At 39.1% G+C, this 119,588-nt stretch overlaps 4 protein-coding genes across 6 annotated transcripts in view; 2 read left to right on the top strand and 2 right to left on the bottom strand.

Moving 5' to 3' along the window:
* Positions 1–26,928, bottom strand: part of pparg (peroxisome proliferator-activated receptor gamma) — a 30,260-nt gene extending 3,332 nt beyond the window's left edge. The window contains exons 1-5 of the mRNA XM_046383318.1: positions 26,777–26,928; positions 9,751–10,047; positions 9,296–9,462; positions 5,976–6,114; positions 2,386–2,585 (exon numbers count right to left, since the gene is read on the bottom strand). Coding sequence (XP_046239274.1) covers positions 2,386–2,585; positions 5,976–6,114; positions 9,296–9,462; positions 9,751–10,047; positions 26,777–26,828 — 855 coding nt within the window. The 5' untranslated portion in view covers positions 26,829–26,928. The remainder of the gene's footprint in view (positions 1–2,385; positions 2,586–5,975; positions 6,115–9,295; positions 9,463–9,750; positions 10,048–26,776) is intronic.
* Positions 26,929–32,987: 6,059 nt separating this feature from the next.
* Positions 32,988–104,565, bottom strand: syn2b (synapsin IIb). 2 transcript variants are annotated; one of them, XM_046383316.1, is made up of 14 exons: positions 104,502–104,565; positions 103,546–104,041; positions 67,328–67,385; positions 65,643–65,734; positions 60,948–61,104; positions 60,572–60,661; positions 47,839–47,901; positions 46,221–46,363; positions 44,863–44,937; positions 43,493–43,595; positions 39,602–39,778; positions 39,406–39,472; positions 35,890–36,697; positions 32,988–35,088 (listed from the first exon to the last, which is right to left on the bottom strand). In XM_046383316.1, the coding sequence occupies exons 2-14, from the start codon at positions 103,983–103,985 to the stop codon at positions 34,935–34,937; spliced, it is 2,427 nt and encodes an 808-aa protein (XP_046239272.1). In that variant the 5' UTR covers positions 103,986–104,041; positions 104,502–104,565; the 3' UTR covers positions 32,988–34,934. The 2 variants fall into 2 exon arrangements, with proteins under 2 accessions (XP_046239272.1, XP_046239271.1); XM_046383315.1 differs by lacking the exon at positions 104,502–104,565 and having other exon boundaries at positions 103,546–104,492.
* On the top strand, positions 48,891–59,446 carry LOC124056166 (metalloproteinase inhibitor 4-like). The gene is made up of 6 exons (XM_046383317.1): positions 48,891–48,972; positions 49,167–49,460; positions 56,775–56,872; positions 57,151–57,265; positions 57,591–57,715; positions 58,059–59,446. Exons 2-6 carry the CDS (start codon positions 49,322–49,324, stop codon positions 58,254–58,256), a joined length of 675 nt encoding a protein of 224 aa, XP_046239273.1. The 5' UTR covers positions 48,891–48,972; positions 49,167–49,321; the 3' UTR covers positions 58,257–59,446.
* An 8,433-nt stretch (positions 104,566–112,998) lies between the features above and the next one.
* Positions 112,999–119,321, top strand: tamm41 (TAM41 mitochondrial translocator assembly and maintenance homolog). Of its 2 annotated transcripts, XM_046383313.1 has the most exons (8): positions 112,999–113,399; positions 114,440–114,622; positions 114,917–115,009; positions 115,270–115,420; positions 116,106–116,251; positions 116,835–117,000; positions 117,694–117,756; positions 118,463–119,321. In XM_046383313.1, exons 1-8 carry the CDS (start codon positions 113,262–113,264, stop codon positions 118,552–118,554), a joined length of 1,032 nt encoding a protein of 343 aa, XP_046239269.1. In that variant the 5' UTR covers positions 112,999–113,261; the 3' UTR covers positions 118,555–119,321. The 2 variants fall into 2 exon arrangements, with proteins under 2 accessions (XP_046239269.1, XP_046239270.1); XM_046383314.1 differs by lacking the exon at positions 112,999–113,399 and having other exon boundaries at positions 114,434–114,512.
* The last annotated feature ends 267 nt before the right edge of the window (positions 119,322–119,588 follow it).

Raw genomic sequence — 119,588 nt, 5'->3', positions numbered from 1 at the left:
GTGAGCAATCACATATACTGTTTATGCACTTTGCTCATTCATGAGATCTGCGAAAGCAAACCACACATCTCTTATAATAGTAAATAAATCTTAGCTGCAGACTGAGGCAGACAGAAAAAACATCTCCTGGCAAATGAAGCTTAACTGAGTTAAAGTCGCGCTTACTGTTAAAACACTGGAAAAGACATGCACTGTCCTGAATGATGACTAGTACCATTCACATATTCAAATCTTCCTTTTTCATAGCGGTAAAGTGACTACATCCTGTACACATCCTGAAGGGAAGTAAAGCAAGTGGATATCAGAAATTGTTATTAAATATATATTGTCTTTTGGGCATGAATTAAATAGAGTATGGATAGTGGAACTGCCTTCCTTTGGTGTAGGTACTGGAATCTGTTAGTCTACAATAGAAAAATTGTATAGAAGTCCAAGGCTGCCAATTCTGAAATAAAATTGTTTAACTTTTAAAGAAGAAATAGCACTTCCTTCCCCATATAAATGAATGGTTGAATTTATTAGCAGAAAAACAGTTGCATTTTGTCATCTGGCATTATTAAGTAATTGCTACTTGTAGGCAAAGTGGCCGCTGTTCAACATAAGTAACACAGGCTAGCTTTGATTAAATTTATCGACACCTTTCCACTGTTTGAGTAACTGGCTAAAGTTGCCTTCTCTGCATTTCAGTAGTAAGTTTGTTTACCTAAAGTGTTGATTGACAGTGGTCTGGGTGCAAATTATACATGGACATGCAAAAAAATGCTCCTCCACAGAAACACAAAATTATCCACTTTTAAAACTCATTTGGTGAAAAATTGTGTTGTTGGATAAATACTTTTTGCATTTAATTTGATTATATGTATCAACTCATATCAAGGTCACACATTTAAAAAAATGTAATATGTGACCAAAGATAAAAATCTTTGACTTTGATTGATTGATTGTTTCAGGATGTTCTCTGTGGTTTAGTAAATAATAAACGCCCAACAAAAGATTCAGTGTCATTTTGCTATCACTGTGTGATGAACAGTCATAACAAAAAGACAAAAGAGATGGAGGCGAGCGGCCTTGAACTCTTCTGACTTTACAGAGAGAAGCAACAGAAATGAAAATAAAACTGCTTGTACGGTTGGTCCTCAGTTATAGAGCCAACAACAACAATTGCAAAAATTAACAACCATTAAAAGTACCAAAAGTAAGTATAATAATAAGAAAGAAGAATTATTATTATTACTATTATTAAATTAAATGTAAATATCTTTTTTGTTCTTCACCTATGTGCTTGGTTATACAAAATCTATCAATCTAACATCAGTTCAAAGATTTGAACTGATGTTGTCTTGCAGTCATTGTCTTTGCATAATGCCAAATTACTTATAGGTTCAGGTCTTCACATTAAAATTTTGGCTAGCGCTCCCTCCAAGGCACTTCTATATACCAGTTTTCTTCTCTCTGCCACTTCTAATTTGGTTGATATGGATTTCCTGATTATGTCTCCTTTGAATACTGAGATTCAAAATCAAAACCTCAAAACCTTAAATACAAAAACACAGAAACTAGATCTCCCACTTTCATTCTTTTGGCCAACACATTTTCTAACAGTTCCCTTGTATAAATTACCAGATGTCTTAATAAATTAGTTTGCCATTTTGAGTAGGAATGTTGAAGCTATGACTGTATTTCACACTGCTTGGAAGCCATGTTATCTTAGCTTGACCACTGTAATCTAAGATATTTTTGAAGAGCCGAGCCATGTAGAAACCAGTTAGGCCACTCCCCTGTCAGAGCAGCAATAAAAGACCTCACTTGAACTAAAATGAACGTGGTAGCATGAGGACGAGCTAGCAAAAAATGTAAACACATATCGTGAGTTGAAGAATTTGAACTACTTTAAATTTAAGGCCTCTAAACTTAAATTCTGTAGGTGGTAATACAGAGACTTTTCATTGCTAAAAAGGCTTTTGTTATGTCCTATATCACTTTGGTAGAAAATGAGTTTGCTTTGTAAATATGTACGCAAGCATAATGTGTTCAGTGGTTAAGTTGCTGGTGATATATCCCAATGTGGGCTTGATAAAAAGCCTGTAAAATATAGGTCATATTTGCACGATACATTTCAATTATAGCGGAGAAAAACCCAACAGGGATGGAGCAACTGGTCCAGTAGTTTAGATTATTCTAAAATGTATTTTACATGCTATTAGGTTTACTGGCTACTCTACATTGTCCCTAGGTGTGAGTGTTTATGAGTGTGTGTGTGTGTGTGTGTGTGTGTGGTTGTCTTGTCTTTGTGTGTCAGCCCTGCCATTGACCGGTGGCTGGTGCAGCTACTATTATACATGGAAACGTATAAAAGATAAGTAGAAATAAGGCAGTGCCGCCTACTGCATTATCTCCGGTCTTCCCCGAGAGGATGGCCCTGGCCTTGGCCTTGGTGAGAGGGAAGTATTTCAGATAGGCCTCGTACAGATGCCGGGACAGAGCCCTCAGATCTGCTGCCTCAGGGTGCATGTGCTCCATGTCAGATGAGAACTCAGCCAGCAGTTTCTCCTTCTCCGCCTGGGGCATCCGGCCAAAACGAATGGCTGGGAAAGGAAACAGACAAATACAAACACACATTAGCGCACAAATAGACACACACAGATACAGGCCAGCAGTCAAATACAGTATGTCAGAGCACAGAAAGAAACATATTTTAAGCCTAATCATAAGGGTAATCATATAGAGAAACACAGACAAACAGGCATACACGTACATACAGGCCCATGCCAGTAACAGTTTCAAGGCAGACAACCAAACAGCTTTTCCGGTTATGGTGGTTCATAGTGAGCAACAATTCAAATCATTTTTATTTCTGAACACAAATGCAAATTAGGGCATTTGATGTAAAGACAGCAATGAGGTTTAGTCCCATGACAACTAGCTGCAACTATTAGATGATTAAACTTGGCAACAGCACATAACAAGTGTTCTACTTCTGGTTTAATGAGGCATGTCTCATGAAGCAATTACAAAATGTAGTTCACTCAAATAATGTGCTTACGTATTTTTATTACTGATGATCATTGCAAAACCTGAAAAACTATCTCATACATTTTAGTACCAGGTCTCTTGTCCCCTCCATGTTTATGTCCACCTTTTCCTGCAGATCATATTTCACTGTGTGCATTATTCACATGGCAATGTGCTTCAATAAGGTATAATTTTCATCTACATTTTGTGAAATGCGGTGAAAATGCTCTTTGTAATCTTGCTGAACTTTGATGCTGAGTTACAAAACGGTTAAACCCTCTTTTTACTGTTAGCGGAAGCCATTAATTATTCCTTTATTCATACCTGTGTCCTGTCTTTACTGCAGCATGTGTGATTGTGTAATACTGACTGTGTGACTGATGCACACCTTAAGCAAATCAATATGAACTAAAATGGCCCTTCCACCAGCTGGCAACGAGCCTGCAGCAGTGACACAGCAGGCTGGAGAAATCAGTTGAGGTCTATGTACTCTGATCTGTCAATCATTAATTAAATAAAAACCCACACAAAGCTGTGCCTCGTGAAATAGCTTTAAAATGATATGAGGGGAGGACATGGTAGGGAGGCAGACAGAGAGGTGAAGCTACAAGAACGAAGAAAATGACAAATTTATGTATTTATTTATTTACAGCATGCTCACTTGAGATAAAAGAGTTCAACGTCATGAGTAACAACAATCACAATTCAAAGTCTTAGTAAAAGGCAGAGAATGGACTTCTTAAAGGTGCAATATGCAGTTTGGGTTGATTGCTTGATCATTCCCAGGCCGTCAAATCCCATTGCTATGCATTAATGAACATGGTCCACCAACCCAAAAATGGGCAAAATCACCACCTTAAAGATGAGCACATACTGTACGGATCGCTGCCTCGTTTTAACACAGGTCTGTGTACATATGCAAGTCGACTGGAAGTCCATTAATTCCTTTAGTAACCTAAGTGATCTCGGATGTGTTTGTAAAACTCCTGCTCTTTTTTTTTTCTAGGTATGGAATTTGCCTCAAGTACGCTGAAAAATTTTAACTTTTGTGGTGGATGTTGGACAAACTGTATGCAGTGTGTGCCACAGGATTTTTGACTATTCTCACGCTCAAATTCTGTAACTGTATAATTAGAAGCAATCCAGTTGAATGGCATAGTTAGCTAACATTGATAGCCTGCTTTAGAGTGTATGCATGGTGGTTCATATGTCTGTTATCAAAATATTCACAAACTGGCTCCACACCTGGCAGGCCAGCCTCCTCACTTATTTGTTGGCATGTGTTATACACCAAAAGACTGCATGGTGAAAACAGAAGACTATCTTCTCTCCCAGATCTGATATGAAATCTCTATCCAGCCGTTAAAAAAATGCATTTCCCTCCGTTCAGCACTACTCTGTATATTATCGCCATGGCCTAGAACATTCCTAACAACTGAACAAAAAGGGAGTGTCCATGGCACGTACACAACTTTGTGCCTCATTCAACAATGCAATACATCTTCAAGATGTGACAACACCCGGAGACACAACTTAAACCTGTCAGTGCTGACACAATGATGACATTTCATAAATATCAGAAATCTCAGTTAATGCCTACTATGGAGAAAACAACTGAGTGTCTGTTATAGAGGTAGGAGATACAGATTACATGTTCATACCACGTGTAGTGGGGGTTGGAGACCTGGTGTACCCACGCAGGTATTTCCAGTTGCTGGTCTGATTACACCCCAGGTCATACATATGCAAAATTAACACAATACCTGTTGCCAAATTTGCATCTTGGTTTTGACCAGTCAAATTGCTGCCTCAACCAATAGTAAGATGTGTGTGGCCGACCCTTCAACACATCACACTAGCATATTTGTAAATAGATTTTCAGCAAATAGAAACTGTGATACACTGTTTTGTGCATGATGTACCGATGTCAGGCCCATCCGTGACTTCCTTCTTCAGTGCAGTGCAGAGTGGGAAGCGGTTTTGTTGGGAACAAGACAAATGAGAGTTTCATGCTGAAGCTGTTCAAAGCTATGCTGAGACTCACCATGATTCCTGCTGATACTGTCCTTCTATAAATGTCTATAAATGTAAACTATATCTTACTATTTAAAGGTTAACAAAAACTTCTAACAAAATGCAGCTTGTGAATCCAAACAGCAACATAAGTAGAAGCAGCAGAAAACTACATTTGGACTGACTGACTGGCCCACAGGCGGCTGAGCGTGGGAGGTGTTGAAAACTTTGCAGTATTCAGTGTAGTTCTACCCTGACTTGACATTTTTGATTTGTGTCTGTCACCACCAGAGGTAAGTATTTTGGCCCGTATTAAAGACTTTTTAGAAATATTTGTTTCTCCTATGTTACCAACGCTAGCTTTACATATGCAGGTGAGCAAAGAAAAAACAGTGATTAATGTGGCTTACTTTCACCTTGATAGTAGCACAAGTACTGAAGAGTTTTAGCAAAGATCTGAACACAGTTACTACCTTATGCTTTCAATTCTGACAGTAAGAGCTCTGGAAGGCAAGGAGGGCCTTTAAGCTATCTTTCAGCCACAGAGTACTGGGAAATGAAGCATGACCCAGGGGTACACACCACAGAGGAAGCAAATGGCAACATATAAGGCAGTGGTATAGAACGCTGCATAGAACACCAACACACCTCAAAGACCAAATTGGCAGCAGTGTGGTGAAGATGTTTGTGCTGTTCTCAACAGAAACAGAACACTTGGTCAATAAGAACACGTTTCCTGGTCTTTCAATCTGCGTCTGCTTACTTATAGTAGGAATGAAAATGAGAACACCTAAATGTACAGAGGCTTCAACACCTGCCTTTTAAGCTTCTCATGGCCTATCTGTAAATACATGCATAGCTCTACTAAAAATGAATCAAGCATGTCATGCATGTGTACAAGTGTATGCTGATTGTTCTAAAAAGTGCACGGGACAGTATCCCCATCTTACCGTTGTGAGACATGCCAACATTGAGGCACTTCTGGAAGCGACAGTATTGGCATTTGTTACGGGACTTCTTGTGAATGCGACAGTGAAGATCACAGTGATCGTACACCAACTTTAACCTGATTGTGCGCCTGAAGAAACCCTACAAAGAAAGACAGAAAGAAAAGGAGAGACAGTTACTTTAGATATTGTCATTATTTTAATCTAAGTATTTAGTGTGATGATTGAAAGACTATTTCTGTTGCCAAGGACCATAAAAGACAAAGTAAGGAGAGTAAAGTACATATCTTTTTTCTTTCTTCTTTGGTCGTCTTTTCCTAGTACTGTATGACCATTACAAATAGTTAAGGCCAGACAAGAGCAGGTGGGACAGAAAAGAGAAAAGATGAAGTGACCATTGTTTCTGATCTAAAGATCCACTCTTCCTTGAAAAGCATAAAAATCCTTTTATTTTTTACATTTTTACTTTGGTATTCTTCACATGACTTTGTCGTTATCGGAGTATCTCCACGCAGCATCTATTGACTGATGACTGATTCAGATATCTGGCTCCTTCTTATTTGTGAGGAAATCAGTGATACTGCGTGAATTGTTGATAGACTGGGTGAAATTGTGCTTTGATAAAGTCAACCTTAGGACCAAGGGGCCATAAGACTTGTGCTTATCTCAGCCATTAACTTTGCAGCGTGGTCAAACTCCCATAGCTCACTCCTACGCACAGTCACAGCTTTTTTGACAGATGTGGTGGTTGACTATGCTGACTAAGAAAGCTAATGGGAAGATGAATTAAATGGAGAAATACAGACACACACAACAAAACACCAGAGGGCTGTATGCTTTAAAAGGAGAACTGTAATTAAGTTTCATTTTTGTTGTATTTTTGCGAAGCAACCAATCCAAATCTGCACTTCACATGAGTGCTGGTGTTTGGCATCAGGAATGCTCCTGTGATCTGCAGATGTTCCCTTTTTTTTTAAATTGTTGGTTATTTAAAGAAGGAGGAAGCTAAAAGGGGTCAAGACTCCGCCTCAATAAAGAATGTTTTCTGTTTTAAAACAATTAAGTGTTTGCCTGCTTGGCTGACCCCCTCTTCTGGTAAGTCTCCCCTGAGACATAAGCAGAACAATGACTACTGTACCTTACCTTCATTCAGCCTCTGAAGGTACAGTATGACTTAAACTAAGTGGACAGAAAAACAGAAACCGTTGTACCCTGTAGTAAATCTGAAACAACAGCCCTGACAGCGTCAGAGAGCAAGGCTGTAGATCGTGTTTTTCATACTGCTTTTGTTCTGGGGGCACTAGGTTGTCAGAATATTAAAAATACCTTTCAACATAATGTACTAAATTAAAATACCACCAGAATCACCTAATGATAAACAATGAAAGAAGCAATCTTAGCGGAACATTTTAAAACAGAAGGCATGTGATACTATGTATTTTTCTTATTGTCTTAGTCTGTGTCTCAATTCCGACTTCCCTGTCCTGTCTGTGGCTCCGAGTGCTATAAAGGTTTATTTCTGCTAAACAAGGAAATCTTCTTGTCACAATTATACACTTTCATTTTTAAAGCAAGCTAAAAAGGCTGCACACTGTAGTTCTAGGAAAATCAAACGAGCGTAAAATGTGTATTAAGTAGTTTGTTCGGGGCTTCGTTTAGTCACAGACTCGGTCTGTTAAGTCTTTATGGCAGCACGTTGGTGTACGTGGAGAAGAACCACAATAAACCAATATGTACATGTTGGTTATACAGAATCATGTCACCCAGTGTGTGACCCTGAGGGTCACACTGATGTATCTTTGACGGAGGAAGAAGTTACATCAGACTTTGGCTACAAATGTTGTGCTAATGTACTTCTTGTACAAGGCCTAATGTATTGCATTGAGTTACATCATGCAGGTGTTCCTATTTTTGGTCAAACTGCATGCCATGGTTTCCTTTTTCTTTGATGGTATAAAGGTGAAGGTTTTAAAATACAACAGAAAATGCTGACTATTTCAGTCTTACAAATCTACAGGTGGTTGTACCCTTAAACAACATTTAGTAAAAATCCTCTAACTTTAAGTTATATAGTAGACATCTTTTAATTCTAACTTAAAATCTAAATTACTAAATTTACCATTTTCCTTTAAACGTCTCGGGTTAGGCTAAGGATGAGCTTTTCTTCCGCTACAGAGACTTGCTGAGGGCGAAAACACACTGCGTCTATACTGATTAACAATAAATTCAGACCTGTGGAAAAAATACATACATGATACTGCTGCTGTTTCTGAAAACTCATCTCACACGTCTTTGGAGGACAACATTACAATTTATAGCCCCTATTCTTATCATGTCTCAATATTTCAAAGAAAATGGAAATATGTGTGAAACTTCACCCACACTATATTAGTTATTTATACTCCATAGTGAGACACAAACAAACAGAGTTTAAGGGGCTGGCTGTAGAAGCACAAGCCTACGATGAGCCCTTGCAGAGTGGAAAATGTATGGGGCTTGTGGTTAAAGTGACAGACATCAAAAAGATGAAAGAAATGCACACTTCTCTCCATGCAATGTAGAATTATTTATTCCACCAACATGTTTCGCTGTAGAGTGAAACACGGTGACAGAAAGGAAGACTGGCAGAGAAGAAACAAAAAAGTAGAAATGATTCGCACCAGAAATCGCTACACCCATTACCATTTCCTGACATGACTCTGAGGTGGTACGACTGTCATTTGTTTTTCTACTTGATCTGGGGCATTTCTTTTTGAAAGGAGTAATTATTTCATTATTCATTACTCTGTACTGCAATTTAAGCCATAATATGCTTCTCTTGGGTGAACAGAAGTCAGAATTTCTCAAAAAATGATTTTGTCCAAGTAAATCCTTTTGAAAACTGACGATGACAGCAGAGCCCTTATTAGCTGTAAAATGCCTTTTATCTAGTGGTTGGCTGGGTGAATACCCAGGAAGTCTGTGGCTATCAGCTACATCTGGTATCTGGTATACATGTAATGAATAAGTAAATCTTTAAAAACAGGACAACTGTTTAGTTTGATTCAATGATTATTGAAAATGTGTCTTCATCTTTGTTGATAAGGGATTTTTCATTTGATATATCAAGTCATAATGCCAGAGTCCAGGCTTATGATTGCAAGGATTTGCTGTTTTTCTTTATTCTTAAGGAAAGCAAACTGAACATCTTTGGGTTTTGAACTGTTGGTCACCTTGATTAACTGAGAAATTTAGAATGGAGAGATTTGTTAGTTGCTCATCTGATGTAATCCAGCATTTTAATCACTCCAGTTTGCTTAAATACTCATGTCTTTCAGTCGTACCTTACAGCCCTCACAGGCATGGACGCCATAGTGAAACCCTGAGGCTTTGTCTCCACACACACGACACTCGATGTTTAGTGCTGCTGTCGGCATATCGTCCTGCAGCTTGGAGAACATGGGACTGTCAGAGAACTGTGGAGGTGACTCCGGTTCCAGCTTGATCAAGTCTGATAGAAAAAACACCAAGTAGGCAGACAGACAGGAAGCTAAATCTTTATTACATCGCCTCCCATACTCATTATCGGGTTTCACACTCTGATAGCTAAATTTGCTTTCTTTAAATGGGCAGTCTTTGATCTCTAACTGGCTGCAGTGAAATATTCTCATGTTTTCAGTACAAGTACAGTCTGTGCCCACTACAGGAGAATGTTGCTGCTAATCTTGGTGTGCACATAATCAGCATAAAGAAAACTGTTTCAGTTCTGGTTAACCCATTACACAGAAACTGGACTTACTGTTTGTGTCCAGCTCCGTCTTGTAGCTGTGCATGTTTGTGTAGTCCATGTTGGTGAAGTGTTCCTCGCTCTGCGGTGGACTGGGGTCACAGGCCACACTGGCAGGGGAGATGCAGGATCCAAGCGAGGGACTCATGGAGGACTGGAAGGAGGAGGAAGAGATGGAGGCGTAGTCTAACGTTGACAAATGTTTCATGTCGAGGGAATGGGAGCTGTCATCCAGCTCTGACAGGTCCACACTGTTCAGGCTGAAGCCGACAGGCCAGGCAAGGAGCTGCTGGGTGTCCACCATGTCTACTGTGGAGAGAGATGAAGCAGTGAAGAGACAGCTGGTGCAATATCCTTTGTTGATTCTTTGTGGCCTTGTTAAAAGAAAACAGCACTAAAGGAAATAGAGAGAGGAGGGCAGGAAGAAGAAAAACTGAAGAGACTGAGAGAGAAAGAGAGGATGAGCTAAAAAGAAATACAGAAACAGAGGAAGGGAGAAAGAAAAATATAAAAAAGGGAGAAAGAAAATATATAAAAAAGACGATGTGCTGTGTTGTACAAAATGCTAATAATTAAATACGTCCACTTCGAAAAGCCCAAACCATAAACAATGCACTCTCACACACACACACACACACACACACACTACGATGAGTACCTCCAGGCATACAACTCATTTTTTGCAGTCTGATAGCTAGTAAACAGGGAGGCAGATTGTGTCACAGGGAGTACAAGATGAACCCTGGCACCGAGGAAAGTCTCTTCTGCTCAAAACACCATCTTCTTCCGTTGCTGTTTGGGTGGCTGGCTGTGTGATTGCCCAACCAAAGCACCCAGAAAGCAGGGACTGTCTGAGCCTCAGTCTGTCTGAGGACAAGGATGAAAGACTCAAGAACGGACTGCACGTTCTGAGAGCTGAAATGCATTATTGATCGAACTGAGTTGGCACTGAAAAGTTTGAACTCCTAGGGAATTTGTTCTTATTTCTTGGAAAGTCTGTGTTTTGCACAGAATTACTAAAGGGTATGGCTGGTGATACTCTATAAAGAATCCAAACGGTGTGTTTGTTCTGCCAATACTGTCAGACTTCTCTACCTCGTCAGTGGCTGTCAGCTGCAAGCACAGTCATTTCTACTGAGGATGTAATTTTTTAAAAAACAAGTCACAAATGTTTAGATTGATCTTTTTAGAAAAAGAATGCTTTTCCAAAAAAGTCAGGCACCGTGTTTTCAGCAGACATTAATCACACAACTGTAAATAATTCATTTGTTGGGAACTATTTTTAGTCATGGATTTGTAGGACTAACATTTTTTTTTTTTTTTTTTTTACAGCGGCAGGACTGCATATGGGACTGACGGAAATCAGTGCCCGTGTACATTGTAATAAAGCAACATGTCAACCAGCGCAGTGGCGTGGCTCAGTGATATGTTTTTAATAGTCCTTGAACAACAATAGAACCCTATGGCACAAAGGAATAAACTGCATGAGACTCGGGCTAACAATACCTGTTATCAGTTCATTGCCAGTTTTGGTCTTATCCTCAAATTTGCTGACATCAAGGAAAATATAAGTGAATAAATTTACCTAACTAATGTATAAAAAAATGAACTTAATCAACATGCATCAACTGAGATCAGACATTGGAGGAGCAAAAATCTGATGAGATGGTCAAAGTCCACTCACCATTACTGCAGTCCACACAAAAACAAACTGCCAACAAAGTTGTACAATCAGGAGTAAGTTTGTATAAAGCTGATGAAGAAATATTCTATTTATGTGACTTTTCCAAGCTACAGACTCCACAGCTATTGCTTCTTGACAAACTACAGTCAAATAGAAAAGACCTCCCTATGGCTACGTTAATTTGCAAAGAATCACCAGAGTTATTCTTAAAGATATTACAATGTTTCATGTGTTTAAATTAAAATCATTGCATGCAAAATTTAAAGGCAGAATACTTTTTCTGTAGCAGGAAGGAAAGTGCTGATGTGTCTTTCTAAATATAAATACTGGAAACTTGGTTTTAGTTTTCCCACTATTCTTTCTGTTTTTTAAGAATACAGAAACCATTCTTCAATTCTGACCTCGATCTAAAATGAAGAAAAAGGACAAGACGAGCTAGCAATGGTTTATAAATAATCAATAGAGTAAAAGGTCTGTGCATTAAAACACCTGGCCTGCCAAACAACCTTTTGCAACCAACACAATTCTCAAAATAAATGTCCTCTAATCAACCTCAGGTGCCTGCTTTGGAAAGAAATGTAACAAAGAATGCGATGAATTATGCAACAGGACAACACTAAAATAGCAATACTCTGATGGCACAGTAGCACCAGGTATAGAAATGGCTTGAAATGGTTCCAAATTGCTTGGCAAAACATCCCCGTGGAGCAAACATCCGGCTTTCACAACTACTTATTGTTTCCTTTTTACTTGCTTGGACTGTGACAATGAAAATCAGCAGGGGATCCACTTAAAATTCACATTGACGCTGATATTGTTTCAGAACAAGAGAAAGAGGAATGTGTGTGTGTTTGTGTGTCCATAGGCTGTAGCTTCCAGTGTCTTGGAAGCTGCTGCAGGGGAAAATGCTGACTATTAATAACCATAGAAACCTGGTTATTTTTCCATTAGCTGGCTGGTTGCCAGCCAATCCAAACCTAAAATAGATGAAGCATTGGAGCAACTTGTGTCCAAGTTGGCATCAAGTCATTCCATGGAGATAGAAATCCAGTGGGAGAGAGATCTCAAGAGATGAGCAGTGAGAGAGATGAAGTGAAAGGGGTGACAGATATCAAGTCCCCAGATCACTTCAAGAAATCAAACTGCACCCTAGAGGCCTCAAGAAAAAAAAACTCTTATCTTAGGAAATTCATAATCTGTACTCAGCAGGCTATTCAACACAGCTCAGAAAGAGAAAAACCATGGTGGCTGCAGCCTGGCATTCAAAGTTGCAGTAGGACGTGTTATTTCATTATAATTTTGGTTGAAATAACTTATTTTGACCATTGCACTCACAGCATTTAATTACACGATACCTGTGTATCTGAGAGTGTCATCCCTTTTGTAATTTTTGTTTTATGAAAAGTGGACCCCATCTGAATGAAACAGCCAATCAGGATTAGCATGTAGCCAACCACAGCGATTTTATACAAACATGCCTCATCGTGGTTCTATACGTCGTACGTCATACATGTTTCCATTTGTTTCTGCCGCTTGTCTATGCAAGTGCTGTAGCAACTTGTGATAGGTGTTCAACTTTCACAGTTGTTTTGTACTTCTGAGTCAGATGTACGGTAATTAGCCAAGAAGAACAGGAAATGTATTTGCTAGTTAGTTACATCAGTGGACAAGCTTGACGCAAAATGCACATGTATTTTCAGTGCGTCATTTGATGGGAGGGGATTGGCAACATGACACGGGGCAGCTCAGAGAGAGACAGAGACAGATGAACATGCTCAAGTTGCCTAATAGTGCTTTAAACATGACACACGTGAAAACGGGTTTGTACTGTAGCTTCTCTGTTGAGAGTGTTCATGCACACACTGTTGTACAAATCTACTGAATTCAACATGCATGCATCTGTGAGTGAGCAAACAGCCTGTCAGACAATATAAAAGGTGACTTGTAAGATTTATGTAGTGTGTATTGTGTTTGTAAAGGTGTGTGTCTGTGTGTGTGTGACAGCACGTGCATGACCGTCCTGCCAGTGTCTACTGCCAGCTCTACATGTCAGAACTTGTCCTCCAGATGAGAGTACAGTGTGTAGGAGTACTTTCCATCAGCTATTGCCTCAGTCATGACATAATAACAAAAGACCAACGGCTAACTGGCAGGCAGGTCTGGCAAGCTACTGCACTGACAGGCTGGACAGACACTGTGTGCATGGGCCAGCACATACACATTCAAACTTGTCACGTAAAATCTGATAAGGATCTTTTAATGGAAAAAGACATTAAGTAAGAGAGAGTTAAGCAAAACTACAAACGAAGCTGGACCATAAAAATTATAACACAGCAATGTTAGCTTTAGGAGAATAATGTTGTTCTCTCAGTCCGAAAGCAGCAGTTCAGGAGAAAGAGTCGAAGCTGAGAGGTCACCAAGAAGAGAGATGTGAAATCTTTCCTTCAGGGACAAAGTTGCAAAACTAATGAAATGTTCAATTTCATATTTCTTCATACCAGCAACTATACGGTCCAAAATAGATACTGAAGCACAGGCTGGGGATCACAGTAGTGGGTAAAGTCCATTTTGTACCTTTGAATGTGGCCTTTTACGAATTTCCTGAATAAGTATTGTTTTAAATTCACTTTATTTGTAACGATCCAAAGAAATAAAACACTTAAGGAGCTCAACAAAAAAACTCAAAAAAAAAAAAAAAAGAAAAACTAAGAATGTAAAAAATCTCACTATGAATAAGCCATGCAGTGAGAAAATATCCAGTATAATCATCATGTTTTCTGAGGGTGTAGAAGCCTCCTCCACTCCTACACAGTAAGTCATTTAACAGTCAAACAAAGAAAATGTACAAGGTGAGGAGTAGTTTGGGAAAGGAGAGAAGTCAACTCAGAAGCCTGTTCGGTGTACTTCTGTGACAGACAAAAGGCAGAACCTGCCCTGCTGCATTCACAGGCATTAACACTCTTATCTTTTCTGTTTGAATAAAAACTATGTTCCCACTCCAAGGGCCAAAGCTACACCACTAAAGTCAAAGTAGACAATCATTTGATCAACAGCACTGTTGGAAACAACAGTTGGTTGATTTTTGGTATTTGAGCACATTTTGTAAATTTATTGCGTTTCTACATGGGAATTTTAAAATTTAGATAAAATTTATAAAGGAAAACAAGACATTTTGATGGCGAATACAGTAGTAGTTTATCATACATCACAAGTAAGTGAAATAAACCACAAGCAGGTGCAAATGTGTACCCTTGAGTTTTCTTGCTGTTGTGGCAGATTGTTTCCCCTCTAGATGAAGGCAAGTTTTTTTTTTGGTCTGTTTTTTTTTGTGTGTTTTTTTTTTTTGCACACTAAGCCATTTATATTCTGAAAGTTGTCCCGTGTATATGAATGTGTGTGTATGTGACAAGGAAACTGAGAGAGTGAGAGTATGAGTGCACAGAGCTATGACTTCCTGACCTCTTCATATAGAGAAGCATGTGGTTCAGTGTCAGTGACTAAAACAAAGATATGCCCGCCTGCATGTCTGCCTCAGTCCCCACAATTTCTTTGAAAAGATTCAGTGTGTTCAGGTTTTGCGTGGTTAGTCCTACAGGAGGAAACTGGGATGAAGCAGAAAGATCACATAATAATAATGTTGTCTTTTTTTCGTAAGTAGCTTTAATGAATTTATTTTTGAAGACACTCACGACACCGTTCTCACACACTCACACATGGACGTCACTTCACACTTAAAACTACAGTGTGTATAGCACTGTACATTCTCTGCTTCACTGTGATTGCAGCATTCATGGCAATAATAAAAAAAAAATGAATTGAGCATCAAACAAGCTGCATGTGGTGTAAAAGGTGAAAAAGCTGCCATCCTGTCTCACTCTTCAGGAAATTAGCACTCACTTTTTTTTTTTACCTTGGAGGTGTGAAGTCACTATGGGCAGATTTACCTGAAAGGGCCTTCCCCTTCTGCATCCTGATGTTCAAACAGGGGAACAATCTAAAACCATGTGCACACAAAGTGTCAGCCAGAGGTCTGGACTACCCTCTCGGCAGAAACGAGAGTCATCTCACGTCTGAAAACCCACTTGCTTGGTTGGTACTGAATTTGCTCATTACACTTCAAAGCTTGGCACAGTGGGAGGTTTAAAACCACAATCTGTGTCTGCTTGGCAAAGCTCTGACTAAAGCAACACTTAGACAACCTCTCTCTGATTTTTGCCTGATTTTTGTGCTTCAGCTCCAAAAGCTACGAAAATGGAGCACTGATACATATCAGGTAAACCTGAGGTCAAACATGAGCTTTTTAACTTTTTAAAAATGGCCATATGCGGGAGAACATGTGCTCTTCTGCATTTTAAAAAAACGTCACACACATTCACACACAGCTTTGGTTTTTTTTTACGTTTGAGGACACTCTTTAATCTTAGAATATCACCACTACCTGATGTGTAATTACAATTCAAACCTTGTGTCTTTATTTCTGAAGAGCACATGGTTCATATTGTTCAGACCGTCTGAACAATATGGAGAATGTGAAGCTTCATGTTTTCTTCAGCCTGTTCGGGGGGGAAAAAAACACAAATCCAGGCAAGCTAATGTGGTATTAAACTGTCTACGAGAGGGCACACTGTGTATCAGATAAAAGTGGTTGACTTGCAGTATCTCACTGATAAGCGTTGATGTCAGCTCGTTACAGACTAAAAGTATACATTGACTCGCAATACACCCTTTTTAACAGTACAAATTGCAGCTTTCTGACAGCCTACAGCTTCATGTCAGATGTGACAGTACACTGGTCTTTACATTCATTGTAGCTATCTGCAGCTCACATGTAGACAAACACACACACACACACTGATTCATATCCATACAGCATACAGGACAGTGCACTCACCCTGCTTCTCCCGTTTAATGTGCTGACTTCCAGCTCACTGACCAAGAACCAACTGACAGTGGTAGTGACAGTAGAGACTGGTGTGTGAGCGCGTGTGTGTGGTTGTGCCTTCCCTCAGGAAGTGATGACCGATAGAAAGGGAACTACATACACACAATTTCTCCCTGTGACAGAGTCTGGGCTCAGCAGAAGTTCAGACAGCTAACTATCATGTGGTCTGAGTGTGTGTGTGTGTGTGTGTGTGTGTTTGTGTGTATCTTTCACTCCTTCCTTCTTCATGTCTCTGCAATATTAAACAGTAGATACTTGTATATGTGTGACCTTGTGCTTGAAAATATTTCCCTGTATTTGTCTGTTGTGTGTGTGCGTGTGCGCACGCGTGTGTGCGTGTGCGCTTGTGTGTGTGTGCGCGTGTGTGTAGGGTGGTAGACATCAGATGCAGATGATTTCCTGTTGCTTCACTCTGACAGGCGACCTCATCATGCCTCTCTGGTTGCACTTCTCTCCCGCAGCTCAGCCACCCAGTGTCAGTGTGACACTGATGACGCACTATTTTCTGCCGGCTCATGCAATACCAACACAATACGATGCTGGTGCTCTGATTTAATTAAAGGGGACATCATTATGGATATTTTGTTACCAGACTACAAGATCTGTTATGGCTCACAAACTGGTGACACTGTGTTCATTGTTGTTCTTATTTTATCTGAGGGTGAACAGATTTCGGCAGTTTAGCAGACAACTGAATCTTTTTCTTTTTTCCTTCGGATATGGCAGATAGCGTAGTACAGTCTGTAATAAAGATGGGCAGGTCATTTAAAATTATTATATCGTACACAGTTTGTGTAATATGTTTTGTCCACATTCTATTGCTTTTAATTGACATCTTGTATGTTTTGTTGTCATTTTCAAGGGCTGACTGACCATCTGGACTGGGGACAACAGTTTATAAAATTACAAATCTCACTAACACCAACATATTTCAGTAATGTTGATCAAGGCACATTGGCCTTTTAAAATATGTAAAGAAATGGAGACACAGCATCCAGTAGAATTATTTGTCTCCTATAAATGGGCTACCAAATCAAATATGTATTAATGCTCACCCGTGTCATCAGAGTAGTAAGAGGGAAGTGGACAACGGGAAATTTCTGTCTACATCTGCATTTGTACATAAATTACGTGACTAAAGAGCGATGTACAAAGTGTTGCAAAGCAAAACATATGTAAAAAAAATAAAAGTGAGACAATTGTCAAGGAAATAAAGGCAGAAGAGACAGACTGACATAACAATTCAGAGAGTTTCAGCTTGTCTGCTGACATCAATCATTCACTCACCACTGTGTTATTTTACCCAAAGAGGCAAAGGTTGGACAGGAAGGGTCAAGTGATCTCACATTAGCTTGACAGTAGCTTTCACTACTGCACTCTCATACCACAAGTGCGCAATGGGACAATAACAATCCTAGCAGCAATGAAAAGTCAATTAGAAAGAATGCTGAACAGCATGTTTTCCAAGAGAGAACCATCAGTTCTTTGAAAGATTAAAACCAACGAAAACATTTGATGATGTTAAGATGAAGCAACTGGTCAGATGAGATGACTGCTGACATATCTTATCTCAGTGTTCATGAAAGTGAATGTGACCACAAGCTGGTCATCCAAAATAATTTCTTGCTTTGTGGCCATTTTGAGGCCATGCAAATGTTGAAACCCAAAGGCCCACACAAAATAGCTTCTCACCGCATGCAACAGTTTGAAAAATATACAGTAGAGTAGGCTGAAAAATAAACCTCAGGTACAAGTTGAAAGCGTATCTGAAAAACCTCAGGAGACAAACTATGAAAAATGACTCATCAAATCATATAATTCAGTTGCCTTGCCATCTGTCAATAGAATTCAGTGTTTCTGTACATCAAGGTATGTCATTTTTATGTATTTTAAAACTAATCATGTAGCAGAGAGAATCCATCATCCACTTAACCATAATATGAGCTGGACTCCAAAAAAAGCAACACAACACCAAGTGACAAGAGACAAGAACTGGTTTTAATAAGTCACAGTGGGCAAAGAACAAGAACACTCAATGTCTCTTGTGTCTAAATTGAGTTCCAACAAACAAGCTGAACCCTTTCTTCAGTGTCTTCACACTGAAAGATTCAAAAGTGGGGCACTGTGGCTGTTGGCTGGTAGTCACTAACCTGTTGCTGCCAAAGAGCCAGAGGAAATGTGAAGCCAGAGCACTGACAACTTGGTAAAGCTGGGGATATGTGCTTTTCTTAGCCTTTTTTCTCCCTTCAGGCTTACATGGAAAAATACCACTCTTGTATGTGCATGAGGTATGTGGCTAGAGCCATGCGCTGCAGTTAGCTTAGCATAACAGCTAACAGCAAAAACACACCCACCAGCACTTTTTATTCAGTTATTATTATTCAGTTCAATTCAATTCAATTCAGTTTATTTACATAGTGGCAATTCACAACAAAAGTTATCTCATGACGCTTTCCAATAGGCTAAACTGTTAAATTTTGTAATACAGAGAACCCAACATTCCCCTTTGAGCAAGCACTTGGCGACAGCGGTGAGGAAAAACTGCCTTTTGGAGGGCAGAAACCTCGGAGCAGACCCTTGGTGGGCGGTCATCTGCTTTGACTGGTTGGGTTTGTATTTGTCTCTTTATTAAACCATGATGAAGTGATTTATAATATAACAATAACCCTCTCACTCACAGATCATCATGCTACTTTGCAGATTGCTTGCCATTTTTGGACAGTTTTCTTTTCATTATTTCTACTGGTTGAATATGTGACATCAATGTGTCAGGGCCAGCCACAACCTTGAGTATTAAACAATAGTCTGAATAAAAATGAATGAATTAGGAAAACAAAAAAGGCCACACGCTGTATGATTTTATGTCCCAAATGTCAACGTATAAACAGATTGGGTTGGACTTGTTCAATCATTGCACCAAAGTCATCAGCATCTGTGTCCCTGCTCTGAGTTAGTAAAAACAAAACAAAACAAATGTTTTAGCTGTAACATACTCACACAAATGAATCAGTGTATAAACAAAAGAGGCTAATCTAACTCTTTAATCTGTCAACCCAGCCTTTCATCTTTGTCACATAATATAATCATCCATTGTGATGGAAAGGCTGTTCTTGCCAGATTTACACACACACACACACACACACAATGATGTTCAGGATATGTTCTACATTGCTGTCAGATTCATAATGTGACTGGGATGTGAGGTGGGCTTTGTATTATTATCGGACAACACGGTGACAGAAGTCCAGCGAACAGCACTCTGGGGGATTGTACATAAATATATTGAACCCTGTCATGCAAGGGTATGCATTTAAAGAAACACACACAAACACACTTAATGCTACATGTATATACATGTACTCAAGCACACTGAAACTCAAACACTCACAATATAAACTCATGGGCATGAGTTGTATGAGCATGTTAGTTAGTATACATACACACATATGTACACATATACATGCAAACAGAGAGACTGACAAAAGAAGAGAGAGAGAGAGACCCCTAAGGTGCAGTATGTATACAAATGTGTGTGTGTGTGTACTATAGGCTGCTCTCTGGGAATCATCAGTTTGAACAATCTTCTGAGGACATGAACTTTTCCCTAATTCCTTTAAATAGTTATGAGTTAATGGTTGATGAGTCTCTTGAGCCTCAAGAGGTTCCTCACTAGATAAGGGGAAGGAACGTTGTATGCTGTCAAGGCCTTGCGCGAAACCCCCACACACACACACATATCAAGGAATCAAGGAATCAAGGAACTTTATTGTCATACCAGCTCACATTCACATGTTGGTACGAAATTAGGACTCAGGTTCCGGGAGCAGTAAGTAGAATAAAAGAATATAAAAATATGTAAATATAAAGTATGAGGTAAACAAACAGTTGAATAAAACAGAAATATAAGCTAAATAAAAAAATAGAATGTAAAAAGATATAAGATAAGATATAATAAGCTAAACAATTAAATAAAGAAGCCGGTTTTAGCATATAGCAGCATAAATATGCATGTGCAAGTGTGTGCAAGTATGAGGTAGTCCAGAAAGTAGTCCAGAAAGTAGTCCGTAATATTGATATATATTAATATATATGTGTTGATATATATCAATATATATGTATGCCATGCTGTCACGCTGAAAGACATGTCTGAGAACATGTATGTACAGCCTTAACAAAGCCCAGTTCTGGACGGTCCTTCCAATTATGACAGGAGAACCAAATTAAAAACAATCTGTCTTCGTCTCTCTCTGACAGGTGCTGAAGTGTAACTGAGAAGGAGGGTGACAGAGAGAAGTGGACGTAGAGATGAACAACTTTCACTTATGATGAAGTCACATGTATGTTTTATATATATATGTAATCACTTTTCACGAGTGTGTGAGAAACACTGAGTTGTGTGAGAAAGATTTATAGCTAAACTTGTGTTTTGACAGTGAGACGGAGTGAAGGGAAGGCAATATGGTAGGAAGAGGGAGAGGTACAATGTGGGAAGGGTCATGCCCTGTTCCTCGAAGTGGAGAGGAAAAGACAGGAGTGTACTGCCTTCAGCCGCTGTTTAGCTGGACAATAACAAATCAACACATGACGTGACTGTCATTCACAGAGCGTACTGTAAACCCGTGTGCAGGAAATTAGAACTGCTTGTGAGAAAGAAAGGTTCATTGAAGGTCTGACATGAGCAAAGTGTCAGAGTTGGCTCAACAATTAACCATTTGCTAACATCCTCCCTGTGATTGTGTATGTCAGCTAAGCAGCCACACAGGGTAACAGCTGGAACCAACATTGTCCTGACAAGAACAATGCTGTTTCTTTATTTCCTTTACTTCAACATAGATGATCAGCAGGTGCAGATGTAAACTTTGGGACATGCAGCAAAAAGAAAGAGGAAAAGCTATTGACAGTCTTTGTTCATCTTTCATTTCCTTGATCCTTTGGTATTTAACTACTATAAGCTAATTTTAAACTGAGGGGGCAGATGACTTACATTCCACATCATCTTTACCTAGACCCAAACTAGTGATGTCTCAAGCTGTGCTTGTCCACATAAAGTCTGAGTCAGTCCCCAGTTCCCCCCCCGAGACCAACGGGAGCTGACCAGAGGAGCTGCTGTTTTCTCCCACATCTTTCTAAATGGGAAATTGGAGCAAAGGTTGCTAGATATCCCTACTGTCTGTTGAATAATATCTATGTTAAAGTGCATTGGCAAGGAACACTCTTCATATTAATGTTTGTGTCGGTTGATATGTGTCTCTATGACTCTGTGTGCAGGGGTCATTTACCAAATGGGCAACTGCCTTAGACCACTTTACCGCATGTCAGTTATTTTATGGTAATTCAGTTAACTGCAAATTTATTCAGGAGGACTCAACACTAATGTACAATAAAGGCTGAAATTATTTGGTCCTTAACCCGGGTCCTGCCATATTAATGGATGCTGCCTTACTATGAAAAGAATAATCCTGGATTATTGGAATTTGTTATTCAGAATTATTTTCAGTTATGACATATCATACTCAAAAAAGTAATTGCTGTGATCTGAAAACAGGGTGACAATGCGACAGCAAAGTCTGACAGGACAACAATTCAACTGGTTGGGCAATCACACAGATTAGCCAGATTATCTAAGACAATTTATTGGGAAACCAAAAATAATTGTACCCTTAATAATCCATCACTGTCCAGGAAAATAGTTCATATGCACAACTAAAGTAAGTTGGACCAAATAGTCGGCCTGGAAATTGTGAAGGATGTCTAACATCAGTTTAATCAGGAAGACTATCTTCATGCTACTCATTCACATTTCTCTATGTCAATGTTCGCCCACTTCCATTGTAATCAGATGACTCTGGGTGTGTATTCTTTCAGTCTCACCATCCAGATTTTCCCAAACTTTGCGTCTATTCTCCTCTCTGCTGCTGTCAGTTGTTGTGACCCTCCACCACCCCATTCACTTGCCTCAAAGAGTACAGAACACATACAGCAATGTAACTCATTCTAAATCAAAACCTGATTTCACTTAATGCACTTTACAGTCATATATAATGCATCCTTACTTATAAGTTTACGATCTATCTATACTTTTGAGCCCACTGATATGTCCATCATCTGTAACTCTCTGGTCTCTTTCTGTCTCTCTGCACACATTTATGAATACACTGAACTGGGTTGAATACATGAACAGGTCTGAATATAAAAGACTAGGACTTGCTTAACTTCTCCAGTGGGTCTGAAATCATATATGGAAAAATACAAAAATACACTATAAGCACACAACACTGACAGAAAGACAAGGTCATAAAGTGACTTTAAAAGGGAAGCTGTAGGGCAAAAATGGTGAGCTGTCAAGTTTCATTACGAGTCATTAATAACATCATTAAGCACATCATGTTTACTTAGGAAAGTAGTTTTTAAAAACCTTACTGCAATTTGAGTATAATTAGCTGATTGGCTTGATCACTGATCAGTCACCATTAGTAATCAATGCACATATTATTAAACCACTGACCAAACCAATAACTAACAGCAATCAACATCAGACATATAATCCACAGATAAATTGCATTTCCACACAAACTTTACATTTTGGATTTTGTTGCCTCAACTCTGATGGTCAGCTACTTTACTTTGTAAAGACGGAAATTTTAAAAAGTTGGGATACAAAAGCACAAGAAAACATCTTCATCAACTTCACAACATATGTGCTGCAAGCTCTCACAACAAAATGATCACTGTGTGTTTTAGGTCAGATTATTTGAACTGGCAGGCTGATAAAAAGCAAAAGGTGAAGGCTAGGTTGATGGCAGATATCTTCAACGATATCTGAACCACAACATCACAATGTAAAAAAATAAGCAGAAAAAAACTTTTTAGATCATTTTCCTGCAACACTGATGAGTGGCTTACTTACAACAGCGTTATGAGTCACAAAGAAAAAAAACCCCAGAAAGTTCAACAAAGATAGAGAGAGTTCAGTTTTAGGGTGTGAGACAATGTTAGAGAAACAGATGAAGTTGATAATGTGTGGACATGGCCCACCAGCCATCATGTTTGCATGTTTGTATTAAAAGGAGTTTTCTCACACACACACAGACTGCATTTAAAGACGGGATATCTACTTAACCTTCCAATAGTTTCCAACATTGTTCAAACCAAGAGAAATTTGCAGTTTTACTCAAGGTGTGTCTTGGTTGCCTGTTGCTGTAACTTCCAGGACAGAGGAGGAAGGAAGTCCTAAAACACCTTAACACAACATGAATAAAACCTTAAAACATTACCTGGTCCATGAACACCTGCCTGAGTCACGTCGGATAGCTTTTCATCAGCAACTGTAGTTTTTGAAGACAACAAATCCCATAATCCAACGCTACCTACCTATTTATTGAGATACCCCTAGCAAGCAACAGAAACTATAGTGTGTGTTTAGTACAAAGTGTGACAAGGTGAGAGCTGAAACCTTTGCTGAAAGCTTTGATGTTGCCCTGCATGAGTCACTTCTTGGATGGAAGATGTTTTTGTGATTGAAACATTTTCTTGCCACAACATCTTGTCATTTTTGAGAGAGAGAAAAAATGAACATGTGTTACGGTAACAAGTGATGAGGTGATTCATTTTGAAAAATATAGGCCGTGATGGCAATACACAAAAAAAGAAAAAAAAAAGAAAACCTCATGAAGCATAGTCAACTTTAAAATCAAACTAATTTACATGTTACCCACAAACCTAGCTAAAATGTTAAGGTAGACTTAGATCACCATGTTCAGCTAACTCACCTTTCAGTCTGATCCTGTTTAATTACAATATAATTAGCACATAAATCACAAGAGTTGATTGTTTTTGTCAGCAAACAACCTGCAAGGTGCCCAACTTTGTTGGATGTCAGAATAAATCGAATTCTGCAGAAAAAATGTTGCTGTCAGTGGTAAATGGTGAAATGACCAGCCGTGAGGTTAATATTTCACCTTATTTAAAAACCAAATTGGTGACCTAAAGGCTAAACTGTGCAAACATCATCTGATGTACTGTGCAACATCATCTGATAAAACTGAATCCAAGGTGGTCTTTTTGAAAACATTCATAATAATAACAAGAAAAGCTTAATTATGGCAAACACATCAGGATGTCAGTGGTGTAGAAGCAAAAGAGAGCAGCTATCTTTGGGCTGAAGGCGTGTCACTCTCTTTTTATCTGTACATTCGTACGGGCACAAATGCGCAGCTGAAGATCTTCCTTCCTTTCATGCAGTGATTATGTTTAGCCCGTACACATGGTTTCATGTCTAACTTTTTAAAGCCACTGCAAACAATTTCTCAGAAGACTGGAAACGGTTGCTTCCAGTATTTTTAAATGTATTTTCAAAATCCAAGAAGTGAAGGTGTCTTTAAAACCTGAAATTGGTCTTTATACCAACTCAAACTAAGCTTTGTGAGAAGGATGTGGTCTGCAGCGACTTGTACACTTTGGGCCATGTGAGGGACAACATAAACATGGTATCTTAAACACACCTTTCATTTATGACAACAGAGCAAAGTCCAAATCGTTCATTCACACTCACACACGCGCACACACACTGCTCTTAAGAAATTAATTATATAACTTGATAAGGAAAAATTCACTGACTGGCGTTCTAACAACACACTCAGTCAGGCAGTCAAACTTACAGCAGCTCATGCAGAGATTACAGGTCACGCAACATATGAGTTTCCCTGTGACTGAGATTTCAATCAGGTATATCTAAATCCATTTATGCAGTAGACACAACTTTCTATATTGATACATACAAGAGCCAACAATGAAAACAAAAACTGCCAAAAAATGAACATTTCAAATAAAAATACATAAGAAAATAAATATGCCCGGCGCAGCATAAAGTCAAAATGAACTTGACAGTTAAACAGACTACTTTCAGTTGTGAAAGGGATATCATGACATTAATCCAGATGGCCAGTTTTAACTAAGTAAGAAATGACCTTTTAAAACTTCTCCAAAACAGAGATTATTTCTCAACCACAAATATATCTTAAGTTCTCCTACATTAAAATAGCCATGGTACATCTGCGGGGTCATTTTAACCTTTAATAAACTTTAAACCCGTGATAACACCTAAACATTCATACAGTGGCATCAGTTTGACGTGTAATGTCCCTCTTTTTTTAACACTATGGTATTATCTGTAGTGTATTCAAATTTTTAGGAAGTGTCAACAAAGAGTTGATTTGCTCTCTATGACTCTTTTTTGTCACTTATTTTCAACAATTTGATTGGCTTTTAAGAGATTAGGTAAGAGCTCATCTAACTTTCAGTAAAAGACAACTACTTACCTGCTGTTTATCCTTTGGTCAAATTTTATGTTGTTTTTTTTTTTATTATTTGTTTCTATTTTTTACAGTGTTGTTTCACAGGCTTTATTATCACGAAGTATGAAGACAACGTAATGGCACAACTCTCAGAGATGTTTTGGTGCATTTTAGCTCATTTACTATCAGTGTTGTTGGTAATAATTTTCTATCAATCTTCAATCTTCGAGGTTACAACTGGTTTTAGGCACTGTCAATAAACTATTATAAAAAGAACTTGCTGAAACTTTAAATGAACTTAAAATAGATAATTTATCACAGTGAACTTTGTATTAAGATTTATTACCGTGACACTTGTCACTGTGATAGATTATCGCTTTCAAGCAATTTTAAAAGCAATGCTAACGGATATACATCTCTCGCACAAATTTAGAATCTCTGTAAAATATTTTTTAAATAGCATAGTACAATCACTAGAAACTAAAAGCTGTCTGGGTGGTAGAGAACATACTTTAAATGTTCTGCAATAATGCCTGCATCAAAAACACTTTTAGTGTCAAAGAACATATGTATAAATTTGAACTGTCCCATCAGACCTACAATCAAGCAGAGTTAAAAATGCTTATGTTGCTCTAAATATGTAAAGACATTTCATTTAGAATAACAAAAATAATTCTCTGTAAATTTTCCCTGGTTGCTCACCATCATATCAATCACTGACACGAAGATCATGCAAACTAACTCACAAAATCTTAATCTGACAATCTGTAAGTGCGATTATTACATCATAATAAAACAACATTAGACCAGTTCACACTGGCTACCGCAGAGCCACACAGCCAACCCTCAAAGAGAAGTCGGCGTGTCGGCCCCTGAGCTTGTGTCCACATTATTGCTGAGTCACAACCACAATTTTCTACTCAGTTCAAAAACACAGAACTGCCTGAATGTTGTGCAATATGTAAACATTCCTCACATGACAGAGAAGATGAAGACGTGACAGAATATACAGAACCGACATACAGTTTTGTTTATTCACACAGGTGTACGTTCCTTTATAATGGAGTTACACATAAAAATGACTCCGCATATTGAACTTAGAGTGAGACTTGTACTCACCCAAGGAGCTGTGTCTACTCTGATCGTTAAAATCTCTGCCAGGTGTTTGCATGTCAAACTCACTTTCACACTGTGGCCAGCAGACGCTTTGGACCAACACCTTACTGTGTGCCACTTGTTAGTCAGGTGACTGCCCGTCCTCACCCCACCCCACCCCACCTTCCCGTTACCCTCGCCATCAGCACTCCCGTCACCTACGCCACTGGCAATATGTCACTGGCAATATCTCTCCCAAAGGTGTGCACCTTAGTAAGATATTACATCCAGCACCCATAGTGCACGTAAAAACAAGGAGGGAATGGACAGATAATTCAAGAGTATTTTTTCAGACTGAAAGGCACTGTTTCAAAAACTTTGAATTCGCATGCTTTATTTTTCACAAAACGTGCAGGGTTATTTATCTACTGCAGATTTTAAAATCCTGTATTTAAAACAGCAGTCACGGTGTTGACGGATTAAATGACTGAAACGCGGTGGTTTCTAAGCGCGTTATCGATCAACCAGCAGCCACAACAGTCAGCGCTCACAGCACACTGGAAACCGAGCGGAAGGTGACTGACCTGTTCAGTGTTTTGAAGCGCACAGCAGACCGAGGCCACTTGCTTTTTGAGGTTGGGTCGTCTTCTTCGGGTGATCAAATGTACGAGTCAGCCTTAGAGTCAGCCGTGGTGTTCTGTCGCTTCCACAGAGGAGCGCAGTTGTGAAAATGGTCCGGTCTGGAGGTTTCTGATCATGTTGCTGCTGCTGCTGCTGCCGCCTGTCTCTCCTCCCTCCCCTCAACACAACCGTCCTGAGGACACACGCAGAGGCATCAAATTACCCATTAGCTACAGCTGTGACTTCATTTGAACACCGACTTAAAAATAAATTTGAATAAAAGATTAATTTAGAAAGACGTCTTTGCTGTCGTTTGTGTTGTTTGGTTGGTTTAGTGTTAAACACAAAATATTGATTTAAGTCAAACTGACTAAAGGAATAGTTCAACATTACAAAGCATTAAGATAGCAGTAGCTAAAATCAGTATAATAATAATAATTTATATGTGCCTTTCTCAAAACTCGAGGATGCTTTACAAAGATGAAACAAATAAGACAAAGATGAAACAAATACAAAGACAACAGATAAGAGCACCACACAGTATAAAATGGGATGATGTAGTTAGAGGAAGTATGCTGTGTTAAAAAGGTGAATTATGAGTCTGGATTTGAACTGAGGGAGAGAGTCAATGTTAGGGACGTCCAGAGGGAGTGAGTTCCAGAGTTGGCTGCTCCCCATGGTGCTGAGGCCGGCGGAGGGCTCATTGAGGTGTATGGAGGAAGAGGATCTGAGGGAGCAGGATGAGGTGGCGAGGTGGAGGAGATCAGATAGATAGAGAGGAGCGAGGTTGTGAATGGCCTTGAACGTAAACATGAGGATTTTGAATTCTATTCTGAATTTAACCGGGATTTTAGGCGGGTAGGCTAATGTTAGCCCGCTCACACACAAACAACTTAATCGATTATTATCCAAAGATAAATGAATGGATTAGCTCTCACTTGAGTACGGTTACACAGTCCATTGGGCCTTAAAACCGTAAAAAAAATTTTTTAAAGTTACGGGTGAGTAGCGGCAGCATCCACTCAACTGGAAGTATGGTAGCTAGCGTCAGGCTAACTTAGCACATGTCTGTCTCTGTCCAAATTTAACAAAATTACCACCATACAAAAAGCTCACAAAATAGATACTATTAGTGTTTACTGTTTAATCTATATAAGGTCTAGTTATTCAATATGTATAAAAATCTAAGTTGTGGTTTTAAAGGCATGTCCCAAAGCCTGTTCAAAGACTCCAGTAATTGCCCACCTTAAGAATTGTGGATTTATTTACATTTTAGTTTTTGTATGGATTAAACAAATATAGCTTCCTCATTAGTTGGTGGAGTTATTGGTAAATGGGTTTTGCTATTGTTGGACAGAGCCTGTTTCCTCCAGTCTTTAAGTCTTTGTGCTAAGCTTACTACCACAGTTAGGCTACCTTTCAGTGAGAGTGGTTTCAAACGTCTCATGTAACGCCAACTCTCCGTAAAAAAGCAAATCAGTATATATTCCCAAATCTTGAGCTGTTCCTTTAATAGATAACCTTACCAACCTGTAAATGAGTGACAGTTTGATTTGATAGCTTAGCTCTTAGTCAACTATCAGACTGAAGATGATAATGATGACTAATGGGGTCATTACAGTCACATCTATGGTATCACGTCATCAACATATAGGTTTTGGACTCATAAGGCATGATTAAATTCACAGGTCAACAGTGGAGACACAATTTAACCCATTCTGCAATTAAGTCAGCACCTTTTTCAGTAGTGAAGGAAATCCTGTGGGTTTTCATTGAACAGTTTAAACAGTTTAGCTGAGGGCACTCATTTGTGGTGAACCTGAATTTTTTTTTAAAAAACCACAATTACAAACTGACATAATAAAATTTTCTTCTACATTGTAATCTACTGTACTGACTCAATCTATTTTTAGCCCTAAACTAGACAGTGAAATCTACAGAATATTTATTTTTTCTGGTTCATCACAGTTTTTTTGTTTTGTTTTGTTTGTTTTTGTTTTTTGTTTTTTGTTTGTAACTCATTTATCTTTAAATCACATCTTGTTATCTCAAGGTAGTGGATTTTTTAATACAATAGTATTATTCACATTAAACCCAGTTTTGAAGATTTCAAATTGAAATAGCTAACATTCAAGCTGCTTAATGTCCCTTGATATGTAAATATAATTAAACGTTGACAAAAACATGAAACTGCAAGGATGTTCACAGTTAATTGTGACATCACAGGCGCCCTGCTGGCTAAATGTGCTCCTGTCAAGCTGACAGATTGTGGTTTGATTTGGTTTTAAACTTCCGGTAGCACTCACTGACATGCAATGAGCCGCACAGCAGCCTGGTGAAGAAACATTTCCATTACCAAAATGTTCAGTCCATGAAGAAATACATTCCTGTATTTTGTCAGCGTCACTTGACCGTACTCTGACCTTCTGTCTGCTCCAATGATACAGCTACAGCTGGCTGGGTATGCAGGTGGAAGGACCCCCTTGTACATAATTTGCATTCATGGTTTTGCAGGAATTTAGTCTAACAAGAACAGGCCATAATATTTAATGTGCCACAGAGACCTCTGTCGTTCAGTGTTATGCAGGTGGTGTTCTATCTAGTTATGTTCTCTGGTCTTGTTTTGGCAGTGAATGTGTTATTTGATAATGTAGATACTGAATGGATGGATGAACAAATGTACAGAGACTTCACCTTCTGAGCTTCAGTTATTCTTGAAACAACCACATTTCAAATAGTTAAGTAGAAATAGGCCAGAAATACAATACAAAAACACACAATACAAAACAAATGACTGATTTAAAGTGCAAAGCAAAGTTTGGCTCTCCATGTAGCTTGTCAACCTGTTTTTAAATCAGAAAACACAAAAGATACTCAATGTTCAGAACGTTGTCATAAAGTCTTATGTGATCACTGTACTAAAAGCAGCTAAGTGTAAGTGTAGTTGAAGTATGCGACTTTCACTGTGCAACTTGATTTCAGCTGCCTTTGATCTATCATAACTCGATACTGTGGACCAAGACAGCTGGCACACTTTGCTTATTTACAGACCCGCCCACACACACACACACACACACATTTTCTTGCTCTCTCTCACATGCAGATCAGTCCTCCCCACTCAGAATTTCTTTGTGCTGTTCTAAAAAAAATTACGCCCTTGAGAGTTTTGCTGTCACAAACAAAATGAAGCAATATGTTCTGATTGTTTATACAGTTGAATCCCAGGGGACAGGAATTTTTGGTATCTGAAAATGTTCATCATCAAAGAGTTTGTGTATCTTTACAAGATTCTCCTACACTGTCATGACATAGTAATTATTATAAAGTGGCATGTAAAGATGACTTGTCGTTATTCAAATCTGGGAGGGGAGCAAGCTGTTCAAAATCGATCATTTGAAATCATGCTTGTCACCAGGGAGTAGGCCAGAATGGTTTGATTTTTTTTCCTCCATCCTGATACATATTGGGTGATATTAGAACTAAATCTGGATAGTTTAGTGTTTAACCAATCTAATGATCAGTCCTTCCTCCTCATGTCCATGCTCCCTTGCTCTCAGTCTGGCTCCAGTACGGTGGGATAAGAACCAAGACAAACAGGGTTTGGCTAGTATAGGCTTGCTTTGGTGCACTAGCCGCCCACGTCCATGTCCCTATGAGCAATGTAATGGAGACGTTCCCACAGATCTCCACTGACTGGTCGTCCCATGGACCAAGAACCAAGAGCAACCCATTCTTCCCCTGCCTTTGTTTAACATTGATGAGTACAAAGAGTTGTGTGAGGAGATCCATATATGTGTTTCTCATCATCTGTAAGGACTGGCTTAGAAATAGTTCTATTCATCAGATGAACATGTAAAAGAATACAGGCTGATATAAAATGGCTTGCACCTTTTAAATGTAGGATGGTATAAAACACACCCACACACACACACACACACACACACACACACTGTTTACTGTTCTGTTTTCCTGTTTAAAATAGAAAATCCTCCTCTTCCCCATGTAGATAGTATGGTTTATATATAAAACTGTTGGTTGAAAGTCCCCCAAACACACACACACACACACACACTAGTTAAACATGACAAAAGTGTGACATCAGAGGTAGGAAATGAAAGTATTTGAGAAGGAAAACATGACTAAAAAGAAAGACAAGAAAAGCAGAAAACAAAAAAGCATCAAGAGAAATGGCTCTTATGTGCAGAGTAAACCAGGGTGTAATTTTTTTTTAGAGGAAGTTAGTGTAAGACTCTGACTATGTGACAGCTGAGCTGTATGACAAAGACAGAAGAAACAAAAGTAACACTAACAAGTGTTACAGACTTTATTGTCTCCACTTTATAACCTTCTCTACCAACATATCATGACAGTAACAACAGGACTCATACTGATATCAGTGATGGTTTTTTACCCATATGGTATTTTAAAGTGTGTAATAGATCTGCCTCGTTGCATCCAAATGAATTGGGAGAAAATGAAAATGCAAATAAATTAATTTAATTGATTTGGTGACAGCAAAATGCAAAAGAGATGAGATGTGGGTGGCAGTAAAATTAGTGGTGCAGCTTTTATAGTGGCTGGGCCAAGTAATGGGTCCTGCCTACCAGTTACTGTATGAACCTACAAGAGTTTAAACAACCAACACAACCAAATGAGCCAAAGGATGGTCACACTTATTTGAATACTTCACAACAAGCTAAACACAAAACATCTGCAAGCACGAATCATTGCAGATTATAAATATACTCATATACTGTACAATATTTCTGCACGTATATAGCGCCATCTGTTGACTATTCACAGGTAATTCAACCCCCCATCCCTACACTAAGGAGCATAATACTGTAGGTCTGAGTTCTTCTTCTATATGTTGTGCTTGTGTTAAGCTTTGTAATACAGACAGTCTGTCCTCGTGTTTCACCTTCTGTAATATTGATGAAATATACATGTAACGTGGTGACTAGGTCACCAGTCTCTGTCATTACAACAGCCTGGATACCTTTGTAATTGCATAGACCGTTTTTCAGCTGGAGGAAATGTCTTCAAGGTCTCGCTCAGGGATTGTCCACCTGCACCACTCATGTGTCCTTGAGCAAGAGCACAGAACAAACAGAGATGCTGTTGACCGTACACTGTGAACTTTCAATGAAGCATTAAACCATACTTTTGTTGTCAAATGTAATGACTTCGTTGAGAGCCCACTTCATGTTTTTCAGCCATGAATGCAGTTTTTAACATGGTTAGGGCTGATGGTGGGACAGTTTTCAAATGATACAAGTTTGTCTCCAAGAGTGTCACAATCTGTACAGTATATGACACCCTCTGTCCTTAGACCCTCAGTATCGATAAGGAAATACGAAATGAAACAGTCCTTTATGTGAATTGTGTTTGATTTTATGTTTCATGTTTTGATTACAAAGATATAGACTTGAATTGCATCAATATAATCTTTTTATTAGCTCTACCCTGTATGGTAAGTAAGTAAGTATTGTCCTTAAACCTACCCCTGTTGACATCAGCAGGGTTATGTTTGACAGGACTACTCCAGATCCACAGAAAGCTTCAGAGCTTCAAAAGAAAACGTTGTCCCTCAAACAAAAAGCACAGCCGCCAGTGCGAAACGTACTTACAGTGAATCAGTGAAATGATGGAATCACATCTTTATTAACTTTTGTCTGTACAGAAAAAAACAACCAAACAAAAAAACATTATCAATCACCAGATCATGCAAAGCAGTATTGCGTTACAAATAAAAACACAATACAAAACAAACAATATTACTGTACCATAAATATGGAGCCTCAAAAAATAAATAAATTGATCAATATATTACAAAAAATAAACTCCTGAGATGACACGTACAAACATACAAATGCAATATGTCATATTTTACTTGCAACATAGTACTGGGAATGGATAGGCAGACAGGTTGATATGCAGTTCTTAAGGGGTTATTTTTATTTTTTATTTTATTTTCTTACTTATATGAACTTGAAATGCAGAAACTTAACTGAAAATGACGAGTCAAAAAACTGGGTTCATTCCACATTGCATTAAACTGAGTCCAGCACGATGAATCAGAAAAACCAGCACTTTAATTTGTCATATCAACCCAGCTTCTGACTACAGAATAAAAACAACCTGGAAGGTTGTCACAGAAATGAACCTTAAAGGGAATGTAAGAAGGTATTTAGTAGATACACAGGTCCTGTACGTATGATCATATTTATATTTATAATAGGGTGACAGCGCTCAACAGTCATGTCGAGGTGTTATTGCACTACTGTCTCAATGTCTTTTCATGAGAATAATCAACAAATTACAATACTGTTGATAGATCTACACAGAGGTGAAACAAGAGATCACCAGTCACAGCTACAGACATGAGTTTTTTCACTTTTTGAAATCCACTGAGTTACCTTTTAAGGACTGAGTTATTCAGACAGGTGCCGCAGGCCCAATCCCAGTGCTCCCAAAACTACAACAGCTACAATCAGTCTTACCCCGCAATGGTTTACATCTTCAAACACTTGAAGTAAATGAATGAATTTCAAATTGTAATTGACGCATGCCTGCACAGCTAACAAATGTTGCTGTGAATTGAAAACATGTTCACAATAAGGCTACAACATCTAAAGAGAGAGAGAGAGAGGGGGGGGGGGGAGAGAGAGGAGAGAGAGAGGCGAACAGAGGGAAAATTCAACACTGATGGAGCGCCCTTATGCTCCAAAAGTCACACTGAGCCACTTGGAGGAGCCATGCATAACAACTTAACACATATGAAAATACCAGTACACATATTTCCAACTCCCTCACACGACAATGAACTTCAAGGCTTGTAGACAAAAAAGGGGCAGCAATAATGAGCCCAGTAGTCAGTAGCCAACGATTAGGGACACGACAGCTGGATTTACACAAGAACGAATGATTAAATCTTTTTTTTTTTCTCACATACTTTCTTTTACAGACCAAAATTGATTCACTGAAGGGGAAACAATCAAATGTCAAATATCATTTTTTTAAATGTATATGAATCCAGCCACTGAATGAAAGAGTTATGTCACTGACAAAAGCCAACTGAAAACAGCTGTTTTTTAGTATTATTGGCTTATCTCCCTTATAGATATATACTTATATTTATATACTGTATAAATATGTATATATATTTATATATAAATATACTGAATGTATATTACATCTATAGTCTTGAATATTATACTATCTCATAATGTGATTCTTAAATGGTGCTCTGGGAAAAAAATAAACATTTTATTATTTTATTCTCTTCTCAATGACGTAACTCCTTCAGTCCAATTATTCTGGTACACCATCATTCACTGAATATCCTACCCAGCAGACCTCACTGTTACTCACACAGAGAAGCTGAAAAGGAAGGGCAGGAAGGACTGGGACAGGGAATACACTACAGTTAACACACAAAATTTAATCTCAGATTGGTTCACATTTAATGTCAATCAAGTCATCACTGGCCAACAGTAAAATTGAGGGGCGAGGGGGCGGGGGTGGAATCAATAGGGGGTTCACTACAGCTCAGCTGTGTCTAGTCAGAAAAAAGGCTGGCAAAGGACTTTCGGAGGTTGCGAATGGTCTCAGCCTTCGCCTCATCTTGGCCGTCACCTCCGGAGCTTGAGACCCCGCGGAAGAAAGAGGAGTCGCTGAAAGCGTTGAAGGCATTGGTCAGGGACTGGGACTTACTGGGAGGGAAAGATGAGGAATTAGAGAGGGAGGAGAATAAAGGAGTGTAGAGGGAGGGAGGGAGGGAGGGAAGGAAGGGAGGAATGCAAGAAGACAAGAAGGAGGGGAGAACAGGATTATGTGAGTGTTAACATAGTAAGTAAGAGGGCAAAATGAGGAAGGAAGACAAACAGGGAAATGTGTGAGAGTGCCAAAAAGTCACAAACACAGTATTTGTACCTGATCTTTGGCATATAAGCAGTTTATGAACATATAATTTTTCTTCACATAACAATAAAGGGAATTTTTTAGCATTTATTAACATACAGTATTTTCAACAGATGTAACTCCCTATGAAGACATATTTTATATAATTCCAATACTGTTATATTGTCGTTTATTATTTCTTCATACTCTGTCCGGTTAGTATCCAGTTAGTGTATTGTTGCTTCACAGGATTTAAAGCTGGTGACAAATATACCAAAAACACTTAAAGACCCCATATATCCGCTTATTACAATAACACAATAACACTACAGTATAGTGTGTTATATAGCACATATTAAATGGTTTTATACTGCTTATAAATGCTAAATAGGGATGCTTAATAAAGTATTACCCTAACTGACAGGTTACCAGTTTTACTGACAGACTATAATTAATAAAACAAAAATTCTGTTGATAATTTTAGGTTTGAATATTATATAGCGAATGGAACTCAGTTATCTATAGATTTGATTTTGTATCCTCTACACAAAGTCTTGCCCACTGAAATGCATGTCTTTGCATTATCAACAGTGTGTTGATAATATGACTCTTACTTCAGCAGAGGATGGGTCTTTTGCTGGGATGCTGGCTGTTCTTCCACAGGGGCCTGGGCCTCAGCGGGGGGTGCTTCAGCTGGGACAGGCTCAGGATTTGGGGAAGGAGAGGCTGGTTTGGCCTGGAGCTGAGCCTTAGCTGGAGACTGGACTTTAGGCGGGGACTGACTGGCTTTGGCTGGGGACTGAACCTGTGCTAGGGCAGTATCAGAGGCCTCAGTGGATGCTGGGGCTTGGGTGGCAGGCTGGGGTTTAGGTGCGGTTTGAGGCTTTGGCTGGAGCTGTGGCTTTGAATTCCTGCGTACAGGAGGGATGGGTTTTGCAGGTGGTGTGGGCTTGGGGGGCAGCTCCTTTGGTTTCCCAGGAGCTGCGGATGGAGAGCCCTGAGGCTGGGGCTTGGGCTGCTCTGTGGTAGGAACTGAAGCTGGCAGAGAGGCTGGGACTTGAGCCGGGGCTGGAGCTGAAGCTGGGCTGGCTGCTGCTGCTGCTGCTGCTGCTGCCTTGGTGGGGGGAGAACCTGGAGCTGCTGCAGCCCCTGCTACTTTAGCTGGGGATGATGGTGATGCTTTGGCTGAAGCTGGGCTGGAAGCAGAACCTTGGGCTGACTTTGTGACAGATGGGGCTCTTGTCATTGGAGGAGGCCTCGGCACTGGAGGCTTTGTGACTGAGGCGGCCCTCTGGACTGCACTTGGCTTCTGAGCTGGACCTGGAACATTTTTCTGGGACTGGCTGGGCTTTGGCACTGGTTCAGAAGCTCTCTTAGTTGACTCTGATGATGGCTCAACACTCTGAGATTTCACTGGTGCACCTACATGATGGAGATAGGACAATTATATCAAATTATAGTTCCATGGCTATGTAACACATGAAGGCAAAACAAGAAAACAAGCAAAAGGAGTAGTAAAGGAAATGAATAAAAAGCATAATCAGTTCTTAGATCTAGCACCTGTTTAGTGCAGCAGTTAGAAAACCAGGTGCCTGCCTTTCACACTCACCAAAGACCAAAGCAAAACATGATACAGATAATGAGCTTGAGTCTAGACATGCCTTTCCCATTCATATAACAACCTCTCACATTCATAGATATCTTAACCAACTCATCTGACAAGTGACTGGAGCAGAGTTGAATGTTTGGGCTGCAATGACCAGCAGGGGGCGGCAGATCAACAGTTAAGAGAAGTTGCGGCAATGAGCCTGTCATGCTAAGTGTTAGTTGCTTTTGTGCACTCATGTCAGGAGGAAGGAAGTGTGGTTAAAAAAGAGACAACAAGAAAAACAAAAGAGTGAAAAATGTAAATAACAAAAGAAACAATGATACAACCAAAAAGTGAAAGCCGGTATCAAACGACTCAAAGCAAAGCAGCAAAGCAACCCATCATGCAACACAACAAAGCAAGTGATTACACATGCTGAGAAGGAACTGACTTGGCAGGGATGAGTTTCCAGTGGCTGATAATTCACTTTCCAGGATGCAGGATAACAGTTAAGTAAACTATGTGTTAAAGCCTCTTTGAAAAGGTTTCTTTGACGACAGCTTAGTATGTCAATAAATGTGTGCTATTTGTCTTTCTAACTATATTTTTAATGATATTATAAACATTATCATACTTGATCAAATGATGTGATCACTACAAAACCTTCATGAAAATTCATCCCAAATGTTACTGTAAGGCAGCTTAATGGTTATGAGTCTTACTTTTTATCAGAGTTTGCATAAAGCATCCCAATGGTTGCTTGGGACTCACGGCACATAAAAATCAAAGAAAATACCATTTGTACAAACATGATTTGTAAAGGGTGATACTAAAAATTTGCTTGGATACCAACCCTGAATTATTCATTCTTTTTAATCATATTTGCTTGTATATACGTCACAATTATGCATTATATTTGTTGACTGCTATTATTGATTTTCAATTGGTTCAGTGATGCAAGTCAACAGACTGGGAAAGCCTCTGACCTGTGTTTATGCTAAAATAAAGTTTTTTTAATATCATTCAGGAAAGACTGAGACAAATATTTACAGCCAGATGGTGTATGGAGATCAAATATTGTAAAATAAAGTGGTTCAGTATTCCAAGCGAATTACCAATGGTCATGCATAGAAAGAAAAAAGATGCTTTTTTAATGTTTTCATTAATTATGTAACCAGGTTTTATAAATGCAAAGAAAAATATACACCGCGTACTGTATAAAGTCACTTTGTCTTGTCTCAAGTCTCATAACACAGAACAGTGAAGGTTAATTTACAACCTCAGACAACACCAAGCAGTTATTCACAAAACACTCAAGTCTTGCAAAGGGGACTTTGTTGCTTGCAAAAAGAAGAAATCTGTTTGTTTACCGTAAACTGATTTGCACAGTCACAATGTGCAGGATTTAAAGATTGTAAGAAGGATTCAAAAGCCAAGCAATAATCAGTATGACAGAAACACAACTGAGCTGACCAGCACTTACACAGTGATCATGAGCAGCACATTTAATTTGAGATCTGACTTCCTATTTAAGAATGCATAAAAATAAACATCATCCAGCCATTTGGATGTGTTAGATTATTGTCTTTGAAAGACAAAGTCCTTAATATGAGATTTGAATGAATTAAACTGCAAACCGATTTGCACATCTTTACATCTCAACACCATCAGCACATATAACTGACATTTTCTGCAAAACATTAAAGGCTGGTATTCACAAAACAACTAGAAGAAATATGTTGAACATGAAGCAGAGTTCTGGCACATCCATGTAAAATGACAAAAAAGGAATTCAAGATTATGGACAAATATACAAACACGGACACAGACACAATATAAGTCCAATGATAATGGAATTTGTTAATCAAACCATTTTATAAGGTGATTTACCTCTGCATTTAGTGGCCATATTGAGCATAAACACATCAGCACAAACAACAACACACTCACACAGTCACAGTGGCTGCAGCTGAACTCAACAGGCTGGGTAAATGTTAATTCAAATGATAAAAGTCACAAGGTCAGCAGTGACAAGGCCACATCCTAAACAAACAGCACCTGTAAACACTCCACTGAAACCATGATGCCAGTGTCTTAGTTTAAGGCTATGATGATGACAGAGTTATCTTAGAGGAAACGAGATGAGAATACAGATCAAATTCACACTGCTCTTACTCTTAAAAGAATACATTCATTTCTTCGCCAAGAATTAGACGAGATAATTTATTTTGTGTAAATAAGATAAATATGAAGCTAGAGCACAGCAGACGGTTAACTTAACTTAGCACAAAGATTTGAAACAACTAGCCTGGCATTGTTAAAGGCAACAAGATCCACTTACTAGCATCTAAAGTTCACCGATTAACATGTTATTATTATTATTTCTCTGATGGCAGTGCTTTATGTTTTTTATGTGGTGGATACTTCATTTCATATCGAAGAGTGAAATGTCCAACAACAGACTGAGAAAGTTTTTACTAGGCATGCTTTGGCCCTGCAGTGCCACCACTTGTATTACAATGGAGAACAGTATTCAAAGAACCTTGAGGCTGAGGACGCTGTCCTGGGGTCCTGTTTGGATCTGCCACTCCTTCCTTAACGGCAGCACTCTGGGGAGGGGGGGAATTGAAGAAAATGGTGTTTGAACATGTGTAATTGTAGCTATTAATTTCAGGTCATCCATTACAGCTGCACACATTTTGAGGTGGAATTTGGGTTTCCTTTCACATGAGCTCTACCTGTTGGGGCTGCACAGTAGTTGGCTTCTGGCCTTGAGGGGAGCGTGTAGGTGAGCGGGAAGCGCTAGAAGACCTGGCAACCAGTGCTTGGTTCATTTTAGCCAGCACCACCTCTGAGATGAGCTGGCGATCCTCTGCCTGGTGATCACCAATCAACTGCATAGATGAACCTACGACCTGGACAAAGAGGGCACAGACTGGTTACTTAATTGAAATGTTGTTGACCCACACTGGAAAATGAAGTCAGGAGGTTAAATGCCAAAGTGGATAATACTTCATGAGTGGTAAGAGCTCTCTGGTGCAACTGTAACTTCTTCTTCTTCTTCTCAAGCATAGTTAAAAAGAACAAAGCAACAAAACTGTCAACACAACATGCACACAGAAAGTAGAGGCTGTTTCTGAGTAAAATGTGGGAATCATCTTCCTTTTCAGTAACCCAAAGGCTTTATCATTTTAAGGAGCGGTCAACATCTATATAAATGGATATCCACCCAGCAATTTTACTGTAGCATTATAGAAACCAAAACACTTCCAGCAGAGATGACTCATAGGGAAACATGTTTTTCACATCTTTCCTATTTCAGTATCTAATCTACCTTCCACCAAACTACTGATTATTTCATTTCGACAGTCAGGCTATTTGAAAAATGGTGGTGGGATGTTTAGAAACATTGCTTAGGCCACAGTGACTGGGTGTCGGAGTCATTGTGGCTCCTGTATCATCTTCCTCTCCTCCTCCTCCTCCTCTCACTGGGCTTTATAATCATAATTATCCAAACTTTGCCATGCCATGTCACTCTGTGAGTTTCCATCTCGTGCCAGTCATCTGATTTCCTAAGCAGCCTGACTTACCTGTTTCCTGTATATAAACCTCACTTCACTGCTTTTCAACTGTTTTCACGCCAGTTCATCTGTGGTGCCATAGCTTTTGAGTCATTGTTGCCTGCTAGTTGTTATCTGCATGTTTGAAACTTCTACCAGTCTTAATACCTGCTGTCCAGCCTTAAATTTGTTTGCCTGTTTTGACTGCCAGCCCATGACCAACTGCAAACTTGTTTACTGAGTTTTAAATGTAGCAAACTGTCTTAATCATATGTTCACATTTTGGTCCAGCTACTCATTGCTAGTTTCCAGTATTTTGACAAAAACTGAGATGGCTGACCCAGCTTTTACTGTGGATGCGAGTCTGAGTTGACCTACCCCACTGAGTGTATCTGTACCTACTGCCATCCAGAGAGAAGCAGCTCTCTCTATAGCACTCCAGATTGTGTTCTACAAATGTCGGCTTGTTAAGCTGCTGCCCGAGTTGGCAGAAATCTCAACGTCTCAGTCCTGTGGCCATATCACTATTGTTCAGATGCTTCCAGGGCTACACTTTTATCTAGCCTACTACTTCTTTGCAGGTTAACCTACTAGCTACTTCACAGCTCTCTTGTCCCGTGACTTTGTCCCCTTTGGGTAGCTCTCTGACTGCTCTTCCGGAAGCCTATGTCCCTGCTAGGATCATTTGCAGGACTTTCATATTTTGAAGTTTAAATTGACTCAGAGTCCCTGGGTGACAGTGTATTTCCACTGATTCCTAGTGGTTATTCTAAAGTCATTCCATGGCCCAGCACCCCTGAGACCCCACTGTCATCCAGTCAGTCAGGAATCCACTCTCCTTCAAGAATCAAATTTTCCCTATCAGGGTCTTTGTTACCTTTTTGTCTGTTGCCCTCTGTGTCTGACCATGAACCTGTCTCTTTGCCTGAACCTGTCTGTCTCTGTCTGATCCTGAACTTTTTTCTTTGTTTGACTCTATCTGAACCTGAGCTTCTATTACCCCTTTTCCACCAACATGTTCTTTCTTTAAGATAACACCTAAATTGTATCATGGGGCATTGACAGTGTATTATAATGCATTCATAACGCTTTATTAGACTTCACTACATTCATAGGCACACACAATCCTTTCAAGAATCATAAAACATTATAGATGTGATTTCATGAATTATAAACGAGAGATTGACTAATGAAGATTATAATACATTATGACTGCCAATACTCACCCATACACACCTTAACAATCAACTGTAGTAAGGACTCATCGTATGCTATAACAGTCCATGCAGTGTCTTAAACTATCATTGTATGCGTTAAATAACGTAAAATACATATGGATTCATCTGTCCTAATAAGTGTTTCATTATAATGTTTCATGTGTGTTTCATGTTGTGCATTTCCATCTTTTTGAAAGAATTTACTGTGTCATCAGTGACTGTGATCTAACAAGCTATAAACAACTGTTTGCAACTACTGTAACAGTTCCACCCATTACAACCTCCTTCACATGCACACTGTAATCATTTACAGAGGATATTTGACTGAGACACCCACATTTTTAAATCAGTCTTGTCAGTCTTATGATAGTATTATGAGAATGCCCCCATAATACTATACGTGCTAAAGATGTGGTATTCATAGAAAGGGTTTCTGGTTTAGTTCTGGTTCGTCCTCTCAATTTTGAACAGTTTACAGCATTTTGACCAAAATTAAATTAATCTGGAACCTGAAAATCTAAAATAGCATATTTTCCTTGACCTGAAGTAAGAAATGTTACAGCATCAGTGGGTTTGTTGTATCCTACAGATTGGAAAGAGAGAATGGAGAAGGCAATTTGTCCTGCACATAGTAATCTTTAGTATTCTTGGATGTCGCCTTATCATTACTAGTTGTTCCATCCTTCTTTTTGCATGTTCTGTAATAACAGAACAAACATTTGCACTTGTGCATGTCCTTCTGCCAGAGCCTGAAACTGTCTCACAAAAGCCTGATATCTCAAGCGCCCATAATCCTGCTCACCTGTAAAGTCTTCACTGATCTCACCCCGGCTACCATCACTATGCATCAGCTCCATGTTGCAGCCTTGGGCAATGAGATTGGTTGTCCATGGCCCATGACCTGCCTGTCAGATTTAATTGTACCAGCTGTGTCACAGACTGCATTTGGGCCCTACTTTTAGTTGCCTAAAGCCAGAACTGTCTGCTGTGTTATTCACAACTGTTGGTCATGACTTCAAGACTACTAGGAAACATGAAACCAACAGGCCGAAAAATTACTGGAAAGAAACAGAGTGACAGACAAGAATGGGAATAGTATAGCAGAAATTGATCTGACAGAGCAGTTTGTTGAGAAAAACAGGCACATCCATGCATTCATTTTCTATACCACTTATCTGTCAGGGAGCCTATCCCAGCTGACTACAGGCAAGAGTCAGGGTACACCCTGGACTGGTTGCCAGTCAATCACAGGGGCGATACACAAAGACAGGCAACCACATATGCACACCTAGACGCAATGTAGAGTAGCAAATTAACCTAATGTTGAGACTGTGGGAGAAAACCAGAGTATCCGCAGGCACAAGGAGAACATGCAAAGTCAGGGATTTGAACCTGGAACCCTCTTGCTGTGAGGTAACAGTGCTAACCACTGCACCAGCGTGCCAACCACACCGTGCTGCCCTCAAATACTGAGATAGATATAGAGAAAAAAACAATCGAGATATCACCAGATGTTATCATGCTCATAATCTGTATTCAGGTTACATTAAATTACTTTATTCTCAAACAGACAATCTATGGCCCCAGCAGTGCAAATTAGGCCAGATATGCTAAATTTAAGACTCCAAGACCTTATTAGCACTCTTATGAAACTTAGCTCCCTCGGGCTGATGTCAACATGCTGAAAGATTCCAAACAAAAGAGGAGTAAATAAACACAGTGATGCAGGGAAAATGTCCAGCTGTAAACTGTTTGCTCGTTTGAATTGATTTTGTGCCTTGTCAGCTGTTTGGCTGATCTAAACCCCCATCATCATCTCTCCCTCCCTCCCCTCTTTATACATTTTTCTCACCTCAGTAATGTAGTCATTACCATCCTTGCCGCAGATGGCTTTGACCGCACAGATATCCAACCCTCCGAAAATCTCTGCACAGGTATCAACCCACAGCTTATACCTGTCACAGAGGGAACAGCAATTAGGACTACATGACAGGTCAAAATCGTCTTACAGAAAACAATCAAACAAACAAAAAAAATCACATTGGCTACGTGTAATAACTGGATTGGCACTTGTGATGGGTCAAGAAGAAGTGCAGGTATTGACTTTTTTTTACAACTGGGAATGTGAACTTTTCCTGTCTTACATAATCTGGCTTAGTTTAGTAAAGAAATAATATTGATTTATAAGCACAGTAAGTCTGTGCAAATGTTGCTCCACAGGGCATTCATCCTGGGTGTAAACCTCTCTAGACCTTGGCTGGGTTGGCTGGAGACCATGCACTGGCATCTTTAAAGAGCTCCACTGACTCGCTGAAACTGAATATAGTACAATACAGATTGACCAAAAGGATCATGTAACTGTAGCCAAGGTATCCAACTTATCTGCAGTATGAAGAAGATTCACCAAACTATTCTTAGCTCACATTTGGGCTCAATATTTCTATGGTACCAGCTACACAGATTTTTAAAAGCATTTTCTGACTTCAATGCTGTTCATTTTGCATAATGGGGTAAAGGTTACATTAATGAATGATTGTGAGAGGGGAAAGTGCCAAATACCTCATTTTGCAGTGGTGGAAGGTTTAAGGTTTGGAAAGTTCAGCAAATTAAGCTAAAATTGTTTGATGAATCTGACACTGTATTTATAGGGAAAATGATCACAACTGTTTTCCTTCGGGTTAGGATTTATGCATAGATTTTTTTGCATATTTCAGTGGTACTCCACACAGCCACTGGTGTGGTAACAACACTACACACAACACCACTCAAGTTTGTGATATCTGACCAATTTCACAGCTTATGTTTTGACTTATTATAGCAGAAAAGATTTTGTTGTAATTCAAGGTATCTTCCATTTTGGCATCTCTGGAAGCCATACCAGTGAACCAGCCTCCATTATAATTATTATCAATACACCTGCACTTTTCTTGCTGTTACACCTGAAAATACATGCATTTAAAGAGGCGTATTGTACAGGTTTTAGCCCTGACCAGGAAAAATCAATGAGGAAACAAGAAAATTTAAGGAAAGCCTTTTGTTATCGCAAGACATACATACGGAAAATATATGTGTATATGTGTACCAAGAATAACAAGTGATTTCCAAACATCTGTGTGTTTACCCATGTGTGAGGGTACATTGCAGCTAACACTGACATAGCACAAGAGCGACATGTGTGACATCAGGCAGCCTGAGCATCACTAATGCAGAAACAGTGCCTACTTGTCAGTCATGGCTACTTGTTCCAACATGGCAGATCCAGTATTGCTCTTCCAATTACCAGAGATGGATGTTCGCCTGGAAAAGAAGAAGAAATTGTGTGTTAGATTATTACAGACACCAACCTTTTCTTAGTAGACATGATAAATACGGACAAAAGAGCTTTACACAGCTGTGTAGCAGGAAGAGTGGGGTTTCAGTGCTAGCTTTAGAGAAAAAGTCAGTGTATGAAGGAAACATGCAAAGCTGCATGTTATCAGTCTGATTAGCATCCTGGTAAACTGGCCAGTTACCAAGAGCTTGTTTTTCATAGGTTTACATGAAACAACTAGCATTAAGGACAAAGACCAGAAGACTGATACTATACCACCATGGCTTATTCATTCATTTCATTCAATTAAACACGTGCACACAATGATCTGTTCTGTGTGTCAAATGTGATGAAAAACATTGTTTCCTGACGTGTTTCTCTAAAAAGTTTTTTGGGCTGCAAAAGACACCAGAAATACTGTATGTAAGAGTATTACATCCTTTTTTAAGGTTTGCTTGATGTGGGTAATTCGTGTGTTTGTTGTGTTTTCCTGTTGTCCCACTGTTGCTATGGATAAATACAGAATAATGGAAACCATGATTTATATTAGTGTACTGCCACAGTAACATGGGGGTGCAGCATATGGGTGTTAGGGTTTGGCACAGAGTAGAATTTTCTTTGATATTGGTGAATGGCAGCTATGGAAATGAAGATGTACCTGAGGCTGCTGATGATGACAAATTTCTTCTGAGTCATTTATGAGTCAGAAAATTTAAAAGCATAACTGGAGCGTGACAAAGCAAGCTCGGATGGTCTGAACAGACAGCTGTCAGGATGCCATTCATTTAGCGGTCCCAAGACAAGTGAGGAATGATATGGGAACCCTACAGTTACCTCAGATACCTCAGACTTACTGCTTTAAAGATGAAAATAATTTTCATGGCCAAATTTCCAACTTAAGAAGCCATAAGATCTCACAAGCCTGACACATTCATGGAAAATTTTGCGCTTTAGCTGTTGTGGCCATGGCAAGAAAAATCATAAAGGGGTGCGACGCCTTGCAAAAATCTGTTTTGCAAATAATCGGATTTTAATATATGACCTATTATATATTATATAAGTGCAGGCTTGCTAAAAACCCCTGGTATGTGGGAGTGAAAAAACACCAGCATTTAAAAGAAGATTTTATCTGCTGTTATTTTGATGCTCTATTAAAGCATGTATATTACTGTTTCCTCCCTTCTGTTACAAATACAAAATGCACATAGGGTAGTGTAAACACATGAACACACACAATATAGAATTTTAAGAGGAAAGGAGCAATACACACATGTACGCTTTGTAGTCTGCACCAATTTTCTGGACTCTGATGTCATACTTGGCGTCTATGAATGGCTCTGTGGTGCAGTAGGTCTGAGTGATGGCCACCACACTTGCAATGTCCTGGAAGTCACTCATATTGTCCACTTTGACCTGCAGAGAAATAATACATGTATTTATGTTTATTTAAAGTAAGAGTGGGCTGCATACCTTTATCCCCACATAGTGATTTTTTTTATGTTAATGTTATTATTTTGGTCATGAAAAATATAAAATTGTTGAATAGTCTGTGTCGTGTGTTGAAGACTTAACAAGAAATAACTCTAGCTAGAGCTGTCGAACATAAAAGTTACATACTGTGTCTTTAAGCATGAGTTACAGTTAGTTTAGCAAAATGACCAGAAGGAGGGATAAACAGCTCGCTTGGCTCCAAAGGTAAGAAAAACTCCTTACCAACATCTTTAAAGTTCACAAATAAACACACCATTTTTTTGTTTCTTTAATCTGTACCAAGACTGAAATGCAAACCAAATGATTTTCATCACCCTGGGACAGAGCCAGGCCATTTTTTCTCCCTGCGTCTCCAGTCTTTACTGTATGTCAAACTAAGCTTATCTCCTGCTGGATCCAGCCACATATTAAGTGTACAGATATCAGAGAGGGGTCAGTGTTCTCGTCTAAATCTCGATACACAAATAAGCATACTACTCAGATGTCAAACTATTTGCTCAAGCATGCAAAGGGTCAATAATAGTCTGAAAAACAGAAACATATAAGATGCTGTTCTTGAGCAATGCATTCAGATCCAATTTTGGAGTATGGCTATAAAATGATGATGTGATCACTGTCACTGTCCTACTAGTGACATGGTCTAAAATAGAAACTATTGTTCTTGTGCTCACCCCCTGTATTATAAATCAGACTCAAAACATTCCTGTCAGAGGGAACGGCACTGAAATAGACAAAACATTGGACTTCTACAAAAGCGGAAATGAGATGATAGGATAAAGGAAGGTGAAAAGGTATAGGCTGATAAGAGGCCTGGTTACACACAGAGACAGGGCAATAACACAATATTAAATTGAGTAGTTCAGGGGAGTGATGTGTGGTGGATCAATGAGGAGTGAGAGAAAGAGGATAAACTTCAACTGATTTCTCCCAGAAAATATTAACACAGCTGCCAGTCAATTAGAGGAGCAAGGGAACACTAAGGGAGAGCATAAAAGGATGTTCTGCAGAGTACTACTTCTACAGAGTAGTGTATGTGTGAGAAAACATTACTCAGTACAATATGGTTCCAGATGTAGTGTTACTTTGTATAAACCACTCGACCATCTCACACGGAGGGATTTTAATGCACCTCGCAATGGCAATTTGTGAAGTGATGCAAGAGTCTAATGGGTGGGCTTTAGTCCAACAGGCAGCTATTTTCTCAATGTGCTAAGAGTCTTCCATGCAAACAGAACGTAACAGTTTGATGCCTGTACCATTTGATCGTGATTACTGCTTGAATGTTAGCTGATTTCTGGATGCCAAATCTTTTGTGTGCTAGCAAGTTAGTGACTGTAAAATGAATGAATGATTTTATTTTCTTCCAGCACCCAAAAACAGGACAGCAGCAACATTACCTTTCCCATTCCAGAGTGTGCATGTCCAATCTTCACCACTACAGGGAAACTGGGTGTTGTAATCTGGAAAGTAATAGAATAATTACAGTGTGAATAATGACAAACGGTACAGAATGATGACAGCTATTATATCAAAAACGAGCACTGAAAAAAATGATCTTCATTTGGAGTGACTTTAATTCTTTGAGTTGCATCTCACAGTGAAACCAGTTGTATATATCTGAGAGCAGGCAACTGCACTGAAGTGATAGTATCAGCCAGATTTTACCTGATCATCAACATTTTTACTGTTGTTATTGAACAGAAGGTTTAAACCTGCATTCCTTGCAGTTTAGGCACTTGGGGCAATACAATACTTGGTGTAAACAAAACATACATATGATCCCTTTATGAAAATGCTGTTAATGTCCATATTTACACATTCAGCAGATATGGACACCCAACAAGTATAAGGTTAATAATAATTTTAGTTTAGATAGCCTCACAAATACATATGATAACAAATATACACAATTATTTGTGCAAATAAAATAAGTTTGCAACTCTGTGTTCTACATTCTTTCATATGTTCTTTTATATACAGTATATATATTCTTTAAAAGTTTTCTTTCAGTCTTAAGTGTTGTTTCTGCACAGATGTACTGACCCACACTATCGTTTTTACTATTTTTAAAGGAACCTGCCCCTTGCCCCACCATACAGTGGAACTTGTAGCCTACTCTACAACTGAACACTAATCCACAGTTATTTTTCTAATCATAATTTGCATTTATGATTCAGATGAGTGACTGTTGATCATACAAGCATGCATCTGAAAACCACAACAATACTTGAACTTTGCAAAAAACAAAAAACTTTAAAAGCATTGTTCGGGTGGGTAGAGGTAATCTCTGATTTATATTTCACATACCTGTCCAACAATAACTTAGAATGTCATAATTTTCATGGCTAACGGCATGAATACCCTTACGGCAGCCAATGAGAAAAGAGGGAGGACATCAAAAGAGGAGGCAAAGGATGGTAGTTTTTTTTTTCATTTGAGGAGGCTGTCCCTAAATTGTTGAGTACATAAGAGGCTCCCTGTGTGCGACCCTCTCAGCATTCAAGACCAGAGCGTGAGGGGATCCAACTATTGTAAGTTCCTCTGTGTGTTGTCTACAGAGAGATAGATAGAGAGAGAGAGAGGGAGAGGGAGAGGGAGAGAGAGAGAGAGAGAGAGAGAGAAGTGAAGCAGCAGCTGCCGCCGCCTTCCCTCCCTCCAGCAGTTATTTGCTCCTGCTTGAATTCAGTGGTGTACTTAAAACTTATGAAAACATTTCTGTCCACAGCTGCCTTTCAGCTAAGCAGAGCACGTCGTGCTACTTCAACTTCTTCTGTCTCCTCCCGTTGCTGACTGCTGGCCTGATTTGCTTTCCCACGGAACTTAACAGGATCAGAAGAGGCTGCAGAGTGTTTATCGAGTGGTGGAGTGGTCAGAGTCATCATGGCCATGTCCCAGGAGCGGAGTGTGTGTCTGGGGCTCTGGGTGCTCCTTTTGCTTGGTGCAGGCATGGAAGAAGTTGTGGAGGGATGTAGCTGCCATCCAGCACACCCACAGCAGCTGTTCTGCAGCGCTGAGATCGGTAAGTCACTAACTGGAGATCAATTCAATTTCTATTTCCTTCAATAAAAGTTTATTGTGCAAAAATTGTTACGTTTAATAATAGTCAAAAATTGACTGTGAATACAATAACCTAAAATACAAGGATGATTTTAAAATGGGAGGATTGATTGAAGATTTGGACTACTGATCAATTTATTTAGGGTCAAGGGGAAAAACAAACAAAAAAAGAAATTCACAATTCAAGCCTATTGTGATAAAAACTAATCAACAGAGCATCAGCACTGAGCTTGTCAAGGCAGTTAATTAAAAAAAAAAGTAATTTATTATTGTGACTTGTACCAATTATATTCTTATCAGTTTCATGCATAGAAAACAGACCCAATTATTAATGCTATATATGGGAATACTATGCAAAACAACAGTGTGGTGGACTGTTGGAGGATTGATTATATGAATTATTAAATTATTATTATTATATAGTGAACTATATTCATCCAAGAAATACATGCAGACATGTAGTTGTTTCTCCAACTGGCTCTTCTCTTTTTCTTGTACACCAAGCTTAACCGGCTCTTGTATTATTATTTGAGACAGAGTGGTCTGCTATCTGTTTTTACAGTTACATAATTAAGTCTTCTTGCCCCCAATGACAGAAAAACAAACCCTAAATAAAGAACAGTCAGCGCTTAGTGGCCCTGGCCTATTTTCTGTCCGACTGTCTGTCTGTCTGCCTGCCTGTCAGGTTGTCTGTCCGTCTTTCTGTCTGACAACCCCCATCATCCAGTTCTTTCTTGTCTAAGCACTGGCCAAAACCAACACTCTGCTCTGACTTTGAGTACTTGGCTCCAGACTGTGGAAAGCTGAAGTATGTGCCTCTGTCAAAGGTCACACTCCAGCAGAGGCGAGAGACAGACAGAAAGAGAAAGTAGATCAAGAAATTGTTTTCACAGTATTTAAGTCTTGTTTTCTAATTCGTCTGTAAATGCCTTCAGGTTTAGAGAGGGTCAGTTCCTTTGATGTATTCTGAAAATGTGTCCCAAAAACTGGCAATATGAAATGGAGGTTGAGACCTGTTTTCGAAACCTCTTTAACACCAAATTAGATCTGGGTTATTAGAACACAATGAGAGTATTTAGGACAATGTTTTCAGGACAAAGTTTTATATATGAAGTGTGTCATCAAACAGTGAGATGGATGTCCTGTAAGCCTGATATTGCAAAGTCCCTGTCAGTTAGACATGAACGGACTTGAACCAGATCTCAGTGTAGAATTTCTTATCTACTCTGGTGTATCTCTGGGTACAGTCTTATAACCATCTGTGGTCTGACATTTTCATTGATCATAAGACACAAAAACAATGCATAATGTATGTTAGTCTCATGTAAATCGTGTATGCAACATAGCTGAAACTAACTGTAGAAATTCAGTGCAATAGCAAATGTTACATCTTGAACTGGGTTTTCTCAGTTTGTGTCTGTTTGAACCAATGGACCCAAACAAAATGGATTCCAATTGACCATTTGCTAAGCCTCTTCCCAGAAACGTGATTGTTCAATCAGAGCTTAGCATCTGTAACTAGTTACAGCAAGTGCTTCAAGCTTACATACTGAAGCAGCAATTTTTGTTAGCTTGGAGTTGTATTGTTTTATTTTGTCATTGTCCAAACTAAATGCAAAAGAGCAAAATTTTTAAAAACTAAATTAAACAGTTTTTTTGCTTTAAAGAGACCCGCAACCATTAACATGTTTGGCTAACTTACTACTTACAATAGTAATATTAATGTAAGATCAATTCTAAATCCAGCAGCATACTATCAACTAGCTGTATGATTTTATGGGATTCCAGGTTACATTGTAAAAGGTCTCCTTCAGGACTGGGACATCCACTGTCTAGTATTTTCCCCCTGTGTCGAAGTCAGTTTTGGATGTTGCTATCAGTTAGCGCCTCTGTCTTGATTTAGGTAAGCAGTTCTACTCTGCAGTACAAAAGAGCATAATAATTACCTACCTATCTAACAATAATAAAATATGCTTGTGACCGTTGACATTTCAGCACGTTACATCAGTATTTACTAGCTAGAACGGAAACAGTGAACCTATACAGTGGATTCACAACAAGTGAATTTCCCCACTGCGGGATCAATAAAGTTCATCTTATCTTATCTTATCTTATAGTTCACGTTTCAATAATTACCAAAATTTTCTGTTCATAAATACCATTATTATGGTAAACAGCATATGTACTGTGGAAGAATGGAGAAGCTACACGGGCATAGGGACAGTTACTATGGGGTTGCAATATTTCACGACAGGCTGCTTTGTAATTATCCCATTATCCCATTTCCTTAGGGTATACTCCAGCTTGTGTCTGTGTTTAGTTTGAAATGCACGAGTCAGTCACTGAATAGATAGATAGTCAGTGGATCCTTTAAGGCAGAATGCAACTTTTTTGACCCATAAACGACAAATAAGGAAAATACTCACTTGCAGCAAGTGTGCCGAAGAAAACTTTGACTTAGGGACATCTGTGATTATAATGTCCCGGTTGTTTTCTACGCATAAGCTGGTGGTGGCCTTTAGTTGACCTGACAGTCTCGTCAGAGTCGATGAGCCCTTTGAATAAAGCTGTACATCTGAGTAATATCCCGTCTGGACAAACCTTGGACAATTCACTGGCCATGTTTGTGTATTTGAAATTGTGTGTATGTGTGTGTGTGTGTGTGTGTGTTGGACAGAGGCCAAGCCATGCCAACACAGCCTACTCCATCTCTCTCTTTTTCTTTCCCTCTCTCTCCCCACTTCATTTCCATGTCTATAGGCTTGGTCTAATGGTCTGCATACTAACAATATCAGTGTGAAAGCCTGCTGACAGTCCAGCTTTGTGAGCATGACAAGGGTGCCGATTCATCAAGGAGGGGGGAAGTTACTCACTACATCAGTTCTCATGGTACAAGTTTGCAATATTTCTCTTTGGTTATGTAGCTGTGAGGCAGATGCACAGCCACTTGCACTCTGCAGGCGTGCCTGTCCCCATTCCTGTTCATAATACAGCTGCAGCAACTGAATTGAGTGGGTAACCCAGTCTGTGCAGTTCAAAGATATCTAGGTGGGGGGTGAACATTTCTGAGAATCTGGGCCAAGAGAATCATTTTAGGGAGAGACAACAAACTTGGAATGAGGCGACTTTCGTTCATGTAATTTCTGTGATAAATGTCTGTTCAAAATCCACTATGTCTGGAAGGTGGTCTAACTCACATTATGTCAGTTTTATCTAAAGTGAGCCCACAGTTTCTCAGGGAATGATTAAAAACACTGAACCACTGTGATGAAAAATGATTGTACTGTTCTTAGTTTATTTGCTATAGCAACTTCTGTCCTCTCCCATGTTGTACTGATATGCAGCCAGTGCTTATATTGCCAACTATTTGATCCTTACACAGAGCATGGTCATGCGTTGGCGTATTACTTATCATTAAAGGCCACGCAGACCTATTAAGGGAAGATTTAAGCGGTGCAGCTAATTTGCCAAAGCACATGATCCACTTGCATATATATTTCTTCATGGCAAAGGAATTGCAGATCAAAGTGCTGAACAGAACAAAGAGGTCAAGAATATGACAGCCATCACTGGTACAGTGTATTTCTGTGCAGTGTGTATGACAGCCTCATTCAGTAGTGTAGTTATAGTTAAGCAGTGGATGTTTCGTTGTTCAATAGTAGTTTTAATATTGATCCATAAAAACAATACTTGCCACATTTTTTTGAAAACCATAGATAAAAGGTAGTAAAATTCCACAATGTAAAAATATAATGAGAATACCAACTTAACTGAACTCAGTGGGGATTAATGCAAATTTAGCAATGGAAAGAATCCATGGCATGTACAAACCAGCGAGTAAAACAAAGCTTTAGTTCTTTACATGCATTTTTAAATCACAACTGGATATGTGTCGGTGGGTCCTTTTGAGGTGAGACACCTTGATGTCAGAATCAGAATCAGAATCAGAATTCCTTTATTAATCCCTGGAGGGAAATTCTTGAAATGTGTATTGTAAGATGATTATTTTTATTTTATATCTACTTGCTTTATACTTTTTTTCTTGCTTGTTACATGTCCTAGGCCAGGAGAAAAGTTTTCTCTTCAGTCCATCCCGTGCTCCCACCTGCGTGAATTTTGAACTAGGCTTGCATATTGCGTGACATTTTCTGTAATTTGAATGTACCTGGACCAGGTGTGTAGTTGTAGGCGATGCAGTACACACTGAATAAACTTCAAGATTTCACACTTATACAAATTAACTTTCTTGTTTGTGTTCCTGCCTTTCAGTGTAGGGTTTTTTACTGACAAAATGTTTTTCTCCTAAACCAATTTCACAGAACACACTCAGCCCCTTCTGCTCTTACCAGCACAACCGTAGTTATGTGATGAACAAAAAAAAAGTAAAAACCAGTGGAAGGTTAGGAGGGGTGCTGGCTGAGTCACACTTTCTCTCCTTTTCTTGTACTGGAGCTTCTCTCTTTCTTTCTGGTGCATCTACAAGCATTCAAGGCATCTTTCCGCAAACTGTGCTCATTGCAGGTCAAAAACCATAATTTTAAGTACTTCACATTCATGCACATAAGCAACAGTGTAAAAATGCAGTTGTTACAAAATTAATGATTGAGGCAAATTTCCACTTAAAACTCTTTTTTGAACTATGGGTCCCTGCTTTGGTCCCTGGGGGAATGTTGGGCTCTCTCTATTTTACAATTTAATTAAAGAGTTTGGTCTAGACCTGCTCTAATTGGAAAGTGTCATGAGATAACTTTTGTTGTGAATTGGCGCTATATAAATAAACTGAATTGAATTGAATTGAATTGAATTGAATTGAATTGCTTTAGGACACAGATAGATATTTTAGTCAGCAACATTTGACTTACTTGGCTGACATAACAACTGTTGTAGCAGACAATGCAGATAATGTTTCCAGCTGAATCCTTCTAAAATGAGAGCGTCTTAAACATGCAGCTGAAGGTATACATGACATCATGAAAGAGCGAGGCTAAAGCTAGGCTAAACGTCTAATGCAAAAAGTAAGCATGCTCACTAGTTGATGATCTTTGTGGAAGAAATGGAAGTCTTGTGCTCATATTTCAGTGTAGAATTAGTTAGACCTTATGTTACAGGTACGGTTAGGAAAAATGTCATATCAGGCTGTCATTCTAAGTTTAGTTTAGCTAATACCTGGACAAGGAAGGCAGATATTAGATTTATGCTTTATTGTTCATATATTCACACAGTATGTTTCAGTTTTAATGTTAAAAAATGAAAAGGCTTTTAGTTTGATGACTAACCAATGAATGTAGCAATATTTCAGATAAAGTCAATGTCGAGCTGCCCAAGAAAATTTCCACAAATCCAGAAAGTTGCTAAAGTTTCCCTAAACTCTATAGTAGTTTCCAGGATTGGCTCCCATGTGTTGGTCATGAACAGGGTTTTTCAAACTGTTAACCCCAGAAAAGAATAAAGCATGAAATACCACTGCCCTGTGATAATGGGTTACTATTGTAAGTAGTAAGCTAGTCAGCTTACTAGACATGCTGTCACCTGGAGCTTACACTACAGCAGACAAACACACTGTTTAATTAATACAGCAACTATATATTGCTGTAAAAGCCATGTTAGACTTAAAAAAGCGTTTGATCAGCTCCTTTGCGAATGTTCCATCTTTACAGCCAAATCCTGTCTTTTTAGTGAGCTAAGGTGGGCAGTAGAGGCCTAAAGATTACAGAAGCAAGATTGTGACTGTAATGTCACTTGCCTTCCCTCCCTACGACTAACCGCTCCGCTGGAGCTGCTCAGTGGCTGGCACATGAGACTGTGGTTGAACTGAGCAGCTCATCGGTTCAGCATTTAGGCAACAGTACAACGTAGGTTGATTCAACACGCACACTTTTGCTATGTTGTATTTTCAGTCCATGATTGCAGTTAAGCTCACTGGCATGTTTTTCAGCTTTATAAAAAGTCATACTCCTGTGGGGATTGGCTGTGACAGCCAGTTCATGCTGCAGCAAATAATAAGCACCACGTTCGACTGAACCACTCAAAGGGTGGTCCAAAAATGTGTGATTTATTATTTTTGTTAAATTACTTGTTTTTGTCTGGTGCTAAAAATTGTAAAATGATTGTTAATATAGGCGTCTTCGATATAATCACCACCTCACTGTGGGAACTGTATGATAATATCTTAATTTTTAAAAGACAAAATGTGGTAACTTTGCTCCCCCGTACTCAGTAATGGCGATGGATTTGCTCCACTCGGTCCATTTTCTGATAAGTAGACCATGCATTGTTCTATTGTGGTGTCACTCCTTTTCTGTTGGCTCTATAGTTAATTCAGCCATCTGCCATGTTCACAGTCACTTTGTAGGACGTTTTGATTGGAGATATCAGCGTTAACCTGAGAGAAAGCTATAACAGTAAGCCTAATAATGTTTGATTGCTTGAGCTACAACAGTGTCACTATTTCAAAGGAAATGTTTGACACTGACAATTAATTTGTCAGTTAATATAATTAGTAATGCAGATGTCTAAAAGTGCAGATTTTGATGGAAGGAAAAATAAAATTCTCTAGCAACAAAGTCTGTGATAGAACGGTTTGATTTGGTACAGTGCGGACTGCTTGGACCTACTGTGGTGTGTGTGAGTAAAGTGTATAACATTAATAATATTTTAAGAGCAATGAATGTTTTGTCTCTAAATTAAAGGCTGTAACATTATACAACTTCACTCTTATCTCACTGTTGAGAGCCACAGACCAATTGTCCTGCTCCTTCACCCCCCTTGATTTACAGTAAAGTGTGAAATCAGGTCTGTGCCAGACATGGTTTGGCTTGAGTATGTGTGTGTGCATGTGTGCAGTGTGAAAGTAGTGCGGTATATACTGTATAAATGTGTGTGTGTTGAGTTGGTTAATGGGAGTGTGCAAGCAGAGAGCTAATTGTTATTCCATGTGGGTTTTGATTTCCCTCCCAGGGGAGAGGAGAGACACATCCGGTATCACTACTGAGAAGGACTACTATACTGTCTGTGTGGGGAGAAAGACAAGTGACAAGCGAAGCAACAGAAAAGGAGAAAGGAAGAGGGATAGGATGAAAATGATCTATCTATGTATCTATGTATCTAAGAACTAGAGAGAAGGAAAAAGCTTCTTATGTACTGATCATAAACATACGTATATCAGTCTCTGGCATGTAAATCACATTCTTATCTTCCTTCTCATATTATTTGGCAATTCAATTAATCTTAATCCTCCTTTCTTTCTGTTTATTTTTTTATTTATTTTTTTTGACAGTGATAAGGGCAAAGATCTCTGGAGAGAAGATTGTGTCGCCTAGCAACAGCTCCTCACCTTACATGAAGATGATCCAATATGAAATCAAAATGATCAAGGTGAGCTCTCTGGGCAGCAATAAGCACTGCCACTGGTGCAGACATACATCATTTTTTTTACTGTTTATGTTGCTGTGTATTGCTGTGTGATTTATGATGGTATTGGCTATTCTGTCAGGAAAACTAAACATAGTCTGACTTGCTGCACTGATAAGCTGTTCAAATGCCTGAAATGTGTCTATGGTATTCAAACAAGTCTAGATGAGACAGTCTAAATAGGCTTATGCCTCCCCTAGAACTTCTCCACTGTCTTTTCCCTGTTATGTCTCTATGTCCAGATGTTCAAAGGTTTTGACAAGGCCAAGGATATCCAGTATGTGTACACTCCAGTATTCTCCTCATTGTGTGGCGTCAAACTGGACTCCAACAATAAAGCAGGATATCTGCTCTCAGGTACTTTGCATTTTCAGCAGCAAAAAGTGCAACAAAAGTGGTACGTGGGTGTTGTTGTCAGCTGGACTATACAGCAGAGCACTAGGCGGGATTTTTTCTTATCTCTTATATCTTAAGAAATACTCTGGCATTTTTTTGAGATGTGCTTACTCAGTTTCTTAGAAGAGTTTGATGAAAAGAGCTATACCACTTGTTTGCATTCAAAGTTTTCTATTTTTTTTTTTAATTTATTTTGATCTATTATTATTTAGTTTATTAAATACAGCAACGTAACCTGATTTGCTGAGTGCAAGATGAAATTTCTAACTGTGATGTCACACAACAGGAAGTATGTGGAGCGATGGGAGAATCTCTATCGGCCAGTGTGACCTTGTAGAATCCTGGGACAATTTGTCGCTCTCACAAAAGAAGAATCTGAACTACAGATACCAGATGGGCTGTGAATGCAGAGTGAGTAAGGGCTGTTTGTTCTCTATTCATACATATTTATTTTTTTTCCCCATTTTTTTTTTATGCCTGAAGAAATAAACAGTTAATTCTGCAAAAAGGTCACACCTCTCATCTCTTACTCTTTCCATTTCCATATTTCTCCATTTTGATACAAAAAAAAAAAAAAAGTCAAGTGTGTTGTGTGTCTTATCTTTTTGGGGTGTCTGTACACTCCAGTTTTCTTACAACGATCACCCAGCCCCAAAATGACATTATTCATGACACAGGACAGGCTAACCTCAGGAACAAATAATGAAATGAGTGATCGGGTAAACGAATAAATGAAAAACTCTTCCTTCCTCAGATCAACACCTGCTACACAGTGCCGTGTGCGTCCACAGGGGAAAACGAGTGCTTGTGGACTGACTGGCTGCTGGATAACAGCCTAAATGGGGAGCAGGCTCGGCAGTATGCCTGTATCCGCCGCTCTGACACAACCTGTAGCTGGTACCGAGGCGGACCTCCACCTGAGAAAGACTTCCTGGACATGACTGACCCATGACCTGTAATTCTGATGTTCATTTTACTCCATTTCACTTCTGCAAAGTCAACCATTTCCTGCTTTTGCTTTGTAGCTCAAATTTGGTGTGCACAATATCAACTGATTTCACTGAAAACTTGATGACCTGATTTTTCCATTTGAGAGAGCTTAACCCAACTTTGAGCATCTGTTAGCAGAATTCAGGTGATTGCAACAGCGATGCTAGGAACAATTTTATAAAGTGCAGGGGCTTTCAACATTGCTCTGACTCATTTTCTCTCTCACACACATCCACTTCACTCGCTGTTTTCCACAGAATAGCAGCAGAACACCCAGTGCAAATTATTTGCCCCAGAGTGAATTCATGATCTCATTTCTTGATTTGTGATGGGCTGATAGTAAATGCATAACCATGACAAATAGTATGAATGACCTCATATTTGCTTTTGCATAACTTACAATAGGTTATGTAATACAGGTTATGTATTTACTGAAAGAAGCATAACAGAGCTATGGAGGAAAATACTGGAAAATAGCTGCTAATTTCCTCCACAGAATGTGTACTTTGTGTACTCTCACAGGTAGACTGCAGCACTGCCACCTCTCCCCCACACATTTTGGTGTCCAGAGTCCCATGCAAATGAAAATGCACTGTAAATATACTGGACAAAGCATCACAAGACATACCCCAATTAATTTTGAAAAAACATGAAATTAATTATATGTGAGCATAATTCTTGTACATCTAAACCATTTCAGTTTATCCTCTCAAATTGCTGAGAATGTAAATACTGTACTTCAGTGAGAATTAACATTTTAAAAGCTAACAGGATCTTATCTTATAGCACAGAAGTTGTTATCTTGTGGTTTTGTGGGTTTAGTTTCCTTGGTTGAACTCTATTACTATTTCCTGTGCCAAAAATCTAATCCAGCGCTTTAACAACAGCACTGCCACCTGTAGATGCCAAGCCACCTCTCCTAAGAGGATGTGATGTAACAGGACAAGGTTCAATTCCCCCCTCTTTTTAACTCCTTAAAATCAGGAAGTGGATTCTCCACATTGTTCAAATTTAAGAAAAGATGGTAAAAACTTTGGCACAAGACCTTAACCAACAAAAAGAGAAATAACTGATGTTCATGGATGAACTGTAATAAATAATTTAGTTGCTGTTTTATATAACTCAACGTTAATTAAAAGACACAAATCTGAATTGACCCCTGTCTTGTTACTGGATTACTTCACTGAAGTCATACAGATTAAAATGCTTTATCACATGCTATTTTCATGCATGAGCTACTATTTAAAATCAGATCAGGACCACATTTTACAGTAAGATATTAAAATTTAACTGCGCAATGCAGTCATGTCTGAAATGTTAAAAATTTAATTTAAACTTTCATAACTGACACTGTATAACAATAATGCATAATAACTGTATGGCTTTAGAGGAGTGTTATCAAATAATTTCATGTTTGTTTTATACTGAAAGAACTGTTTGGGATTGTATTTATCTGTCTGTTTCTGTCTAAATAGAGTTTTCTATTTCTATGTACCAAAAAAGAATGTATATAAAATGACTGAAAGGAAAAGTGTGACTCTTTTGTTTTTCTCCCCAGTAACCACAAACGTTAGAAAATGAGACTCTTAACAGGACTTCAATGAGATCTCAGTGATGACATTAACTTTAAAAAAATGAAATTATTTAATGAAGATGCTTCTGGGCTTGCAATGGTTTCTGCAACAGAATATCTCTCACAAGCAGGAGATGTTTAAGCACATTTCTTTATGAAAAAGCACTCTGTTGTCCACAGAGCACAGTAAATATGTCTGTTTCATTTCTATACCACACAGTACCTCATACACGTTAAAGTAAATAAAGTCAGTAAAATGCATAAACCAAATAAGCAACTTCGACTTTCTCATAATTGTAAGAAACAGTAACATACAATTAGTCATTTTTGGCTTACTTTATATTTAATATATAATATATATAACCTGAAGCGGTGGCCTAATAGCAAATTTTAAATATCCTCAGAAAGATTTTGTGACTTGTGCTCATATAAATTCTAAATTGCATTTTGTTAAATTATTTAAAAGAAAATATTTTTACATCTATAATTTATCAGTAGTATCTTCAAGCTTACAGCATTTGCTTGACAACACTGTCACCTGCTTTTAGAGGAGATATAAACACACAGTTGAACTACAAAATACACAACAGCCTGAAAATATAAATCTCAAGACATTTTGTTGATTGTTGAGAAGCTGATCTTTTTGTGAGTTTGCTGCAGGGTTACTGAGCACATACACTGTGTAGCGTAAAAGAAGATCTTACCATGTCTCTGTAGTTGGGGTAGAAAGTCTGATCAATGAGAGGGAACTTATCTGAACCCAGCCTCTTCTGATAATTGATCAGCTGGGAAAACTGGTGAGAAAAACAGTTGTTAAGTCAGTTGCAATTAGAGCACAGGTAGATGAATGAGTATAGTGTGTGTTATAACAGCACAGAACACTCAAATGAAGCGTATCGTACATAATAATCAACATCACAGTGTTTTGAAAGTGTGCATGGCACCACAGAAAGTCAACAAATAATTTCTTCAGCATTTTTTTTAAATTAAAACTTAAAATAATATCAGCAAGCTTTCCACATGAATAAAATACTTTGTGGGTTGCTGCATGTGTAAATTAGTTCTGCTGAAATTGCTTACAGTCCAAGGTTTGTCGCAGAGGTTGTAGATGGAGTCCAGGGAGTTGACAGAGGGGATGCCTGCATACTGCAGGCCGATGATCAGGTTCCTAAAATCCTCGTTCTGGGCCATGCTGAAGGCATGTTGGCGCACCAAGACAAAGTCAGGTCTGAAAGATCTGGTTTGAGAGCAGGAGAGGGAATAAAGAAGAAATAAAGAGGGCTGAAGTAAGAGTACATTTCCATTTGTAGTTTTATTGTATCTTACTTTCATCATTATCTCCCTTTAGAACATGTAAAACTGTAAATAATTTATTTTGTGACTATGTGATTCTGGTTTGTCACCTCACAATGTCAGAAAAGGGTCAAAGTCTGGCTAACTTATAAAAACCAGACAGTTTTTGATGGTTCATATCACTGATCGGCATTTTTCCATGAAAAAACGAGATGAAAGGACTTCATAGGAAAAACCCACAAAGCAACAAGTGAAAGACAGTACATTTGTCTCTCTTTGTCTCAGCTGAGGCGGCTGAGGCAGTAGAGAATACACCTGTCTTCTGAACTGTGACATTCACCCTCTATAAACAGAATAAAGGAACACTCCTTGATAGTGGTCAAAGCTTTATTGTTATTATAGCTAGAATTTCAAAAACTGCGTTGCTCTCCAGGGAGAAGCCTGATCCCCACCTTGACTGATGTCAGATATTTCTAAATTGGGCTTGTGGTTGTACTTTTTTGTGTACACTGGTGTTTCATAAAGTAAGAGTGGAGGCTGGGATACTTTCATCTGAGCAGTGAATCCTGAGCAAAATAAACTGATGCATCCTCATGTTTCATTGTATTACTTTGTAAGACACTAAACAGAGGAATGGATACCACTCATATTATTGTGTATGAAAGTGTTTCCCAGGAAGGAACTTAAAATTAGCGTTTGAATGATTTTGGAGAACTGGTTTCCAAGTTTCCAGTCAAATAAACGCACACAAAATTCTGGTGCAAAAAGTACATCATCTGCATCATGTGACGCAGTAGTGAGCGGATCAATACCTAAAGTATTAACCGTAGGATCGATATAAAAAATGGGATCAGTCTCAAATGAGGTCAAGTCCTTCTCTGCTTCTCTGAAAGAAAGAAGCTGATGAAAATTTGTTATTTCCACTGAAAACTGGATTGTGATTGGACAATAGGAGACTGTCTTCCAAAGAAAAATGAGAACATAATGTTATCAGCAAGTGTCCCGAAACAACACACATCTATGTTCGAGTGGCGTGTGTCGGAAGCACAGTGTCATAGAGTAGGGAGGAAGTCGGGGTGGATGGATCAACAAGACACAGGAGACGGCTGTTGCTTTGGTATAAGCATGACCACATTCTGTCCATGACCATAACCACACGTTAAACCACGACTCTGGCACATTGTGGTTTTCAAATCTTTCAAAGAAAATGGCGAATGAATATACACACAAATAAATTCGAAAAAATAAAAATGGCAGACATTAATAGGTTTCAGGTTGGCGGTTTTATGATCTATAAAAGCGAAGCTCTGGAAAACACTGAAAAACACAGCTCACAGCAGCAATTAGTCACCAGCAGGTTAAAGGGGAAAATAATATTCAGCGCAGTTGAGCTCAGTGAAAGGTTGATGGTGATAGGGTATGACTCCTGTTATTTTTCCCTTTTGTCTCAGAATGTGTGTAGGGAATGTGAGAGAGGGAAGAGGAGAGGTGGGAGGAAGGAGACATGGAGGAAAATAAAACAGAGAAGAGATGTAAAGAGGAGTGAGAGAAACAAGACAGAGACAGAGAGAGAGAGAAATCTGGCACCGTGTGACCACCACCAGCTCTTCATGCACTGAGAATACTAATCAGACACTCCAAGAAACTAAAAAAGACTCTGTTGGAGAGGACACAGCAATTAATGTGACTGTAATCTCTTCATTACTGACAGTAGGCTGTAAAGAGCAACATGGTCATGACTCTCAATTTAAACTCTTGAATCAGTGCTGCCAGCAACGCCACTGTCATACTAACTAGCTTTCAATTCCAGTTTTTCTCTTTGTATTTTTAATCTGATGCCCTGACAGAACATGAGGTAAGAATCACAGATTACAGCCATGCTAGCGGCTCTGTGAGGCTGAATTAAGCATAGTGGTGCTTTGAGCTGAATGCTAACGTCAACATGCTAACATGCAAAATTGACAAAGCTTACATGTCGACAAATTGGGATTATGTTCACCATCTTAGTTTGGCGTGATAGCTGTAGCTAATATTTGGTAATCAGTGCGTAACATAAAGTAGAATTGAGGCTGATATCATTAGTTATGGAGGTATTTGGTTGTATAATAATGTCTCAGACAAAGTGAACAAAATATCTTGGCAATCCACCCAATAGTTGTTGAGATATTTCAGTTTGGACCAAGTGACGGCCAGACGTTGCCATTCCTCGAACTATAGAAGAATGAGAACTTCCCCACTGCAGGACTCATAAAGGCCTATCTTAATACTGCAAAAGACATGAACTGCAGTTTGAGTTAATTCCATACAAACACTGTCCCGCTGCCTGAATACTCATATATCAGTATACCAGTCCACAGCAGAAAACAGCAAACAAAAGCACCATTACTTTTGTAATGTTGACAGTGTCCTGCTGTTTTAAGAATAGCAGGTGGCATAAAGCATTGAGAGAGGGATTAAAACACTGTTGACATGGATCTTTTCCTGGAATTTCTTAACAAGAGGAAAAAATAGATTAACACAGAGACCTATGTGTCAAATTACTTTACCATGTGTGTTGCTGTGTGCTGATATGCTGATGTGCCTTTTCCTCTCCTTTAACACCCTGATGAGGCTCCAACTGCAGCCGTTACACTAACTTTTGCTAATTTTATGTTTTAAGCTGTAAATATATCTCATCGTCAATATTCGTGATTAATAAGAATAAACCTGAAGATAAATCTGAAGATTGTGTAGTGATATGTTGAGAGTCTGGAAAAGATTACATCTTTGGGGTGAAGGCTACAAAGATCATTAAGATCCTGAACAGTCAGCCAAATCCCTACTTTGACTTAAAATCAATGGACAGAGTGCAATCACAGAGCTGAATGTAGATACTTAAAAAAGCTTGAAAAGTCTGAAAAGCCTGCAATGAACTCAGACAACAAGACAGACTGAGAATCACTTAACATAAGTTTATGTTTGAGTGAGTCTGAGACCACGACGCAACTTTGGAGGTCTAATGTGTGAGGAGCTCAGATGAGACATGTCGTTAAAGGATACTGCCTGTGTGGACACGACACCCTCTGGACAGGTGAATGTGAATCACATTGTTTACTGCGATGAATATAATTTTCTCTGAGCCCAGACTATCTCAGTCAGTGGTCACTGCGTGTTTGTTTTCAAACATGTGCAGACAAACCCCTCATAAAACCTAATTGCAGGGCACAGATGTTGATTGTCTGAATGAGGCAGCCTTCTTCATTTCCTGTTGGCTTTGTCGGTTGGTGAGCAGTGGGAGTTACAGTCTTGCTTAATCACCGGCGGGCTTCAGCTGGGTCGCTGGTGTCTGTGTCAGTGTGGTCTGCGGTGTGTGAGTGGCTCTTTGAGATTTTCTGGTTTACAGTGCGTTCACGTTTGTACGCAGATTTACTGTGCCAGTAATGTAATGATGCTGGTTATACGCCTCTGCTCTTTTTCCACTGATCAGAACTTGCAGTAAACAAGTGTATTTATTGTTTCCAAGAACATTCGGAGGTTTTTCTGTCTGATCTTGCAGCATAGTCTTTGGATTTGCCATTATCATTAATTGATGCACAAACATGATGCAACTGCACTATGTTTAGGTTTGAAAAGTGATGTGAGACTGTTTGTCCTTATGCTATTTTTGAGGGCCAAATGTGGGGGCCAGTGTGGGAAACTTAACGTGTTAACTCTGGGTTATTCCAGGGGTAGGTTTCACATCAGGGTCAGATGGTTGAGGTCAACTTTGTACTTACTGGATGGGGATGGAAGCTCACAGTAATTATAGTTTCGTAAATTAACTGTTCTTTCTAAGAGTTCGTTTTCGTTCATTTCATTCACAATCAAGAGCACTGTGTGAGGCTAAAATTGCTTCAGGTCTTACACATCTTTGTGAGGACTAAATGTGCTTTAAAAAAAGGCTCAGGATTATATCAGGCAGTTTTAGGATCAGGGGATTAGTCCACCTTCATATTTGTAATATAATGTGAGTAGTATTTGTAATGTGAGTCCATATACTTGCGAGGAGCAAATGTCCTCAAAGAAATTTTCAATTCAATTTAAAACACTTAATTTGCCCCTCAAGGGCAAACACAAAACATTCATTCACACTTCAAAGATCTAAAAATACAAAATATGATAACATAAGAAAAGAGTTAAAATATTCAAGTGTTAATGTTAGTGGCTAACAATATTCAACGCCACAAAGGTGTTGAAGTGCAAGTGCATCTGTCAATCTGAAATAAAAACAATTAACTCCATAACATTTTATATTTACATTCTCGGGTCAGGAGTGAGATTAGGTCTTGGTTGTATTTTTGATTAATGTTACTGTTAAGGTTAGTGTTAAAGTAAGGTATAAAATCAGGATTTGGGAGGAAGAATTTCACACAAACTTTAACAGAGACAGTCTCATCACAGAAGAACCAATGTGTGTGTGTGTGTGTGTGTGTGTGTGTGTGTGTGTGTGTGTGTGGTGCTAACCTGACCACTTTGGTGCCGCCCCTGATGACTTGCATGTCTACATTACAGGTGCCATTCGAATGTGAGACGAGGTTGACCTCTGAGAACTCAGCCTAGGAGGATAAAAAAGAGGAGACAAAACAGTTAAATCAACTGTGCTCGCCGAGTCCTGATACAGAAGAGGTGAAACAAACATGAAAGTAGTTAAATATTAAGTGCCGCATAATCATACACAGTAATTTTGTAAATGGTTTTCCAAGTTCTTGAAAGGAAACACTTGTAGAATCTCATATGTGAGAAACAAAACACAAGATGTATTATATTCTCAATATTCAAGGTTATTATGTAAGATATCGTGTAATATTTCATATATTATGATAAGACTTAGTTTCATACCAGTCATATCCTTTTTTATTTTATTTGATGTGAAGAGTTGTTCAGGCAACAAAACAAACTGTGAATATTCGTTATAGTACATAGAGTATAGTATACATAATCTAAATAAATGAATATTATTGTTTATATATATATAGATACACATACAGTATAAAACATATAGTTATTCTAGATAGTTAATGCATGTATGCTTGTCTTTGGTGTGGTTGCAAACATAGTGAGGATTTCTGTGTGACTCATAGCTACCAACCCCTGTCTCCTCTGGTGTCTATTTTTGTTTCTGTGGTGAGGTTTGAGGTTATAATTTAACTGTCAACATCCATTAGGTGTGAAACTATTCAGTGTGAAACTCCACAGAATAGTCATTTCAAATGCAGTAACCAAGTACTATAAAATGGTTTGTTGGGTAGGTTTTTCAACCAATATGAAACCAAATTGTCACTTGCTGTTATCACGTAAGTTAATTATGCATAGTAACTAGAACGTGATACCAAGATTCTGGTCTAATTCTAATTTTATATTTGAAGTGATTTTCAGTGATGGTTTTCAAAGTGTGGTTATACATTTATATGCAGTTAAATATAAACTGTGCTAAAGTAAGTTTTGCTGAGGAAGACAAATGCAAAATGTTAAGAAAATGACTTGGCAGTTTTTACTTATTTCTGGACCGAGATGACATTCTTGCAAGTCATCATGTAGAATAGCTTGCAACAGGAAGAGTTTACAGATATCCCATGTGTTCTCATGTGCTTAGAAAGAAGCACTAGCATTAGCATGCTAACCTGTTCACAATGACAATGCTAGCATGTTAAGCACTGAGTACTGTGCAAATGCTGTCCTTATGATGGTGCAAGGAGAAACGGTCAGTCTGAATTAAACTCTACCCTTGATATTGATTGATTGATATCTGTAGCAAATTTCATGAGAATCCATCCAATGGTTGTGAAAATATTTTATTGAAAACATTTGTCCTGTCCAAGAGAACTTGGACACTTGGGTAAATATGACCTCCTATTTCTGCAATCGGCATAATGTAAGTACCCATGCTATTCACACTTTTTGACACCTTTTACACTTTCACTCTAGGAATTTAAAACCTGCTGTGCAAAGCAATACACAAGAAGCATTTTTTTTTGTTTTTGTTAGAAATGTGCTCGGGTAGAAGTGCCTCATATCTGTCAGTGAAAACAGATGCGTTTCTATCTCAAATGTGAATATGGTGACAGTTCACTTTCATCTCTGTTCTGATCCCTGTCAACCTTTTATAAATGATTGTGCAGCACCAGAGGTTTATAAAATCACTGTAATACCTGCTCCACTTTGATGTCGTAGTCTCCAAGAACCTTCTTTCCTCGAAACACTTTGGCCCTGGAAGAGAGACGAAGAGAGGAGACTCAGTTTGCCATTTGTTTACTCTCAGTTGTCTATGCTGCCCTCTACTGGACATCATGTTCCCTATGGAACAAATGAGAGAGAAAATGGATGCCTGCTTCGATAGCCAAACTTTTGCAGTTGTAGGAGAATGTACATTTTATTGGTAATTTTGAGCAGCTACAAAAGAGCTACAGCAGATCACTGAGGCAAAATGACTGCAATTAGTGTCATTTAAATGGGTGGTAACATTCGGTTCTGGTTAGGTCTGCAATTTTGCTGCTGTATTAAATGCTGTATTGCAGTTTGAATGATGAATGTATCCAATAACGGTGCGGTTCAGTGTTGACTTCTTAGTATCTTGGCTGCCTCATGCTCAAGAGCGATGTAGAAATAGATCACAAGTGAACACACACAGGCGGACAGATGGAGAGAAGACAGACAAAGCAAGACCAACAGAGAGGACAAGACAAGCAGGGAGACGAGACAGGCTGCAAGCCAACAACACAAACAGACAAAATGCTTAGGACATCTCATTTTACACGATACTGTAAATGGATTGCATATGGTTTACACTGCACCAATCAACAACCCATACACTTTTTCTGACATGTATTGTTTAAACCTTAGCTGACAGGTCTTGAGCTCTTTGAATACACCATTAAAATTGTTCGTACCCAACAGTATGCCAGCTTATGTAACATAATATGATGTTAAATCAGATTGTATGTGCACTCATGGCTTCTCTCTTCTCTGTGCTGATTGAATTAAAAATGTATGTTAGCGTCCTTCCCCTCATAGGACCTTATGTAGTGAAGCACAGAGGCATCTGGCTTGTTAGTCTGGTTCATTAGGATCATACCATCTGTTAGAGAAACACTCTGAGGGTATGATGCCATAAAGTCTGACAATCAATAACCATGCCAGCAAAATTAGTGACCTTAAAATTACACCAATATATCTTTTTCAGTCCCGTTATAAAATGTGCATTTCTCTTGGTTTGTGTGTTTTGTCTTTTTTATGGGCAGCTGCTTGAACACACTGCAAAGCATGCACCACTGACACTTCTCTTAGATCATTAAAAACAAACAGCACTCACGAAAAGCACATCTCTCTCCCTCTCTCTGGCTGGAAAATGTGCATTACATCCTGCGGCTCTCATTCAAAACACACATTACATTTTCTCAAATTAATACTTTTCAGAACTAATCAATCATTCAGTCCCAAAGTTAGCCACTGTTCTACTGCTAGGCTGCTGATGTAACCTCCTCATTTAAGTCTATCAACATGCGCTATGTGCTGAAAATGCTGCAAAACAAAGCAGCATCAGCAAATGTGAGTCCTTGTAGCAGAGCTGCAACTTTCTGAGACAGACTTGTTTGTCACAAAAAAGACAACATTCTTATTTAGTTTGTGGGATGTCAAAAGATTATTTTAGAAAATATTTGCATTTTTTTTCGGCCACTTGGGGGCAGCAGAATAAGCAGTAAACACAGCTGGAATATGCAATATAAAGTAAGGAGCAAAAGTATTAGCAAACAGTTGCCTGTTTACATTCCAGTGTCTTTGTTTAGCTTAACAGTTTATCCAAAGCAACATGTAATGAGTACATTCAACCTCTACAGGATCTACAGGATACATTTCAGATTACAGAGGAAGAATTAAAAGAGTTTACACCTAAAACACGTATATCACACTTAGTTTGGATTCGAAAAAGCAGTACTGCAGCAGCAGCATGGATGAACTTTGACCCACATGTTGAATATAGGAACGGAAAAGCTTTCTCAAAGGCATCCATCGGTTCTGTTTTCTGGTGTTTAATGAGCATCACAGCTTGTCCAGGCAACTACAGATAGCCATAAATTTTGGTCCTGTTAAGCTGAGGATGCCACCCATTTTCAAGTTATAAGCAATATGTGACTTCAGGCAATTCTTCTCTACAGTTTTCTGTATTCAATTTCTCACCCCCACTAGTGTCAAATAATGCGCTCAGGACAGTTTGGGAACATGATCTCATAAGGATGAGATTTACTATCTTCACAATCTTCAACTCTTCTCAAGTCATGTCAAGTCAATTATTACGCAAGCACAACTAATATAACAAGGAGAGAGCTGATACATCCTCAGAGACACCCTCATGTTATGTTATAGAAGAAATGTCTTTCATGTGGTAGACATGACTTACCACATGAAAGACTTCTTGAAGAAATGCCACCAGTTTTCTGTGTAATAGCCTAAAAATGAAATGGTTCATGCTCCGATTGTAGGTGTTAAGAATTTAAAATAAATTGTAGATGCAAGCGTAAATCCAAGCGTGGTTTAAATGGATTTTAAAATGGAGCCAATTACATTTTGTTGGCACCCCCGTCGCCACCACCCAAAGCTGTGTGATGAATACTTCAGAAAAAGAGATTGGAGGCAATATTATCATTTTGTAATCCCAAATGAATTTTGGTACAAGGTGGAAACCATTTCTGTAGTAAGTGCTGCAGATACATTGTGTGTGTGTGTGTGTGTGTGTGTGTGTGTGATTTAGACCTCACTTTAACTATTATCTAAAAGCAGCTGAAAATGGAAAGGAAGCTCCAAGTGCAGGGAGACAAGCTCATGTGTTCATAAGGCAGCTCAACCAGACACATTTGGATTCAACGCCTGAGGAATGAAGATGTTAAGAGTTTTGAGGGTAAGCAATATACTTACTGTAGATATGTAGGAATAATAGAAAGATAAATCTTAATTAAAACAACAGGAAATTATGATAAATAAAAAGCATGTGATACAACTAATTTGAACTGTCTGGCACTTCACAGCTGGATTTTAACCTATGATGCAGATGTGTGGAGCTAACAAGGATGCCACTGAAAACAACAGGACCGACGACTCTGCGCTGGGCTAAATTCAACAGCTGAGCTCTGTTGACTCCATTTTTTGCTCAGGGTCATTTGATGCAATCCCACTTTCACCATTGATTTGTGGAGTCCAAGAGTCTGAGCTAGCCACACAAGCCTTTCAGATCAATGCAGAGTAATGACGAAGAGCAAGAGACACCGAGAAACCTAGAATTACCGCCTCACAGTTTTATGCCTCGGCGTGCCGGTTAAGTTTACATCCACTCAGAGCTTTGTCACATGTTGCAGCGACAATCACATGAAGCTCAGTGTCATCAAAACCAATGAGCCTGTGTTGATATGGACGTGCTGCATAGAAGTTACAAATTCTAAAACGTGGATTCTTCACACACATCTTCAACCCAGCAACAAACAAGATCTATACAATCAGCACAGTTTCAGATTAGGGTCACCAGTTCAGTATCTGAGTAAATGTGAAATATGGTCACAATCTGCTCATCTGTTCCCGAATAATGCTGTTGAATAATGGACAGAAAACATTATGATATCACAGTGAAGCTTACTTTTGACCTTTTGGATACAAAATGTCATCACTTCATAATTTTATCCTATTTGACATTTGACCATCAAAATGTCACTGGTTTATCTTTGAGTCCAAATGGACACTTGTTGCAAATTTGTAGAAAACCCTTGAAGATTTTCCTGAGATATTACAAGACTGGAACAGATGTATTGATGGACAACCTGAAAACATAGATCCTCCAGGGCACAGCTATCACTGGCACAGAGGCATAAAAATGACAGAGATAAGAAGAGTGCAATACAAAGAAGAAATGAATGGAGCATGTACTGCAAATTGAGGAGACAGAACAGTACCATAAATACATTAAACCTCATGAAGATATGTTTCACATTGACTGAAGTCCTGTATAACTGACACATAACAAATTATTATGTATGTAAGCAAGTGATGCTCCTTGTACCTCTCTCTCCTATCATAGCCATATTTAATTCTGACTTCCCCTATAGATGCATAATTTCTTCCACCCATCTGTTTTTCTATATCCTCTATGGTTATCATGATCAGTTCAATGCAAACTCACATTAATGGTATGCATGCAAACAAACGAACCATGCGTGATAAGCAACTTTAATGGGCTTAGTGAGACAAGAGTGATGGTGCACAGGCAGATTGCATCGCTATGGTGTTTTAAAGCATAGAAAATACATCAGCCTCTGGGAACAGCGTGTTGACATAACTGTCTACCAATATAGGATAGGATCAATGGCAAGATTAAAAAAAACTGTCACCATTACTACGATGAGGAAGACTGAGACAGCGTCTTCAAATCCCTGTACAAAAAAATAACCATCCTTTTTTTTCCTGGGATAACACAGTGGCTCTGGTAACACAAGGCGATATACACCCTGGCCTTCTGACCACTTAATTCCCAAGGGAAGTGAAAAAAAAGACTCCGACTGTTGGGGTGAAAGGGCATAGAAAGTGGTGGATCCTTCAGCCGTGGTGCAGTGGGAGACAGCAGCAGTGTAACTGTTTGGCTAGCTGGCATACTGTTACTGCAGGTGTAGTCAGACAATGTAAGGGCATGAAAATAAGTGGAAGGAATAACACGGGGGCTAGGATCTCTGCTGGCTGTAGACCAAAAATTCATTTTCATTCTCTGTCGAAGCATTTTGACTGCATGGAAACCACCTGCTCTGAAATCAGTGGTTGGGAAGAAAAGAGAAGCTGGATATTTTGACCGAGTTATGTGATATACTATTACAAAAAATGACAAATACCATTGAAAGAGAAGAGGAAGGAAAGGTGAACAAGGCTTGCTGCAGTTTACCCAGCAACACTAATATTGCACATAAGTAATGCAGCAGCACACCACAGGCTCAGAGCTTCATCATTCATGTTGAACTAAAGAACAAAAGGCTAAAAAGACATAAGAAACACATGTCACACTGAGGCACACAGAGAGAAAGATTTTTTCCATCTTCAGCTTCAGCAGAGGATCAGTGTTCAGTCTGATGTTTGTCCTTCACCGTCTGTAAGTGTCTCGGTGAACCTTTGTACGTGTGAAGAAAACAAGCTCTGATTGGTTGTGCTGAATGAGCATGCACAGCATACAAAACTTTAAGTCAGTGTTATTGGCTCATGTATTCTGCCCTGAGGTGAAGAAGTCGCTTGAATTATTCAGATGCAGCACAGGAGGCTGTAACACCTCCTCCTACCATTTTCCTCCTTATCCTTGCATGTCTTACTGTGTGTGTGTGGTGGTGGTGGTGGTGGTGCTGGGGGGCTTGAGGGAGAAAGAGCGAGTATCATGTCAATATCTGGGTGAATACTCGATTCTGATTCAGGATGACAATCAGCTGAATAGAAGTTACTTGCACTTTAGTGGGGAAAAATACATGACACATGAGTTTTCAGGTTGTCCAATTCTCCCCAGTTTTCCTGCATCGTTTAACAAATGAGTGTTAACGATGGAAACTTGTCTTCATGTCTATGAGGAGGTGGAGGAATCACTGTTCTGCAGCTTGTTTGTGTGGTTTTATTACATTACTGTGATAAATGGTGACCTACAGGGCAGACTGTGCTCTCACATAGACACACATGCACTCTTAAACGCTTGTGTACGTGGGTTTGTGTGTGTGTGTCTTAGAGCACTCACTGACAGCACATCTGTTTGACTGAAAATGGCTCATCTAGGGAACATCTTGAAGCGAACAGCAGAGTTGATTGTGTGCTTCTTGTCCTTGGAAAGCCTGCAGGAGTGACAATCTTTTATATCTCGTGCCTGGAATTTGACAGCTTTGTTTTTACTTCAAGCTGCAGCTTTTTTGCTTTCTCCCTTGTCTTCTCTTGGTCCTTTTCTACCCCCAATACCTCAGTCTCTCCATCAGGGTCTCACATTCACATTCACATTCTCACATTCACCTTCTCATTCTTTTACACATTTCACAGAACTGAAGGTCATCTCTGGCTCAGGAAAAATGATAAAGAGAATTACTAGTTAAACAGTAACTTTGTTTCAATCTACACTATATAGACAAAAGTACTGATATGGGGCTGTTCTTCAGGGGTTGGGCTCGGCCCCTGACTTCCAGTGAAGGGACATCTTAGTGCGTCAGCATACCAAGACATTTTGGACAATGCTATGCTTCCACCTTTGTGGCTAAATCTTGTAGAAAGCATCCGCAGAAGAGTGGAAGCTGTTTTAGCTGCAAAGCTTTCTGCGTGTTTAGAATGCGATGTCATTTAAATCCCTGTTGGTGTAATGGTCAGCTGCCTCAATATTTTTGTCCATATATATATATATGTATATATATGTATTTTCTCATGTTTTTGTGTCTGACTAATGGAGACAACAGCTTTGGAAACTGGTCCAGTACTGAGTGAAAGCACTGCTGTTCTCAGCTGTGAAACACACTGCAATGTAACCGAGGGTCGCATAGGGGAACGAAGCAAAAAGTTTGTTGCGATGGAGTACAGAAAGCACGCTGTCTAAAAGATAACAACTGAAAATTTGGCTTATATCACAGTAGTACACTGCCAGAGTACACTGAAAAGGAGCACCTACAAACTGAAGAGCGAAAGTCAGCCAGCTGCAGCACCAAAGATTGTTGTCCCTATTAGTCACTGACACAAAGAAACACAAGAGCAAAGAGGGTCCAGGTTAAAAAATCCTTTAAAGTTCATTTGCAGGTAAAATACTTTTTCTGTTTCTTTGTTGTTGCTAAGACTTGTAATTCTGCAACAACTTGAACTGGCCAAAAAACATTCATAATAATAGTGATATTGAAATCTCATTGAAGGTTCACACACTGATGGAAAACAACAAACAAAGTATCCTAACTTCAGACGAGTATTTTTATTTCCAGCTTCTTTATATTTTCATTGCACAACGTGGTGTGCTTGGAAAGATTATATGTTTTTCTCAAGTACATTTACGTTTTCCACTTTATTGTCAGCGCATACTAAACATATAATTTTATAAGAACAATCTGTTGTTGAACTACCCACTAGTACAATAAGTTTTTAAAATTAGCTTAAATGCTGCTTTTAAAATGATTAAAATGCTGCTTACACAAACTGAGTTCTGAGCATAACTCATACTTTCACTTCAGATACTAATATACTTTTACCTAAGTACAGTTTCGATTGCAGAACAGACAGGAGTATTATTTCATACCGTGGTACTGTTATACTTTTACAATAAGACTGAGTCGTTTTCTGTCAGGTGTCAACTTTTGAATGCCAGCTGACAGCAGCAAGCCACCAAAAATGAATCTGTAAATGGTTTTCAAACTGACAGAAACAATCTCCAATTTCACTTCCACAAAAGACCAGTTCTGAAAACATTTCAGGTGTAGAAAAGAATTTGTGACTGATTTGTTATTACAACACCCAGACTATAAGTTTGTTCATAACATTAGGGAGGCAAACTGGTGAGGGAGTTTCAGCCCATTATGGCCATTCTGTCATTAATATTAATATCTACATGAACATGAGGATAGAGAAACTGCCAAAGCAAATGCTCCATCGAGAGCGGGAATGGTAATTAAGAAATATTTATTGATGCTTTCATCAGAAGAAATCTGCATTTTTTTTTTTTATTTTATTTTTTTTTTGTAAATGAATTTAGGATGGTGAACTGCAACTGGAACTGATCTATTAAAGTTACTGGAAACAGCATAGCAACACCTATTTTCTGTGCGCGCCTCATCATCATCAATCTCACGGAAGCATGAACTGCAAGTCCAATCAGCCACTATTGTTCTGCTTGTGGTAGTAGTTAGTTTTCAGTTCAAAAGCTGGTGAGAGTGCCAAAGACAAACAATGACTAAATTAAAGAATGAGGTTCCCCAAGCAGAAGAAACCAACATCCTTCATAAATCATAAAACGGTGTGATTAGAGCTGTTGTGTTCCCTGTCCTGTAATGGATACCTCCAAACTAAAAAAAAACAAACAAGAAAAAAACAAAACAAAACAGAAAAATATGTCAGACAGGATCTGTCCTCACTGAACTTTTTGATAGGCGCACACAGCAGGTTTGGAGCTACAGCTGATGATAATTTTCATTCTCAACTAAATTGCTAAATTTATTCCAGAATAACTGCTTAGTCTCTTTGTGTACAAAATGTTAGAAAATATGGAAACATTTCTTATTTCATCTGATCAATAGTCCAAACCCAAGTACAGTCAAACTTCCATAATAAATAAGAAAGAAAAGCAGCAAAAACTCATTTGAAGAACCGGAACAACACCGAACAACAAACACGACTACTTTACATCAGTCTGAAGCTGACAATAAGTTGTGCCAGAGACCGTGTTGATATTGTACTCTGCTTTTAACATCAAAGAAGCAATAAGACAAAGGATTCAACAGAAGTATTTATGAACAACAGTATAAGCTCAAGGGAAGACTTGACTATATCTGATAGAAAAGTTCAGAGGCTAAATTTAAATTCAACTCAAAGTCTCTCTTTGTTCTGAGTAAGATGCATGGCCAGCCAGGACCCATGCCCTCTAGTCACTGTGGGCTTGAGAGAGTTGTGTTCTCAGCTTTAAAGACAGGGTGTTTCACTCCTGAATGTTTTATTTATTGCCTGAGATGGACACAGAGATGAGGAGACAGTGATTTAAATTTAAGGATTCCTCACAACTCATCTGTGCTGGAAAAAGCAGTGCATCAATCAGTTCCTCTTGTGACAGGACAACTGTGAAATGAGCTTCTGAGGAGTGCGCATACCACTGACCATTATATTCCAATTGTACTGGGAGGACAATTTGATCCCACTGTAGCAGGTAAGATATATAAGAGGCACGGAAACTGAGCACACAATCTCCAGCACAACAGTGATGCATCTGATCTTGCCATAAGATGACCAGGCTTGAAACGACAGCTGCACGGTGACTCATCACTCAGCGAGGTGAAACTAAGGTGAGTGCTCTTTCTGGTTTAATGGTTTGCTGAGACAGAGTGTTTGTCTGCATCAAGATAGAGAGCAGATAAATCATTGTAGACAACCCTGCTGTGGCTTGGCACAAATGAGACTTTATGTGCACTTTAACCAGGTATCCGGCCAGCTATTGTTGTTTTTTCTTTCTTTTTTTTTTTTTGTCCTGCTGTCTGACTGGACACACCTGCAATCACAGACTATTTTAAACACACACACAAACATGCCAGCGTACGCACATGCAGCCTAGTCACAGAAATAGTCCAGAGAACTATTTCCAGATTGAGGTTTTGAAAAAATCAACCACAAAGTGGTATCGGTGAAGCAGCACTGGAGTTTGTCACTTGACAGCAGGTCCAGGTTCATAATTGCAGTCAGTACATTGTGGACCATTTCCTTGTCACTTGAATAAAAACAGCTGCCGGTCAGGTTTCATATTTAATTTAATTTCTCAGTTTGATGACAAGATTAACCGGGCCCTCTGTGGGCCACACTCAGGCAGTGCAGGAGGAGCAGTGGGATGTGTCATGCGACACAGATAGACAGAAAGTCATATTTCAGCAGAGAATATCCCTTAAAGAAAACAGCTCTCAGTCTGGTGTATTCTGCATATCCAGGAAGTGGAATATTTGCGTGTTTTAAGCATCACAAAGTACACATCTTTCTTTATGTTTTCTTTATGGGAGTGTTAACCTTAAATTACTAAAGTATACACCTACAAACATCTCATCACTATTTAATCGACACAGCTGAGCTGTTTACATAGTCGTCATCACTTATTGCTCTGCTTTGTTCAGAACATGTACGACGCACTGCTGTGTGTGTTTTCATGTGTGTCCACGCCTGCTCATCCATCGCCCACACCGCCTGTTCGTCGTGACGGTGCTCGGAGCACAGTGTTTAATTTTAGAGGGAGATACGGACCATCCAGACAAAGAGAGGACACAGAATCTGATGATCCACCTACTGGCACTTTGTCTGAGAGTCACAAACAAAAAACTCCTGTCAGCTGGATGGAGAGGCAGCTCAGAGGAAAAATACATATAAAAATGTTTTCTCTTAGCAATGATTTGCAAATGTACTGTTCAGGTACTCAGACAGGAAGAGGCACATTTACTATAATTTGTACTTGATTGTAGTAATTGTCATTGATATTTAGGGTGGTACTAACACACAAACAACGTTCTGTGGAGTTTGGCAGCTGCATTGTTCATATGAACAATTGCTCAAAGTGTAACGTGTATGCGCAGTGAGTGGAATGTAAAAGAGGTCGACTGAATTCACTAACCAGCAGTTCCTCTCAGCTGTAAAGAAGATCTCAGCATCTTCCTGCTCATTTTTTTGGTTTTACTGCCCACAGTTTTATTTTTTTGTAGTCTCATCAGCTCTCAACAACTTTGTTGAAATACATCAGGATATATTTTTGCATTAAATGGACAAAGAAAAAAAAAGACACTTGTGGCACAAGCATTCTTGCCGAATTATTTGTTCAATCTTGCTGATCATGGACACACAAGCATTGTTGGCACAGATTGCTGCAATCTGAAGAAGTGGCTGGACCAAGATGAATACTTTACATTGTTAGTAGAGGAGAATACATTATCAGCACGTGGAGCAGTGACAGGCACCCAACAATGGCTGATGACATCAGCTCCATCTTTAGAAGCAGCAGACAGCAGTTTCATAATGGACCGTGTGGGGAGTCCAGTTGGCTTTGCCTTAGAGAAAACTGTTATCTCTCAAGAAGGTGCAGAGACCCCACAGCACAAACATACCAGCACTCCAAATAAGCATCCATGGACATACAATGCTGCTTTGTAATGAGATGTATCAGGTGATACTAAAGTTCCAGTTACCATATTTTATGACAATGGTATATGAGCTCTAAGACTTTCACAACACAGTAGCCCATATCAAAAAAAAACGTTCTTCCGAAACTTACCTTCACTACAGTAACTAAGTTTGTTGTTACACTTAAATAAAGCAAATAAAGCTCAGAATAACATATTGCAAAAAAATAAATGTAAATAAATAAACAAAATTCAACGTTCACGAAAATGATTTAGGAGGGGTACGTGTGTGCTTCTCCACCTCCACAAAGATTAGTCAGCCTGTTGCCATAGAAGTGGTTTGATGCGGTGGAAGCACAAGCATGGTTTCATATGAAATCGGCTACCAAAACTGCACCACCTAATCTTTGTAAACTCATATTCATCCGAATCACTAAAGTGACAGAAACGAGTTCATTTGGAGCTACGGTGCCAAATAACCAAACAAAATTACCGAAATGAAAAAGGACATTGTTGATTCATTTCCATCACCAGCTTTGCACCTGCAAAGCTGGTGATGGAAAGTGCCCGCTGCACAAATGGTGCCCGCTGCGCCTTTGGAGTCACAATTTAAAGTTATGAAGTGAGTTATCCTCCTGTCCTGTCTTTATCTCTCACTCTCTCACCACACAGAATCGCTCCATCTAAAACAAGGAAAACTAAAATTTTCAGCTGTCCTGTGCTGCTGAGCCCAACATTATACTCTTGTTAATGTAAAGATATCGATACCCTCTGGGGCCACTCATCCCTTACACTAAAAAAATATGATGAAAGACTTGGTAAAAGACTTGGTAATTTACTGCTCTGTTGCACAGGGCGCTATAAATCTTGTTGTTCCTGGGTATTGGCAGTAGGCCAGGCCTTTAACAAGCCTGGTCACTTTCCAGTCAATACCTCAATTACTGTTTTCCAGGAGCAACACTGAGGCCTGGTAAAATGTGAGCGTAAACCTCTTCCAAAACCTCCCCAACCAGAGGGGTCTATCGAATTACTGCTCTTTCAGACACAAAAGGAGATAAACGGGACATTTTCAAAGGGAGGGTTTTAATATGGACATCATGTTCCCAGCAAGCTTTCAAAGCAGGCATACATTTGCATAACATTTTATGCAAAAATGAGTTTAGTTAAAAACAACCTGAGCTGTTCAATGCTATGTATAAAGCTAGAAGGCCACTGACATGAATCAGCTGCTGCAGGAGACTTTAAAATGTATTTGTCCTTGTTTTGTTCAGTCCACATTATGCTAACCTGTGACACTCCTGAGTAACACAGTCATCATACTTTGCCTTAACATATCCAGTGACTCTGTTTGGTAATCAATGCAAGGATTAGATACTCCTGCTCCAAAAAACAATGTAGTGTACACTATTGGACTACTGTTGTTCTGTCCACAGACAGGCAAGGTTTATATATTATTATATTTATATTTATATTATATTTTTTTTCATTCTGTCATTTAACTAATATATTTTTTTTAAGTCTGAATTCCAGTGTGTTTAGATTGTGACCCTCCCCAAACAAGGTCTGCTTGTGACCTCTCATCAATGTTAATAAAAGATGTCTACAGCTGAGGTGAGTCCAACTAAAGACTGATCCTTTTCCTTGCTTCCTTGTTTTAATAGGCAATACAAGGAAAAAAAATAATAAATGTGAAAATTATTAAGATACCCTTTTCTAGTTACATGCTTTGGCCATAATTAAATAAAGGGGAAAGGGAATATGGCTGCAGTGCTGTTGGGACTGGGATTAAGCGCTGTTGCTGCTTGCTTCGTAGAGGTTTGAGTTAGCAATGTGATGCTCATATGAGAGTAGTTCAAGAGCCCTGCTGTTTATGTTAACCATATTATCATGAGAGTCTCTAAGGAAGAAGCTGAGGATACTTCTGTAGCACTAAGCATCAGACGCAAATGAAAATACACCCCTGACTATCGTTATTGTTGTATTACTTTGTATACTGCAAAGTAATTGCTGCTGTGCTCTGAGTTAATGTAAATATTCTGCAGCTCAGGTAGGGCCGGTGCTTAGTTAGTGTGGTAACTGCCTCCCAAATGCAATCCCTGTGATGACTGTTTCATATTTATTTCTGCACAGAACACCTCATCCAGTTCAGTCAAGTACTTCATTTTACAATGCAGATGAACAGTGCAGTGCGATTTCATATGCATCAGCTATTATCATTATTGTTATTACTATTACTATTACTGAATGTCGCAAATTCATTACTAAATATAATAAATCACGAAAAATACAAACATTTATTTATATAATTTAGTTTAGAGCTAATCTTTGAGGGTAATTTGATTTCTGAACCAACACACATATTTCTATTCAGTCAGTTCTGTTTGTTAAGCACACCCAGCTCCATAAAAGCCGTAATGTTTAGTTTTTGTTGAAACTGTTTTAGCGCAGCTTTATGTAACTGTATGGTTTGTGGTGCTCTTGAACTATTTTGTTATACATACAGGTGTTCTATTGTTTTATTACCATCACTTTATTTGTATCGCTGAGGATAGGCTAAATAACAGCCACACTAAAATATTTTTTCTACTAGTTTATGAATGTAATATCTCTCTTTTTTAAAAAAGATTTTTATTTTTTTGGTTATGCTGACATGAAAGAGGAAAGGATTTGAATGTGAATTTAAGGTCATCTGTGTATAACAGGGGCCACTCGCAAAAACATTTTCAAACAGCACCATAGGGCATCTGCAGCAGTTCATACTGTAACACTGCAGTGTTACACTGGCTCCAAATCAAACCAAGCTTCGTGGCCTATATGGCTCCCAATATGGCCTCAAGGGCGTAGATTAAATAACCGAACTGGTGATTCTGTTTCGCTTCAGTGGTTTGTTCTAAGTTAGTTTAGAGAGACAGAGAGAAACAGAGAAACAGAGAGAGAGAGAAGAGGACAAAGAGGACAAAGGCCATATGAAGAGGTTTTAACTGTCAGAGGGAGGGATGAACTCGATGAAAAGACACCATGGAAGTGCTCTTTCATTTAATCAGTATGTTGAACTGGTGAGAGATGGAAGTAGCCTGTGTTAAGGAGGTTAATAGAGATTCAACCCAAACTGCACAGATAGATATTTAAGATAATTAAAATGCTTCACCCACAGATACAAACACAAGTAGCCACACACATTATAATGCATAATAAGGAGGTTTACATTCAGATCCCTGCGATCTGAATATAAACCTTATATCACCTGCTAGAAAATGAGTGAAAAAACGTTATCAGCGTTTTTCATCTCAAACCGAAGTTGACTCTATGGTTAAATGTGTAACTTTACACACACACTGACTCTCAGGTGCAACCAGACCACAATAAGCTAATCTGCATCTTTCCCTAGAGCAGCAGAGCACAGAGAACACTTTCAGCCGTGATAAATGCACCAGTTTGTTTGTTGTCAATACTCTGCTGCACACAGATGGATAGATTAATGACTTCTCAATTAATCTGGTTTGGCTTGATCGAATGCAACTGGCAGTGTTTGTGGGTGGGAAGGCTTGTCGCACAAGTAGTAACTCACCAGTTTATCAGGGCCCGGATAGAGCGAGCTGGGGGTATAATCTGTACCCCTGTACATGTGCAGATAAAGACTGAGTGGTTTGTCCGAGTGGTGTTGCCGTACCCCAGCAGAAGTCATTGCTCAACTGCTGTGGGAAGCTACAATCAATGTCTGAAAACTATTGTCTCTCTGTTTCGTTCAAATGTATGAGGAAGTGTAAAACTAGAGTGCAATATGAGGCTGCATATTACAAGAAATGAGTTTTTAGCTTTGGTGCAGATAAAACTACCGGGGAAAAGATGTGACTGTGGCCAGTTTATCAGAGGAGAGAGTGGGAGTTTTTCACCCTCTCTGTGCAGGAAAATTCTCTCACTTTTACACCAGACTGTGATTTGTATCTCATCTCCCATCTAACACCTCAAGTTGGCTAAACTTAGCCAAAACTTGATCTTTTTAGAGGCAGATGAGAGATGGCTTCTTGTCATCATTGCTTCAAATTCCTGCATGCCACAAACATGTCATTTTTACACACGCAATACACAATTAAATAAACAAGATATAACCTGCTTACTGGGGAGCTTCAGAGGTGTAGAGGTGTGCATTTTGTGACCTCTGTACAGATCCAGGCCAGCTGTTTCCTCCTTGTTTCTAGGCATGTTTCTAGCTAACCAGCTGCTGACTCCAGCTTCATATTTATCACACAGATATAAACATGGAACTGATCCTCTCACATAACGCCATACCAAATATAATATAAACATCAGAAACTGATCCGTACAGGGACAAAGAACACACATCTGAGTAAAAAAAACAATTAGTGACACACACAGTCTGTTGAACATCAGCTTCTGATGTGAGATTCAAAGAGAGACTCACTGGGGTTGTTCAACTCTGCATGAACGCACTGCGCATGCTTAAACACAAAAAACCCTTAATGTGGTTTCCTTTCATTGTTCTACATAATGGCTTGTGACATAATGGTTTCTTTCTGGTTCAGAGCAACTTATTAGCTGCATCTTGCACCCAGCATTGTGTGTGTGTGTGTGTGTGTGTTTGTCAGAGATAGAGGGAAAGAGTTTAAAAAGAGACTCACACTTAGTGTACAGAATGTCAATGAGATGATGCTTGTATCCCTCCCATCCTCCTTTTGAAAATCTGCCTATAGAGAATTACTACACAAAGCTTGAAAATGTTCAGTTTAGGGCTTGTAGCGTATGAATAATGAGAGTTTTGGAACATCAGGATTGACAACGTGGGACCATATATAGTCTCCTGTAGTGTGTACAAGAGGTTAGAAAACAAGATGCATAGTAGGGAGGCAATCCTGACACCAGATCTCCTAAATTTATTTTCTGTGGACATATTAAAGATAATAATAATAATAACAATAATAGCAAGAATCTGTCAACAGCATCACATTATAATGATAAATATATGATCAAGCCAAGACATGCTGCAATGCACCAACAAAGACCGAGAAGAAGAACTGGATGCTGGATTTAAAATACTTAAAAGCATCTTGGCAAATGTTTTATGAGAAACAAAATTAAAAAAAAAAGCATGCACTACATTTATTTGACCTGACGGATGCACACAATGCAATTGCTCAGTAACACTGAAGGTAAATATAAGTTTACATCCCTTTAAGATGGGATTTAGAAACCAAGACAGTGTCAGCTGAACCTGAACTCCCAAGTGGAAAGCTGTTTGAGAGCCAAGCAACCGCTGCAGTAAAAGCTGTAACCTGCTCTAAGCTTAAATGCCACAGCTTTAACAATTTAAATTGGCAGACCAGAGGGATTTGTGGAGGTCGTAGCCATCAGAAGATCAGTTATCTGCTCCAGCGCCAGAGCACGCAAGGCCGTGTTTAACATTTTAGAATGAATACTAAAAGAAAGTGACAGCCAGTGTAGTGGAGCCAATATTCCAGATGATGAGTGAAAGAAATGCCTCATCACAACTCAAATGAACTCTTGTTGTCACAGTGCCTCAATAAAGGGATGAATAATAGAATAATTATTTCATTCAACATTTTTTTCTTTTAGATATTTGCATTTTCAAAAACGAAAAGAAAAATGTGAACACTGTGTTTTTGTGTGCTAACCTGCCCACGACCTCTGTGTTTCAGGATCACCACTAGTCTGTTAGTCTCCCTGCTCATCTGTCTGCCTGTCAGCAACTTTCCAGACTCCCTGCTCCTGGAAGCCATGCTACGCCATCCCTCCCTCCACGCTCACGTCCAGTCAAGCACCACTTCACCATCCTCCCTTTCCTCTGCTGCAGCCACTGGCTCTCATTCTCATTCATTCTCCACCAGCAGCCTTTCATCCGTATTTTCTTTATTAATAACAAATCTTTTCTACCAACATTCTCACGTCCATGTTCTGCTCTTGGGTCCCATCTGTGTTCAGAAAATGCATGGGAACAAGCACAAACATCTCACCTTTTTTGCTAAAAAAGACAAAATAAACGACACAAAAAGGAAATGGCCTTGTAAATACAAGAACCTCAGAGTACATTTAGAGAGTAGTTATGTTGAGCGCTTGCTATACAATAAATCAGCAGAGAGAATATTAGATTAGTATGGCAACAGTTTTCTTGATTAATCGAATATTCTCTAAAGCACCACCCTCCACTTCAGGCTATGCCTGTTACAATCAATGTACAGAGTCAAACACATATAGGATAATACAAGTTGAGCCCTTTGAAGTTCAACAAGCCACAGGCAGTATGGCAGCCCCACTGAGACTCGCTGGCCTCACTGTAGCTCCGTCTTAGGGATCTGCTGTACTCTCATTACTCAGCCAACACCACGTCTCTCCAGTCACACTCTACTGAATAAAGTCAAGCTTTAATTTACGGGGGTATTCAGGCTCACCTGTGCACAAATCACAAATGAGTCAAGGGGATGGTTTCAAACAGCCGCAGCGTTTGGTACTGATGTCAGTGGGAATATTTCCTGACTCTCTGGTCTTTTCTCACTCCTTCACTCGACTCTCTACACCTCAGTCTCCTTTTCCTCTGTTCTGTAACCTCACTCTCTCTCTACCCTGCTCTTTCACCCTCTCATCTTCCTGTCACTCTGTCCTGCTGTGTGTGTGTGTGTGTGTGTGTGTGTGTGTGTGTGTGAGACCAGTGAGCCATGACATGGCTGAGTGCAGAAGCCCTGGGGCAGTCATGTGCCGTGGAGCTCAGCCGGACGATGGAGACACGTGTCGCAAATTTTTCCGGTTACCATTCAGCACTGACCTGTCTCTCTCTAACCCCCTGCTTCTTACATTCCCACCCACAACCACGCAAAAACACACACACACACACACACACACACACAATCTCTCTCCACTCATTTATCCTTTTCGCCCTTTTGAGCCTTTTTTATACTCTTTGTTGCTTTCTCAGCATCTTTTTTTCCCCCGTCTGCCTTCATTCTGTCTCCATCCACCATTTTCAGCTCTAAACATGTTCTTTTTCAAACACCACATTTCTCTACCCAAATGTGCTCTCACAGTTTCATAAATACAACATATCCCTGCAGTTATAATGTTCTCTAACACCCAGGGACGACGCAGACAGAAGGTGGAACCCCATCCTGCCCTCTCTTTGTTTTTCTCGTGGCCTCTCCTCTCCTCAGTCTTCTCTCTTCACTCTCTCCCAAAGACTGAAATTTAATTATTCTCCTTGCATACATATTGGCCATGACACGAGGCCACACGGTGATTCTGTTTAGACTTCTGTTTAGAAGCCAAGGGCTTCAACAAACAAATTGCATTTTCTCGTTCTTGCGTCGTATTTCTTCAGGGTGCTGTTTGTCATTTAATAGAAATCATTTTGCAGGGAATTATACTGTATCTGTCTCATGCCAATATGCCATAACGCAGTTAAGCTTTCATATCAAGACTGCACAGAACACTGTGTGGTATTCTTGAATTATGCCAAAAATGACTCCAGAACACCTCTGATGGTGTCATTTTGTCACAATACATTTTTTTTTCACACACCAAGAACGACTTTGTGCTTGCATTTTGTCCGCCGGAAATTGAAAATCAGCTGTAACATTTTCTCTTTCACTGATCATTTCAAGTATAGTTACGTTCCTGAAGCTGCTCAGAACAGAATCTATTTCAGCAAATACCCCTGAAACAGTAAACAGTTTTAATAGACATTAACTTTTAACAAAAATCATTCAGTAACACACATCAATCTGGTGACAGATTTTTAAAGAAGCTCACATCTTCTCATGTCTCTGCCTCAAGTTCAAACTTTGTTGTTCATTAATTATTAATTTAATTTTTAAATTCATTTCATTTACATGCGTACACGATTTATCGTAAGCCATATAATCTTTATGAGCAAAATACTCCAATAGTCACCCTAGAATGTTCTCATCCATACTGTCTTATGTTGAGCCTGACAGTTCATTCATGACTTCTAATTAAGTAACAACTTAACCTCTGCTAAATGAACACTAATAAAATCATGTAAGTGTCTCAGGGGACCAAACAAGATTAATTTTCCCTGACCTCTGCTATCTGTGGGACTTGTAGCTCTTAATTACCTTGTTAATCATGAGTTTTATTCAAGGCTAAGAACCTGAAAGAGTTTTCAGGAACACTGTGGGCACACGAGAAAGAGGCTGCTTTTCAAAATGGACTTATGATCAATTCTGATCTTCAACAGGACCTCATTCAATGCTGCAGCAACACACCCAAACTCCATTTTTGGATCTGTTGAGTCCAACAGATAATACGTTCTGGTCCATGGCTATTCCTGACTAAACCTAAACCTTATTCTCCTGAGATTAGAAAAATCGCAAGGCAGGTGCAGTCAATTTAAGAAACTGATTTGAGACTAATATATCACAGGTGTGTAAGTTACAAATGGGATTAATTGTACCTGCTTAAAGGAGAAATTTGATATTTTTAAACCTGGGCCCTGTGTTTACCAAACGTTTCGGAATTGGTCCAGTAGTTCGCCTGAGGTCCACCTCTGTGAGTGGCAAAAGAAGCATTGTTGCCGGATGTAAGTTTGATGGTCAAAGCCCAAAGAATTTATGTTGCAGACATTGCAGTCGTGTCACGACTATCAGTTGGGGTGATCTACTGGACCATTTTGGTAAGGAGTGCCCTGTCAGAAATGATCAGTAAAACAACATCTTTAAAGATGAGACCCCTGCTCTAAGCCAGTGCCTGGTAGGAGAATTAACTGGAACAAATAAACACAAGAAAATGCTATGGAGTAAGGAAAAGAAAAAGAGGTAATAAACGTTAACATGAAGTAATTTTTCTCCTCTGGGCTGTCTCTTGTTTCTTTTGTTTTTTTTATTATCATAGCTCATTGTCACAGGGAAATTGCTGGTGTAACTATGGCGACATTTTGTTGAGGAGGATAAGGATTGGTTTGATGACTAGAGAACAACAAACCAAGCAGGTTGAGCAGAGGCACAGATGATAGAGATGATATATAAGGCACAAATGTCAGGTCTTGGCCAAAAGTCATGTTAATCTTTGATCAGGAAGGCCTTTGGTCCTGACCCCGAGGACCACTTCACTCCCGTCTTGTCTATGATAAACTGCTTGCTACTGAACTCTAGAGGGTTAAACTCAATCTCCACAGCATCCACACCACCTGTGAGGAGGAAGCTGCAAGCAGATGATGTGGCCAATCAAGTCTCATCACTACTGCCTTAAGAGTTGGGTTTGTGCCAGTTGGAAATCGATGTTTTGAGGATTCTTGCAGTGTTGGAGAGAGTTATCCACTCTTTCACCACAGCTTCCTCTCTGCAGTTTGCTCCTGCGACATCATGCAGTAAGACAAGCAAATACATGCACAATACAGTATATACTGCAGCTCCCTCTCAGCAGCAGCACAACCATAATGTGGGTGTTGGAGACGTGCTCAGGAGGAAGGATGTTTCTGGTCACGACTCAAGAGCACAACACACACACACGGACACAGCTAAATGGTGACTTTTTCTTGTTATAATTCTTTAAACCATTCTGGAAAAGTACATGCTTAGACATGTCATGTGACTTTCCCCGAGGAGTGTGAAATGCAAACGTACAAATGGTGGATCTATATGCAGAAGGCAGCCTTAAGCATGGCCGCACACACACACAGTCAGTCACCGCAAACCCACACACTCAAGCCCACACCTACAGTACATGTACATATGGAGAAACACACACACACACACATTTATCTACAGAGAACAGAAAGCAGCCCCCACAATTAGTTTTCAGGTTCAGAAAAAGCATCTTTTTCTCAGCCCAGTCTCTATACTGGAGTGGTAATTATTCCTTTAGAGGATAGTTTAAAGTGTAGTCACATCCACTCCTGGCACATCACATACAGTGGTTCAATTACTTAACGACTGATTGATGTATAGGACCTCTGAAGCAGACAGGATGAATAACTGTAGTCACAGAAAACACCAAAACAATGACTGTCAGAAAAATAAAAAGAGGCAGGAGGACAAATAGGGTCAAAAAATATTTCCTGAAAAAAAAGAAAGAAAGAACTAAAAACCCCAAAATGAGTTCATATAACATTATACATTTCATTATATTTTTATGTACATTGTACTTATTTGAACTTATACCTACATACTTTTCACAACTGACCTTTTTTAAAGCTTTTCTTATCTATTCTGAACCTCCAGGTAATGAGTATCACTGTTGTGCATGTCCCTGGCCACAAATTCTAACCTTGAAATCTATAAAATTGGCTTGAAAATGAAGGGAATCTGAAACAATTGTATAAGGGTCTGTGAAACACAACTGCATAGCTGTGAAACCCTGGTCAGAGCAGGCTGGTGCTAAGCCATGATTGGGCAGTCTGCATTTCGATGTGCAGGACTTAAGAGTTGGGTTACAATTTCGTTGTATTCCTTGTACAATGACAATAAAGGCTTCTGACATCTTCTGACTTAGCGAAACGGTAAATTCACTTATGTCGTCTTTTTAATATCACCTTCTCAAACTCACCTCTTGCACCGCTCGGTTCATTACATGCAATTAGCTCTTTTCGGTTATGTTTGTTGCCTCTCAGTCTGTCTGTGCCGTTGCGACTTGTAAAATCCCCAAAGACATGATTAGTCTTGATTGGGAATAATTGAGAGGACAAAGTTGGAGTGTCTTTTGATTCAACTGAAAGCAGGTCTGAGTTAACGGTTACTTAACTGATACAACATCATCGTATCGCACCATGAGTGTATCAGTGTTTGTTGTGTGTGCTGTGTAATGTGTGTACAGTTTGTTTATACAGAGAGTCGACAGTAAGCAGCATTCTTCCGCTTGGCCTTTGCAGTTTATAGTGTCTCCATATTGACAGTTTGACGCTTACACCTACTGCAGTGCTGCACGTCATGAGCGCACCATGTGTGGTGTGTGTACGCATGTGAGGGAGGGAGAGAGACAAACTGTGAGTAAAAGATGGTTATTCTGTGAGGTTTGCAGTTTAGACTCAGGACATTTCAGGAGAGAGACATTTTACATTTTGGCCAGTTCTCTTTTCAAATGCGCTATTTGAAGGTCCAGAGATCAACACCAACATTTCTAAATGCCAAATTTTGGTTTTGAATTGCAGCTGTTTGCACAATTTCCAGAAGATTATTTTCCAAAAAGTATTTAAGGAAATGTAACTATCAAGTTATTCCTTGCGTGTTTTAACTCATGCTATAGCTTTGTCTTTGACTTTAGTCATTGTCTGCAAATCCAGTTACCAGTAAATCAAGCTAAGCTGAGGCTAGTGGCAACACAGCCCCCGCAGACATCCCTGATTAACACCGCAAAGACAATAGTCTTTCCAGACATTCGTCTTTCCAATGCAATGCTAGAAACTAGTCTGTTTCCATCACTGTGTATGTTGTCACCATTACGTTCCAAAACACCAAGGGAAATACTTTACACATGAAACCCTGAACTTACTGCATGGCTGTGTGTGTGTGTGTGTGTGTGTGTGTGTGAGTGAGTGTATTTGAGTGAATTGTACTGTATTTCCTGCCAAAATGCACCATTGCATCTTACACCATATGGTCAACTGAGCAATTTAAAACCCCAGAGAATTACTATTTGATGCTATGTTGCAGCTGGCTAAAACCCTGAAAGGCTGGCTAGCCAATCAGGCCTCAGTGAATGAAAAGTCACAGCTATATTCACCTATTACCTCTTTCCATTTGCTGTCTTTAATGCTGCTGTACTACTGAGTGATTACTGTAAAAAATGGCATTTCTATGTGGCATTTCAGTTTGGCTCTTAAAATTGACAGAGGAACAGGTTTCAGCAGATGCTAAATCTGGCAGATGTTGCAGAACTAATGGTCAAGAGAAGCAGCTTCTGTATTGTATAGCATAATATGTGTGTAGGGTCTGCATGTTCCCTATTGCTGTGTGGTACTTTAAGTACTCTGGCATGCTGCACAGTAGAAAGTGATGACAAAATGCTGTCGAGTCAAGGTCAGAGCTGTCTCATTATCTAAACCACTTCATCTGATTAATAGTACAGTACACCAGTAGCCCCAGTAGAACCTCGCCTTTCAAACACTGCCAAAGCTTATAATTTCCTGCAACTAATGTCAGTACCGATGATGAGGTTAGGGTGACATAAAGGTACACTGTGACTCAGCCGGCAGAGATTTTAGGACAACATTGTTTTTTCTTTCTGCATCAATATTATGAAGTGCTTTAATCTGGATTAGCTGAAAGTGGACATTCCCATATTGCTTAGTTCAATCACGTACTTGGAAAAACTGCACTACTATCAATCATTCAAGTACCACATTCAAAACACTTTCCTCCGGAAATGTTTAAATAATTAAGTTTTCTCTCAGGTCCTTTTTTATTGTAATATGTGTGAATGCTATAAATGCATTGCACTTTTATGTTTTGAGATTCTATCCTGCAATTGCAACCATGTGTTGTTCAAAGAGATAATCCATTTCGACACACTCCTTGGTCAAATTCATACATTTGTACTACCAACAGGAAATGTCTTGTGCTGTATCTGACTTTTAGTTATAAAACAAAAGGTCCCACTTGAAAACTAACGCGCAGGCAACACCAAGAGTCAGTAGTGAGCCTAGCAGCCTGTGGATCAGACTGGCTTTAGGCCTATCTGATCCTGTGATGGATAGGAGCCTCTCATTATATGGATTGAACTGAAACAGCGAGAGAAAGTCAGAAGGAAAGAGAGAGAGAGAGCACAACAGACACTGGGAAGACAGGGGAGAAAAGCCTAGAGCCCCATTTGATACAGCTTCTTGTTATACACCATAAGTACCTAATGGTTATGGATGGATCTCTATTTCTGCTGAGCTCATTTTCCCTCCATCTTCCCTCTCGTCTCCCCCTTTCTTACCACCATCTCTGTCATTACATCTGCTCTCTTGTCTCGTTTTTTTTTTTCTCTTTTTTTCCCCTTTACTCCCTATTTCCTCTATCTGTCAAAGACCTCTGCTTCCCTGCTGACTCCAAAACTAACAGTGTTACACATCGACCACAGCTTAATGAAGGACAGACAAAAGCAGACTGAACTTACTCCTCTCACAGCTCTTAGACAAAAGGGATACAGCTCGCAGATATGACTCTCCATCTAAATTGTGCCACAAGGAATCTACACAACCTCAGAGTTAAATTGGGCAGCCCTCAGCCCCGTGTTTAATCACACAGCAGACTTATATGCAGTCAGGTAGGTTCTTCTTTCCAAAGGTCTGTTCTGCGCTCTGAGCACATTCAGGGCTGGCTCAAGGGAAAAAACCCTTGCCCAGTCAGCTTATTGAATTGCTCTACTGCTGAGCTGATCAAATTATGTGTACTTTCAGCACAATTAGAGTATTATTTAATGGCTTAGCTGCAAGCCACACAGAACTCATGTCATTCAAGAACAACATGTATGAACAGATTAATGCTTAAGTGGCACAGACAAGTGATTTAAGAGAATTTATAGTCTTCACTCATAATTTAAAACTTTGTCTGAGAAGCTAATAAAATTCACAAGTGGTCCAGCTTTAACTGCATCGTCTCACGACAGCATCATCTTCTACACTGATTTAATGGCACCTGAATGGAACATTAGTACCACACACATCTATTAATGTTTGCATAACAGCAGTGGATGAAAACATACACGGATTTTATTTTCTGAAAAATCATATGCACTACATTTGGATAGAAACCTGGCTTGCGAATACCACAGTATAGGACTGATCTGACGACATATCTTTGACAGCTGACGGCCCTCTAATATCACTACTGAATTTGCTCAACTTGCCTTTTTATCTGTTGTTTTTTGATGACAGGTGTTCAAGCTGAATTCAAGCTGAATTTTATGATAAGAATACAACATGTTCTTGCATGAGGGTCACTCTGAGTGGCACCATTAAAGTCCTCATATTTATACATACACAAAAATTGGACTGGTAACTACAGTACAGCAGAATGGTCAAGTATAATGGGGAGCAATTAACCTTGTTAATTGTTGAATGCACTTACCCAGGTTCAGGGAAAGTGTGTTGCAGTATGAGCAGTTTTAATAGGCTGCAACTGTGCAATAATGATGTCAACACATTTTGTATGCCTGCCTCTTAAACTCCAAAACAATCTAATTAGTATGTTTCCATGGTAACTAGGACAGAAGAGATGGACCACGTGTGTCTTTGTGTTTCTGTTAGATCTGAGATAAACAGAATTTAGACAACAGGAAGATATGAAAGCAGTGCAAAACCACTGTTGTCACATTTTCTTCTTCTTCTTCTCATTTTTTTCCATCTGTGTGTGTGAAAAATAAAATACCATTGAGTAGTTGCTGTACCCAGTATGCAGTCCCTCATATGATGATGTGTGCTCAATTTGGTCAAATTAAGGGCAAATAATAAGGAGGTCAAATCATCTGTCCACACACTAAGGAGGGGTCTACTTTTTTGTTCATATAGACAATAATAATATCATAGCCTCTACTGTAATTTTTAGAAATTACACCAACGTGAGTGATTAATCAGATAGCAAAGCCATGCCTGTGGGCACAGCAAATCATCCATTGTATAAATCCCATTCGGTAGAAATGAATAATTAATACATGTCAATATTCTGTAGTATTGTGACTGCTGCTGGTATTTATGTGCAGTATGTTTCCTGTGGTGGTCAGTTGAGGGGGTTTTTGTCTATGTCTCTATGTGCATGTGTGTGCACTGCTGTTATGGTCCTTTACTCTGTAAGTAGAGCCAAGGAGTTAGTTAAATATTCGTATTGTGCTGTGCATAATAACTCGTTCTCCAGTACCAATTATATTATCACAGCAAGTTCCTATACTGTTCTTACTCACACAAAACACACACACACACATACACCCTCTGTATTCAGAAGTTAAAGGATTATTATTATGAGATCAGACCAAACTGATTAAAGTAGACAGGAGAGTAAATACATCATACAACAGAGGTGTAAAGCGAGATCAGGACCACAGAACCACCAGTTCTTCAGCGTCTGTATTACAGTATTGAGCAGCCAATTAACTGAAAAATGTTTCATTTTCAGTAGGAGCAGGAGGACACAAAGGAGGTTACCTTTTTCGTAAACACTATTTGTGGCCGCAAACACACCGGCATGTTGATGGATCCACAGTGATGTTCTCTAATCATGGACACAAAAAAAGCTACTTGACAGCTAAAATCCCTGGTAACTCAATAATCTACAGCTTGCTGAACTTGTGAAGTTATGAATGAGTTGCATGTTGCGTCTCGTGCTAGTCTACCTAACGATAAAAAGTACATAGATGGACATTCTAAAAAGATCTTCAGAATCAATACAAATATACTCAAAGTCCTCTTGCTGGTGTTTTCTGGGGCTTTCCACCAATTACACGGTCTTCATGAGCACATGGAGTTATGTTTACAACTAGCTCAACTAGCAGTGGTAACTCATTATTTCCGTTGGGAACATTGTCAACGGTGCTGATTATCACTACTAAGAATGTCAGTAGACCTTTTTGCATTTTCAAAATACAAAGTACAAAGTGCAGAACTGATTCTACTGATATTGTTCATCTGACAAATGGCTTAATCTTCTTTCAGCTCTGGCAGTTCTTCATGTTATTTTGTAAAGTTGATCAAATATTTAGTAGAATTTTGGCACAAGGAATTACAAGCAGCAGATGTCAAGTCTACAAACTCCTACTTCCCCTCCAAGATAAGATATTCCTTTATTTGTCCCCAAAGGAGAATTTCGTGTGCTGTAGCATCTCAGGGCAGAACAGGCAGAGGGACAAGCACTGAAGGCAAAGTATACAGCAGAGACAAAATATTCAAACATACATACAAGTAGGGTTATGTTAAAAGATGAAATTAACTAGGACAAACTATATCCTCAACAGGTGCATGAGCTGAAAATATCAGGCTTTGGCGTTTGTACCCATTAACCATGTGCGCTCATCCTTTCTCATTCAGCAGGTGACTTTGTGCTGACTCACTGCGCACAATAAGAGCATTAAAATGATGTACTGCTGCTACCTTAAGTCTTTTTCATTGTTATTGGCAGTAATTGTGAAAGTTTAGTTCAGATCAAGAGTGACTTTAGAGTGCTTGCAATGCTCAGAAAATAACGTCATTTCATCATCTCCTTCTTGTACTGATTGTGTATGGGGAAAAGTCTGATCGGGTAGATTGTGTTCAAATTGTGGTCAGCACACCAAAACCAGAGCCCAGCAAAGCTCCTGGGGGCAGTATGCTTCAACAGAGGTGATTGTTGGATGGACAGACAGCTTCCCCACCTTTTCAACATCGGAATTGGACAGCTGATTTGTCCAGCAATTTGTATAACTTTGTGAACCATCCGACATGTGTGTGGAGGTGAGAAATTTGGCAGCATGTGAACTCTCTTAAGCACTTTTTCTTTTCTTTTCTTCTTCCAGGAGAGGCTGTCTGAAGATGTGCTCTGCGGGTGGGGATGTGATAATCACATTTAAATGATTAGCACGTCTCCCGCCTATGATGGCAGGCCTTTCACCCCACCTTTGAATGTAGTTTAAACTATTTGAGCCAAGAAAAATTAGGTGTAGCAAACATTTGTGTCTTAGTCATCTGTTGAAACACTCGTTAACAATGACAGAAAGATGCAGGTATGCAAATACCTTAACTTGAATGATAGACTGATCAGTAATTTGTCATGGCTCCTCGCTGAATTCATTAATAAATCTTGTACCTTGCATTTCATGCTCATCAAATGTGTACAAAGATTGAAACAAGATGAGAGACAACAATAAAGAGACACTGAAGTGTGAGATGAGAAAATTTATATTCTTTATGAGTGAACTTTGATGTCTCATTTGTCGTACCTATTTGAGCAACTTGTGCAGAAAAACAAGGAGGATTACCTGTTGCCATAGCAACAGTAGGCTATTCCTCATTGGTCTCATTTATGGCCCTCCTAGGGCCATACTATGCCTTATGCATAGCAGCAAGTTTATCTCTGGAATAGGCTACTGTAGAGGACTCAGAGTGGCAACCAACACAAATACAATCAACAGAAACACTGATGAATCAATACAATTCAACCTGCTTATTACACAAATGGTCATTTTCTACGGGACTTAACTTAAAAACAGCAGATTGGTCAGCTGCAGCATATACAGCCATAGGAAGACACAGTGAGCCATGACCACCTCATTACTTCTAGTTTATCTTGGCTGATTAACCAGAAGAATTTTACTAAACACTTCTTTATTTGTCTCCCAAAATTGAATGCAATGCAAATATATTGTGACAGAGTTAAAAAGAAGCACATCTTTTGTGAAACCCCACATGCTGCTATACAGAACTGGCCTGTTAATAAGATGCTCATTAGTATGGTCTCTTCATTCTACTAAAGAGGCTATTTAAGAAGATTGAAGAGGTCTGTTTATACAATATGCACATGCCCCAATCAGACTAAAGGTCAAAATGTAAGACTGAATAAACAAAATGAAATAACTGGCATGTTGAGGCATTGATCTTTCACCTGATGCTCTTATCACTGAAGATAAGATGATTTTGATATCATTATTGAGCATATTACTGATGTGCATAAAATGCTGAGTGAAGTACATTCACTCAGCAGTAAATTCAAATTACACCCCATGAAGGCAGTATAATGTCCTTGAGTTAAATCTTTTGACTGACCTCTCTCTTCAATATTTTATTAGTGCAAATATATTTTTATAATATTTGAAAGTTCTATTAATTATTACATGAGATAACTTGAGTAAATTTTCTAACTTGAGTGCACCTGTGTAATGTATTAATAAACGTTTGTTTGGCTAGGTTAATGTTGATGTTTCCATTTGAATTTTCCACCTTGAAGGGGAATCTTTTTAAATGGAAATCTTTTCTTCAGCCAACAATATCGTAAGCTAAAAGTAATACAGAGCATACATAATTACAAAATATAAAGGGCAAATATTGAGATGCAAATTCCTATTTAAAAACAATAATACAACAGTTAAGATTGTTAAGATTAACATTACAGGGTAAAATGAGTTTATAACATACCCTCATACCCTAAATTCAACAGTGAATTGATAAACCTACCTCACAGAAGACATTTTTAATGAATTTTTGAAGTTAAAGTGCACAGTGCTTCACGAGAAGGCCAATCCCCCCAGTGCTACTTCCTGTTCCTTGTTTTGACAAGAGATCACCTTTGCTTTGTTTCGTCATCCTTCATTTTAACCATGCGTTCAGTCTATTCTACTGTCTGTGGCTCCTTGAACACTGGTAGATTACATTTTTTGGGATACATCCCCTCAGGCTGTTTGGCTCTTTTAGCTTAACAGCCTGTTGAAGTGCACATTTATGAAGGTAGCACAGACAGTAAGTGCTTGTCTTTACAAAATGTCTGCCACAGTTGAAAGTGTGAAACAAGAGCAAAGTCATGAAAAAGTAAAAGGGAAACCTGTGTACTTACCAATACACAAAGGGGATATTTTCCCTCCTGTTGCATTCAAATGAGCTAAAAGGCTAACTGCCTCTCTTGACATCTTTATCCCTAACAGGCCTCAGGGTCTCATCTCAAAGCTCTGCTTAATGTTGATTATTACTTAGTCTGTATTGACATACCCAGTGCCACAAATCTGCATTCACTAATAGTCTGGTCTCCTGGGAGCAAGCGCAAGCCCTTTGTTTACTTATGTACTGCTCACAGCGACAGTAGGCCTATGGAATATTAAGTATATTAGAAAATGCTAATAATGAAATCTGCCTGAAATACTAATGAAATACTACCAATGTAAAGTTCTGCTAACAAATCACAAATATTTGATTTTTTAAAGAATAATAATCGATTGAATAATTGATTGCATTTAAAATTTCACACACACGAGGTATTGTTTCTTCATACAGGCTACATTGACTGGCAGTGGGAAATAACTTTTGTGAAGGACAGTGGCGTGTGTGCACTCGCACAAAGCTGAGCACATCCAATTTCCTTTTCCGTGTTATTAGAGGTCAATGTGGCGGTTCAGTGTGGCGGTCCAATAATAAGAGTCCCTCCCCCTGTAGAAATCAGGTCCTCTGCTGTTTCCCCGCCACTGAATTAGGGTGTTACAGAGGTAGTTGAAATGCAGCATTTTGTTAGGCGGCGTTGCAGCTGCCTCTGCAGCCTGGGGCACTCTACCCTGGGCCAGCAAAGGGCCGAAGGCACGGCAAGAGAGAGAGGCTTAGCAGAGTGATCCAACACAGCAGGTTGAAGCTGAAGGTGTTGCACTGGTTTTGCCTGGATCATGGACACAGCCAACTGAAGCTTTAAGATTAATGAAAGCTCCATTGGAGTTGTTTCTGTATCATCATCACTCTTAGGCTGAACAAATCCCTTTTGGTCTTGTATAGCAACAGCTGAGAGGTACAAGACATGAGGAGGTCGAAACCAAGAAGATGAACAGGCGAGCATTCATTTCAGGTTAATGTCATCATACCAAAAATATGTAAATGAAAACATTTTCTGTTTTCTGCTCTGCAACCAAAGGAAATCAAAAAACCCCATACAGAAATATGATGTATTTTCACAGCTTTATCCACCTTATGCACCTCAGGGTTACAGTCCTGACCTGAGCACACCTGCACGCCAAATAAGAGTCTTCCTGTTGCCAATTATTTTGCATGGTGCGGTCTATACTGGATCATAACATATAATTAGTCTGTGTTTTCCAGTGCCACACAATGAACACAGAAAGTGATCCTGAGCTCCTTTGCGCAGTGTCCAAAACACATTAAAATTCAAAGCTGTGTCAACCAGATCAGTGACAAGGCCGAAGCAGCCCCACAGCCCAAAGTGTGCAGAGTTGGTTTCTAACAATCTCACAAGCTGATGCAGGAACAATTGCTAATTAAAATAATGTTTTTATATCCCCACTTCTGTAAAGCAGAGCTATGTTGGTATTTGCTGGCTGGTATTTGTTGCTGGCTGGCTAATCATTATGTTTTAAATACCAAGCAGTTAAAGCTCAGGCTTTGGCTGCAGGGCCACTGGGTGACACTCACCACCAATCCCTGCTTGCCAGAGAACTGTGCGTCAACCTGGAGTCAAACCAACAAAACACTCCATTATGAATCATTTTGAAAAGTCAACAGTCAAAAATAGTCTGCTCTGGTGGGTATTTATGCAAAATAGGTGGTAAATACGCTCAATGGTATTAAGGCAAAACCTGCAGAGTACATCCTCATTCACAACAGATAAATAGAGCGATAAAGAAAGGGAGAGCAGAAAAAGGGAGTGGGAGAGATGTACACAGATATAGACAGCAAAGGAAAGAGAGCAGATGTAGCCTTTGGGCTGAAACTGCTGAATCACCACGTCTCCTCTCATTACTGTATCACATCATGAACCCGGAACACTTTCTCTGGAGCCACGCACAGAGAGACCGTCATGATAAAAGGCAGAGAGAGACAGCAAAAAAGCAGAGAGACAAAGAAAAACACATATAGAGATGGTGAGACAAACAGGGAAGAAAGAGCGATGAAAGGAGATTCCCAGATCTTCTCCCTCCATCTTCCTCAATCCTCCCCTCTGCGCCAGCATCACCTTGAAAGACCCTGGAGGGCACGGTCTCTTACCCCTTTGGGACTGTTACATAAAGTCTAAATCACACACACACACACACACACACACAGCCATCACTTTTGGGGACATCACAGGCTAACATTCATTTCCTGGAGGCTTAATCACCACCTAACCTTAACCATAAACATCACTTGCCAAATCCTGGTTTTTGTTCCCACAACTGCAGGAATATCTGTACACATACACACATGAGCACACACACACACACACACACACACACACACACAAACAAACACACAAGCAGGCTGATATGCTCAACATTCACTCATCTCGCAGCTTTTTCATTGTGGTCTGTTATCTTGGTGCACAGAAACCATCAGTGTAGAACAGTTGATTTTTGAGAGCTCAGAGAATGAGCTGTCAATAACTGTGGTGCAGCTATTTTAACAGGGATGTCTGCATTATAGCATGTTTGCACATTTAATGTTAATTTTGAGTGCAACAAAATGCAAAATTTAGATGGATTTATGAAAAGAACTTAAATAAATTGGAGAACAGAAGAAGTCTGTCAAAATCAAAGCACTGAGCAATGGTTATTAGGGTGTTTTAGTTCATCATAATTGACAGGCAAAATTAACTAATAATAAATAAATGCATGCCCATCCATTTTAGTCCCTCCATCAATCTGTTCATCAAAGCTTCTTTGTAATTCATCAGCATGGGAGCGTGACCTGTTTGTATTAGATTGTCAGATGGCAAGTGTTCTGGTACTCAGGGGTGTTATGGTAAACTGGGATTGATTCAGAGAAACCTAAACCAAATGTGCCTTTCAGAGTGAAATGTTGTACAAATATATAGTACATACATGTTATAATGGTTTCTAAATCATGTGTTATCATAGAAGTTATCACAGTAGTCTGCCCAACAGCTTTGGGATGAGTGCCAACAGAGATAAAATGCAAATATTGGACAAAACCGTCCACCAAATGAATGTACTGGCATCTTAAAGCTAAGAAACCAAATATGCATTCATTATAATGAATATATAAGGAATAGCCTGAATGTGAACCTCATATTGAATCACTGCAGAGTAGGAATTTCAAGTGTAGAATTTTGTTTTCCACATTATTAGCCTCTAGCCCCACTCTTTGCTCAGAGGAAAATCAATAACGTTTAGCTGAATGCTTCTCTGGCCCAGACGCTTTGAGGGAAGCTCTGTCTTCTCTGTCCCAGAGAATTAACATTAATGTTTATGTTGAGCTCTTTGGGTGAAATATTGTTTACAAACAAAATGAAAGGAAAATAGCCTGTGAAATTCCAAATTCACTGCATTTCATTTCTTAAATGTCACATTACATTACTTTTAACTTTTAGCAATTTGAGATACTTGTGTTTTACTTGAGTCTTTAATGCCACTTTTCCATTTCTAGTCTACTACAAAGGAAATATTGTACTTTTTACTCCATCACATTTATCTGACAATTTTAGTTCATTCATTCATTCATTTTCCATACCGCTTATCTGTGCCACCCACAACTTTAGTTACTTTACAAAATAAGATTTTTACATAGAAAGACCATCACAAGTTCTAAACTGAGATGTTTTGTTACAAATAGAGCCAATATGGATAGACAAGTATCTATGCAACTGTTAGTCGATTAACAGAAAAACATTTCATGGCTCAGGTTCTTGAATGCAAGTACTTACTACTTTTTCTTCAAGTTATTTAAATTTCTTAATTATATTAGTTGAACAAAAACAAGGATTGCAAAGGTGTCACTTTGTAACTGTAATGGCATTTCTGACCATTTTCTGAATTTTTACAAACCAACCAATCAATTAACTGAGAAAATAATTAGCAGATTAATCCCAAACAGAAATACTCATTAGCTGCACTCTAGTCCTATACGAACCGAATACTTCCTGTGCCACTATATATCGATATGTTATATTTTACGGTTTCCACTTAGCACGCAATTGTATTATAACATGAATTGGTAGCCAGTGCAGACTTACATACCATATTTCCTCAAACAGTAGCTAGGACCCTTATTTACCATCAGCCAGGCCTTATTGGAAGCAGGTTTGCATCAGAGACAGGCCTTTTTTCTAATTCCCTCTGTTTGAAAAGTAAATTTGCTCATATTTTAGTATGAAGCTTCTTTGATTCCTAAATTGGTTCAATTTTCCCTGTTATCTGACTGCAGCATTAACACTAAAGATGAACTGCCATGTTTATATTAAAGTGAGGGAAATGTAAAACAAGCTTATTTGGCATGGACATCCACCATCCACATTTTCCTGCTGCCTGTATTTGGGGCAGGCCTTTATTTGATCATGTCAACCACGCCTGTGGCCATTACCAGAAACCCGGCTTTTATTTGGCTACCTGCTTTATTAATATTTTTCTCTATGTGTGTTATCCATGTCTTATAAATATAGATTAATCATATTAACTCTTTGTAAAACCAGTATCATGCAAATCAAACATTGCTAGAGGATACAGATCATATAAATAAATTCCAAAGGGCCATAACAGTTTTCAACAACATCAATAACAGTGATTTTAAAGGACAGCAATAAGGCCATAAGTTATTATGCAGGATTTCTATCAGTTTTTCCCCTGACATTGTACAGTAGTTTGCACTTGCTCATGTATTCAGCAGGTACAAAGAGGCAGTAAAACCAAACACCTTCATTTATTTTTATTCAGATTTGACAGTTTACAATTTAAATGATCATTGTCTGGGAAAAAAAGCATAATGTATGAGGATAAAGATGCAATTTTAATGTGTGGTCATTACATATTTTGCTGAATCAGGATTGTAAAGCCATGCATTCAAGCCCCTCTTTTCTGAATGCAGGCTGAAGTGTCTCATATTCACATCATGATGGTGGCAGCCATTCAACCATAAATCACCAAAAGACTCACAGCAAGAGATACAGGATTAGCATAATGTAGATCTATCATTCACATTCAGTCAACACACAACACAGTATACGGGAACCTCAGCACTCAAGCATGTGTCCACACATGCATAATACATGGTTTTAAAGACAGTGCTGTGCTGATTGTGTTGGAAACCATATCCCCTGCACTAGACAGTGAAAATAATTTGGTATATGTGTGTGTAACTCAGATATTGCTTAATGAATTTTACCTGGAACCAGTTTATTTCAAAACAGATTCCAGTAATATAGATAGTATTATGAATAGACAGTATTATGGTATTGCAATACTGCACAATACCAATTTAAAGAGAACTGAAACTGGAACAAAATATTTAAAAGTCACATTGCATTTACATTTTACATTTTGCAGATGCATAAATCAGAATCAGACACCTACAACATACCAAACAGGCATATTCATATACTCTCTGGGCACTCAAGCCTGTTTAAATCTTTTAAATAAACAAATTTATATATAGCTTTTTATTTAGCAAATATTTGTGTCTGATCTCTTAGCTCTAAGGCCAAGTAGGAATATTAATCGACTGTTTCCATTATTTTGTTTGCAATTTTTGTGGGTAAAACCTGCAAAAACTGCATATTCAAAAAGAAAACACTGGCTGCACTCCAGTGTTACAGTGTATTAGCCTAACAGAATTAATTTAAAGAGAGAAAACATGTTGCCTACAAGTTGACTAGAAAGTCATTTGTTTTCTGTTATCGTTGACTAAAGCCAAACTAAAACTGAAGGGGTAAAAAAAGTAAATAAAATAAAATTTAAAAAAATTAAATATAACACTTAAAACTTGTAAGCATTTTAAAATGAAGACTACGACTAAATCGAAAATAGCTGCCAAAATCAGCACTGCTGCAGATGTTGTTTTATGAACTCTAAAGACTGCCCCTTTAGGACTTCTATCCTTGTTGGCTTAAAAGCCAGCCTCATTCATGAGCTTGGAAAGAGCAACACCCTCAACTCAAATTCCACTTACTCACTTGCTCTGCTTTGCTTTTGACCATAGCACACATTTTCTTTTGTTTATCACGGTAAACACAGTTTTATGTGGAATGCCAAACAATAATCGCCATTTGATGACACTCCTGAACGTCCATTAAACTCAAAAGGTCAAAAGTGTCTCATGCAGTTGCCATTGTATCACACGTCCATCCAATATAAGGTTGACAAGATAAAACAACATAGCAATAATGTAGCAATGAATAGCTGTAAAATCTACCATCCAACCACACAGAAAACCTTTATAGTCAGAAAATGTGATTTTCAGGAACAAAAAGCAGCAAGTTCTGATAGCAACACTATTACAGAGGCTAGGGCTTACATTTCTTCCACACTTGTAGAAGGTGATGTTTTATTCAGAGCTACATGCTCTTGTATGACAGTGTGTGATGTATGAGTTGATAGGAAAAGGATAATATGCTGTTAGCCAACTTGTGCTCTCAAGGGATGGAAGCACTTACTCATAACTCTCTAACACACACACACACACTCATATTAGAATAAACATGCATGCACCTGGCGTCAAAAAGGTTCACATAAACACACAAAAACAGACGCAGGTAGGTGCTGTGAGCTGGGATGTGTGAATCCAAATCCCCAGAGAAAAGCTGTCTGTTTAGATTAATAAAGCTGCTTCTATTTTGGGAGCAGCTTCAGTGAGAGAGGAGACTACAGTTTAATATAAAGATATATATATATATATATATATATACATATATAAAACAACAACCCACAGACTAAGACACAAGGATGTAAGAATTAATTTCACAGTTCGTGTAAGATTAAAATCAGTTATACGTGTCAGTCAGTATTAAGCCAGTGCACCCACACAGTAAATCATGTTCCTTCTGTCTGACTATAAACCAAACATTTTTTATGCCAAATTTGTCGAGCACCCCAAAAACACGGAAACAGTGTGCCAGTTAACACAGCCACCCACTGCATTAACTTCCCATCAGTCAATTGGACAAAACTCAACCAATCATTAAAGTCATTTGCATCTGAACACTTACCACTCATGCTGGGGCTCATCGATGACCAACAGGATCTTGAACTTCTTGGAGAGCGAAGGAGATGGAGCTGACTGCTCCACAAACCCGGCGGCGGATGCAGCTGTCTGCTTGACTGCGTTGGTGATGGAGCTGAAGGAGCTGAAGAAGCCAGAAGAGCCTCCGGAGGAGGAGGTGGATTGGGCCTGTTGAGGCTGCTGAGCCAGCTGGTTCGGACGCCGCTCCTGAGCTGCGGGGGAGCTGGCTGGTGCCTGGGACGGTGCTGGAGCTTTGGTTGGAGACTGGGCAGGGCCAGGTGCCGTGGCTGCACCCTGCTGGGAAGGGGATGAAGCAGTCGGGGGAGGAGGAGCAGGTGGGTCAGGCCTCTGGAGGTCTGTCATGTAGCCGTTGGGCAGGTTGGACATGAAGCTGCTGTCCGAGAGACGACGTCGGAGGAAGTTCATGTTTGCGGTCAAAAGGTCGGTTTCTCAGTCGCTCTCTAAATCTCTTGATTTCTTGGCTGTTAATAGAGCAAAAGCAAAGATGGGCAGAGATGGGTACAGAGAGATCAGAGGTTAGGTGAATGACAGAGAGCAGATCAGTCCCAATGATCGTGGTGATAGTTGATGGAGAGCTGCTCCTGTGTTGGAGGAATGGAAAGCAGAAATGAAGGACAGGATGGATGAAGCGATGGATACAGCTCTGGTCCAGTCTTCAAGAGACAGCTCTCCAAAGCACAGACAAGCCTAAGCAAAACAGCGTGCATGTATGTGATGGTCCTCCTCCTGAGCCTCACGCCTCCTCACAAATGCATGTGTGACGTGTGAGAGTGTATGTCTGAGAGAACGAGATAGAGAGAGAGAGAGGTGTGGTGTCGCCCCCTTCGATGAGGTACTGGTGCTTTCCCCCTTCTACTCTGCCTTCCTGCCTCCTGAGCTGCTGCAAGCCGAATGAGATGCTGCTCTCTCCGCTTATCTTACCCTTTCACTCGCTCACGCTCCCTCTGGCCTTTTCCTCTCGCTTGCTCACTCACTCACTCTCTCACGCGGCACGCCGTCTCACCCCCTCCCTCCTCCTCATCCTCCTCCTCTCTCCTGTCATCATCGTCCTACATCACAGGCTACGTGTGTGTGTCGTGCTGCAGCCTTGGAGGGCTGCGTGCCGTGTGCAACCACTGGAAGGGGTTTCCTGTGAGCGTGCATAAGGTGGAGTTCACAGATGGAAACACCATCCACCCTGCTCTACGAGCCCCACCTCCTTCTCCCACCATGCTTCCTTCCATCCATCTTTTCTACCCTCCACCTCAAACAGTCTTCCACTCTTCATCCCTTTTCCCTCCATTATAGGCTCATGTATGTGACAGCGCTGACACATTTTCCGGTGGATTCATTCTCGTGGAAGTGAACAAGTAATCCCCACTCTGAGGATGTGCCCGTGTCAGTATTTTGCCATTAAAAGCACGTGGCACAATGGGAGGCAGGCTTGATTTGTAATCTAAACCACTATGAAGAAACCCAAGCAAAGCACAGTACAAATACAGAGAAATGAAGAGAGGAGACGGGCAGAGATTCATTACTCTCTCATTGTTCCTATAGACTATATTCACCAATTTAATCAATGAAATTATTCCCTCCACTGGAACGCGTTGCTCTTTGGCAATGTTTCAGAAATCAGCACATGGAAGTAATAATGGTGCAGACCAAGGCTGGGCAGGCGTGAGGAGACCCTATAGTGCTCAATAAGGTTTTGGATGTATTTTTTTCATGATCCTCTGATCTCTGTAATAGAGTCTGTAATTATCATTATTGCAATAAAACCCTGCTGATAATTTCACTTAAGGGCGTTATAGCATCAGCATTCAAAATAGCAACTATGAAAGGATACCAAAATAGATTTGTTTCTGTCTCTATTTAATGTCTCATTCCTAAACAAACATCTCCTCCCTATGTCTTGTTTCATTATTCATTCACTATTTCAAGGCATGAGTAGAGCATTATTCCTAAATGCCAGCAGCAGCAGGCAGTGTCTGCACTGTTTGCAGCTCTTAGATTCTCTTCAAGAAAAAGAGGGGGAAAAAAACAGCCAGAAGATGACAGGACAAAGCAGGAGAAACAAGATTATTCACGAGGGAAGAAAATCTCACACTGGTCTGAACCGCACTAAGGCGAACAAGTTGGCATTAGAAAACCACAGTGGAAGAAAACAAAGATACACCTCCATGTTCAATGGGCAGTTATTCCTTAAACATAAGGTAGATATTGTATATCCCATGTATCAGATTTGACTGTTCATTCAGCATCAGGAATTGAGATTTCTGGAAGCTAACAGCTTTCAATAGAGATTTTGTTTGCACTGACATTATCTCAGTTGAAATATATTCCTTGACCTTCATGTCATTGAAAGGTTGTCTTTTTAACTGACTATACACCCCTTATGTGGCAATATCTCTTTTGAACCTCAGCAATTTATTTTCAAGTGACTCATAATGTGTCTTCTTGTTTTAAAAATTTGCACAAGAAGAGTGAGCACCATATAGATTAATGCACAACACTGCACCACACTCAGCCATCAGCATTCAACTTTTATTCACCATTGGATGTAGGAGTGCAACACCAAATTCTGCCTCTATGGTGCATCTAAATTTGTTTATTTATGTGCGGCACGACAATAAAAAGATGAACCCATTTTCTTTTCATTAAAAAACAAGTTCAAATAGCAATACCAGCACATAAAATGTTTTTCAGATTCAAGCAACACGGTAAAATTAATCAATAAACTGATCTGTGTTCAGTCCCCAAAAGACGTTTTGTGCATAACATGCACATTTGTAGCAAGTCACGATGAGTCGTGTGTGTGTGTGTGTGTGTGTGTGTGTGTGTGTGTGTGTGTGTGTGTGGCGGGGTGGGGTGTGGGGGGCTGTGTTTAGTCAGCCATAAGAGAGCTGGAGTGAGTCACAGAGCTGCAGTGTGAACTGTAGCGACATCCTAAGCTCATCCTGGCCTACATGTTTTATGACACACATACACAACACACATTTCCAAACAGACATTATATAATACGTGTGTGCATGAAGTTCTGCAGCTGACGGAGTCATGGATTAAACAGTGGCAATTTGTGCTTTAGGAAAATGCTCAATAGTTCCTTTTCTTTGCAGTGCCATTTAGAAAAACACACTCCAGCATTTATAGCATTCCTGATTTGCTTTAAACATCATCTTCAGTATGGTGTAGCTATAGCTTAGAGAGGAGGGCATGATATAATCTGTACTGCTGCGCTGGAGGAAACACAGTAAGGATATGTAAACAGCAGATCTACAGTGACTCATCTGTCAACACACACGTGCACATACGCTACAAGCACAGACTCACAAAAACACACATACAAACACATAAAGCCCTGCTGCATCTCTGTTTCGAGTGTCAAGTGTATGTCCAGTATTCATGCATGCACACATTTAACAGGAAGACAGAATTAGAGATGGACTGATTATCAGCCTTCGCTAATTATCAGTCTGATATCCTGCATTTTTCTGAATATCAGTATAAATACACTATATGGATAGGTACTGATGTTTCCCTTCACTGGAAGTAAGTGGCCCAACCCCTGAAAAAAAGCTCCATACCACACCTGAATTCAATAATAAAGAGGTGTCTCGATACTTTTGTCTATATAGTGTATATTAAATGCATAAATTTTAAAATGCACTGTTTTCGTTCTGATGCAGCATCCTCTCTCTGTCTGTAGGCAGCATGCCCCGCCCATAACACTATCTGATTGATTACAAGTCAGCAGAAACATCCTATTAGAATAATCTGAATCTGCAAAGTAACTGAAGTCAAGCAAATGTAATGTGTACTCTGTAAAATATGTGCCTCCAAAATATATAGGAGTGGACAGAGTGAATAGCAGAACACTGAAGTACAACCACCTCAAAATTATACTTAGTTACTTAGTTACATCCATCTCAGTAATTTTTTAAATGTTTACAACAATTGTATACAAATCATTTCCAAATATTATCTACTTGATTACTAATAATTAGTAGTGATATCAACCCTAATGAAAGTAAAGGTAATATATTTAACACTAATTCATTTAACGATTACAAAAACACTATAATGTAATCCTTCACCAGTAGATAATGTATTTTAGCACATAAAACTGTATTTTTGTTGGAGGGTAGGATATTTACATGTTTCATGATTTTTAATGTGTGTGTGTGTGTTGCTTTGAGGGATTTGCTGCAGATTTCCGAGCGTGTGTGGGTGAGTATGCAAGTGGTAAACCTCTTGTGGCTTCGATAATCCACAAAATACCAGAATATGTGAGCTCTGTACACATCTGCCATCGACAGCAGGTGGCCATGGCGTAACACATGCTACAACCTCAGTAGGGAGTGCATACTGTTGCAAATTTCTAAATTTTGAGGAATTATTCAATTCAATTTCCCCTCATACAAATTTTATTCAGTTGATAAATAACTTTTTAATGGCTAGATGTAATGGGGCAGCTAATGCTGAAGTATAAAAATGAATAAATGGAGGTTTACCTTGCAGGGAGTAATCTCAGATGCACCAACAGGTTTACTGAAAACACAGGGGGCTCAGCCTAGGAAACAACAGGGTTGTTATGGTGCTATGCTGTTATAAAGATACAATCTAGTCTTGTCTTTAAACAAGGCTTTACAACTGCAGACCTTTACAGGTGTCACATCATTATACCTTCTGCATCAGAAATGAGCTCTGACACCTTGGCTCAGAAAAAACATATATAAGAAAAAAAAAGGAACTATATATATCTATATATATCTATATATATTGTATATATTGTATATTATACATATGGATTTTTAAAATCTATGTTATCCATAGATTTTAATCTAGGCGGCTATCCGTAGCTTTGAAGCTACTTTAGGGAATAGTGTAGAATCAGCCGAGCTATTATAGAAGATAGCTCTCTGAATGAACTTTAACAGGTCTGTGTGGATGGATGGAGCCGTGAGATTAAAACACCCACTCACAACTCACCCAAAACACCATTTAACCAGGTCTGTGCACACCACACGTACATACGCATCCACACACACAGCACACCTTTGCTTGTTGAAGAGACTGATGCTGATAGTTTGCGATAGGCCCAGTTGTCCTGCATATTTATAGACACAACACAAAATTCAAGATTCAAAACTGCCATGGCAACAAGCAGAACAAAAGTTGGCTCAGGAAACAAAACAATAAAAGCACTAAAGTAATGGTAAATCAACTTAGTGATGAACACTTACACATAACACAAGCAAAGAAAGGTAGGAAGAAAAGAATTAGCAACAGCACCATGCATCATAAAGATTTAGAACATAACATAATAAACACAATATTATATGAAGGTAGAATATCCACAGTCGATATTTGGTGTCTTGGCTCTCACCTGGTCATTCACTGCAGAGACACACAAAGCTCTATGCCGCAGGGACTGTGGAGCAATGATAGTAACTTCAGAACTGTCCTGCCGGTTGATGCTGGGGTGGAGGTGAGGCTACAGCAAAGCTTGCAGCAGCCAAGGCCACTGAAGGTCTAAATACAACCGCTTATTCCAAAAGATTTGCTAGATGTTCAACATGACCAAAACTATATGGACCCATAAACATCACACACACCTACTGTATATCGTAGTGGAAACTGGGCATGTATGTGCAAAATACATAAAGATGTACCTGCTACTGACCAGACATTCAGATACTTGGCAGTTAAAGTCTGCCTAAATTCAATCTGTAAGCTATAGATTTCAGGTGATTTTATATGTGGAAACAAACATCTGCCAGGTGGAGGAGGAGGTGCAAAATTCAGACATCATAGCTTAATAATGCGTGTGTGTATGTGTGTGTGTGTGCAATATAAAAACAACACATGAACTAATGTACCATTGAACAATCCAGTCTGATATCACAGATTGATTTTTCAGATTTTTCTCTTTTTTCATTGGTTTACATGAACTCTTTCACTAAACACATACATCACTTACCTTAAATAAAATATTCTACAGACTTATTTAATCAAGTAAATAAATCGAGTGAAGCTAAAGTGAGATTGAAATTATTAGCGTTAACAATTAAATTGTCACTTAGTCTCATTTTATCTATATTTTACGTCAGTTTTCTCTTGCGTCTGACTCCAGTATTATTAATATTTTGGACTTACTTCCTGCTCAGTGACACTGTAACCCTTCAGTGGAGTAAGATAAAAGTGACTGCTTCTGTTTGTCTCTTCTTGTGGGGGCCTGGAGCAGCTGTGCATCTACACTGTTGTGTGTGTATGTGTGTGTGTGTGTGTGTGTGTGTGGTTAATGGTGCATCTTCTTTTGATGTTCCTTCGCGAGGCATGGGCAGCAATGGCAATCTCCATGGCAACAGGCATGCAAAAGCTGAAAAGATTCTCCTAGTTAGTATGTGTGTGTGTGTGTGCATGTTTGTGTCTGAGTACAGAGGATGTGTGTGTATGCAAGATGGCGTAGAATCTCCTATCAGGTGAGCTTCTGCCAGTTTTGCTATAATATGCCTGCTACAGTCGCTGCGAGGTAAGAGACTTATTTATACTTCAACAGCAACTCTTAATTGCAGGCTAAACTGCAGTCTGGGTCGTTGCCAGTCAATCTATCAAATCTGTAGATGTCCAAATGAATTGATCCTGGGGTGGTCACTTAAACACAAGCTGAGGCACTGTAAGCTGTAAATAATGTGCCTCTTTCAGACTAATACCTGGGACAGGTATTAACTCAAATCAGTTCAGACAAGAAAATCAATGTGCAATCACCCCAAACATTGATTGAGTTTAATTAGTTGTTGTTGTTCCGAACAAAAAGTTATAAAGACAGCCTTCGATTTCATTCCAGTCGCTTCAGCCATTTTCACACTGGCCCACACAAACACTGTGAAGGAAGACTGAGGTGTGATGAAAAGATTCTCGCAGTGGATAGCGAAATAAATTTACAAGCTTTTGTTCCTGTCGTCTAGTTTGCCACAAGTTATCTGATGCTTCACAAGCCCTGCAAAATGGATGAGCAGTGCATTCCGTTTCAAAGACTAGAAAAGGTGAAAAATTATTAAAAATGAACTAAACATATTGATCCCTCTACCCCTGAGCATAAAATACTAGCACCATATATAAACACATCATATTTGTGCTCTAAATATTAACATAAATTAGCATGAATATGTCAGAGCTTCATTTTCAAACACATTTGGTCTCTATTGTGTGGTCTCATGACTGTGGCTAAAATCAATACTGCGCCCAGCACCAAATGGCTGACACACACAGCAAGTGTGGTTTTTCTTAAGCTCTTTTCCATACACGTGCTGGCTTTCACAGTGCATCAGCCCAGCGTGGCTGAGATCTTCATTACAACAAAAAGCTACCCGCTTGATGGTGTCTTAAAACGATGATGTGCTTGCCTTGATTCAATGATGCTTAAAAGCAGTGGCTGATCTGGGATCTGGGTCAGTAAACATTTCATTTTTTATAAATTTTTTTACAAGTCCATCCTTATTTTGGTATTTCAAACCTTTTATTCTGAGGCAGCAATACCAGGAAATGTTGCATTTTCATAAGCAGTAGGCTAACTAACGTGACTCTTATACAGCTGAACGTAAACAAGATGGATATCTGCAGCATATTAAATGGTCATCATCATGGTTGATAAATGCAGGCACAGTGATATTAATTCTACATACTTTGATTTTCTACTTAATAGGCTACACTGAATGAGAAGAAAGAGCTTTTGTAAAATAAAATAACTTCTACTTCATTTAAACTGTTTCTTTTGGTCTGCGGCCATCTAATGTTATAGCTGTGCTTATGGCAATTCAGAATAAATCAGGAAATCAATATAGGGCTCTATGTCAGTGAGCCCTTGTAAAGCTTTTTCAAATGGCTCGTGTGAGGATATTGACAGTTATCACAACACACCAATCCTGATGCTGGAAATTCATCACAAGAAACATATAAGTATTCATTACTGTGATCCCCAATAAAATCATGTATTGACCCATCCCTATTCCAAAGTAGCCACTCTGATCAGGAAACACAGGCAGGAAGAAATGCCTGAAGGCTAGCAGAAAACATAGATGGACTAAAGCACATGTATAGGGTCATGATCACAAGTGTTATTTCAATACGTATATGATGTAGTATAGGACAAACAAATGGATAAGTGGAGAGACTTTTTACTCCTACTGGTGCTTCACTTTCCCTGAATTAATGCACAGGGTGAGTGAGCTTGTTATTGAGGATTGACCGACCTTATCAATATTCATTATGCTGAAAAGACAAATCACCACAATTACTGAGAAAATAATATTTGTCCTGCTCTTGACAATCCAATAATGAGCTGCAGACATATTGCTAACTGTCATGAATCCACATTCAGTATTAATTCATTCAAATAGATGTGAGCACCAGGCCAATAAGTAGACTAACGTGAGGGTGAAGACTGATGATGGCCTCACAAGGTTTTTGGGTGTTGCTGCTGCAGTATTTTAACGCAAACCTCGCAGTCATTTTTCATTTTCACAGATGAGATTGGTGTCTTTTACTTTTAAGAAGGTATTTGGTATAAAGCAAAGTAAGAATTTTGAAGCTGAAATAAACAAAAATATGTGACCTCTCTTTTCATGTCAGGTTTAAATGCAGTACTGTTAGCTTTGCTTTCACATTTTTCCCCAGCAGTTCAAGCCCCGAACACTGCTGCCAAAGATGATTCAATTCTCATGGATCATTTTGTAAAATGTGTAAAGTAATATAAAAAATTCAAAGAAACCAAAATGAGTCTGTTCTATTATCACAAAACAAACCAAACAAACCAAAAACGTTTTTACGATTGGTTGAGCCGGCTATTAAACTTCAGACATAAAACTTTAGATAAACCGTAGCTACATATGTCAGCGTGTATTTACTCACTCTCACAATTATCATTAACCTCCGAAAAATAAATGCATCAAGTCAAAAGTGAAGGAAATTGCATGATTAAGCAAATGTAGGCTATTTACAGATGCATTGAACAAAGTCAAAAGACTGTGGTTTCATGTTATCTTTAGATAATTACATCCATCTGTCATCACTTCCTCGCAGATGAGACTTTCACGCTGCATAATACAACCGATACTGGCTGCTGCAACTGCACACAGCTTCTGATCTGAGTGCACACACACAATCAGCATTACCCCATTGCAACCTATCAAACTTGGTCGAAAAGCACCCTCTGGTGGCTAAAATTAGAGCTGTCTACATTTTATTACGATTATTTCTAAGTGCCAAAATGGAGCATCATGTTGCTCACTTTACATTTTGCGACTGTTCTGAATCATAGACGCAGCGAAGTACAAAAAAACTGGCAATATAATCATAATCTGGCTTTCTGATAGCAGTGCAAAGGTTGAGGTTGTTTACCTTCCATCGCTGACTCGATTTCCCATGAGCCTCCAGCCCGCAGCACACTCGGTGACGTATATTTTACTCGACTGTCAAGCACACAGCTGATGTGACCTGATGGACGTAGTTAAGCGTTAAAATTTGTAATTTTAATGCTATTCCATTGCCTTTGTCGTTTATAAAGGCATTGAGCCGCTCAGTCTGAAATGTATCAGTTACTCTGTGGGAACGGTACTTAGTTTTTTGTACGTAATATAGTCGGTTATCCCGCTTATAAGCTAGCTCGTGCTGTTGCTGGAAGGCTATCCTAGCTAGTTCAAAATGACTCTTCCAGCTTTGCACAACACCGGCGTGCTTTACAGACGGATTTTATCGCAGTTTCCTCAGGACATCAGTTTAGCTTTTGCCTATGGATCTGGTGTTTTCAAACAGCACGGGACCAACCAAGGTCAAATGGAGGTTAGTGACACTTACCCTGCTGGTTTCTTTCAGTTAGCTGCACCACACTGCTGCCTGAACATGCTTAAATAAAATCAGACTAATGGTCCATTTTGTCCTAAAAGGAGACACTTACCACTTATGTTGTATTTTCTGTTGTTTGTCTTTTGCACGTTTTGTTTTTATTTTTCTGAACTCTGTCTGGTGTTACAGGGTTATAAGTTTTTCAGCCTCACCTGCTTGCAGTAAAGATTGTACACTGCTAGGAATTAGCTCAGTCTTAAAACATGAAGGGTTAGGTTATGTGGTTGAGGTCAGTATCACCATATCACCATATGGTTGCTTAAAGTCAGTATCACTGTATTACTGTGTTTACTACAATATCATCATCATCAATAATCAATGTCCCTATATTAACATGACTCATTCTCTGATATAATTACTCTGTGCATCACAGTATTCCAATGCCAGTATTTCAAAAATCTAACCTGCACATATAGACAAAAGCTGCAAATCTGTCTTTGTATTTAGGATGTGACGTCATTAAAGTCTATGTCTATACAGTGTGTATGTGGACACATACATTTGTGTGTGTGTGTATATATATATATATAGATATATACTTATATATGTATAGATATATACATATGTGTATATATCATGTAGATAGATAGATAGATAGATATAGAGTATATGGTATATATAGTGTGCATAAAACCCATGCAAACCCAGGGTCTGTAAAATTGTTAAATGAGTGTATAAACATTCCATTACTTTTGTCCTTACAATTCTTTTGTGTATCTAATTGTTTTCAGTGCACTGAGCAGGTAACTTTGTTGTTTTTTTGTTGTGTAATTTGCCCATTAATTTGGGCGACAGAACTTAATTAATACGATGTTATCATGTCATCACAATATGATTAAAGTAAAAGCTGATAAACAACAATACTGAGTTTTTGCATCATTCACATTCTCTGTTGTGGTAGAATTTGAAGTTGTGTCCTAATATATTGTATAAGATGATCTAATTTCCCCCCTTGTGTTTACTTGTAATATATGTAGAAGAACATGCTGGACTTTGTGCTTGCGGTGGACGACCCAGTGACATGGCATACCATGAATCTGCTGCAGAATCGTAAACACTACTCCATCCTCAAGCTGCTGGGGCCCACGATGATCAGTTCCATACAAAATGAACATGGGGCTTCGGTATATTACAACACGCTCGTGCCAGTGGATGGGAGGGTAAATGTAGTTTTTATGTGTCTGCATCTTTTTCCACACCAACCTTCTGCGTGCAGTACTTCTAGTATCACACCTGGAGTGCTCCTTAAGCAGTCTTAGATTCTCATTGTGCTTTTGTTTTTTACAGGAATTTGCTTTTGTAATTGGTCTGATAGGAGTGTTTGTTGTGACAATACAATAACTGGTATTTGCAGAAATAATGTGAGTTTGCTGCTTGGTCTGAGGCTTTTTTTTTTTTGTCTGCCTACACTTTATTAACCACATGCTTTTATAACTTTCTCCTCTTCTTCTCAGATAATCAAATATGGTGTGATTAGTACAGAGTCTCTGATAGATGATCTGATGCACTGGAACACCATGTATGTCGCTGGACGCCTTCACAAACCAGTTAGTATCATGATCAGTCTGTTTTGGATCAATCAGAAAAACTCATTGTCATAAAACTTATTATGTAATTATACAAGTATATATTGAACAAACTATTGAATGTCAGACTGGTCAAATATTTTGCTGTTTTTGACAGTTATTTGAGACAGTGGAATTTATTTTTCAGTCATGTTATGATCTCTAACTTACTCATTCTTTTACTCCCTCCTGTAATTTTGTCAAATGTTTGCATCCATCCTTATGTGTGTACATGCATGCAGGTGAAAATGCTGGTGCAGAGTGAGAATGGAAAGCTCCGTGCTGCTCTGGTGGCCAACCTGAAGAGTGCTGTGACAGCCTCCTTCCTGATGCTGCCAGAGAGTTTCAGCGAGGAAGACCTCTTCCTGCAGATAGCCGGTCTTTCTTATGCTGGTAGCTATTCTATACACCTACAAAAACCTGAAGAAAATCCAACACATGCACAATTATAAGACTCATGCCTTTTTCAAATACACATTTCCCAAAATGTATCAGTACGTATAGTAATTACACAGAGATAAGTGTTCTAGATGTAGATATAGAAAATACACACCCACACCCATGCATGCACCCTAACACACGCACAAATACAAACACATTGTGAATGACATCCAAGCTTGGGGTTTTCTTTGTAATAATCTTCCACCCTGTGTGGTTTAAAAACTTTGAATACTAATACATATACAATAGTACAGTGTGATCCAACATGCTGGATGTTTGCAGTCCGTCTCTCAGGAAGGTTCTGAGTTAACGGGCTGGTAAATCAGACTGATGATTCTAGTACCTCAATACACACAACTAATCTGGATGATTTGTACAGATGCAGTGATGAAGATGAAACTGATGCAGCTCAATTGATATTCTCCTATATTTTGACTTTGCATAATATTAATATTATTAATAATAATAGTAATAGGCTAATGATTGTTATGTCACTTCTGGAAAGTTCACAGAATAAGGATTTTAGTATCTTAAAATTGGTAATTACTACAGTATAGCACGACAGCAAAGACTGTAATGGAGATATCATAACACATATACTGCACTTCAGCTAAAACATTTTGTTGGTGTATCTTAGGGGATTTTCGAATGGTGATTGGGGAAGATAAATCCAAGGTTGCCAATATCGTCAAAGACAACATTCAGCACTTCCGGATTCTGTACAGCAACATCCTGCGGGACTGCCCGCAAGTGGTCTACAAACCTCAACAAGGAAAACTGGAGGTAAAACACAGAACACATACGAATGCACCGAAGCCAAACCTACTTTTATTGTCTCACTTTATATGTGAGCATCACAGCAGTACCATGTGTGCTGTATGTATAGTTTGCCACTTACATTTTTGCAACTCACCACTCACTCACTCACTCAGCAAACCAAAATTTTCTAAAACGTCAGAAATCCATGGATATCAGTGTGAAAAATTACTTTTGACTTTTGTTTCATTCCTCAGAAGCAGACTTTGTGAATTTAACAAAGCATCTGCTATACAAACTAACTTTCTACAAACTTGAACACACACAAGTCAAGTCAGTTTTATTTATACAGTCCAAAATCACAAATCACAGTGCCTCAGTGGGCTCTACAATCCGTATAGTGTATGAACCCTCGAGTGAGGAAGAGATCCCTAATTGTAATGGTCTATTTTAATGAAGTAAGTACATGTATTTGACTACATTTACATAAGCTGCAGGAGGTTTTTGTTCTCTGTTTATTGGTCTCTAGTTTATCTAACCTGTGGATGTGATAGTTGGTGCTGCTGCTGCTCCTGCTATACATTCTACTGTTTGCATCTCTGTTCTGCAGGTTGACAAAAGTCCAGAGGGCCAGTTTATCCAGCTGATGGCACTGCCTCGGACCCTGCAGCAAAAGATCACAAAGCTGGTCGATCCTCCGGGGAAAAACCGAGACGTGGAAGAGATCCTGCTGCAGGTTGCTCAGGACCCAGACTGCGGAGCTGTCGTGCAACAAGGTTCGGACTATAGAATGAGTGCAGGGATGTAGAAGAGAGAAAAAGATGACCTAATGTAGAAGGTGATGCATGATGATGGTAAGACTGGCAGAAATGGAGACAGAGGAAGAGGCAGACAAAGTGAGTGTGATCGATGAGAGGAGAAAGCCATCATTCCCAGACATTCCATTAAAATTCACTCATCTGTGCACTCATAATGCATGTACAGATCAAGGCCATTATCGTGTGTGGTGAATATTAAATAAGGTAGGATTGTGTTACAAATGAATAACTTTAGGAATCCAGTGTCCCAGCATGCTAACACAGCCAATACAGACATACAGTGTAGCAGATTGTTTTTAACCTTACAGCGGGTAAATGTACTGGAAAACAATGCTGAAACGCATCATTCATGCAAATGTACCCAAATTGTCCTTGCCCTGTCTGAGAGTATCACATCTGAAAAAAACAAGCTGAACACTAACTGGTGTCATTTTAAGGACAAATCCAGCGAGTAGTGGTTTAATGTCATGTTAAAGGAGTAAACAGTAAATCCTTATTCTCTACATTGATTCTTTTGGGGAAAATTGTGTTGAAGGGTTGTGAGTAGGTTTTATGGCCTTTGCCCATAAGCGGCATCCATAAAATCATGCAGCAGAGTAACAAAATATTATGATAGATGCTGTAAAATTTCATGTTTTTGCTCCTCTTTAGGTATTTCATCTATTGTGAAATCTTCCAGCATAACACAGAGTATCAAAGGCATTGCGACAGCGGGTAGGAACTCTTTTCTTTTTTGTTTGATGCAAACAAAAAATAAAACAATAAAAATGCTATATTGTTAGGCTATGTTAGTTTAGGTTTCTTTGTTGTTTCAGATCCCTTAAAGAAATAGGAATTGATAGCTACGCTAACTGTGCAGCTGCAGCCACCAGCTGCTTAGCATGTAACTGCAGCTGAGGAGACTAACTTGGCTCTGTTTAAAAGTAACAAATGCCACCTACCGGCATTTCGCAAGCTAATTAGCACAATGTATTGCATTTGTTTAATCCTTCCACAAGCATGGAAAATACTTTTTTGAGTATAAAAATTACTTTGATACCTCTGGGCAAAGTCAGGCTAGCTATTTCCCTGTTTCCTGTCTTTGTGCTAAGCTAACTGGTTATATTTATTTATATTTACTATCCAGATGTGAGACTGGTATCAGTCTCCACATGTAAATCTCAGCAAGAAGGCTTATTAGCTTATTTCCCAAAATGTCAAACTGTTCCTTTAACGTAGCCTTTAAGCATTGTGTGCTTCTCACTTTGGACAGTTCTATGAAACGCTGTTAATTTTTAAGAAATGGAATGGAATGGAATTTTTGACAAACTAGACAACTGTTTTTAAACATTCCTGTGTGTATTAACAACTGTTATAATGTTGAAACTGTATTCTTTCACGTTGATTGTTAATGTTCATGTTAACTATGTGTCCATCCCAGGCTTGTGGAAGACTGTGTCGTACAGCTCCAAGAAACTGATGAAGATGTGGAAGGGTTGGAGGAGGAAGCCGTCTGTCTCACAGATGTCCTGATCCTGTCTCTCTGCCAGGAGCCTGGCTTTCTCTACAACCCGTCAGCTAGACAATCAACGTCCATCCTTTGCTTTTACCCTGAGGAAAAACTGTGGCTTGAACAATCACACACTCGCCCCTGGTTGTGCCACTCCATAACCTCTGTGAATGGGAATCGCTTACCAGGTGTAAGTCCGTGTTTGAATAGTGTAGAACTGCCTGTACAACTGCCCTTTATCATGCAGTTGTAGAAAAGAGGGTGACATTTCACGAGCCAGACTGAATTATAGCTGACATTTAATGGTACTACAGAATGGACCTTTCTGGATAATGACTGCGGCGACTGGCGAGAACCTGCTGAATCAGCTTGAGCCACAGCATAAAAACAGTGTGAGTGCAGCATGCAACAAGAAGAAAAGACTTCTGAGCTCTCTTCAGAAGTGGACTGGTGTTACATGTGAAACACACACACACACACGCTGCTGATCCCGCTCTCAGATTGCCAAAGACTTCTACATTTTTTTGTTTTAACCACATTTTTTTTTTTGATGGCTGTACTACATTTATGTCGCCATTCATACAATAAAAAGTAGGGTTATGTGTATTTCATGAGAGAAATGTTCCTCATTGTTAACATCTGTTTGCCTTCCTTCCACCGTGTTGTTATGAGCTTGTCATATTGACAGCTGGAGGTCTTTGATGGGAAAATGCATTGATTGGTGCTTCACAAATACCTGCTGTAAATCAGTTTATAAGAAATGGGTTTGAATAAACCTTTTAATACAACAGCATCTGTGGTTACCCTGGTTTTTTTTTTAAATCCAACAAGAGTCCACAATGTAAGGAAATCACAAGTTTGTTGGGTCCGTTGCCGAACATCACAATATCCTCTTGTGTTATTAAACATCATCTTCGTTTTACAACTCAAACTGTTCCTCCAAGTTTAGTCACTGCTGCTCTGCAACTTGTCATAATACAAGAGGACGTCGTTTGTCTTTTTGCATCTTTTGAGCTCACTTGTTTTTTTGCTTCTGTTGATCGTTAGTCTACTTGAT

This window comes from Scatophagus argus, chromosome 3, assembly GCF_020382885.2.
Source record: "Scatophagus argus isolate fScaArg1 chromosome 3, fScaArg1.pri, whole genome shotgun sequence".
NCBI lineage: Eukaryota > Metazoa > Chordata > Actinopteri > Scatophagidae > Scatophagus > Scatophagus argus.
The sequence above is the reverse complement of the archived record's forward strand: the minus strand, read 5'-3'. Positions and strand labels throughout refer to the sequence as shown.

What these genes read in the sequence shown, in the direction of transcription:
- LOC124056166 (XM_046383317.1), top strand. Translation starts at nt 49,322, where the DNA reads ATGGCCATGTCCCAGGAGCGGAGTGTGTGTCTGGGGCTCTGGGTGCTC. An exon ending in GTTCTGCAGCGCTGAGATCG is followed by an intron (nt 49,461 to 56,774) that starts GTAAGTCACTAA and finishes TTTTTTTGACAG; the next exon opens with TGATAAGGGCAAAGATCTCT. An exon ending in AGATGGGCTGTGAATGCAGA is followed by an intron (nt 57,716 to 58,058) that starts GTGAGTAAGGGC and finishes TTCCTTCCTCAG; the next exon opens with ATCAACACCTGCTACACAGT.
- syn2b (XM_046383316.1), bottom strand. Translation starts at nt 103,985, where the DNA reads ATGAACTTCCTCCGACGTCGTCTCTCGGACAGCAGCTTCATGTCCAAC. An exon ending in ACGACATCAAAGTGGAGCAG is followed by an intron (nt 65,735 to 67,327) that starts GTATTACAGTGA and finishes TTATCCTCCTAG; the next exon opens with GCTGAGTTCTCAGAGGTCAA. An exon ending in ACAGCGTCCTCAGCCTCAAG is followed by an intron (nt 36,698 to 39,405) that starts GTTCTTTGAATA and finishes TCCATCATGTAG; the next exon opens with GTGCACCAGTGAAATCTCAG.
- tamm41 (XM_046383313.1), top strand. Translation starts at nt 113,262, where the DNA reads ATGACTCTTCCAGCTTTGCACAACACCGGCGTGCTTTACAGACGGATT. An exon ending in AGCCGGTCTTTCTTATGCTG is followed by an intron (nt 115,421 to 116,105) that starts GTAGCTATTCTA and finishes GGTGTATCTTAG; the next exon opens with GGGATTTTCGAATGGTGATT. An exon ending in CTCAACAAGGAAAACTGGAG is followed by an intron (nt 116,252 to 116,834) that starts GTAAAACACAGA and finishes TCTGTTCTGCAG; the next exon opens with GTTGACAAAAGTCCAGAGGG.